Source organism: Marmota monax, unplaced genomic scaffold (genome assembly GCF_021218885.2).
Source record: "Marmota monax isolate L192 unplaced genomic scaffold, Marmota_monax_Labrador192_F-V1.1 WCK01_AAM20220418_F8-fsc00024, whole genome shotgun sequence".
NCBI lineage: Eukaryota > Metazoa > Chordata > Mammalia > Rodentia > Sciuridae > Marmota > Marmota monax.
In genome coordinates, this window is record NW_026695224.1 from 26,014,469 (window position 1) to 26,158,036 (window position 143,568).

General features: G+C 41.6%; 5 protein-coding genes and 1 pseudogene across 21 annotated transcripts; 2 read left to right on the top strand and 4 right to left on the bottom strand.

The window, feature by feature from the left end:
• Positions 1-9,441: 9,441 nt before the first annotated feature.
• Positions 9,442-39,897, bottom strand: Adat1 (adenosine deaminase tRNA specific 1). Of its 15 annotated transcripts, none has more exons than XM_046434857.2 (13): positions 39,804-39,897; positions 38,913-38,983; positions 38,322-38,550; positions 37,173-37,363; positions 36,881-36,949; positions 35,839-35,893; positions 35,216-35,346; positions 30,638-31,247; positions 27,781-27,926; positions 27,197-27,296; positions 17,470-17,556; positions 15,012-15,050; positions 9,442-9,831 (listed from the first exon to the last, which is right to left on the bottom strand). In XM_046434857.2, exons 3-13 carry the CDS (start codon positions 38,369-38,371, stop codon positions 9,822-9,824), a joined length of 1,488 nt encoding a protein of 495 aa, XP_046290813.1. In that variant the 5' UTR covers positions 38,372-38,550; positions 38,913-38,983; positions 39,804-39,897; the 3' UTR covers positions 9,442-9,821. The 15 variants fall into 15 exon arrangements, 12 of the variants coding, with proteins under 12 accessions (XP_046290813.1, XP_046290810.1, XP_046290805.1 ...); XM_046434854.1 differs by lacking the exons at positions 9,442-9,831; positions 15,012-15,050 and adding exons at positions 12,890-14,968; positions 17,292-17,321 and having other exon boundaries at positions 38,530-38,550; XM_046434849.1 differs by lacking the exons at positions 9,442-9,831; positions 15,012-15,050 and adding exons at positions 12,890-14,968; positions 17,292-17,321.
• Positions 39,898-43,704: 3,807 nt separating this feature from the next.
• Positions 43,705-60,712, bottom strand: Kars1 (lysyl-tRNA synthetase 1). Of its 3 annotated transcripts, XM_046434498.2 has the most exons (16): positions 60,568-60,679; positions 59,717-59,855; positions 57,812-57,991; positions 55,045-55,204; positions 54,343-54,508; positions 50,701-50,794; positions 50,154-50,340; positions 49,923-50,048; positions 48,508-48,627; positions 47,492-47,654; positions 47,208-47,381; positions 46,875-46,960; positions 46,347-46,432; positions 45,346-45,472; positions 44,499-44,642; positions 43,705-43,993 (listed from the first exon to the last, which is right to left on the bottom strand). In XM_046434498.2, exons 3-16 carry the CDS (start codon positions 57,955-57,957, stop codon positions 43,895-43,897), a joined length of 1,878 nt encoding a protein of 625 aa, XP_046290454.1. In that variant the 5' UTR covers positions 57,958-57,991; positions 59,717-59,855; positions 60,568-60,679; the 3' UTR covers positions 43,705-43,894. The 3 variants fall into 3 exon arrangements, with proteins under 3 accessions (XP_046290454.1, XP_046290453.1, XP_046290455.1); XM_046434497.2 differs by lacking the exon at positions 59,717-59,855; XM_046434499.2 differs by lacking the exons at positions 57,812-57,991; positions 59,717-59,855 and having other exon boundaries at positions 60,568-60,712.
• A 29-nt stretch (positions 60,713-60,741) lies between these two features.
• Terf2ip (TERF2 interacting protein) lies at positions 60,742-68,986 on the top strand. Its single transcript, XM_046434500.2, has 3 exons — positions 60,742-61,503; positions 65,030-65,154; positions 67,391-68,986. Exons 1-3 carry the CDS (start codon positions 60,834-60,836, stop codon positions 67,784-67,786), a joined length of 1,191 nt encoding a protein of 396 aa, XP_046290456.1. The 5' UTR covers positions 60,742-60,833; the 3' UTR covers positions 67,787-68,986.
• A 5,140-nt stretch (positions 68,987-74,126) lies between these two features.
• Positions 74,127-84,870, bottom strand: Cphxl2 (cytoplasmic polyadenylated homeobox like 2). Its single transcript, XM_046434569.1, is given in 8 exon segments — positions 74,127-74,198; positions 74,633-74,708; positions 74,744-74,813; positions 74,861-74,951; positions 75,042-75,251; positions 78,706-78,745; positions 78,747-78,877; positions 84,826-84,870. Coding segments are annotated over 8 exon segments (735 nt in total).
• A 950-nt stretch (positions 84,871-85,820) lies between these two features.
• LOC124086405 (ran-specific GTPase-activating protein-like) lies at positions 85,821-92,034 on the top strand (annotated as a pseudogene).
• Positions 92,035-92,089: 55 nt separating this feature from the next.
• Duxb (double homeobox B) lies at positions 92,090-109,047 on the bottom strand. Its single transcript, XM_046434501.2, has 5 exons — positions 108,783-109,047; positions 99,737-99,880; positions 97,188-97,293; positions 95,944-96,098; positions 92,090-95,078 (listed from the first exon to the last, which is right to left on the bottom strand). Exons 2-5 carry the CDS (start codon positions 99,857-99,859, stop codon positions 94,545-94,547), a joined length of 918 nt encoding a protein of 305 aa, XP_046290457.1. The 5' UTR covers positions 99,860-99,880; positions 108,783-109,047; the 3' UTR covers positions 92,090-94,544.
• Positions 109,048-143,568: the final 34,521 nt, after the last annotated feature.

A 143,568-nucleotide genomic window follows, 5' to 3' on the forward strand; every position in this document is an offset into this window, starting at 1 on the left:
CACAAAAACAAGAAATGTACATGAACACTGTGACCTCATTTTTATGGCAAAAAAAAAAAAAAAAACAACTAGAAATAAATGTTCATCAACAGGAAAACAGAGATAATAAGTGGCATACTCATACAAAGGAATACTATACAGCAGTTAAAATGAATGAACGAGAGCTGCAGATATGAACATAAATCTACAAATCTCCAATGCTGATTAATGAAAAAAAGCAAGACCAGAAGTTTTTAAATGTGCAAAAGCGCTATATATACTGCTTAATGATATAAACTTATGTAATACAAGTATAAACTGTGCAAAGGAATGAAACACCAAGTTCAGGATGGTGGTTACCACATGGAGGGAGGGGAATAGGGCTAGTGATGGGTGAATGTAGGGTTTTAAAAACATCTATCATGTTTCAGTTCTGAAAATAAAAACCCGAAGCAAATAGAGAAAAATAGTTTAGTTGGGTGGTGGGTATTTATTTTTTACATTGATGTTTGCAATATTTTGTAACTTTTTGGTTTAAGGTCCAACAGTGAGAACAGAGATAGGCCCCTTCTCAGAGGAGTGAATGCAGCTGGCTTTATTTCTTTTTTTCTATTTTTTTTAGTTGTAGATGGACACAACACCTGTATTTTTTTTATTTTTATGTGGTGCTAAGGATGGAAGCCAGTACCCTCCACATGCAAGGCAATCACTCTATCACTGAGCCCCAACCCCAGCCCCAGCCCCTATTTCTTATTTCCCCTTTACTTCTCAGTGCAAGAGAGGCTGGCTTCCAGATCTGCCACTTCCCTGGCCCTGTGTTTGTGGGGGTTACCAAAATAATCTCTCCATTGGACACTTTTTAAAGCTGTTATCTTCCTTGCCTTTCTTTTAATGTTTAATTCTTTTAAAAGTTTAACCCAGGGGTGCTCTACCACTGAGCTGCACCTTCAGCCCTTCTTTATTTTGAAACAGGGTCTCCTTGAGTTGCTGAGGGTGGCCTCAAACTTCAGTCCTCCTGCCTCAAGCCTTCCAATTCACTGGACTACAGGTGTGTGCCACTGCACCTGGCATAATATTTTGCACTTTAGATGCCTCCCTCCTTGAAGCTCCCAATTGGCTATTCCTGTTTTCCTCCAGTCTCTCAGTCACACCCAGTCCTGTGTTTCTCTGCCTGCTCCCTAACTTCCATTTCCCCAGGGCTCCATCCTCAGGAGAGAGGGGCCCCTCTCTTCTCATTCTGTACATTCTTTCTGGATGACTGCATCCTGACCCCTGTCTTCAATGACTTCCTATAAACAGATTGTCCAAGACCATGCTCTTGACTCCAGTTACCACTTTGTCCTGAGCTCCAAACAGCCCCTCCAGATGTCCATGGGAGGCCCTCATCTTGTGGTATCATAGAAGGCTCTGAGAGTGAGTGAGCTCAGCCCCTACTTGCATCTCCTGTCCTCCTCCCAGACCAGCACCCCTTCCTGACACCTTGTTCCATTCTCTCAGGCAGTAACCTGAAGTCATCCTTTACCCTTACTGCAATTTGGATCTGGAATGTCCCCTAAAGTCTCGCATGTTGAAGGTTTGGTTCCCAGTGCAGTCATGTTCGAGGTTGGGCCTTTGGGAAGGTGACTGGATCGTGAGGCTCTACCTCATCAGTGCATTCATCTCTGGGTGGCAATACTGGGAGGGGTGGAAACTGGAGGAGGTGGGGCCTAGCTGGAGGACTTGGGTCACTGGGGACATGCCTGAGAAGCGTGTAGCTGGCCCCTCTTCTCTACTTCCCTGCTGGCTGCCATAAACTGAGCAGCTCTCCAGCACACCCTCCAGCCATAATGCTCTTCCTCACCTCCAGCCTACAGCTATGACCTGGCAGCCCATGGACTGAGACCTCTGAAACCACAGGACAAAAATAAAGATTTCCTCCTGTAAGTTATTTTTCTCAGGTATTTTGTCACAACAGTAAAAACCTGAGGAACATAATGCTTCCTCATCTTCATCCACTGGTCACACTCAGCCTCACAGCCTCTGTGAATTCCTGGTCAGTCCCCATCCCTTGGGCTCCTCAAACCACTGTTGTCTGGGTCTCATCATTTCTCTTCAAAATGCTGCAGTGACCCCTCGACTGTGGCCTCTGCCACTATTCCTGTTCCTGCAATCTGTCCTCTCTGCTGCAGAGGAGGTCAAACTTCCCAAATGTAACTTCCATTCTGATCCTTTTCCCCAAATTCCTGAAGTACTGTGTCACTGAGACAAAACCAGTGTAACAAGACATAAAAATCCTCCCCCTTCTACCCAAGCGCATTGTCAGCTGATCCCAGCGTCTCTGGGCCCTGTCAACCTGGCATCTCTGCTCTCAGCTTCACATAGGATGTTTCTCGGCCTCAAATACCTTTCCTGCAAAACTGTCCCCAAATCTACCATCATTTCTTTTTATTTGCTGACTCCTAGTCCTCCGCACTTCCTACTCTGCTCCTGAGAGTGCTGTGCCCTTCCCCAGGGCTGTGCTGTTCCACTGTGAAGTCACTTGCCATCGCTCCTGTCATCAAGGAGCACGTGATGTCTATCCCTTATCCAGTACCTTGGGGGCAGGATACAAGGACTGGCACACTAATGAGACTCAGGAGGGATAGGACCAGCCCTCCTTGGACCTGAGAGCCTACTCAGCAAGCACTAACACATCTTAATTTTGCAGCAGTTTCTGAAACACACTGTCGTGGAATGGGCTTGTGGACCAGAGTCAAAGGCAGCCCAAGGATCTCTTTCAAGGAGAATGTGGAAGAAGGAGAATGAACTCACTCTTCATTAGACTGAATTGTAGAAAGCTTTTAAAAGCACAACTGCCAGGCATGGTGGTGCAGGCCTGTAATCCCAGCAGCTCAGGAGGCCCAGACGGGAGAATCATGAGTTCAAAGCCAGCCTCAGCAATGGCGAGGCACTAAGCAATTCAGTGAGACCCTGTCTCTAAATAAAATACAAAATGGGGCTAGGAATGTGGCTCAGTGGCCAATGCCCCTGAGTTCAATCCCTGGTACCCACAAAAAAAAGAAAAGAAAGTACAACTGACTCCTTTTCATCTTTATTTCTTAGGAAAAAAAACCCAATCTTAGCAGCTGACACTGAGGCAAAGCCACGCTTTCCGTAGGAGGTCTCTACATGCCTCTGTGATCAGGCTTGTTCCCCCTCCTCAGCCCCTGGAGAGGCTGCTGCTCCAGATGTGGGAGGCAGCACTATATGGAAGCCAAGGTGCACATGCCTGGTGTGCAGCAAGAGGCTCCACAAATCTGTCCAGTATTATTCTTCTAAGGACAGACTCTTACATTTTTAGCAAAAGCTCTCAGAAGTCAGGACTGGCAAGTTGGAGTCACTTCTGAGCAGAAGGGGCAGGCCTCGGCTGGAGTTCCATATGCTAGTCACTGTCAGCGTGGCAGACACCCTCCTCTTCCTTGTGCTGTGTGTTATTTTGGCACATCCCTGTGACCCCACTGCCAAGTGTGTTATGGAACCCCCATTTCAAAGATGAGGGCACTGACATTCTAAGAATGCAGTCACCTACCCAAGAGCACACAACCAGTACGTCCTACAGCCACAATTCAAACTCAAGTCTAATGCCAAAACCCACCTTTGTTCTGCTAGATCAGATGGTTGAAATGAAGGCCTGTGTTTGTATGTAATTCAAAGAAATGTACAGAAAAATCCTATTTTCTTGTTGGGTTTAGTGAAACATGCCTTTAATCCCAGCTACTCAGGAGGCTAAGGCAGGAGGATTGCAAGTTTGAGGCCAGCCTGAGTCAACTTAGTGAGACCCTATCTCAAAATTCAAAAATGGGGAAAAAAGGCGGGGTTGGGGATGTAGCTTACTGGTAGAGTGACCCTGGATTCAGTCATCAGTACCCCCTGCTCCCTCCAAAAAAATCCATTTTCTTGCTTCTCCTGAAAAAAATTCTTAGGATCTGGCAACAATTAGATGGAATAAATAAAAACAAAACAAAACCCTCCTGTTTGAATAAGAAATATACTTCCCAGTTAACCGCATGTGCTTTCCTTTTCTCTTTCTCTTTTTCTTTTTTTGGTACTGGGGGTTTAACCCAAAGGCAATTTATCACTAAGCCACATTTATCACTAAGTTTTTATGTTGAAACAGGGTCTTTGTAAGTTGCTTAGAGCCTTGCTAAGGTGCTAAGGCTGGCCTTGAACTTGTAATCCTCCTGTTTCAGTCTCCTCCTATCTCAGTCTCCAAAGCCACCATGCCTGGCTCTTTATTTCCTACTCCTGAAGATACCTGGGTTTATGGCCCTTTACCACAGTATTATTTTAGGACAGAATTCTGCCAAAGTATATGCAAACAAAATACTAACCCATGTCTGGGCTATTCCAACAAAACATCATAAACTAGATAGCTTATAAACAACAAATTCACTTCTCAGTGCTGAAGGCTGGGAGGTCTAAGATTAAGGTAGCAGATTTCCCTGATTCTTAGATGGCCATCTTATTATATCCTCACAAGGCAGAAGAGACAGGGAATTACCCTGGGGTCTCTTGTAAAGGTGCTAATCCCATTCATGAGGGCTCTTCCCTTAAGACCTAACCACCTCCTAATACCACCACATCGGGAGTTAGGATTTCAACACACACAGTTTGGGGACACACAAGCATTCACACCTTAGCAACTCACATAAGGCGCGGAGCTCGGCTGTGCCATCTGCCTGCTTGGCACAGGTGGGGGAGCACAGAGCGGTTTAGATTGTGCTGCCATTCCTTCACCCCCTTCCAGCTGGTCTCTCAGCCCAACAGTTAATGACGTGCTAGGACAGAAGGACATTCACAGTGGCACTGGATAAGCTGAGGAACAAATACAGCATGAAAAGAGCGAGTGGAGGTGGAAATAGTCCACAAGAGGCGAAAATAAGAAAGGGAAGCTGAGGAAGCCTGCGTAGGAGGGATGTATTTTGGCAGGGACTTTATATCTAAGCGGGCTCTTCTTTCTCTTAATCAACAAAATGGAATTCAAAGCAAACGGGCAAACTAGATTGAGCCCGAATCTGTTGTGGGGTAAAGCTTAGGCTGCTGGCTGTATCATTTCTCAGAGATCTCCTGAGAGCATGCACATAAAGGTCTGTTGTGGAACTGAAGACAGACGCCGGCAATGGGCGGCAATGGGCTCTGTGATCCGCTCCGTTGTCAGGTCGGTTTCACCACCAAGGGGCCCACTGTACCTCTCCCGCAGGGACACTGCTGGGTTTCAATGTGCTTTTCATTCTCTTGGCTGCCTGAGTAAGTGACCATCACTGTTTCCATTGTGAGCTCTTCTCCTTCAGGAATGAGCCAAAGTCCAGTGAACTCGTGCTCGAGACCAATTATTTGGCAGTCTGAATTCCCTCTTGGAGTGATTTTCTGCTTCTGCCTTGTTTCCCACAGAGACACTCTGCTACATTTGGGCTTTGAAAAGCAGTGAACAGGCTTAGTTCTAGAAGCTGATTCCTATCTCTGCTGGCTCATCTGGATGAATGGCAAAATGTCCATATCTGAATCCAGAGCCTGGGTTACTAGATTAAGACAAAAGTTTTTTCCATTTCTCCCATATCACCAATATGACTACTGCGGCCATCTGTATGTCACAGCATAAATAGGTAGAGTTCTTGAAAGTTTCTCATTGTGTTATATATCCAATTTTCTTTATGAATATCTAAAAAGAACAAATAAAAAAAGTGAAAAACATTTTTATGATAGCCAGGTGTAGTATCACATGTGTTTAATCCTAGGCACTCAGGAGGCTGAAGCAGGAGGATCACAATTTCAAGCAAGACCAGCTTGGGCAATTTAGTAAGACCCTTCCTTTAAAAAAAAAAAAAAAAGAGCAATCTTATTGTAGTATAGCATCCTAATTCCTGGGACTTCATTTTGTAGAGCAGATGAGAGGTCAGAAGTCCCCACATCCACACAGGAAGTTAATGGCAGAATCAACAGAACACAATTACTTCAATATCTAGACCCAAGTCATTCAATTGTACCAAGTAGCAGATAAGAAATTGTTTTAAAACTTAAAAAAAATTTTTTAGTTGTTGACAGACCTTTATTTTATTCACTTATTTATGTGGTGCAGAGAATTGAACCCAGTGCCTCATACACGAAAGGCAAGTGCTCTACCACTGAGCCACAACCCCAGCCTCCCCAGCAAGGAATTTTTTTTAAAAAACACATTTCAAATTGAGGTATAATTACATACAAAAATATAGACCTTAATTAATATAAACAAATATTCATACCCAAGGAATCAACACTGCAATTAAAACAGCATGTTTGCCTCATCTAGAGAGTTCTGTGTGTTACCCTCTACTGCTTCCTCCCCAACATCAGGCACCAACCACTGCTCTGATTTCTGTCCCCTTCCATTAGTTTTGTGGTGGGAATCAAACCCAGGGCTTCCCATGGTCTAGGCAGGCACTCTGCACTGAGCTACACCCCCAGCCTCTGGGGTCTCAGTTTTAAAAAATTAAAGTTGAATTTGAATGACTGCCTGCTGCCCTGAGGTGTTTCCTGGCAGAATGTCCCCCTCACCTTTGGGATCACAGGTAATCCTTAAGATTGGTTTTGGATCCATCCTGATAGCCTTAGAGAAAGGCAGTCTTAGCCTCATATGGACATATCTTGGTTTAGAGAGATTCGTGTGCATAGGAATGTGAAGGCCAACTATGATCCCTTAATATGAGCTCTATAAAAACCCTTCTTGTGGAAAATTAAGATGCTTTCTCCAAAATATCTGCCTCCTTGGCTCTTTATTCGCCCATTCCTTCTGGAAAACTGGCTTGGTTTCTCTGGGAGATCTGCCTAAGCCCTTGAAGGCGGCACATACACATTAACTTGCCACTTGGAAGCCACTTCCCTGTTCCACTGCCCTTTGTGCCCAATGGCACTGTCCTGACAGCTGTGGCTTTCTCACTATCTCAGGGGGGCTGTGGGGCTTGGAAAGATAATTAACTTGTCAGAAAGAGAAGTGGGTTTTAGAAAACCCACTTTGGAAAACTTTGGCTAAGGCTTGCTCGGAACATTGTCTTAAGAGCCAAAAATGTTGTCAAGGTCCAGGTGGAAACAGCTTTCCATCGGCCACAGGCAGCGGAATCAGACAGGACCTGCGTTTCTTCTGACAGAGGCGCTGGCGGCCAGAGCCACCCATTTTCTCCACAGCAGCTTAGTTTCCCCAGACAGTGAGCTCATGCTTGGCGCTGATGAACGGCACTAAAAAAAGCATTTAACCCCATGGTTTGTGGCACAAATGACTACATGTAGTTTATATCCAAAACCATTAAAATCAACCAAGTTTTAAAAACTTGAAGGAAAAGACACATACGTAGTCATGACATTAGAACCTACTTATGAACCCAGGACAAAGCAACAGTAATGCTGAAAGTGTAACAGTCCCTGAAAGAGCCAAATCTACGAAGGCTTTTTGTTATTTGGTTAGTGAAGAGAGAATTTTGTGCCAGGCACAGTGGCATACACCTGTAATCCTAGAAACCTGGGAGGCTGAGGCAGGAAGATCTAAGTTTGAGACCAGCTGGGGTAACTGAGTTTTATCTAAAAATAAAATTTTAAAAGGGCTGGAGCTGTAGCTCAGTGGCAGAGCACCCCTGGGTTTAATCCCTAGTACCAAAAAAAAAAAAAAAAGAAAAAGAAAAAAGAGGACAATTCTGTGGAATTACAAGCAGAACTGCTTAAAGCATGTTGTGAGATCCTCCAACCCTGTACAACACTCCCAAGGCTATTTTGCTTTTCCTTCCTCCCTCCTTCCCCCTCTTACTTCCTTTACTTCCTCCCTCCCTCCCCTTCCTTTCTTCCTTTTTCTTTCTGTACCAGGGACTGAACCCAGGGGTACTTAACCACTGAGCCACACCCCTAGCCCTATTTTTTTCTTTTGGGAGAGGGTCTCACTATTGTTTAGGGCCTCCCTAAATTGCTGAGGTTGGCTTTAAACTTGTGATCCTTCTGCTTCAGCCTCCCAAGTCACTGGGATTATAGGCATGCACTACCATGCCCAGCTTTTTTGGTGTTTCTATGGTTTAAAATTCAGAAAACTTGATCTAATAATTTAAAAGATTTATTAGCTCAGTAGTAGAGCATTTGCCTAATGAGCCTAAGAGGCCCTAGGTTTGATTTCTCCAGTTCTAAAAAAAAGAAAAAATTAAGAGGGAACATCATCCTGTATATTTGGCAGATTACACAGAATTGTATTTACTTTGAATTTTATTATATTCATTTGGTAAGTGTATCCGTAGCTCACCTGTTGCTATGAGGTGAAGGACATCCAAATATGTGGATAGTATTTGATTATAAGCTGGCTTCTGGACTGGCCATTTCTGCACTGACCAGATTCTTATTTATTTGTTATATCAACTTCAACCAACTAGCAAAACTGCCTGAAAGGGTCTTGGGATGTTTATTAAACATAAAAAGCATTCACCCCTGAACCCAGATAGATCACTCGGGTCTTGGGCCCAGACAAGAGCTGACTGATCCAGTGGGGCTCAGGGGTGAATGTCTGATCCGTCCGTTAGCACGTCAGATTCACCCTTAGAATGGCAGGCATTCTGGCTGTGAGCTGGCTGTGCTTGGCATCATACTGCAATGCAAAAAGGCCCACAGGACATAGGACGTCATCTCCTCTTCTTTCCGGGAGGAATCAAAATTTAGTTCTTGCTGATTATTCTATTTTTGTGGCACTGGAGATCAAACACAGGCCCTCAGGAATGCTAAGCACATGTTCTACCACTGAGCTCCATCCCCCATACTCCAACTAAGGGGCAGTATGTTGGGGCTGGAGATGTTGCTCAGTATAGAGCATTTGCCTGGCATATGTGAGGTTCTGGACTCAATTTCTCAGCACCACAATCAATCAAAGAAATGAACAGGCACTATATTAACATGGTTTAAATTTTTTAAAATAACAAAACACAAAGGATTTTCAGTATAAATTCTCCCTCCTACTTCTGGGTCCCAGTCACTTCCTTTCCCTTCTCAGAGTCCCTGTGTGATGGTTGTTTTTTTGTGTATTTATTCAGATATTTTAGCATATATGAGCAAAAAATAAATCTTTATCTTTCATCCTTTTAAAAAATAGAAATGGCATGTTGTAATCCTGTTGTGTACTCATTATATTTAGAAATAAAACTAGGATGATATATATAAATATATATATATATTTTTTTAAATTTTTTTTGGTACTGGGAATTGAACCCAGGGGCACTTTACCACTGAGCTACATCCCCAGTCTTTTTAAATTTTTGAGACAGGGCCTCACTAAATTGCTGAGGCTGGCTTTGAACTTGGGATCCTCCTGCTTCAGCCTCCTGAGTTGCTGGGATTATAGGCATGTACCTCTGTGTAATATACCACATCATATTTAAATGAAGTAAAATCACATATTCATTTTTCTTTTTTTATATATCTTTATTTTATTTATTTATATGTGGTGCTGAGAATCAAACCCAGGGCTTCACACATGGTAGGCGAGTGCTCTACTTCTGAGCCACAACCCCAGCCCTCATTTAAGTTTTGAACCAGCAATTCCACTTCTAAGAATCTATCCAAAAGATACAGTGGCTAAAATACAAATTGTTGTATGTAGGCTATTCACAGAACACATCAAAAGGGAAGAATGAGAGCCGGGTGTGGTGGCACCCTTGAACCCAAGGGTGCTTACCACTGAGATACATACATCCCCAGGCCTTTTTATTTTTCATTTTGGGACAGGGGCTTGCTAAGTTGTAGAGGCTGGCCTGGAACTTGCGATTCTCCTGCCTCCGGAGTCACTGGGATCACAGGCATGCACCACCACTCCTGTTTGGAAGACCTCTTTAGTTGTACCTTAAGGGGGAAAAAAAGGAAACCTAATTTTATCTTTGAAATCATAAATATTTTACATAAATTTAATTTTTAAAAAGCATCCCTAAAAAGTGAAAGCAAAATGAAATAACATTAACTGTGTGTAGATTTGGAGCAATATCTAGAGAGAGGAACTATTGACTTGAAAATACCATTGCCTGAGGAGGGTTCCTCAACTTCAGCTCTACTGATTTTGATCCTGGTAATCTGGGGCGAGTGGGGGGCAGTCGTGCTTCATAAGATGTTAGCAGCATCCAAAGCTCAGGTGATCTTCCATAATTGGCCACACTTGTACTATCACATATCATTGCTAGGAGATTTAGGCACTGTCCACGTGCCTAACACTGGGATAGTGTTTGAAAATATAAACTGTATTATTATTATTCAGGTGTAGTGAGACCAAAGAACAGGAGATGACTGCCACTCACAAGAGAGCTCACTACACTCACAGATCTAAGGAGGAGGGCAAGGCGTGCCACAGAAGCCACGGAGGGAAGTACCAGGGTCAGTTAGGAGGCAGAGGGAGTGAGGGATAAAGTGGGTGAGAGCCTTTATTATGGTTTCCATTGGAAGGGAGGGGACAAGGCCGAGTAAGCAGGCTCTGGTGCTATGGGCTTGTGTTAGCTTTCTGTCACTGTGACAAAATTCCTGAGGTGACCAACTTAAAAACAGGAGGGGCTAGCTTGCCCTGAGAAGGGCAGTATTTTGGTTTACAGTTTTGAAAGTTTTAGTCCAGGGTCTGCTGGCCCTGCTGCTTTTGGGTCTGTGCTAAGGAAGTACATCATGGCAGTGAGGATGTGGTAAACTGCTCACTTGTGACAGCTGAGAAGTAAAAGGGGAGAGCAAGGGGCTGGAGTCCCACTACCCCCTTTAAGGGCACATCTCCAGTGACTGAAGACCTCCCACTAGGCTCCACCTCCTCAAGGTCTCACCACCCTCCTCTGGGGTCAAGCTGGGAATCCAGCCTTCAATGCACAGGCCACTGGAGGCAACTATAGCTGGCTTGTCCCAGTTTCCTAACACCTGACCATGAGTATCAGGGCAGAAGTACAGTGGCTCAGAGTGTAAGTTCCATAAAGGAGATGGTTGGGGTATGGCTCAGATTGCTTGTGTCATATCAAAACATGCACTCACTCTGTAGGAAACAGCTAGCTTGCCCTGGGAGGGCAGTATCTTCAGGGTCAGCCAGCCAAGTCCCTCCTCCCCTCCATGACAAGGCATCAGAAACACAGGGTTAATACAGGGGGGACAATCAGAAGCTTGGGTGTGTTTTCTCTTAGACTTCACTCATGTGCTTTTCCTTTCGCTGACTTTAATCTGTACTCTTTCTCTACAGTAAGCAGGAATACTGAGTCTAACAGCTTTTCTAGTTCTGTAAATCCATCCAGTGAATCATGGAACCTGAGGGTAATCTTAGAGATCCCTGACACAGCTGCTAACAATGAAAGGTGAGAGGGTGGTGGGATAGATCAGCTGACCCCACAGAAAGGGTGACCACCACATATGAAGGTCCTTTAGATATGATGCAACAGAGTACACAGAATCACCTACGAAGTGTTCACGTTGAATCAGCTGACCCTGGATCGTTATAATTAAGTCTCTACATGTAACTGCAAATGTACAGGAAATATGGCAGCAAGAGGAACCTGAAGAAAATAAGCAACCAAATCAAAACATGGGAAAATTTACAAGACAATAACCCATTTTTCGATACATAAAAAGGAAGATATAGAGTTATGGATTCTTTAAAAGACATATCAAATACCCTGGGTAGGCCTTGTTTTGATCCTAATTTGGACAAATCAATACTCATAACAATAAACAGTGTGTTGTCCTTTGAGTCTTTTCCCTTATGGACATTATGCCTGTGCTTGCCTAATGCCATTGCCAGACACGGAGGCCTCAGAGATAGGTGGCCTGTCTTGGGTATTCTGCCATTAGCCTAGAGCGGATGTTTGTTAAGTCTGAGTAATACATTCTTGGGGACCCATCACACTATTCTATATGTGCCTCTTTAAGTGTTTCTGGCCAGGTGTGATAGCACACTCCTGTAATCTCAGCAAATTAGGAGACTGAGTCAGGAGGATCACAAGTTCAAGAACAGTCTCACCAATTTAGCAAGGCCTTAAGCAACTTAGCGAGACTGTCTCAAAAAAAGGGGGCTGAGGATATGGCCCAGTGGTTAAGTGCCCCTGGGTACAACCCCTGGTACAAAAAAAAAAAAAAAAAAAGACTGTGGGTAAAGCTCCTGCCCAGGTGTCCTACCTGCTGTTATAGTGTGGGTTTGCTGTCAGGAAAAAGAATCCCCCGGATTAAAGCAGAATACTGCAGAGCCTGGCCTTCAGGTAGTGGTGTTTTTGCCTTTCTTACTAGCTATCTAAAAGGATTTCTTATGGAAAAAAATTCAATTATGATTTATTGTAAAAAAAAAAAAAAAAGATTTATTGTGTCAAAAAAGTATTACTCCTGGGCTGGGGACAATTGATAGAGTGCTTGCCTTGCATGCACAAGGCCCTGGGTTCAATCCCCAGTATGAAAAAAAAAAAAAAAAGTATTTCTCCTATAATTAAAAAGATTAAGAATATATATTCACACAAAAACTTATCTATGAGCCGGGTACAGTGGTGCACACCTGTAATTCCAGTGGCTTGGGAGGCTGGGACAGGAGAATCAAGAGTTCAAAGCCAGCCTCAACAACTGTGAGTTGCTAAGCAACTAACTCAGTGAGACCCTGTCTCTAAATACAATACAAAATAGGGCTGGGGATGTGGCTCAGTGGTTAAGTACCCCTGAGTTCAAACCCTGGTACCAAAAACAAACAAACAAACAAACAAACAAACAAAACTTGTCCATGAATGTTCACAGAAGCACTATTCACAAGAGCCAAAAGTAGAAATGATCCAAATGTCCATTAAATAATAATCTAATTTAAAAAATTATATATCCATACAACTAAACATTTCATAAAAAGGAATAAAGTACTGATTCATACTACAACATGAATCTTGAAAACATTATGCTAAATGAAATAAGCCAGTCACAAAAGACCACATGTTGTTTTATTCCATTTACATGTAATGTTCAGAACAGGCAAAATCACAGCAGAAAATAGATTATTGGTTGCCACAGGGCTGGGGAGTTGAGAAAAAATGAGGACAGACTGCTAATAGGTATTATACTAGGTTGAACAGTATCCCCCCACAAATTTCACATCCATCTGGAACCTCAGAATTTGACTCTGTTTGGAAATAAGGTCTTTGCAGATGTAGTTCACTGAGATCAGAGTGAATTAGGATGGGCCCTAATTCATATGACTGGAGTTCTTACAGGGCCAGGTAAAAACAGAGGTATATAAAGGGAAGAGGGCAGGTGAAGACCGAGGCAGAAACTGGAGTAAAGTAGCTAGGCCAAGGACGGCCAAGGACGGCTGCGAGCCAGCAGTGCCAAGGAAGAAGCAGGGAAGGATCCTTCCTAGGTTTAGAGGGAACATAAGTCCCATTCAATTTTTTTTTTTTGGGGGGGTAGGGGTACGGGGGATTAAACTAAGGGGCACTTGGTCACTGAGCCACATTCCCAGTCCTATTTTTGTATTTTATCTAGAGACAGGGCCTCACTCATTGCCTGGCACTTGCTTTGGCTGAGGCTGGCTTTGAGCTCACAATCCTTCTGTTTCAGCTTCCTGAGCTACTAGGATTACAGGCGTGTGTCACCATGCCCAGTCCCATTCAATTTTGACCCCTTCATTTTGGATTTCTAGATTTCAGAAATGACAGAATTATTTCTATTGTGTTAGAGCCATGCAGCTTGTGGTAGGTACTTTATTAAGAAAGTCCTTGAAAACTAACATGAAGTTTTTTTATAGGGGTAATGAAAATGTTCTACGGTTGATGGCTGTGTAACTGTGGATATTCTAAAAATCACTAAATTGTATACTTTAAGTAGGTGAATTTTATGGTATGTGAACTATAGCTCAATAAAGCTGTTATTAAGAAATATTTAAAATTATTAAGAATGCCAACCTTGAGTGACTCCAACATGGAGAGCTGTTATTTTCAGTCCAATGTTATTAAAGGTGAGAAGAAGTTGAGAGCTAATATTAGATGTTAGTCCAACAGGATTGGTTGCTAGGTCTGTTGCTGATTTACTATAGGGACTTGTGGCCTTTTAGACAGAACTCTTAGCTGTCAGAAAACCAATGCCAAGAGGCTTATTAATCAAAACAATAGGAATCTGGGCCACTTAACAGGTCCAGGGTGGCTGCTGGCTTCAGGCATCCAAATCATGTCCCTAGAGCTTGGTCCTCCTGGCTGCTTTCCTCCTCCCCTGGCTGTCTCTACTTGGTAGGAAAAGTCGGCCACCATAGTTCCAAGACTATGTGGCCCTCACACCTCTGACCAAAAGAGAATCTTTCTTGTCAGTGCTGAAAACAGGGCCGTCCAGAGCAGGCTCACATTCCTGGGCCCGGGAGTCCAGTTAACCTCAACCAAGCCCGACTGCTGAGGCCTGAGAAAAGGATGGCTCCCCAGAGATAGAGAGGCTGGGGATACAAAATTCATGTTCTCTAAGCCTGATGAGCTGTAAGGCTTCAGATATTACACATCATTTCAGTCCAATAAATACTTGCTGAATCAATGTAGAAACACATAAAACTGAGCTGCTGGAGAGTGATTTTATAGCGTCATGTTCCAAACTCTAATTTTGAATTGTAGAGAAGCAATAAAATACAATGGAAGTCAGATGCCCAGGTCATCAGTGAGATGCCATTTTAGCAAAGAGCTTCTTCAGCTCTCAGTCAAGTATAGACTGCTATGTTCTGGATTCCATCTACGTTATACAAAAATGAGGTACAGTCCTCTGGGAGAAGGTTTTTTTTTTTTTTTTTTTAATTTAGCCATTAGAAAAGCTTAAGGATTATCCTGCATGAAGGAAGAGGCAGTCAACATGAAGAGTCCTGCTACCAGCAGATCTTCTAAAAACTTCTCTTTCTCATTTAAACTGGTGATAGTCTGGTGGGTTTCTGATCCAGGATGCAAAGGCTTGCTTCCGGAGTGCACTCCAGGCTTCCTGGTAAGCAGATGCAGCCTCCTTGTGCTCCTGGTAGGTATCCAACTTCTGCAACCTAATGCACACACACCAACACAGGTTCTCATGGAACCACTCACCTTTGGGGCCCAAGACACCTGAGCAAGTAGCTGGAGAAACTGTATTGAGAGACCAGAAACAGAAGGATGTCACTGTACTTCCCCAGAGCAACTGTCTTCTTTGTAGAGAATTCATATAAAAGCAACATGGGCTAAAACAGTAAAAACGAACAGAATAATAGAATACTAGTTTTGTATGGTTCTGGTAGAACCAGATAAAGGCAGAATAACTAAGTTTGTTTTTGTTTAAAGTTTTCTACCAGAGGCGCTAAAGATTAGAAACTTCTTGGCTACCTTTTTCCTTACAAAGAATTTTCCATTGTTTGGGTAGTGGCACACATCTGTCATCCCAGCTACTCAGGTGGCTGAGGCAGGAGGATGGCAAGTTTGAGGCCAGTCTGGGTAACCTAGTGAGACCCTGTCTCAAATATAAAAAAGGCTGGAAATGTAGCTCAGTGGCAGAGTGCTCCCTTAGCATGCAGGAAGTCCTGGGTTCAGTCCCCACTATTGTAAAAGGAAAACTCCTATCATATACATATTTTCCTATATATTGCCAGACAACATTCTTCCCAAATCCCTTAGCCACCTCTGACTGCTAAAGAATTTTCTAAAAAAAAATTTTTTTTTTTTTTTTTTTTTTTTTGGTACCAGGGATTGAACTCAGGGGCACTCGACCACTGAACCACATTTTGTATTTTATTTAGAGACAGGGTCTCACTGAGTTGCTTAGCACCTCGCTGTTACTGAGGCTGGCTTTGAACTCGATTCTCCTGTTTCAGCCTCTTGAGCTGCTGGGATTACAGGCGTGCACTACCGCACCTAGCTAAAATTTTCTAAAATTTTAAGACAGTCTCACTAAATTGCCCAGGCTGTCTTTAAACTTCCAATCTGCTTGCCCCTCCTGGGATTATAGGTTTGCAGCAATGCATTTGGCCTGATAGACTCTTTGACCAAACTGAGTCAGGATCCTTTGAGTTCTTTTTTTGACTGGCCTTGACATTAGGCTTTGCCCTTAGCCCTCTAAGTCAAGTTAGCCCTCTAAGCAAGAATTTTGCTGGGCCAGTTTAGCAAAAAAAATCTCCCACCACCCTTGCTATTGGATCACCGCCAAAATTAAACTCTTTACCCCACTCTTGGTATCTCATCACCCTGGCTTACCTTCAGCAAGAACTTCCTGTGTGTTAGGCCCAGGAAGACTCCCCCTAACTAGTCTTGTTGTTTCTGCTTAGTAATTTCCATCCACCGATCCCTTCCCCTGCTCCTTTGCTTTAAGTCTCTACTCATCCTTGTATTTGCGGTTGAGCCCAGTCTATATTCCACCATAGCAGTCCCTCCTAAATGGTCTTTCTTAGCCTCTTTAATAAGTATATGAATAATGTTTTTAAAAATATTTTTAATTACATATGAACACAATACCCTTATTTTGTTTATTTATTTTTTATGTGGTACTGAGGATAGAACCCAGTGTTTCACACATTAGGCAAGTGCTCTACCAGTAAGCCACAACCATAGCACTAATGATTTCTTTAATGTGTATCTCATAGAATATTTTTTATCAAATACAATTAGTTACCAGTTATAAAAACCCAATAATAAGCTAGGTCTTGGTCAAGTGGTTTACAGGCAATATTTCACATATTCTCAACTATCTTATAACATGGTTAATGAAACTACTCCTCTTACGGCCAAAGAAGCAGAGGTTCATGTCTCATTAATTCACTTTTATCCTGTTTTTACTCTTTTGTTCTTTGGCAAGATCTGAGGAGACCCAAGTTGTTTGCTGGTCACAGCACAGAGAAAAGTTGCTTTTTTTTTTTAATTATTCATTTTTTTAGTTGTAGTTGGACACAATACCTTTATTTATTTATTTTTATGTGGTGCTGAGGATCAAACTCAGGGCCTCACACGTGCTGGGCAAGCACTCTACTGCTGAGCCACAACCCTAGCCCATGAAAGTTCTTCTTTTAGCAGACATTGATTTCAGCTGTTTGATCAATTGCCTACAGTTAAGGGGTGGGGATCCATATACATGACAACCTGAAACTTTACCTGTGCACTGTGCTCCTGAAAACAGCTATGATGCAAAATCTTCTAGAGCAGTATAGCACCTACCTAGTCCTAGCTTCAATCTCCACCAAGCATCACCAAAAACAAAAGAAAACAAAACAAAACAAAAAAAAAACCCCACATCTCTATCACCTGTTTTATGTTTGTGTTCACTGCAAAAAAATTGCTTTTGTTTCTATGACTTAAGACTCAAGAAGGTCCCCCTTGTTCGCTTCAGCAAGACCAGACACAAACCTTCCAAATTCCCATTCTCTGCAGGCAGAGCTGTGGATACAGAAAAACATGTGGTCAATAATTAAGTGCCCAACTGGCTTGCTGAACCGCCATTCTTGCCAAAGCTTCCTGCTGTTCACAAGCCCAAACCAAAACAGAAATGTTCCCAAACATGAAAAATGTGGGTCAACAGCGTCACCTGAGGGAGTCTGGCCACTTGTCTTCTGAAATGCTGCTCAGCAGCTTCTGGAATGATCTGAAGAGTTCCACTTTGCTGATTCGGGATCTGCTCAGAAAAAGAAGGCAAAGATGATTGCTTATGTACTAGGCCCCTATTCAGAGATATAGGCCTTACATGGTATTTAGGTTTGAAAGTGTCAAGAGCCCCCTTCTGTCCGTACTTGGCAAGGAGAAAATCTAGACTTGGGATGTCTGATCAGGTTGAAGTACAAAAAATGACTCAGTTTAAGAAATGTCATTAGCACTGGAATCATTAAGGTAACAGACTCAATGGAGTACACTGAGAGAGTTTCTAAGACACACCTGATTACCTTCTTTCTTCTTCTTCTTTTTTTTTTTTTTTTGATATGCTAGGGATCAAACCCAGGGCCTTAAGCATGCTAAGCAGATATTCTGAGCTACACCCCTAGCCCCAAAAGATTTTTTTCCCTTTGAGATGGGAACCTGTTATGTTGTCCAGTAGCTACTCCTTTTAAAGGAGCTTGTCTGTGTCAGTAATATGGTTTACAAGAGGTGGAAAACTCAAGAGACATGAGTGTTGTTCCTTGTGTGAACTGTAGTTCTAAGTTCATTTGGACCAGCCACCTGAAACAGAGTCTATAGGCACTCTGGGCTTCTAGAGGCCAAGCCACTGCTCCCAGACAACAAACTTCTGGACAGATGTCAGACTGTTAATACTTAAAGAGTGAGTGAGTGACTGCTTACAACCCTACCTGGGCCTTCTTGACTGCTGCTCATCCATGCCAGATGTGCCTTGACTGTTGTGTGTTGTTTTCTTTTCCCTCATATGCACAATATATGAGATGCTTTTACAAATGCGCAACAGTGTACAGTCGCATCCTTATATGCTGTACTCTGCATCGTTCTAGCAAATCATACTCTCAGCTTGGACGCACAACTGGTATGTATGAAATGGAGAATCACACAGTCTGCCAAGAGCTTCTGTGCCTGGCTGGGACCTGGCCCATTTCAGGAATCACTGCTTACAGGGAACCTTGAGCCCTCACCTGGTGCTGTCCCTCGGCCTGAACTATGCTGAAGTGGCTGCTAGTATTCAGAAACATAAGACTGCTTCAACATGAAAACTAAACAAAAAACAAAGGAACTCCCCTTAACAGATTAAAGGAGAAAAATAACATGAGAAACATGCAGAAAAAACATTTGATAGAATTCAATATCCACTGAATGATTTAAAACTTTTTATCAAACTAGGCATAGGAAAAATATGAAGTTCATAAGGATGTCTATTAAAAACTCATAACACATAAATGTCCTTAAAATCATGAATAAGGAAGGGCTGGGGTTGTAGCTCAGTGGTAGAGCGCCTGCCTATATGGAAGCACTGTGTTCAATCCTTAGCACCACATAAAAAAAAAAAAATCAATCAAATAAAGGTATTGTGTCCATTTACAACTAAAACATTAAAAAAAAACATGAATAAGACAAGATTCTATCCCTGTTTTTATTCAACATTGCTAGAAGGCTGTAGTCAGTAGAACAAGATAAAATAAATGTAGGAAAAGGCCTGAGGGTGTAGCTCAGTAGTAGAGCAACTGCTTAGCATTCATGAAGACCCATGTTTACTCCTCAGCACAAAACAAACCAACAAACAAAAAGATTAAGAAATAAAATCATTATTTGCAGATGACTGTGACATTATGTTTGTCAGTTCTAGTCAGCGCAGTTAAGAAAAGTAAATAAAAGGAGTAGAAGATTGGAAAGGGAACACTATCTAGAGAAGACTATCTTAGAAAATTCCAAAAGAACTCCCAAATTAATAGAATAAGAAGTTAATAAGATTACTGGATTCAAGCATTAAATGCCACAAAAAGGAAAAAGATTACAAAAGCAATGACCAGAAAATGAGATAAAAATAAACTACTTAAAATAGCACCTAGGGTAGTCAACCTGCAAAATGGTCCCCAGTGATTCCTGCCTCTTGGTATTTGTACCTTTGTGCAATCCCCTCCTACAGGGAAATGGGCCTGACCTGTACATAATCATTAGGATATTGTGGTGGAGTGTGACTTCTCAGGTTAGATCATAAAAGTCACTGTGGCTTCTGCCTTGCTCTAGTGGATCATTTTTGTGGAGTAGCAGCCACCACCAAGTGGCACCACTCCCCTGCCAGCAGCTGAGCCTGATCTGTGGGCCACGTGAGTCATCTGTTTTGTAATGGAATCCTCCAGCCCCAGTTACTCCTTCAGAGGACTATAGCCCAGCTAACATAAAGGACTACAAACTCTCAAATCTGTTAGCTGGAATTAGCTAGCTAAGTTCATCCTAAATTCTAGATCCACAGAAATTGTGAAATAAATAATAACTATTAGTTGTTGTTTTAAGCTATTTTTCTTTTGGCATTAGGGATTGAACCTAGGGATGCCAAACCACTGAACCACTTTCCCAGCCGTTTTTATTTTTAATTTTGAGACAGGGTCTTGCTATCTTGCTTAGGGCCTTGCTAAATTGTTGAGGCTGGCTTTGAACTTGCAATTTTCCTGCCTCAGCGTCCCAAGTTGCTAGGATTTATGCACAGCAAGCTGCTATTTTTGCAGCAATTTATTATACAGCAACATATAACTAATGCACATTCATGGCATAAATCTAATAAAAGATGTGAGATATTTATATAAAGAAAATAATAAAAATTCATTGAGACTATAAAACAGCCAATAGTATGTTAAGTGATGGAATAATTCTATAAAAAAATTTTCTTCTTGGGTTGCAACTATCAATAAAAATATTATAGAATCAAAAACACTTTACTGAAAAATATCTAAGACGATCTAAATAAATGGATACTCAAACTACTTGTTATAAATCTGAGGCACCAGTGTTATAGACAGATATACCATATTCCCTGTTTGGAAGACAATACCGAAAGAAGACAATTTTCCTTTAAATTTAAAGGTCCAGCTGGGTGTGGTGGTGCAGGCCTGTAATCCTAGGAGCTTGGGAGGCTGAGGCAAGAGGATCCCAAGTTCAAGGCCAGCTTCAGCAACTTAGCAAGACCCTGCCTAAAAAGGGCTGGGGGTATGTAATGCAGTGGTAGAATGCCCCTGGTACCAAAAAACAAAACAAAACAACACAAGGCACTCTTCAAAGACATGCCAAGGAGAGTAGCTCTAACATAAATTGTCTTATTATAAAGCCAGGGTGAAGAGAATGATTTTGGTATGAGGATAAGCAGAACAATGGAATAGAATAGACGGCCATAACAGATTCACATATATAGGATCCCTCGATTTGACATAAGTGTTCACTTAAGGCATAAAATTCGAATAAAATAACTGTAGTTTCTACTTCTACAAAGAATAAAATGAATCTGTTTGACAGGAGGTTCTTTTTTTAAAATTTTTATTTATTTATCTATTTTTAAATTTTTTTAGATGTTGATGGATCTTTATTTAATTCATTTATTTATAGGTGGTGCTGAGAATTGAACCCAGTGCCTCACACATGCTAGGCAATCACTCTACCACTAAGCCACAACCCAGCCCAGTTATTTTCTTTTTTAATGGTACTAAGGATTGAGCCCAGGGGTGCTTTACCACTGAGCTACATCTCCAGCCCTTCTTTTATTTTTTATTTTGAGACAGAGTCTTTCTAAATTGCTCACGACAGGAAGTTTTTTTTATTGCATACAGGAATCTTTAATATATAACCATACACTGGGTCACTGCAGGTGCACCACAAAGATACTGGACCAAAAACAAAACACAACAAAAACACCCTATTATCTCAAAATGCTTATATTTTCCCCCACCATTTAATAAAGAACTGAATTCTTTATTTTGAATAAAAAATGTATCCACCAAGAGCTAAAACCACAAATAAGGTTCTATAGTTAAAGCTGCCATAAATTAAGAACTGTCAGACTGAAATATTAATTCCCTGGAACTAATGCTTAAGCTATACAACTAAGTCCTTGGAGTTTATATAGCTACATTAGTCAAGTGCAGCTGAACTAAGTTTTATTCAGAAATTATTACTCAAGAAAAAAGTGATCTGTTAAACACTGGAGAAAATATATCCAAAGGGTGGGCACCAAAGGCAACTGTAACGTTGTATCTTTCATCCATCTAATTGTTTTAAGTATAAATGTGTATATAATTTTGCTATTAACTAAAAAACAACCAAACAATTAATTTTAATCAAGATTTTCAGCTTTAAAAACATTTGCCTGATGCACTCATGAAAGAACAAACTGGCTACATTAAGCTGACACCACAGGAACAGCAAGAAACACGCATCATTCCTCTATGGATTTTAGATCCTGATGTTACCATCCATGGAAGTGCACAAGGGAGAGTGGATCCTGTATCTGGGAGCAGGGAACATCTCTTTCAAGACAAAGAAATGGGGCTCCCTGAACGACCTGAGCATAAAAATGGAGCAAGAGAACAATGTTCATAGCTAATAGAAACATTAAGCATAAAGAAAGCCAGGAGAGTTCATGATCCTCAAAGAGGGAAGATTTAGGATTTATTTATTTATTTATTTTTGAATACAGCTAGTACTATGTATCTAGGCTAACTTTTCCCAGATGAAAACAAATAACTTTTTAAAAAATATATTTATTTTTTAGTTGTCGTTGGACACAATACCTTTATTTTACTTGTTTATTTTTATGTGGTGCTGAGGATAGAATCCAGGGTCTTGCATGTGCTAGGTGGGCGCTCTACTGCTGAGCCACAACCCCAGCCTGAAAATGAATAACTTTTAAGTCTTACTGTACATATGCTCTCAAGTAGATAAAAGGATGCCCAGCTATGTTCCTCATTAGCTAGAATCAAGAGTTCATCTTCAGATTTGAGACTCCACACCATTTTTGGACAGTACATTTTATTGATCAAAAGTCTGGAAAGTCTTATAGACTCAATATTTCTCCTGCTCATACCACAGAGAATCAACAAAGAAGGAACATAAAAAAAAATAAACTAATATGCTATCCAGGATGCTCATATTTCCTTTTGATATATTAATAGGTGAGTCCACACTACCCAGTAGCCACCAATGATCAAATATCAGAGGACAATTTATTAAATTATTACTGAGTATTAGTGAAATATGTTGAGGCCTTTCAGTCACAATAACAAGAGCCTTAGTAACCTACCATGTATCATCTGCAGCCTGGAGAACAGATCCACATCAAGGTTCAACATGCCTCCTAAATCTCACTGGAAAAAGACCTACTGAATTCTATTTACCACTCTGATGGCAGTGGAATGTCAAGGCCTCCAGCCTTACTGCAGAAGTCATTGTGCTAGATAGCTTAACTTTTAAGTCTTACTGTACATATCTCGAGACTAGATCTATATAAGTTTTCAACACTCTGCTTTCCAGAAGAACACTTTTAGCCTAGGTCACCTTATCAGTATTGTTAAGATGTTACATCTATAAAGATAGATTGGGAGTATGGGAGGATAGCTCAGTGGTAGAGTGACTGCCAAGTATGTGTAAAACCCTGGATTTTATTGCCAACACTGGAAAAAATAAAATAAAATAAGGTAAATTGGGAATGCTGGAAACCTTTCCTCCGCTGGAGAGCTCTCTCCAAAGAAGCAAGCCTTTTCTCAAGCCCTATTCAACAGCAGAACACAATGACTGCACTGGTAAGTCAGAGAGAGACCTGCTCAACAAAGCTACTGACGTTATCCAAGGAGGCTGATAATTTCTAGGTGGCTGTTAGCTGCTGCTCTGCAGGGAGCCCTGGGTCCTTTTGGCAAGGAGGATAACATTCTGAAGTATTAGGTTCTTCCTTGTGAATTGTTTAAAATCACTAGTTGGTACCAGAAAAAGAGCAAGGAAAACTACACATACATATATGCTTGTGAATTCAAACCGACATTTTAAATACAGCACTCTCCTTACTAGCATACTCAGACACACTTGGATTTTTCTAAAAGTCCCTCATGCTCTTATGAGTCAACAAACCCTATAATGATCTCTCCAGGATATTCTCTACTGGCATGGGAAGAGAATTTGTCTCTTCAGGGCAAAGAAAGGCAGAGTAAAATTAAGCTTTTCAAAAATGAGATCTTGGGCTGGGGCTTTAGCTCAGAGGCAGAGCACTTGCCTTGCACATGTGAGGCACTGGGTTCGATCCTCAGCACCACATAAAAATAAAAAAAGATATTGTGTCCATCTGCAATGAAAAAAATGAGACCTTATCTACTTCCTATTATTACCCCATTATTGGTAAAAATACACAAAGATTTAAATATTTCCTTCTAATGTTACACTAGTCTACCACATTATCTCTAAACCCATTAGGATTTCTATTCCCTGTAGTTCCAAAGAAGGTGGTCCCACAATGCTGGCACTCAGGGATGAGCAGTGAGAAAATCTTTCTCTGAAGCAGCTGTTGGTCTTAGAATAAAGGCAATTCTGCTTCCTTCATGCGTTATAATGATATAAAGCTTCATCTGATGACTAAAAGGGAAACCGATTTTGACAAAAACTGCACACTCTAATGTACTCCATCTTACTCAATTTCACATTATTCCTGTGGGATAGATACTAGCAGCTAATTTGCTTCATAGTTGGGGAAACAAGTTCACAAAGATCGAATAATTTGCTCAAGTCCATATCACTGGGGAGAAAGAAAGTCAGTAATTAAACATTGATCTCTTCAATCCCAAAGCTTCTACTCTTTTTATACTTCCTCCCTGCTTGGAGTTTGCCTTCTAAATGGAGAAACATCCACAATATGTCAGGCCTCAGATCGTCTATCCTCATTTTACAGATATGAATATACTGAGGCCCAGAGAGCAACTGGATTTGCCTCAAATAACCCAGACAGTTGGGAGACAGAGGCAGGATCAGAACATGAGGCATTCTCAATCATACAGGTAAGACTGGCATACTGGGACATTCTGCAGAAAAGCACCATAGGAATCTTAAGAAAGACAGATTTTGAGCCAGAAGGCAGTGGTATTTGAGAGGAGTTCTTCAGATTAAAGGTTTTAGACTCACAGCAAAGAAGAACAATTTTTTTTTTTTTTTCCCTGAGCAAAGCAGCAAAAGGAAGCCACACTCAGCTGGGTGGGGCCAACATGAGGAGATGCAAGGCTGTCACTGACAACAGACACAGAGATCAGCAGGAAACCTGTGGTCCTGTCCCTCATGACCCACTCTGCTCACACATCCTGCTCTACGCTCAGAGCTGGTTCCCTGAAAAGTACAAAAAGTGTCCTGCAACCAGGAACTCCCCTGGGGAAAGAGTGGTCTAAATATCTTTACTCCAAAAAATTTCAGCTGGGGCTCAGTGGTAGAGCGCCTGCCTACCACGTGTGAGGCCCTGGGTTAGATCCTCAGCACCACATAAAAATAAACAAACAAAAGTTATGTCCATCTACAACTAAAAAAATATTAAAAAAAAATTTCAGCTGGGGATATAGCTCAGTTGGTAGAGTCATACCTCACATGCACAAGGCCCTGAGTTCAATCCCCAGCACCACAAAAAAAAAAAAAAAAAAAGAAAGAAAAAGATTCCAGTTCAACAGCCTAGGCTTCTAGGGATAGGCAGGGTCTGCTATGTAGGCTGTCTGAACCCTGGCACTTCGTGGCTGTGAGGAGAAAACCTTTAATCTAAAAAACAAAACACTAAAGAAATGAATACAAGCTGGGTTTTATGGGTTGTTTTGAGACAGGTAAATAAGCACATCAAAACAAAAAACAAATCCATCTGTGAACTTAAATTACAACACAACTTTTTAAAAGGTATAACAAAGAAATGGAAAAGTGATTTAGAATAAAAAGGACTACTTGTAAATTGTAGGAGTTCCAGAGCAGTCACACTGGTGACAATTCAATCCAAACAGACAGAAATGCCTGTGGTGGAGCAGCCTCTCCCTTGAAGCCCTCTCGCCCCAGCTACTACAGACCATGTCTGGCTCACAGGGAGGGAAAAGCATTGGGACTACACTGGCCAGGCAATAGAAAGGGTGCCCCATGGGCATAGGCACGAACCTGCAGGGATGAAACCTGGGTCTCACGTCTAGCAGCCCGCAAACCCTACACTTCGGCAAGAGCCAGCCTGAAGAGGCAGAGTCCTGTTTCCAGATGCCCTTTTGCCAACCCAATCACTGGGGAGCTTCACCAATGCTGCTGCTTGGCCGATGCCGACCTACATAAATCAGAATCCCTAGTGAAGGAGGGATTTTTCTTTTAAAAATCTGTCGAGGGAAAAAACAGGTTTTCCAAGAAAGTGGTGCTGGGACAACTGGGTATGCACATACATGTGGTGAGGATATCCACCACACAGAAAAATCAACTCAAGATGGATCAAAGGCTCTAACCTATAAGAGCAAAACCCCCAAAACTACTAGAAGAAAACATTGAGGAAATCTGATTAGGTAATGGTTTCTTAAATATTACACCAAAAGCACAATCAACCAAAGAAAAAAATACGTAGAGTTAATTCCATCAAAATTTTTTAAAATTTTTGTGCTTTAAAAGACATGATCCTAAAGTGAAATGACAACTCATTGAACTGGAGAAAATATCTGCAAATCACATATCTGATAAAGGACTAGTATCCACAGTATATAAAGCAGGCTTAAAATGCAAACTAAAAAGATAAACAAATTAACAAAGTGGGCAAAGAATGGGAACAAATATTTTGTCTTAAGAAGATAAAAAATGGCCAGGCATGGTGGTGGTACACACCTTATAATCATGTCAGCTCGAGAGGCTGAGGCAGATGATCCCAAGTTCAAAGTCAGCCTCAGCAATTTAGTGAGATCCTGTTTCAAAATAAAAAATAAAAAAAGGGCTGAGGATGTGGCTAAGTGGTTATATACCTCTGGGTTCAATTTCTAGACCAAAAAAGAAGCTGCTGGGCACGGTGGCTCATGCCTGTAATCCCAGCAGCTCAGGAGGCTGTGATAGGAGGATCACGGGTTCAAAGCCATCTTCAGCAACAGCTAAGCAACTCAGTGAGACCCTGTCTCTAAATAAAATACAAAATAGGGCTGGGGATGTGGCTCAGTGGCCGAGTGCTCCTGAGTTCAATCCCTGGTACCAAAAAAAAAAAAAAAAAAAAAAAAAAAAAGCAGCTTACAACAAATGGATAATAAGTACATAAAAAGATGCTCAACACCATTAGTCATTAGGGAAATGTAAATCAAGACCATAATGAGATACTACCTCACACTCAGCAGAATAGCTACAATAAAAAAGAGACAATAACAAGAATTGCACAGGATGGAGGGTAATGGAATTCCCTTTCACATTGTTGGTGGGAATGTGAAATGGCATAGCTACATTATTCACAATAGACAAAAAGTAAAGTAAAACAACCCCAGTACTCATCAATTCATGAATGGATGAGCTAAAAGTGGCATATTCATACAACGGAATATTTTTAACCACAGAAAGAAATGAAGTACTAATACATGCTACAACATGAGTGAACCATGAAAATAAGTTATGTGAATGAAGCCACACACAAAAGGGCACATATTGTACAGTTCCATTCATATGAACTGTCCAGGAGACAAACCCAAGAAGACAGAAAGTGAATTAAGCTTCCAAGTGCTAGGGAGAGGAAGGAGCAGGTAACTAACTGCTAATGGATAAAGTTTTCTTGGTGCGGGGGGTGGCAATGAAAATGTTCTGGAATTATTCAGTGAAGGTGTAAGTTCACAGTCACCATCTCTTCATGCCCCAACATGCTGTACCTGGCCTGAAGACTTCCAATTCCTTTCTTTGTTGTTCCCTGTGGAAAGCCATTGGCAGTAACATCCAATGGCTGCTCAGGAACTGCAGCCCAGCTGATAGCTGCAAAAAGGTAAAATTCTGTGGTTAAAACTGGTTTGTTTCCAATGAATGCCAGAAAATTTTAATAAAAATATTTCTCTGACTCTACATGACCATGAGAGCTGGATAATTTTACTTTGATGTCTGGCCTCTAGGGTACGACAGTATAAAGTGGTTCAGGATTCATTATCATAATAACTTATAATTTCATTGAAAGTTTATTACATTCTAGACACAGAGTAAATGCACGTGATAGAATTTCTTAGTCCTCATAATAAACACAATAAATAATACTCTTCAAATGTGAAGATAAAGAAACTGAGCCCAGGAGAGGTAACTCATTTGCTCAGGGTCACATAGCCATAAACTTAACCTGGTGTGGGCATTTCCACTGTTGACTACTAGAGTGGTAAACTGCCTATTTAAGCTGGGAGGATGCAGACCCTCCCAGACTAGTCTGTCAGGGGAGAAGTTATACTAGGCAAGTCCAACCTGGATCCCTTACCTGCCCCACATGGAACAAGTCGGCCGGGACTGTCAGCCCTTTTTGTCTGCACTGCACAGCGACTCTGTTCAAACAGTAAATCTGACTGCTGTATTTTCAGTTCTTGAACTCCATAACCTTTGGGTAAAGCCAAGACATTTTGACACCTAAACATGAAGGAAAATGTGTTCAGTTCAGGTGCACTTCTCCAGAAAGACTGATCTAGGACTGTGGACCACATCATCATCCCTGAGCCTCAGCGGGAGGCAAAGGCCTTGGGAGATGTGTGAATCTACTTGTTCATTATGTTGGGGACCAGAATGTGTGCCAGGACCGAATCTACATGGTAAGCGCCTATGGGTGGAGGAAGGCCCCTCCTATCACTCTGAAGGGATGACTAAGAATTGAGTCTACGTCATATCAAAATTCATTCTTTTTTTTTTTTTATATTTATTTTTTAGTTTTTAAAATGGACACAGTATCTTTATTTTACATTTATGTGGTGCTGAGGATTGAACTCAGTGCCTCAAGCATGCTAGGCGAGCATTCTACCACTGAGCCATAACCCCAGCCCTCAAAATACATTCTTGCTAAAGGTTTGAGAAAGTTGAAGCAGAATCTTTAACCTGTTGGCAACTGCTTTCCAGGAAATCCTTCAAACACACCAGAAACTGAAAATATTGCCAAATGAAAAGCTTATTTTTTTTCCTTTTGTATCTTTTGCACACATTAGATGCCAACATGATGCTGGTGTAAAACTGTGTAGATAGCAACTCCAAGTCCGAGAAACCTCACACCCATTAGCAGTCACTCTGCTTCCTTCACCAGCCCCTGGCGTCTACTAATCTGTTTTTTTTTTTTTTAATTTTTAATTTTTTTAATTTTTTATTGTTGGTTGTTCAAAACATTACATAGTTCTTGATATATCATATTTCACACTTTGATTCAAGTGGGTTATGAACTCCCATTTTTACCCCATATACAGATTGCAGAATCACATCAGTTACACATCCATTGATTTACATATTGCCATACTAGTGTCTGTTGTGTTCTGTTGCCTTTCCTATCCTCTACTATCCCCCCTCCCCTCCCCTCTACTAATCTGTCTTGATTTGCCCTTTTTTTTAATTAAAAAAATTTTTCTTTTAGTTGTAGATGAGTACAATACCTTTTATTTATGCATTTTTTATGTGGTGCTGAAGATCTAACCCAGTGCCTCACCCTACTAGGTAAGCACTCCACCACTAAGTTACAACCCCAGCCCCATGATTTGCCTCTTTTGGACATTTTGTATGAATGAAATCATACACCATGTGGCTAATGTCACTCAGCAAGGTGTCTTCAAGGTTCAGCACTCCTATCCATTTTATAGCTGAATATTTGATTGTATGGATACGCTGCATTCTTTTTATCTGTTTATCCACTGATGGGCATTTGGGCTGTTTCACTTTTTGGCTATCATAAGTAATACATAATGTTTTTGTGGGGTATATGTTTTCATTTCTCTTGGGATTGTACTGAAGAGTGGAACTGCTGGGTCATATTCAGGTGCTGCTTTTTAGAATCTCCTCCAGAGGCTGTATGTTTCACATGAGCCCATGACACTTCCCTGGCCATGGCTTCTTCTGGTTCTCATTTACTATAGCATTAATCAGGCTTGGCTGCCTCCCTTAGGGAAAACTCATCAGTGCGGTAATTCTTCACCTTTTTAAAAAAATTAAAATTAATATTGAAGGGTTCTATACTATACTGACAACATAAGTATACTCTATAAAAATTAGAAATATAGTAATAACAAAGAAAAAATTCCTCACAATACACAACTTGGAGATAATCATCACTTATATCTTGGTGAACATCCTCCTACAGATTTCTATGTATATATATACTTCAAGATCAAAATGGAGCTCATTTTATGTCCTCAATTGGTCTTTAAATATTATATCTTTTTTTAATTTGTTTTAATTAGTTACACATGACAGTACAATGATCTTGACATATCATACATTTGAATAAAATAGGGTATATTATGAATATCTTTCATATTAAATATTCACCTTTCTTTTGCAGTGCTGGGGATTGAACTCAGGGCTCTATTCAAACTTTTGAGTCATAATATTATTATTGTTATTATTTTTATTTTTGTGATTCTGGAGATTGAACCCAGGGGCACTTAATCACTGAGCCACAGCTCCGGACCTTTTTATTTTCCAACTTTGAGACAGGGTCTCACTAAGTTGTTCAGGCTGGCTTTAAACTTCTGATCCCCCTGCCTCAGCCTCCCAAGCCACTGGGATTACAAGTGTGCGCCACTGTGCTTGGCTTTATTTTATTTTTTGAGAGAGGGTCTTGTTGTGTTGCTGAGGCTGGCATCAAATTTGTGATCCTCCTGCCTCAGCCTCCTGAGTCACTGGGATTAGAGGCATATGCCACCACACTCTGCCCCAATAATATTATTATTATTATTATTGGTACCGGGGATTGAACTCAGGGGCACTTAACCACTGAGCCCCAGCGTAATTTTGTGTGTGTGTGTGTGTGTGTGTATTTAGTTGTAGTTGACACAATACCTTTATTTTATTTAATTATATGTAGTGCTCAGGATTGAACCCAGGGCCCCGCATGTGCTAGGCGAGTGCTCTACTGCTGAGCCACAACCCTACCCCCCAATTTTGTATTTTATTTAGAGACAGGGTCTGAGTTGCTCAGTGCCTCACTTTTGCTGAGGCTGGCTTTGAACTCATAATTCTCCTGCCTCAGCCTCCCATGCCTAAGGGATTACAGGCATTCGCTACTTGCCAAGTGCCTGGCAAGGTATGGAAACTTTTAAGGCTCTCTGAACATATTCTCAAACTGCCCTTCCTCCCTGCCCTCTCACCTTCCAATCAGTGCTCTCTGCATGACTTCCTGGCTGTATGGGCACTTCCCAATGACCACAGCTGACAGGTAGATGGGCTCTTCTAAGAAATGCATCAAAAGTGCACCCTGGCATCCAAGGACATTCCATCGGGCCATCTTGTCACTGCATGACATGGAGCAGGTCCTGTCTCCCCGGCCTGGCTTCACTCGGAGCAACCCCACCTGGTGATATGCAGCACCTGGCTTCCTCAAGTCTTCAGCTTCTCCAGGCACACACTTGGCTCCAGTTCTATAAATGTCCACCACTGTGGCACTCCTGGGAGCTCCACAGGCGACATCGGCCAGTCTTTCTACAGTGAGGTTAGAGCCTCTGACACCTGATGCAAACGAGCCACTGTCTTGCTTGCCATGCTGAGCTGTGCCATTGGTGAAGAACCTGGCAGGAGTTCCAGGCTCAAGCCTCATCTTTTTGGTTACAGGACCGTCAGGGTCTTCGTGTTTCCTTTCATTTTCAGGAGTCTTCACATTACCACTGTCTTCTAATGATAAACTGCTATCCTGATCTCTGATAACAGGACAGCAAGGCTGTTCTTCAAACTCAAGCATTGGAATGATGGAGGCATCGCCACCTGCAGAAGAGGGAACATTTAAACTAATGGTTTTCAAAGTGAGACATCTGGACCAGCCATATCAGCATCCCTCAGGAACTTGCTGGAAGTGCAAAACCTTGGGACCCAAAGTAGACCTTCTGAATCAGAAGCTCTGAAGGGGGTCCCAGCAGTCTGTTTTAGTAATCTCTCCAGGTGATTCTGACACCAGTCCAAGTTTGAGGATCATTGCCTCAAATCAAGATCAATCTGTTCTCCCAGCTAATCTGAGATGAGTTAAGAGCAAATGTCCTTAAGAATGCCTGAGGTTCTTGTTGAAGACTCTGTCCTAGACCCAGTGAGTTGAAGTTTCTGGAGGAGAGAAGTATGGAAAACTCAATATAAAAAAAAGATCTTAAGCTGGGTGTGGTAGCACACACCCATAGTCCCAGTGGCTCAGGAAGCTGAGACAAAGGATTGTAGTTTTGAAGCCAGCCTCAGCAACTTAGTGAGGCTCTAAGCAACTCAGTGAGGCCCTTTTTATTTTTTATTTTGAGATAGGATCTTGCTAAATTGCTTACAGACTCATAAGTTGCTAAGGCTGGCTTTGAACTTGGGATCCTCCTGCCTCAGCCTCAGAGCTGCTGGCTCTGAGAATTCTGGGTGTTGTTCCATATACTAGAGAAAATTCAGTAGCATCCCTGGTCTCTATCTACTAGATGCCCACAGCCCTGCAATCTGATAATCAAGTGTCTCCAGATATTTTCCAAATGTCCCCCAGGGAGCAAAATTTTCCCCAGCTGAGAACCACTGATTTAGAATGAGCAAGGTTTCAGGAGGGTGTGGTGGTGCATCCTGTAATCACAGCAATTCAGGAGGCTAAGGCAGGAGGATTCCTAGTTGGAGGCCAGCCTCAGCAATTAATCAAGGCTCTCAGAAACTCAGTGAGACCCTGTTTCTAAATCTAAATAAAATATAAAAAAAGGGCTAGGGATGTGGCTCAGTGGTTGAGTGCCCCTGAGTTCAAAATCCTTGGTACCAAAAAAAAGAGTTCAATCTCCAACATCAAAAAAAAATTTAATATGGTGCTGAGAGGATTGAACCCAGTGCCTCACACATGCTAGGCAAGCACTCTACCACTAAGCTGCATTTTGTGGATTGCTATCCCATATGATGACTTGGAAAAACAAAAGTGGGTGGTTTATTTCATAATTAAACAAATTTGGCAAACATTGCTCAAAATGTCCTCTCTGGGAGACTTTATGATACATATTCCCACAGCAGAGGGTCTGCAGTAAATTATACCACACTAGTCCAAACCACTGTTTCCAAAACTCCAGTGTCTCCCCTTGTGCTTGTCTATAGAGATTTCTGATTTACTCTTTGGGACCCAAAGAAAACCAGAGGTTAGTAAGAAGCACCATTTCCCTTGAGAAGGAAGTGATTTCTTCAAACACTAATCTAATGCATGTTGCTTTTTTAAGTGTGTAAATAATACATCTGTTGTCTTTATAATGTCAGAGAGGGAAAGGCAAGAGATGTACAAGTGGGAAGTGTTGCCAGAGAGGCTGGCCGGCTGACTTCCACAGACCTCACAAGGTGACAGCAACTTTGCTGACAGAATTTGCTGTGGTCTACCTCCCACTCTAGGCTGAGAGATTATTTGATCTTGACAGAATGAACAGGAGAGGCTGACTCATGCTAATAAAATTCACAAGTAAGAGTCTGAAGTAGCTCACCAAGGCACCAAATTATTAATTAGTAATGAGAAGTAAATGCCCAGGGAGCCAGAGAGTCACATTCTCCAAGTAGCATGTGCTTTCTTCCTGCACATAAGCTATGGGGGATGATGCATTTTAAAAGATTACTCAAAAGGAAAGGAAATCAGATCAGTGGTTCCAGATTTTGATTTCACCGACCAGCCAAATTTCCAGAAGATTTTTGTTTGTTATTGTTGTCGTTGTCTTTAATTTCCAGAGTAAAATTTTAAGATAACAGAGAGTGTAGTGTAGTGGTAAAGCACTGGCCCAGCATGCTTAAGGCCCTGGGTCCAATGGGAGCACCATAAAGGAAGGAAGGAAGGAAGGAAGGAAGGAAGGAAGGAAGGAAGGAAGGAAGGAAGGAAAGAAGGAAGTAGGAGAAAGAAAAGTCTTTTAAGTTTAGCGAACCCAACAACTCTCTTATTTTGCCATGGACTCACAGATCAGCACATCTGTGGACTGCTGGTTTATATAGTTTGGTTGGGCTATCAGTCTGACCCTGGATGCATCTGTCTTCAAAGTAAGATGGGGACCACCCAAGCCCTGGCTACTTAAAGTGTGACCCATAGAGTATCATTACTGGCATCCTCTGAGTTGGTTAGAAATGCAGAACCTCAGACCTCACTCCAAACCTACTGACTGAATTTTAACATTTGTGGATGATCTGTGTGCATATTATGGTTTGAGAAGCACTGACCAGGAAACATCCTTTGGTCCTTGGACTAGTGTACCCACAGTCATGGATAGAGCACAGATGAGCCCTATCTACATGTCATTTTTCTTGACTTCTATTTTTTTTTAATTTTTTTGTTGTAGATGGACACAATACCTTTATTTTTTACTTATTTATGTGGTGTTGAGAAACAAACCCAGGGCCTGATGCATGTGAGGCAAACACTCTCCCACTGAGCCACAACCCCACCCCTTGACTTCTACTCTTAATCAACTCATTTCCATCCTTATCCTTTTTTTTTTTATTTTAAGAAGAGAGAGAGAGAGAGAGAGAGAGAGAGAGAGAGACAGAGAGAGGAAGAGGAGAGAGAATTTTAATATTTATTTTTCAGTTTTTGGCGGACACAACATCATCGTTTGTATGTGGTGCTGAGGATCGAACCCGGGCTGCACGCATGCCAGGTGAGCGTGCTACCGCTTGAGCCACATCCCCAGCCCTCCATCCTTATTCTTTTTTGAGCTATAACAATATTTTCAACCTGCATTATGATCAAATCTTGACAGTTCTTTTGTCTCTTTATAATGATTACCCATCTCTGCTTTACTTGCATTAAAGTTCAATACCCAGAAGACAATCTTATATCCTTTTTTTTTTTTTTTTTTTTTTTTATAAGATCGCCGTAGGTTTTTTTTTTTTTTTTAATTTTAATATTTTATTTTTTTTTAATATTTGGCGGACACATCTTTGTCTGTATGTGGTGCTGAGGATCGAACCCGGGCCGCACGCATGCCAGGCGAGCGCGCTACCGCTTGAGCCACATCCCCAGCCCCAATCTTATATCCTTATGTCAAAGTTTTTAGGGTGAAGAAATTCTACTGCCAACACTGAGTTGTTGTTTACAAAAGAATAGGCAGTATTTTCAGCTTTTGAGAAAGAAAAACAGAAGAAAGAAATGACCCCTTAGGTTATCTAGGTCTGTTCTTCTGTTTTTTTGTTTTTGGTACTAGAGATTGAACCCAGGGGTACTCTACCTCTGAACTGCATCTCCAGCCCTTTTTATTTTATTTCTGAGACAAGAGTTTAGCTAAGTTGCTGAGACTATAACTCCTGAGACTATAGCTCCTGAACATCCCCTAATAACTCAATAACATTAACCCTAAATAACCAGGACAGTCTACATGGCCTAAAAGACTCTATTATGATAAGCAACTGTTACTATATTCAGTATGTCACATTGTGCCTGGCTAGTAGAAAATGTGTTCAATAAGTCAATGAATGAAACGAGTTTCAGGCTAAGTTATCATAGCAGGACTTTGGACTCCTGAGTCCCATCGTTGGCTTCATATCTAATAGAGCTTAATTCTGAGAACTGCATGAGTGAGACTCTATCCACCTCTCCCTACCTGTGCCCATTGCCTTCCACCAGTAGAGAATTGACTAGGTACATAAAAAGGCGCTGTCACCTACTGTAGCTATACTTTAGCCAGAGGACTATTTCTGAGAAACATCTCTATGGGTAAAACAAACATAAAGAAGTAAACAATGCAACATTAGTACAAAGGCTTGAATATACTTACAGGGCGTATGGCTGGAGAAAAACACAAACAAGAGGTTGGGTCTGAGTTTCCACAGTCCTCTTTGAGTTCCTGGGACAAAGATACTCTCCTTGTTTAGGGTAGCTGCCAATTGCAGCTGATAGAGAAGGTACCTAAGGATTGTAAAATATGACCAGAATGAACAAGTTGGCTGGGGGTATAGCTCAGTACTGCAAAAACAAAACAAAACTCCCACACAGACTGATGGACCCACCCTAGAGATTCTAATTTAGCAGATCCAGGGTAGACACTGTCTTACTGCTGAGGCTGGCCTTGAACTTGTGATCCTTCTGCCTTAGTCTCCTGAGTCACTGGGATTACAGGCATGTGCTACTGCATTTGGTTAGCTTTTTATTTTTTTTAATGTTTTCAATGCTGGGGAATTGAACCCAGGGCTTCGAACATGCTAGGCAAGCAGTTTACCACTGACCTATCTGGCTTTTATCAAGCTTTCTAGGTGACTCTAATGCACATTCTAGTTTGAAATTTAGACCACAGCAGTTTACAGACTGACAATCTATATTACCTGAGTGTTTAGTAGAAACACAATTCTGGGTCACCATCCCAAACCCAGGGAATCAGATTCTCTGGGGATATGGCTTTACCTTTGGAAACTCCTTCTGGCTATAACCTCAGCATGGCTATCGTTGAGAATATCTCCTATGGCAAAGACAGGAGTAGGTGAAGACATATGGAAGACATACTGGAGAGGCCCTAGTTCCTAGAAACAGAAAACAGCAGTACCCCAGCACTCAGGATGGCCATGGAGCTCCTGAAGGGCTTTGCTATAAGGTATCACAATTAATGGTAAAGCATTTACAGCTTGGTTTCTCAACTCGGCATAGACATCAGGGGACAGATAATCCTTTGCTGCAGGGGACTAGCCTATGCATTACAAGACGTTTAGCAGCACTCCTGACACTTCAAAAGATGCCAAGAATAACCCTCTCCCAGTGGTGACACAAAAAACACATCTAAACATTGCCAAATGTACCCTGGTATGCAAAATTGCCCCTAGATGAAAAACATTGATTTATAGAAAAATCTCTACCTGGAGACCAGGGTACAGATATACAAAAGATCTGGTATCATATTATGCTAATGGTTCCGATTCTATCTAATTCTGTCCTGGGACAGCTTCCTCATATATAGGAGGCAAGGCTCAGAGAATGCAGCAAGCAAACTCAAAAAGGTACCTCCTAACTAGAAGCAGAAGATAATGATCCCAGACTCTATAAAGAATTTCCATATTCTGTTGGTACCAAAAGCTCCATCTAACTCAAAATTGCTTCTGGGACTTCAGAAGCCACTTGAGCTACATCCTGCTATAGAGCCTGAAAGCCTTCCAGGCAATAATCTGGAATAGTTAAACCCAAGGAACTTGTAGTTTGAGTATGAAAATACTGACTAGATTTCAGTTCATCCAGAAAGCATGGTCCTGGTGACCTTTGCTTTCCCTTTGAATTTCCATTCTTTAAATAAGGACTGTCTTCCAATTGGAGTGAGAGTCAATAGGAAATGAGAGGTCAGCTACCTCAACTAATATGGCCCTTTTTCCCTGACAAGGAGAGCAAAGGTTAACATGGACACTGGTTTCCAAAGCTCCCAGGGAGACAATTCTTTGCTTAGACCCCTACCCATGCTTACCACTCTTCCTCATTTTGGATTGGCCTATGCATTTCGTTCCTGTTCCCATTGAGACAACTTCCTTTGTCACTGAGAGGAAAAAACAAATCATTAAGTGAGCTCTCAGAGGCTAAATTTTCCCCCGTGCTCAGGCTTAATAATTCTGCAGAGGATTCCCACAAAAGGTCTCCCGCCACCTAGTGGATATCAGAGAAACATGCCTAACATCGTAGTTGCAACCTGCCTACAACTGTCCCTGAGTAGCAACACACAATTCTATCATCTCTGAAAGGGACAGGAGAAAAGGTCTTACCGTGCACTGGCTTATCAGGAGTGTCACTGGCCTCATAAATTGGAAACTGTATCTTCACTACAGCTGCCAACAATGTCCATTCACGGTTTGGCTCTGGCTTCCCTTGCTTGGGCAGCCTGATCTCATAGTGCTTATAGCACAGCTGAGCGATCTCATCTGGGGTCCACATGGTTGGAGCTGGTGCTGAGGCCCTGATCAAAACCCACAACCATCACAAGTATAGAAAGGAGAACCAGGGGTTGGGGATGTGGCTCAAGCGGTAGCGCGCTCGCCTGGCATGCGTGCGGCCCGGGTTCGATCCTCAGCACCACATACAAACAAAGATGTTGTGTCCGCTGAAAACTAAAAAATAAATATTAAAAAAAAAAAAAAAAAAAAAAAAAAAAAAAAAAAAGAAAGGAGAACCAGTACCAGATCTACAGCCTTGCACCAGTGCTTCGACAGTCTTTTTTCAGTGTAGCCCAATTACGTTCAGATTAAGATTCCCCTATATGTAACTCTAGTTAATTTTTTCCCATTACCTCCCTGCCCCTTCTCATCTTTAATTTGAAAAATTAAAGCCCCAAATCCCAAACACAGAAAACCTTGTTTCTTCACGAAAGAATATTTGATGTCTCAGAAATATCCAATGAATGTATATCTACTACTCAACACAAAAGCAAATGACAGGGAAGTGTCCTCACTACTTTAATTTCCATTTGGAAATAGTGCATAAAGGTTTGCAGAACTCAGCTTGTTTTGAGCAGACTCTCACCCATCCAAAGTTTATCTTCTTAGACAGAAGTTCTTTTCAGAAGCACTTTGTTTTTCTCTTCTTTCCCTACAACAGAATGAATCTCTACCTCCCTCTAGAAAATCACCTTGGGAAGTATCCCACTAGTCAAAAGTTCTTAGAGGAACTGTGTGCTTAAGGATTTAGGCACGGAGTTGCCCTTTCTGGGTTCTAATTCCAGCTTTCCACAAATGAACTATATAATATTGGGTAGCTTGGTAACTTTTCTGTTTGTTTCCTCATGGTTTAAAACAGTGATAAGAGCAACCAATTAGAGTTACAAATAATATTTATAAAAGCTACCATGCTGAACAATTAATACCAACTGTGATTAATATTACAAAAAAAAAATTTGATGACTGTTGTGGGTAATTTACCTTGATCTACTTGGTGGTGCGTAAGGACTGTAATGGGCACATGAGGTCATGAATTAAAAAAAGAAAAAAAAGATCACTCCTGAAAAAGGCCTGGGATATTTTGTAGGAAACTCTTGTACTCTAGGTTGTATCGGTGCTCACTAGATACATCCTGACCTCACTTGGACTCAATTATATAAAAGCTTCTTAGTAGAAGATGTGATCATACCACAAGGAATATAGCTAAGCACTGTAAAACAAAACACAAACAACAAAGGTTATATTGTACTTCAAATGTATGTAGCTTGTGAAAGATACTTACACAATGCTATTATTGCAATAAGTCACTAAGTAATGATAGATATTTCTACTCACTGCTATTACAGCAATAAATGGTAACGGTTAATTGGACCATAGTGATTTTAAACAAAAATCTTGTAGGACCCGACAGATTGTGATTTTACAGTCAGAGAACCACAGAAGTCTTGAATCTATTCCCCTCCCCCAACCACTGAGCCACATCCCCAGCCCTTTTTTGTATATTATTAGAGACAGGATCTCCCTGAGTTGCTTAGGGCCATGCTAAATTGCTGAGGCTGGGTTTGAACTCACCATCCTCCTGCCTCAGCCTCCCCAGCAGCTGGGATTACAGGCCTGCACCACCAAGGCGGGAAGTCTTGAATCTTTAGAAGCAAAGAAAAGTATGGAAGATCCTAAATCCTTCATTTGGAAGGGATGCCCCCCTGTCATTTCCAGGGAGGCATCACAAGCAGTATATTTTATGAAGGCAGATACCCTGCCATCCACCTGAAAATAATGCAAAGATGCACATAACAAACTAAGGCAGTCAAGGAAGGGAGAATTTGCCAGAAGAAACAGTGTCTCCAAGAAAGCAGTCCAAACTACATCATCTCATTCAGCTAGCTAATGCTAACGAACACACGCAGCTGCTAAAATGAATGAAAATTTTAATGGGTCCATTATAATTCAAGTCTGCACCCCTTCCAGAGCCTGAAAAACACCTTCATATAAAACAGCTCAGTTAAACAGGCGTTCCTTTGCCCACAAGGTCGCATTTTTTAACAGCTGCAGCAAGCTGAAGAACGTTCTTCCTTTCCAAAGAAAAGTCAAGTCAGCTACAGGGGAGCTTTTTCGGGATTTGGTGGAGCGGAAGGCTACTATTCGCTAACCCCTTGCTAAATCCGCGGCCAAGGAAGACCGCGAGGCTCCGGCGCCGTCACGGGGGAACTAGGCGAGCGCTGACTCGCGGGTCACGGGGAAGCGGCTCGAGGCTGCACGCCGCGCCCCCGCCACGAGAGCGCTCCACGCTGAGCCTGTTGACAACTCCGGGCGTGGACCGGCCCGTTCCCACGTGACATGTGTCCCTTCTTCCCATACAAAACCGAACTGGCCACGCCAGTCCCAAGGCACCTGACCCAGCGACCCAGAAACCCCCCAACTGCGCGCCCCTGACCCGGGGACTCCCATCCCTAGTAGACGCACCCCTTCCACCTCCCCGACGCGCGGCCCGGGAGGGAACGAGCTTCAGCTCAGAAGCCGAGGGCCGCCGCGGACGTGACGTTTAAAGCAACTGCGCCTCCCAGGCCCACCCCCAGATGCGCGCAGTGCACTCTGGGCCTTGTAGTCCTCCGGGAGGCGGAGGCGGAGCCAGAGCCGCGGTGCCCGCCCTTAGAGTCCTGCGGCCTCTGCCGCACACTTAGGTTCGCGAGAAACCCGCTGATGGGAGACCTCTGCAGGTGAGATGCGGTTTGAAATAGGATGATGTATCTTTGAATTCTGGTTTGGATTTCTGTCTAAACGAGCACTTTTCCATAGAAATATAATTAGAGCTACTGTAGTTAAATTTTTCTAGTAGCCATATTAAAAAAAAATAGTAGTGTGAATCATATATTAGTTTTTCATACTGTTTAAGAAATTTGGTGTGTATTTTACAATTGCATCTAAATTTGAAGCGATCACATTTCAATTTATCTATAGCCACACGTGGCTGATGGCTACTGTAGTGGGCAGGGTGGATCTAAAGCCTCCAGTGTGCCAGCTATAGGAAATATAGCTGTCTAGAGAGCTCAGAAAACTTTACCATCCAGCAATTATATACATCAATTGCTAAAGGTGAGAAAACTCATTTTTCTTCCTGAATCCATCAAAAGTTAGAGGCAGAGGGACGCGATGGCGCACATCTGTAATCCCAGTGGCTTGGGAGGCTGAGGTTCAAAAACGAGATGCTAAGCAACTCAGTGAGACCCTGCCTCTAAATAAAATACAAAATAGGGCTGGAGATGTGGCTTAGTGGCCCCTGAATTCAATCCCTGGTGCCTCCGCCCCCCCCCCCAAAAAAAAAAAAAAAAAGAGGCATAAGTGCTACTTGCTTGACCTGGTCCTTCTGTCTAGCTCAGAGGAAAAGAACTACAGACCTCCTCCAAAGCTAAGGACACTGCTTGCCATTTCTCTCCCCAAAAATCATTAATATGCATCTCTCCATTCTGTCACACACATTCCAGTGTGTGGGGTGAGGTCATCTTGCAGCATTCTTTCACCTCAGGGATTGATATTACGGTCAACCTAGCTGCATAAAGTAAAAAATGAGCACCCTCATCATTTCTCTTAACACACACACACACACAGTCCAATCCATTGCCATGTCCTGTTGATCTTACTTCCTATCTTGAACACATCTGCTGCTTTGTACTTCCAAGGCAATCTCTTATCCAAGCCACTGTACTCTTTCTAAGGTTGATTTCTAATCTCTGAATTTTCACCTTTTTCTTGTCTAACTCCCATTTATTTCTATAGAAGCCTGACTGGTCTCTTCAAACCACACTGTGATGGCACCCCCCTGCTTAAATACTTCAGTGGATTCCCAGCACTTTTGTGTGGGTGGGGTGGGATGGTAACTGGGGATTGAACTCAGGGACACTCAACCACTGAGCCACATCTCCAGCCCTTTTTTTGTATCTTATTTAGAGACAGGGTCTCACTGAGTTGCTTAGTGCCTTGCTGTGGCTGAGGCACTCCTCCTGCCTCAGCCTCCTAAGTCGCTGAGGTTACAGGCGTGCACCACTATGCCCAACTAGTCTGGGTCTTGATCTTAAGTGTAGCACTGTTTAGAATTCTATGCACCCTTAGGACAAACACTGACACCACCCATGAGGTTGTTTGAAACTCAACCATAGGGCCTTTTTCTTTGCCTAAGAGACCTAGAGGACATGGGAAAATGAAGTCTTTCAACCTTAGGTTTTACTGCTCTAGGTCAATCCCCATCTATGTTGAGGCGGCTAAATAGCAGGCATTCAATGGCCAGGGAGCAAACCCAGGCCTCTAGCATGTGAGGCAAGTGCTCTACTGAGCTGCTGGAATTACAGTGCACCACTGCGCCCTCCCAGCTCCCAGCACTTTTAGTAAACAGAAAACCCTACATAGTAGGGCTCAGAGCCCTGAATGCCCAGCCTCTTCCTGTCTCACCGGGTGTCCTATTTCTTTAGGTTTCTGTACTCAGATTATCTATCTAGTATCTTTGCTTTATTTCTGTGCTCCTTTCTACCATAAGGCCTTTGTACTGTTTCCAGATCATGGTAACACCCTCCTCCTTCGTTGACTTTCCTTTAGATCTCAACTCTAATGTCTTCAGAGAAACAAACCTTTCCTACCTCAGTTTGTCAGTTTCTCAGTACCCCATGGATTTCTTCAAAGCGTTTACCAGAGCTGGCATTTTATACAAATTTTGGTGGATGATTTTTTAAAATCTTTCCTTACAAGTCTAGAACTTAAAGTCTGGGACCACGTGTTTCTGCTTACTCTAGTATAGAAGTCAGCAAACTGTCAGCCTTCAATTGTTAATGAGGACTCTTTCTGTTCCCTTCTAGCTTTCATCCTGTTTGTCAGTTTCCTGATAAACCCCACATACAAGTTTACTGCTATCTATTCCTCCATTCCCAGAGGCTTAGGCCAGACAGCTGGTTTCTGTTTCCAGCCTGCTGAATAAATCTTTCATCAGTCCTGATAGCTTTTTCCAATGGTCCACATTGACAGTGTTGCCACAGCCCAGTCCCTTATCTGGTCTTGATCCTCTACACACTCCCAACGGAGGGTTGGCTTTCTCCATCTTAATTAACATTGCCTTTCTGAGGATGTACCATATTGGAAGTGTTTCTTTTTTAAAAACGATCTGGTTATCCATAGCTTAACTATCCATAGGAGTGGGGATGCTCCACACTCCCAGTAGTTCCCAGTTAGATATGCTGCAGACTTAGATCATTTTACCAACTACAGCAGTAGAAACCTGCTGTATGAAAGTAGACTGGCAACTCCCAAACTAGGACACTTGCTGAGGTGCAAATGACGAGTGCTTTCTGATACATGACTCTTCTGAATACTGGTCTCTCCAGCTGCTTCCATGTCAGGGAGAAGGGGCTCCATTCTAACAACAGGCTCTCAGCCACACCCTGTCATGTCATTCTCAGCCCTGCTGAATTAAGCTAAAAATGAGAAAATTTCAGGCTCCCTATTGACAGGATCATCTCTACCTGCATGTCTAAAAGTTATGACAAACTTAATAGGTCCCAACCAAACTCTCATCTTTCCCTCTTAAACATGCATTTCCTGAGTTTTTTCCCATCTCAGTAAATGGTGACTCTACTTTTCTAGTTGTTCAGAACTGAAACCCTGAAATACATTTTTTCTCATCCCACATCTCATCAGCCAATTCTGTTGCCCTCAGAAACCAGTGAAGTGCAACAATTTCCATCGCTAACACCCAAAACTAAGCTATCTCTCCCCAGCCCAGTACAACAGCTTGCTTTCACTCTTGCTCTTCACACACTAACTAGAATCATCCTTAAAAGTAATTCTCTGCTCAGCTCTCCAATGGCTTTCCATCTTGCTCATTATGAAATAATTCTGTGACTATCACAGGCTTGTACAATCTGGCCCCTCACTGTCCTTTACTAATCCCTTTGCTATTCCTCAAAAATATGGTTCTCTAGTCTGGACTGCCCTTTTCCCACTCATCTCTCTTTCCAGATCTTTACTTAATTGTCCCATAGCACAGGTATTTTTGATAGCCATATTCAAAATAGCACTCCCCCATCCACATCCAGAATAGCACCTCTGTCCCCTCACCCTGCTCTTTTTCTTCTTTGTGTGTACCCCCACCAGAAAGAATACCTGTTTACTTGTTTCTTGTCTATTTCTCCTACTGCTGCCCCAACCAAAAAGAATACAAATTCCATGAAAGTAGTGGTTTGACTTTTGTTCACTGCTGTGCCCCCAAATCCCTTAAAACAATGCCCACACAGAGCAGACAGTAATACAAATTTGTTCCAAGAATAAGATGAGACAATCCTAAGCATTCATTGAACCAGCAGTCTGAGTAAAGAGTTACCAGTTCAAAGATAGAGACAAATGGTTTATTTGGTAACAAGGAGTAAAAAGAATCTCTTAATTCATCTTCTCTCTTCTGGTGGCTGAACGGAACTATGGTAGTCAAATAGATGGCAACATAAAAGAATTCCCTCGCAGACCTGATCTTTTGCAGAAATGCAAGGATTCCTGATTACATGCTCTGGAACTGTTTTCTACACAGAAGTGCCAACTGTTGTGCCTTCCAGTTTATCAGTGGTTGTTACAGTCTCCTTCTTGTCTTCAGGCTTCATAGCAGGAAACAGGAGTACCTCCTATAGGAGATAAAGATGCATTTTGAAGCTAGGAGGCATTCTATTCCTTTTGCCTCTGTTAATGTTACCACCCAAATCCACTAAAAAAATCAAAGTGTTCTTTTATTTCAACTCAGTCCCTCTCAGTAACAGATGGAAGAGAATGAATGCACAGCACTATTTAGGGTGCCATAGAATTAGTAAACATGCATGCTATTAAAATTGGACAAAAATCGGGTTTCCACACTTAACAGGGCTGACTTAAATTAAATGAACTAACACCTGTAGAGAGCTCAGCACTCTCCTGGAAACTCATGAAATGCAAATAATCAGTATTCCTCCTGCTCATAGGGAGAAAACTAAATCCTCTAAAGTCAGATTGCTCTCAGCTGCCTCCCGTGGAGCCACCTCCTCCAACAGCTCCTCCCAGTACCCCCGAAACTTTTCTTTTTCTCCTGGGCCACATGCTCTGCTTCCAACACAAAAGAGTTTTGGGCAGTGTGTGCTATGGAGGGCTGCTGTGTACCTTGATGTTATTGGAATCTGTGAGAAACATGGTGATGCGGTCAATGCCCATGCCCCAGCCAGCTGTAGGGGGCAGCCCATATTCCAGGGCAGTACAGAAGTTTTCATCTATGAACATGGCCTCATCGTCACCAGCAGCCTTGGCCTAGAAGAATAAAAAGAACCAAAAGATGACACTCTTCCAGGACATATCAATATCCAAATGAACACAATGAAACATCTGAAGGAGTACCTCCTAGCACTCAAGACTTACTGGAAACTGGGATTTCCCAGTTAACTCCAGGATTGATCTGATTTTTGTTGTTGTTTGTTCGTTTGTTTCTCTTTTTTCCAAAAACCTGGAGATCTGAACTGATGAATTCTATCTCAGATGCATACAAATTCTCTAAAATGAATCCACTGCTTGGGACTCTGGAACTCTCAGTGAAACTAATTCTCAAAAGACTATATGATGATCTAAGAGTCCTTCTCTCATTTCCTGAGACCACCCATTGGTGGCAGTGATAGTTCAGGCAGCCTGCTGGGTTTCTGTCTTCTTTATATCTTTATCTGCCTCATTTCCAAGCCACTTCAATAAATATACAATCCAAGAAAAATAATGTTCTTGTTAGGCAAATGTATTTTTAAGACAAACATCATGTTCCCCACACATAAAATTTTCTGTGTGTTATTCAGTCAAAAACCAAAGTTTCCACCTTGAAATGTGACTTCCTCCAACAAAGGTTGTGCTTATCCTTCTTTCTGTTTGGTCTGTGTGCACACTGACACAGACCAGGGTGAAGGCTGCTATCTTCTGGTGACCGAGTTAGGTGGTGAAATGTGCCTTTGTCTGCACTCTCTTTTCTTACCTTGGCCTGTTCTTCAAACAGCTGCCGCTGCCTCATGGGATCATTCAGCTCAGTGTAGGCATTGCATATTTCCTTCTTCATGACGAATAGCTCAAAGCGTTCAGTCAAACCCTCTTTGGTGCGGTGCCTGGGCACAGAAGACCATAGAGAAGGTTGCATATCCATGCCCCTAACTTAACATCTGTTACAAGAGCTCCTGAATTAAAGTAGACTGAAAAGTATGACTGAAAAGTATGACAACCTGAAGCCTACATGCAGTCTCAGCACCAAATCATTTCATGTAACAGTGAAGAGGGTGAGAGAACCAGGAAAATATGATTAGCTTCGTATAAGCAGTGTGGCGGACAGTTACATGGAACCATACCTCCTATATTCATGACCTTCTGCATCCCGCTCACTTGAACTGTGGGCAGGCCATGACTTGGTTTGGTCAATGGGGTATTAGCTGAAGCTTGCTGGTTTTTTTCTGGTATTGCAGACTGAACCCAAGGGCACTTTACCACTGAGCTACATCCCCAGTCCTTTTTATTTATTTTTTTTGAGACAGGGTCTCACTAAGTTGCTATGGCCTTGCAAAGTTGCTGAGGCTGGCCTCAAACCTGTGATCCTCCTGTCTCAACCTTCCAAGTCACTGGGATACAGGTGAGTACCACTATGGCCCACTTGATGTGTGCCTCACTTGATATGTATTTTGCATGTTAAGGCTTGGCTATGCTGAAGGGAAGCTCAGGCCATGCTACCAGAGGCCACATAAAAAGGCCCTGGAGGATGATGTCCCATCTGGTAGACCATGGGGAGAAGAACCAAAGTTCCCTGGCAGAAGAATTCCCCACTGAAAAAAGCCACCTGATTTATCCTAGCCAACATTACATGGAGAACACCAACTAGTCAAACCCAGGAAATCCTGAAAAAAAGCAAAACAAAACAAAACTGTTTTACACTACTAAGTTTTAGGGTGGTTATGCAGAAATAGGTAACTAAAATACCATGCTATATCTTACCATTTAGCCAAAGGGCTCATTATCTGCGGGTGATCACAGATGAATGTAGGATTGATGCATGTCACTTCCAGGAACTCCCCAACAAGCTTAATCAGAAAGCAAAACAGAACTAGATGTCACTTCTGGATAGTATTTTGATAGTCTTAGCCCAAGAGGAGACCTCAGCTCCCACCCAGATGGATTTATCCTATAGCTTTTTCAAAGACGGGAAAGGACTAGCTGAGATAATACACATGAACTACTTGGCACAAAACTTAGTATAACAGTTTAAAGTTTTTTATTTTTGGTGCTCGAGATTGAACCCAGGGACCTTTTTTATTTTGAGACTGGGTCTCACTAAGTTGCTGTGGCTGGCTTCAAACTGCCTCAGTCTCTGGAGGTGCTGGGATTTCAAGAGTGTGTCACCATGCCCAGTTCTTAATTCTCTTATTTCCTCTACGGTTTTCCTATGAAGGTGCAAAAATGAACTCTTCCCAGTGTGAACTGTTTCCTACAGATATGAGCACATGATAGAGCATGGCCTCTAACCTTATCAAGGAGCCTGGCAGTGGTCCGAGGTGGAGGGCATTCGACAGCTTTTGCCACACAGATATCATCAAGAATTTTGCGAGTTTCTGTGGTAACAAATGTAAAAGTTAGGACAAGACACATTACATTAGCCCAGTAAAAACATATAAAGAGGGGGCTGGGAACGTGGCTCAGTAGTAGAGCATGTGTGAGCCCTGGGTTCAATCCCCAGCATTGCAAAACACACAACAATAAAGCCAAAAAAGAGAATGATATAGAAATTTTAGCTCTGACCCAATCAAATTTGGGGCTGAACAGGAAGACAGGCTATAAAATAGAGAACTATTATTTTACCTTCAGTTTCAAAGAGGTTTGTTTCCGGCAGCTTCACCCCCAGGGCTTTCTCAAGCTCTTCTACCATGCTGATTCTCCGGAAAGGTGGGGTGAAATCAATCTCGTAGGCTTGGCCCTCTGGGCCATCTGGGTGGTAGGTGATCTTGTAACTGCCTGTAATGTTCTTCACCATTCCTGAAGAGAAATAGGCCATTTCAAAAGGATGAAGCCCAAGAAACTCTCCTCTTGAAGCAGCACACCTGCCCCCACAGACAAATTTGAAAGATAAAGTGAGCAGGACTCACCTGAAACCATCTTCTCTGTGATTTCCATGAGATCGTGATAGTCTGCATATGCCATGTAGAACTCACAGGTGGTGAACTCAGGATTGTGAGTCAAATCAATCCCTTCATTCCGGAACTGGCGTCCAATTTCATAAACCCGGTCAATGCCACCAACCACCAGCATCTGACAACACATGGCCATACTCAGAGAAGGAAGTCATGTCTGAAAGTTTCTATCTACTAACTGGTTATCACAGCTTACACCTGCTCTATTTAGACCCTTGTAGTGAACAGATGTCATTCTTCTTGGCTACCTAGGACTTATGAACACTCTTTCTGTATCTCCCTGCACTGTCTCCTTGTGAGTCTGGGCCTCTCCAAAGAAGCATCTTGGGTTAGGCAACAAGTAAGTGACCAAGCTCCAACCAATCAGACACAATTGTGAGACTTTTAACATGGTAGCTACTAAAAGAAGATGTAGGTATTGCACAAAATTAATTTTGGTGGAAGGGATCAGATATCCACCTTTTACAGATAGTAGCAGTGACCTATGCCTAGAAGAAAAGACACCATGTTCTACATGAAATATGATTCAGCATCATTCTTAGTTATGTGGTCTCCAAACATAACTGCCTGATTGTCTTAGAAATTGTGAACTTCCTCATACAGATGAATAAATTTTTATTTTCCTTTAAACTAGGTTAACAAGTTCTGTTGTCTACAACTAAGAAATCAGAATGATAGGCTTTGATCTTTCTTTTACAAAAGACTAAAATCAGATATAAACTATAAACTTAAAAATTTTAGAGGAACCAAAGTAGGTATATCTGTTACCTGAGAAAGACAATCCTTCTGCACTCTGCACTGCAAGGCTCTACTGACCTTGTAGAGAAATTCTAGAAGTATTACACTCATAAACCTGACAAATCAGAACATTCTCCTGCTATTAAATACTACTACTGTTTCTGATCATACCTAGCTAGCCGATTATTTTCCAGTCTACAGCTTCTTTAAGGAAATGGGTTATTATTGACTACCTTATGGTACAGTTCTGGAGCAATTCTCATATATAAGTTCATGTCCAGCTCATTGTGGTAAGTGATGAAAGGCTTGGCTACAGCTCCTCCTGGGATGATATTCATCATAGGAGTTTCAATCTTAAGAAGACAGAGAGAAACATTAAGTTTTCATATAATCAGGGACCATGCTTTCAATATCACATCTCAAAGTAAAAGTGAGTTCAACAGTAACATGTGCTTGACAAAGAAATATAGATTGCTTCATTTTCTAGATTAGTGTCTCATTTCCATTAATAACACATAGGATCACAAATTTTCATAAGCTAAAAATGGTAATCTAAATGGCTACAGTGTTTCTTGAATTCAGTTGCAGTATTTATCATAAATCTAACTGCTTACATCCTTGGAGTTATTCTACTTTTAGGGATTCATCTATTTTTCTTTCTTTCTTTCTTCTTCTTCTTCTTTTTTTTTTTTGTGATGCTGGGGATTGAACCCAGGGCTGTGTGCATATAAGGCAAGCACTCTACCAACTGAGCTATATCCCAAGCCCCTAGGGATTCATCTTGCAGAAACACTTGCATGTGTGCATAAAGATGTTCACTAAAATATTTAATATAGACGAAAACCAAAAATAACCTAAATTATTAATAGGAGAAGCAATAAAGTATGCCTCATTTAAAAGGAATGTGTGTGGGGGGACAGGGGGTGGTGTTATCCCAGCAGTTCAGGAGGCTAAGGGCCTAAGCAACTTAGAAAGACTCTGTCTTAAAATAAAAAAATAAAAAGGGTGAGGGGTGTTGCTCAGTAGTTAAGCACCCCTGGTTCAATCCCCAGTAAATGTGAGGAACAAAGGCTCCAAAATATATGAAGTGGAAGGGTAGGTTCATTATAATAGAGAATGTGACTCCATTTATAGTTAAAGCAAAAATTAAAACAAGCTTTCCAAAACATTTACACACACATACTCCATTTATACTGTGTGTATGCATATATGCATAGTAAATGGTAAGGAAGAATACATTTTAATGCTCCAGTTTGGGGAAGGAAGTTAGTTAAAAGAAGCAAAAGGTACTTTCACATTTGCTTCTATTTACTTTGTTTCACACTACATACATCTGTCTTTTTCATACAATTAAAAAATATTTTTTAATGCTAAAAACCCATAATGACTTGATAACATATTGAACATGACATACATGTAGATGCCCTACACCTTGCTCATTATTTAGGGAGTCAGAATGCTAAATAAATAAGGTACAACAAAGACAATGGCCAAAAAAAAAAAAAAAAAAGATGATCTCATTAGGCATGAAGGAAACTGATATAGGAAATGGCTTGGAAAGGAGAAGGGAAGGGATCGTAAGAGACAAACATGGCAAGGTGGCTCATCACGTCACCTAAGGAACCTTCATCCTCCATCCCTCCATTACCTCTAGAAATCCCAGCTCATCCAAGAAACTTCTTATGTATGTGATGATCTTAGAGCGGATGATAAATTTCTGCCTCACAAAGTCATTCAGGATCAAGTCCAAGTATCTCTGACGATACCTTGTTTCCTAAACCAAAAGCAGCAGTTAGAAATCACTGGTTTGATTCAGTGATATGAAAAAACAAAATGGAATGCATCTCTGTGCTACAGCTAGCAGATTATGAGAGCTTACCTTGTCTTTGAGGCCAAAGTGAAGATGAGGTAGCATATGCAAGCAGGGAGAGAGCAGTGTGATCTCATAGGGAATGATACTCAGCTCGCCCTTCTTGGTTTTACCAGGATTCCCCTGAACTCCAATTATGTCTCCCCGACGCAGTTTGTTATTGATATGAATAAATTCTTCCTCTGATTTGTAATTCCTGAGTGAAAGTAAATGTAACTCATTGTACATTATTTCAAATTAATACTGGCCACAGGTTTACTATGGAACCCTAACTCAACTGTTTAGTGCTTAATGAACCCAAGAAGAATCTCAGATTCATGGCTAACTGCTAAAAAGGATTATCTTTTTATTTTAGTTGTCATGCAACTGGAAAGCAGTCATTACTTTCCAGGTGCACAGATGGTCTTTTTATCTTCTTCTCAGCCTTACCCAACCTTGCCCCTCCTTCTTTTCCTAACTTCAAGTACCAATGAGAAAATAAGACATCAGCAGCTGTCCCAAACTGTGTTCCTCTAGGCCAGCACAGAGGGGATTGAAACAGTATACTTCTATGTACCTGGAATTGGCCATGACTTGCAACTTGACCCCCTCTCCTCGAAGGTCATAGAAGATTAGCTTTCCCCCAGAAGCTCTTTTAGCATGGATCCTACCTAGAAAAAGAAGAATAAAAATACTGACTAGTGGACCAGAAACCATTTCGTGGTATCAGTGCAGAAAAAGTTCCCTCTGCAACATAAGGCAAAACAATCTGATTGTGGCCCGAGGTCCAGAATTCCTTTCTCTTCATGCCAATGATCTGCATTAAAACCAAAGATGTGTAGGGAGATAACTTGTTTTTGCAGTACTGGGGATTGAACCTAGGAGTAATCTACTACCACACTACATTCCCAGGCCCCTCCTTTTTCTATGTGAATGATTTAAGTGGGGAAAGCGGGGGTAGGGGGGGAAGATGTATGCTTTACCATTGAGGTGTATCTCCAGTCCTCCACAGGGTCTCACTAAGTTGTTTAGGACCTTGTTAAGTTTCTGAGGCTGGTCTTGAACTTGTGATCCTTCTGCCTTAGCCCCTTGAGACACTGGGATTACAGGAGGGCACCACTGTACCTGTCTTATCCCTAGTTTTTTTTTTTTTTGTACCAGGGATTGACCCCAGGGGTGCTTAACCAGCAAGCCACATCCCCAACTCCCCCCCTTTTTTAAAATATCTTTTCAGTTGTAGATGGACACAATACCTTTATTTATTTGTTTTTATGTGGTGCTGAGGATCGAACACATGAGGCACATGTTTGAGGCAAGAGCTCTACCACTGAGCAACAACCCCAGCCCTGTCCCAGCCCTTTTTTAAATATATTTTACTAGAGACAGGGTCTGGCTGAGGTGCTCAGGGTCTCACTAAATTGCTGAGACTGGGTTTGAACTCGTGATCCTCCTGCTTCAGGCTCCTGAGTTGTTGGGATTATAGGTGTGTGCCACCCTGTCCAGCTCATCCCCAGCCTTTTTTACTTTTTAATTTTGAGATGAAGTCTCGGGCTGGGGATGTGGCTCAAGCGATAGCGTGCTAGCCTGGCATGCGTGCGGCACGGGTTCAATCCTCAGCACCACACACAAATGAAGATGTTGTGTCCGCCGAAAATTAGAAAATAAATATTGAAAAATTCTCTCTCTCTCTCTCCCTTAAAAAAAAAAAAAAAGAGATGAAGTCTCACTAAGTTGCTCACGCTGGTGTCAAACCTGCAATCCTTCAGCCTCAGCCTCCCAAGTAACTGGGATTACAGGCATATGCCACCAGACTTGGCAAGATATGGCTTTAAAGATGCTTACTGAGTTCCCAGAGGATGGCAGTGCAAGTGGCAGCACAGACTTTCAATCTTCCTGAATACCATATAAAAATCCAAAGTGCAAGCAGATAGGAAAAGCCAAAAATCCATGGATAAATTGTGTGGGAAGATAATTTCAAGAACCCCCAAATAATAGTTATCAGGAAATGAACTAGCTAAAAACTAAATGCACTTATAGAAAAGAAAAAAAGAAGCCCCAAATACGAATCATGGTTGAGGCAAAGCACAAGAGCTCTAAAACCTCCTTATGGGAATAATGCAGTGGGGAAGAATGAGGCATCTGATGGATCTGAGAACTGAAGAACTGCCCCCAGAGCCAAAGGTGTTCACTAGAGAATGTATGAAGATTTTCCTCCAGGCTAACCAGAGGACAGCAGCTGAAACTGAGAGAGAATGTGTCCATTCTCATAAAGGTAGGGCTACACTACAAATGCTCCAAAGTGGACAGAGCAAGGTAGCTCATGGAACTCATGGAAACTCTCTATCAGCCAGGTTCTCTCCCAGGATGAGGCCAAACAGAGGCCAAATTGAACAGGACAAGGAAAACAGAGATAAAGGAAAAGAGAAAGTCAAATGAAATTGAGGACAGATAGCTAAGAAATCTCAGAAAGCCAACATCTATATTTCTGAACACTTCACAAAAATAAAATAGTGAAGTTGAAAAATATCTATACATTAACCTTCTTATTAACATTCAGGAAAACTAATTTAATGTAAAAATAAGCATCATACAAGCATTGAGGTCAAATCCCACTCAAAGTTATTATTTAAAAAAGAAAATAACAATAATAATAAAAAATAAAAAAACAAAATAAAACAAGAACAACAAAGCCGGGCATGGTGGTGCACACCTGTAATCCCAGCTACTCAGGAGGCTGAAGCAGGAGGATCACAAGTTTTCAGACAGCCTGTGTAACTTAGCAAGACCCTGTCTCGAAATAAAATACAAAGGGCTGAGAGGTAGCTCAGTGGTACCTGCTTGCTTAGTATGTACAAATCCCTGAGTTCAATTTTTTCAGTATAGCAGGGCAGGGGGACAAGAAGAATAAGAATATGAATAGATAGCATACCCACAGACAAAATTAAAGCACTCAAGACATGCCAAGAAAAACAAAAAATTCCTAACCAATTCACAATGAGTTAAAAGACATTAAAAACCATGTAAAAATTTTTTTCAGAAATAAAGCTGGGCGTGGTGATGCACACCTGTAATCCTAGCGGCTTTGGGAGGCTAAGGCAGGAGGACTGCAAATTTAAAGCCAGCCTCAGAAACTTAGCAATAGGCCCGAAGCTACTCAGTGAGACCCTCTCTCTAAACAAAATAACAAAAAAGGATTGGGGATGTGGCTTAGTGGTTAAGTGTCCCTGGGTTCAATCCCTAGTATCAAAAATAATAATAATACAAACTAAAATATAAGTGCCCCTGGGTTTAATCCCCAGCACCCCCCCAAAAAAAAATAAAAAATGATGATTAAATTAGAAGGAAATAAGAGTGACTACATATAAAAAATAATACATTAAGAGAAACAAGATGAAATGGAGAATAAAATTTAAAATCATATATGAAGAAAAGATAAAATGGATTTGAAGAAAATGACAATTACTGCAAAGGATCGAAGAAACAACATACAGAAAAAAACGAGTACCAAAAAATGTCAAAACAAGATACAAAACACAAATAAATTTCCTAATGTGAAAGACTTTAAAAATACCATGTAAAGACACGTACCTGAAAATGCTAAACCAAAATGACCAATATCAAGACATATTTTAGTGAAATTATTAGGCTTTAAGGTAAAAGAACAAATTTGGGGGGCATTTAGGTGTTGGCAGAGATTCTCCCTGGATGGAAGAACCATGGGTAATTTTTTCTCCTTCTTTGAATGTTCTACATTTTCTACAATGGATAATTTTATTATTATTTGGGGAGAGGGGAACGGAGGCAACAGACATGATTTGATTTTTTAAATTAAGTACAAGATCCCACACAAGATACTATAACCCCCAAATAACAATGCTCTAGAAATAATGCATTCTCAGAATGAAGACTGAAATTCTTAGGACCTGGGCCCATGGTTCCCCACTGTTGAAGGAAGTACTTATAAAATAGCAGCAGCGTCAGGCTGCGAGGAGTTCCCCACAGAGAATGCCCCTTCCTCAGTAGCATCACCTGATGTGGAATGTGACCCATGCTTCCAGGATGCTCTGCTTCTCTCTATGAACAGATATAACAGTACTTTCCTAGTTCAATGGGCTAACACAGACTACTTGAAAGCAAGACCACCTCACACATTCCTTTGTGTTACTGATGGGGCCTGCCTACTTTGGGAGCTCAATAAACTGCCAGGGAATCTTCCTACCTGCCACCTTTAAGGTGATGTCAGTCAGGTGATCCCCAGGCTGTAGGTGACTATATTCTTGGATGAAGTGAGTGAGTGAGATGTCTACATGGAATTTATGTGGGTAGGGGTCCTCCCCATTGACCTTCAGCTGGTGGACTGCTTGACTGCGGATCTTGTAGTATTGCTGTTAAAGAAACAAACAACAACAACAAAGCCTGTGAGAAGTTGAACCTAGCCAGACCAGTGGCCCATCTAGCAGGATTCTTCTGTCTCAGCGGGGCCCCAAAACATTAAGATTCTCTCTAACCAAATCCTCTGCACTCTGGAAATCATAGGTCTGAATACGTGATACATATTCATACACTTAAAATATGGAGACTGGCCAGATCTAACTGGAAATGAAGGACAGAATTTCAAAATAAAAAAGAAAAACTGGATTTCTACTTAAAATAATAAAAGAGTAATTAGTCACTTGAGAGTACTAGACTTTCCCAGCTGCCTGTTAGGAGTTGACATAAGAAACTCAGGACCTGTGACTTTAGCCAGATGGTGTGACAGGCTCTCCTTACCCACTGGAAATGACCCAAGGTCCAGTGCCTATTCTAGTTCTTATTTATCTTAGTCACTGGTCCCTCTTAACTGCCTGATCGCCAGAAATCTGCCATAAGCCTTATCAGAAGTTTTCCTGTGTCGTCTATACCAGAAGCCTGGGGGACTCACATTTGGATCCAGGCTCTCCTCTTCAGAACCCACACCATTTTCATTGGCATGGTTGGTGGCAGCAGCAGTGGCCTGGCTTAGCTGTTTCTCACTGAGTTCCTTTTGCTTGGCCTCCTTCTCTGCCACTTTTTTCTCAGCTTTCAGGCGTCTCTTTAGTTCACTGTTGGGAAGATGAAAGCATTCAATGTGAAAGTTGTCTCATGAGTCTTCCATCTTCTGCCCCATATCACTTTCCAAAAATACAAACAGATTGGGGAAAATGCTCTTCCATACCAAATCCAGCCTTTTAAGTCACTAAATTCTATATGTGAAAGATATTAAGAAAAAAAATAAGCTTAATATAAAGATGCAACAGATCATTTTCAGTCTTTGCTTTCCAGTCCAAACTTGGCATTAGGTCCCAACTAAAACCAAGATGCATGGTACAAGAAATCCCTAAATATTAGGGATTAAGAAAGAAATATTTCCTAGAAAATCAGCAGGATAGGCTTTTCTTGAGCTACCTAAGCTATGGAGCTCCTTGAAGCCAAGGATTGAATCTCAGTTGCCTGGTATCCTCTGTAGAAGAGGCAGTTCCTACAGGTAGCATTCCAGCTCTGTCTACCAACCCCTCATTGAAGAGTGAATTAGGTCATGGATGGGGAAAGAGTGGGTTTTACAGACATCAAGGAGACACCCCACAAACTGATCTAAGAATGGCTGTTAACACTGGTCTCACTTTTTGCCCACTGGAGCCTGGCTTGGAGCAGGGTAGAACAGTGTACAAGGCAGCAGGGTACAGAGGATAATATACCATCTTTAGTCAGACTGCCTGAGACTAATAAATTCTGACACACCTACCAATTAAGTGACCTTGGGGAAATGACTTAATTTCTCCCTTCTAGAAAATGGAAACAAGACAGTCTCTTCCCAGTTGTTGTCTGAGGATTGAGATGTTTGTAAGGGGATAATCCTGGCCCTGGCATTTAGTGAACACTCAAATGTAAGCTAAGTCTAGTTATTCCTCGCTCTCTTAACCCTTTACTCTCTGCATCTACAAAAGAAAACACACAAATATGGATACATTTCTGGTCAAATCTATTGTCATCCAAATTCCACATATGTGTCATGTGAGACTCAAAAATCAAAGCAATGGCCAGGTGTAGTAGCATACAGCAACTTGGGAGGGTGAGGTGGTAGGATCACAAGTTCGAGGTAAGCCTCAATAACTTATTGAGACTCTATCTCAAAAAAAAATAAAAAATAAAAATAAAAAAGGGCTGGTGTTGTAGCTCAGTGGTATGGCATCCCTGGGTTCAATCCCCAGCAAGGGTCGGGGGGGAAAGTAGGCAACTCAGTATCCCTTATGATCTCATATGCTATCTGACCCAGAAATAAATAGACTTGGGTAAAGAGAGATACCTCATTATTTAAAGAGAATTTATGAATCATCATTTCAAACCACGGATTAAAAATGAATATTCTGCCAATAGTGAACCATGGCAACATGTTTGCATTGTTTGGTTCGTTTTCAATGAGTTAAGAATAATTTAGCCAGGTATGATGGAGCACACCTGTAATCCCAGTGACTCAAGAGACCAAGGCAGGAGAATCACAAGTTCAAGGCCAGCCTCAGCAATTTAGTGAGGCCCTAAGTATCTTAGCAAGATCTTGTCTCAAAATAAAAACTAAAAAGGACTAGGGTTTGGCTCAGTGGTTAAGCACCTCTGGGTTCAACCCCTGGTACGAAAAGAAAAGAGAATAATTTAAAAAACTGAAATTTGGGGGGCTGGGGTTGTGGCTCAGTGGTAGAGTGCTCGCCTAGCATGTGCGAAGCCCTGTGTTTGATCCTCAGCACCACATAAAGATAAATAAATAAAGGTATTGTGTCCAATTACAACTAAAAAGTAAATACTTAAAGAAAAATTGAAATTTTGACTTGATCATCTTTTTTTTTTTTAAATGTTTTTTAGTTGTCAATGGACCTTTATTTTTATTTATTTATATGTGGTACTGAGAATTGAACCTAGGGCCTCACACATGCTAGGCAAGTGCTCTACCACTGAGCTACAACCCCAGCCCGACTTGATCATCTTTTAAGCAAGAAAAACTGATCCTGATGGTTTCAAAGTAGGCAACTCTTTCTAGGCACAACCCGTCTTGTAATAGTTGCCTATCCTGCTATAATTCAATCAGTGGGCAACAGAGTCTATATGGTTTTCTCTAGGATTAAAATAAATCTGTTTTCCATTCAACTCTTTTGTGTGTGTATGTGAGATATATATATATATATATATATATATATATATATATATATATATATATATATATATATATATATGTATATATATTTGGGATCCAACCCAGGGCCTTGTGCATGCAAGGCCAGCACTCTACCAACTGAGCTATATCCCCAGCCCTCCATTCAACTTTTAACTCAATCCTAAAGATAACCCATGAAAGTCCTAAGGATAGCTCCAAAACTAGAACCAAATTAATCTCAAGAGCAAACAAAACCACAGGAAGACAGAAAAGAGAAAATAACTGGCACCAGAAATTCTTTATTCAAACAAGAATTCTGTTCTCAGTACTGATCTAGAATCATCTCAAGACTCTAAGAAGGGGGATTTGAATTTATAAAGAGAAAGCAGATAAAGGGTTATTGATTTTAGTTATAGAGCTCTTTTTTCCTTAGCAACAATTCCAAAGACTTGGCCAAGGGCTTAACAGATAACTGAGGGAAAGGATTTTTGCTCCCAGAGCAATAAAGAAGGTAATGGGCACCAACCTTCTTTTATTAGAAAGTGGCTTGTCCTTGTGAAGCGCTGTGAAAGGAGCAAGTTGACCCAGTCGAAGTTCCCTCTGACCCCACTCTGCCCAGGAGGTTTGACGCAGGGACCCCCTAACAAGCTTTACAGCAGCTTGCATCAACATGGCAGAACACCCTGGAACTAATGATTACCACCACCTAGCAGGAAACACAGAGATGTGGTGTCAGATGGGGACAGACATTATATACCCACCCAAACTGCACTCTTGATTTCGGGGAGGGGAGCAATGTTTGCACTCCTTTTAGGGTTCCATCTAAATTAAGATCCTCTTAACTGATAGTAACCCTATTTTAACACTGTGCTGCAACTGTAACAGACAATGTTCTTTGTCCTGGCTATGGAAAAAAGGTGCATAACTGGAGCTAAATGTCAAATGCAGGTCAATCAACAGGTAAAAACGATCACAATATTCTATAATATGGAAGACAGAATGTGAGGCAGTGTTTTTGAAGCCCCTAAAGTGTGATTTCTCTCATGTCAATGAAAAGCATATAAAATATGAAGAAAATGCTACTATCAAATGCAAGCTCTACCTAAAAGCAAGCCACCACATAGACAGATGTGGTAGTGTGTGTGTCTATAGTCCCAGCTATTTGGAAAGCTGAGGAACTAGGCTCATTTGAGCCCAGAACAACCTAGACAAAACACAGCAGTGAAACCCCATTAAAAAAAAAAAAAGAAAGAAAGAAAGGAAGGAAGGAAGCCACAGAAAACATCTGAGTCAAAGACAAGATGAATTCTAAGAATAAGCAGGAAAAGTGAATTTCAGGAAGGACATTAGATTTCATTGTTTACATATCAGTGAGACCCGAAGGCAATGGGATTATAGGGATAACACTCTACTGTGTTAAAATAAATTTGAGAGGGAATCTCATTTGAGAATGAGTCTTTGGGGCATCTGTTCTCAAAACTTGGGGACAATACCTAGAGTGAAATGGTGCTCACTAAAAATTTCAGACCAAAGAAAATCAAGAAATAGAAGGGAATGTTAATCACAATTATTTTAGCCTATGGTCACCAGAGGGGCATACAACATACAATATCAACAACAAATTCTTTTAGACAATGTGAGACAGTACAGCAGTCAGTACAGACTTGATATGAACTTCATTTTAGATCTCTGCCTCGGTGCTATAGATCAGTACCAAAACACACATTAGGAAGGAAAACTTTAGCATGCATTTAATAGCCTAGCACCTCAGTTCACTCACTGGGGAAAAATGAACATTTCTACTTACTTTACAATGTTATTACTGAGATCAGACAGAACACTTTTACAGATCTAATATGGTGCCAGCACATAAAAATTGCTCAAAAAAAGTGTAGCTGTGTTGGGCACGGTGGTTCACGCCTGTGATCCCAACAGCTAGCCTAAGACATGAGGATCACAAGTTCAAAGCCAGCCTCAGCGAAAGCGAGGTGCTAAGCAACTCAGTGAGACCCTGTCTCTAAATAAAATACAAAACAGGGCTGGGGATGTGGCTCAGTGGCCGAGTGCTCCTGAGTTCAATCCCTGGAACCTTCCCCCCAAAAGTGTAGCTGTATTTAAGAAAAGACTAGAAAAATTGACTAGTTATCTCAGTTTACTTTAAAATAGCACTGTTGCTAAGCATCTTGCTTTTAAAGCATCTATGATTTACAATCCTAAAATTCAAATACTAATGTAACGTATCAAAATGCATCCAATTTTCCCTAAGGCCTAAGAGCATGTCCTAAACACTGACAGAAATCCATAAATCGCTACAATGAAGGACAACATACAGGGTGCTACCAATCATAAATTTAGACATTTGCCTTCTAGCTTTTCAAATATACACCAAAGCATAAAAATAGAGACAGAAGGGAAAAGAATCAATTCTTACTCATTTTAGAATTGTCTTCAATAATTCCCAGGGTTCAGCAAGAGGATTAAGTGCTAATGCACCAAAGCACGACAGTTTGCAGTATTTAACCTCCATCCTCTGCCTCTGGAGTGGTTCCGAGAACCATTCAAATCATTGCCTGTGTTTTGTGGTTCAAATGGGAAACCCAGGTTGAGAGGGAATGTAGTTATTCAGAGGAAATAAGACACAGCCAGTTAAAGGGTGGCTAATCTTGATCTATGCTCACCTACACACTTCAAAGATTTGGGTGGTTAACAAAGAAACACCCAACAGACTAAGGGCAGCTTGGTGTATTAGCTGGATAAGTTGGTCTCCACTGCTGGACACTGATCACTCACTCATTTCTAATAGATACTCTGAATAACCCAGATGGGTAGGTGCACGACAGTTTTAGAACTGACCCCTTTTCATACACGAGGTGCAGTATAACCCTGGTGGGGAAAAAAAAATTCTAAGGTTTTTATAAAAAGCTAAGGTATTCAGTATTTCTCCAATCTCCTCATTAAGAAGTGGCTCCATAATAAAAATAAAGCAGTTGACAGAGTGGGGAGAGAAGGAAGTTTCACTTTTTCTTTCTGTCTCCTCTAGGTTCTCGAGCGGGTTTCTCCTTCGCATTCTCCTGCAGTAAAATGGGGGACCCCTCCAGTGCCCTGCGGAGACCCCGGGGCATCCCGGGGGACGTAGTTTCCAGGGCGCAGAGGCTGGGACCCAACATGTGCGTACCCGCGAGGGCAGGAGCCCGGCAATAGAACACTTGGCGGGGAGCCTGAAGGCACTTCGCACCCTGGATTCTGCGACCTCAAAGCTTAACGACCCACAGCCACACTTACTTTTTGCTCAGTTTCGGCTCGCCGTCCACTTTCACCTGAGCCCCTTCCACCGTAGCCATCTTCCCTTGAGGGCCCGACTCAAAAGTGACGAGGGGGTACACGACAATTTCCGGGTCAGGGGCCGGAGCTCCGCCTCTTCCGGGAAAAGGGGCGTGGTCTCTTGGCACGCCAGGGGGGGCCGCGCAGGCGCAGAGCTTGGTTTCAGATGTGAGGTGTGTGCTAAAGAGCTAGTTAGCGGGCAGCTCTTGTGGTTCAAGGCAAGGGACATGGCGGAGGCTATGGAATCGGGCAAGGACCCCAACGGGCCCACCCACTCCTCCACTCTGTTTGTGAGGGAGGACGGCAGCCCCTTGTCGTTCTACGTGCGGCCCAGCCCGGCCAAGCGCCGGCTGTCGACGCTGATCCTGCATGGCGGCGGCACTGTGTGCCGGGTGCAGGAGCCCGGGGCCGTGCTGCTGGCCCAGCCCGGGGAGGCGCTGGCCGAGGCCTCGGGAGACTTCATTTCCACGCAGTACATCTTGGACTGCGTGGAGCGCAACCAGAGGCTCGAGCTGGAGGCCTACCGGCTGGGCCCCGGCGCAGCGGCAGACCAGGCCCCGGAGTCCAAAGCCGGGGCTTCCGCTGAGGGCGCCGCGGAGCCCGAGCCGCAGCCGCTCACGGGGCGGATCGCCTTCACAGACGCGGACGACGTGGCTATCTTGACCTACGTGAAGGAAAACGCCCGCTCGCCCAGCTCGGTCACGGGCAACGCCCTGTGGAAGGCGATGGAGAAGAGCTCGCTCACGCAGCACTCGTGGCAGTCCCTCAAGGACCGCTACCTGAAGCACCTGCGGGGCCAGGAGCACAAGTACCTGTTGGGGGACGCCCCAGTGAGCCCCTCCTCCCAGAAGCTCAAGCGCAAGGCCGAGCAGGACCCGGAGGCCGCGGATAGCGGGGGTGAGGCCGCGCGGGGTGGGCTGTCAAGGTCCAGCCTGGCATCGCTCGTGCCTCGCCTCCTTGCCATCCGGTAGAATTGCCCAAGCTCTGGACGCTCTCCCTCGCTCTCTCGCTTTAATGTACCTTCCCAACGACTAGATTTCGGTGTTTTGTTTTGAGACAGGGTCTCGTAGTGCTGCCCGGGTCGGCCTCAAGCTCCAACCTCCTGCCTCAGCCTCCCAAGGAGCTGGGGTTCGGGCATCCTTCACTGCACCCGGCCGGCGGACGTCCAGTTTATTAACATGTTTTGTATTCAAAGTTTCAAAATGGAAAATTGCAAATTCACCCCTCCTACCCACTATTCCTTCCCAAAGACAACAGGGTAACCGGCTTCTTGAAATTTTCAGAGATTTAAAAAGACTCGTTTAAAAAAAAAAAGTTCCTCCTACGTTCTGGCAGATTCAGTATAAATAATTTTAAAGGCACGCCAAATCTGTTTACTTTCGTGCTTTGGCTTTATTGAGTACGTATTTACATAAGAAGGTTCTCCTTAGTTGGGTCTCCTCCTGGTCTTGCTTATGTGATTTTTTTTTTAAAACTCACTTGAATTGCAAATTGGAATTCAGGTATGGTAAAACACATCCCAAACCTATTAAGATGTTTTACTTTTCATATAACTGGTATTGGCAACTTCAGTGACAGACCCTTTTGTTTAAAGAGGCATGCTTCCACCATCCCCCATTTCTTTGCTTATGTGGCTGTTCCATCTAACAGTTGAAGTCCGAGGAGGAAAAAAAATCTATTTCTCCTGTTCAGCATGCTTGGTAGGAATTTTGTTTTTGGTAAAAGTGACATTTCAGATTCATTGACTCAACAGATGTTTGAGTGCCAGACACTGTTGTCCTGCTGGGATATAACAATAAATAAAAGTCCCTGTGGTCATGGAGCTTAACATGCTAGCCGGGCATGTTATAAGTGCTATAGAGAAAAAATAAATCAGGGATGGGGAGGAGGTCATTTTCTATAGTGATAAGAGAAAGCCACTGATAAATGGATGGTTGAGCAGAAATCAAAGGAAGTTACAAGGCAACCCAGGAGACTATCTGGGGAAGAGTGTTTCAGGTAAAGGGAATAGCAAAAGGAAAGGGCACCAAGGTGGGAGTGCAGCTGGTGTGTTCTTAGAGCCACAAAGAGAATAGTATGACTGAAATGGAATGAGAAAGAATCCCAGTAGATGAAGTTAGGGCTTTTAAATAAGTGATTTTGGAACTGTTGGCAAGCTATTAGGAACATGGACAAAAATAAACTGTTATTTTTGTCCATGTTCCTAATAGCTTGCCAAAAATAATCAAAAATAATGTTTTGATGATCATATATTTAAATGTAAAAATTAAAATCCTAAAATGACTAAGAAAAAATATGGATGAATGTCCCTTTTAATATTAGCCTCGGTGGCGCTCACCTGTGATCCCAGAGGCTCAGAAGGCTGAAACAGGAGGATCATGAGTTCAAAGCCAGCCTCAGCAATGGCCAGGCGCTAAGCAACTGAGTGAGACCCTGTCTCTAAATACAAAATAGGACAGGGAGTGTGGCTCAGTGATTGAAGGCCCCTGAGTTCAATCCCCAGTACCCACCCACCCCCAAATTAACATGGTGGTAGTCAAGAAACCAAAGAGACTAAGAAGTATTTTACAAATTTTATTACTTAAAAATTAAAAACTACTGGCAGGCACAGTGATACATGCCTATAATCTCAGTGGTTTGGGAGGCTGAGGCAGGAGGATCGCGGGTTCAAAGCCAGTTTTAGCAACTTAGTGGGGCCCTACACAACTCAGTGAGACCCTGTCTCTAAATAAAATACAAAATAGGGCTGGGGATATGGCTTACTGGCTAAATGTTCCTGAGTTCAATCCGTGGTACCTGCCCACCCCCACCCCCCAAAAAAATGGTTGGGGATGTGGCTCAGTAGTAAAGCACCCCTGGGTTAAATTCCCAGTACCCCCTTACCCCCCAAAAAAAGAAGAAAAAAATGGGGAATGGATATATAATAATATGCATTTAAAAATGTTATTATGATAAAAGATGTGTAACATAAATTTTCCATTTTAAGGGTTTAAGTTTTTGGTTTGGTGGCCTTAAATACATTCATATGTGCAACCATCGCTACCATCTTTTTCCAAAACTGAAACTCTGTATCTGGCTTATTACTCTTAGCTTAATATCTTCAACATTCATTCATATTGTAGTGCAGAATTTAATTCTGTTTTAAGACTGAATGATTTTATGTTGAATAATATTATGTACCACATTTGTTTCCATTGTTTGTCTATTGTGAATAATGCTGCTATGAACATGGGTATCTGAGGCCCTGCTTTCAATTCTTTCAGGCATATAACCAGAAATACAGTTGCTAGACATGGTGATTTTTATGTTTAATTTTTTTGAGGAACTGTTTTCTAGTTATATTTGTTTTAACACACGTTTAAATCGTGTAAACACCACCAAAATCAGGATGCAGAACAGTTTTGTTGCAAAAAAAAACCCTCTCTTTTGCTATTTTATTTCTTTCCCCTTTTTTTTTTTTTTTTGATTCATTGTACACAAATAGATCCTTTTGCTATTTTCTTGGCATAAATTTTTGTCAAGTGTAGCAGGAGCAGAGTTAAATTCTCAAAGAACAAAATGTAAAAGGGAAACAAGAGGATGTTTAAAGTTAGAAGGGCCTTCTTTTTACAGATGATACGTAGTGGATTGGGGTAAACCACCCAGGTCTGTCTTTAGTGGCTGGAAGAGTTGCCTCTCCCAAAGTCTCTCGTAGGTATCCAGTGACTGACTGATGTGGAATTATAAAGGCTCTGTTCTTTACCCCAACCACAGTCAACTCTGAAAGGCCTTCCTGGCTCTGGATTTGACTAAAGCCTCCTTGAAATGCTTTTCCAATTCAACTACTCTTCCTGCCCATTCCTGCTTTTCTTCTTTTCCTCAAGTATTTTCCCAAGAGCACTCCCTGGTAAACTCTTTAATGTTAATCTCTGTCTCAGATTTGCTACTCAGAGAACTCCCCACCTGTTTTGTTCTTTTGTTTTGTTTTTGTTTTGTGGTAGTACTGGGGATTGAACTCAGAGCCTTGCCTCGCACATGCTAGTCCAGGATTCTAGCACTGAGCTACCGAACTACATTACAAGCTCTACTAAAATTTTATTCACTAAGTTGCCCAGATTGGCCTCAGAGAACCCAACTTTTGAAGTGGTTTGTTGATTTGCATTTGTAAATACAAAACAAAAAATAAATGAACCTGGAAGAATATTTTTGTATGTCAGAGCCTAGGAATATTACCATCATTGGAATAGTACAGTGTTTTGGAAACAAGCATAGAGATTATTGGACATGCATGTCTTATCTTTTTTAACCTTTCTGAATAAAAAAACATATCTTCTAATAGAGAGTACAGGCTCACTCCTGACCCAAAGCTCACATGGCACGCACTGTACTTTTGGTTTATGTAAAAAAGGCTAATGTTAATCTTTGTTGTTATTTTCTTTGATAGAACCACAGAATAAGAGAACTCCAGACTTGCCAGAAGAAGAATATGTGAAGGAAGAAATCAAGGGGAATGAAGAAGCAGTCAAAAAGATGCTCGCAGAAGCCACCCGGGATTTTGGGGAAGTTGTGGTATGTTAAATAGATTTATTTGTCGTTGTTGTCGTCCACCCCCCTCACCCCACCCCTGCCCTTCTGATTTGAAGTTGATTACCTCTCTACCATCCTCCTTAGGCCCAAGAAGGTAAAAGAGAAATTCAAGATAAAAGAAAAGGGAAAGTGGGACTGATTTAGGCTTTGCTTCATAAAACTTTATTTTTTGTTAGAATATGGTGATGTGGAGAAAAAGAGAAATTAAGCACGATAGGGAGTTATTTTTAAACAATATAAAACATCCCACTTTGGGACTAGGGTTGTAGCTCAGTGGCAGAGTGCTTGCCTCCAACTCGTGAGGCCCTGGGTTCGATCCTCAGCACCACATAAAAATAAATAAATAGGGGCTGGGGATGTGGCTCAAGCGGTAGCGCGCTTGCCTGGCATGCATGCGGCCCAGGTTCGATTCTCAGCACCACATACAAACAAAGATGTTGTATCCGCCAATAACTAAAAAATAAAAATAAATATCAAAAATTCTCTCTCTCTTTCTTAAAAAAAAAAAAAAAACCTTGAAATAAATAAATAAAAATAAAGATACTGTGCCCATCTACAACTAAAAAAAAAAAAAATGTTAAAAACAAAGAAAAAAGCCAGCCTCAGCAAAAGTGAGGTACTAAGCAACTCAGTGAGACCTTTCTCTAAATAAAATATAAAATAGGTCTAGGGATGTGGCTCAGTGGTCGAGTGCCCCTGAGTTCGATTCTCAGTACCTCCCATCCAAAAAAAAATCCCACTTTGATCTCAGCATAAGTTTTTAAAGTCAGAACTGTGGATTTGCCTTTTTTTTTTTTCTTTGTTTAAAAGCCTTTATTTCACTTATTTTTTTTATGTGGTGCTGAGGATCGAACTCAGGGTCTCGCACTTAGGGTCTCGCACTTGTGAGGCAAGCACTCTACTGTTGAGCCACAACCCTAGGCCCTGGATTTGTCTTTTAAAAATGTTTTTTTATGGGGCTGGGGCTGTAGCTCAGTGGTAAAGTGCATGCCTCGCATGTGTGAGGCACTGGGTTCAATCCTCAGGAATTTTTATGTGGTCATAAAAATAAATAAATATATTGTGTGTTCATTTACAACTGAAAAAAAAAATTTAAAAAGTATTTTTTATGTTTCTCAGGAGCATAAATGTAATTCCAAAGAAGGTTTCCTTGAGACAGTCTTGCTCAGTTGCACAGGCTAGCCTTGAACTTGTGATCCTCCTGCCTCAGTTTCCTAAATAGCTGGGATTAAAGATGTGTGCCATGGTAATTGGTTTAATCAGGCAAATTTAGTTTTTTTGTGTTCTTAGAATGGGGGATATTTTACTCTTCAGTCTACCTTCTAATATGTGTTGGAATCCCATATTTAATAATAGTTGTTGATAAAAGCAGGAACCATAACATAATGATGATAAATAATATTTTAAGAAATCCAAATCATAGCTGGCTGCAGTGGTATATGCCTGTAATCTCAGTGACTTGGGAGACTAAGGCAGGAGGATCTCAAGTTTGAGACCAGCCTCAGCAACTTAGCAAGATCCTAAACAACTCAGTGAGACCCTGTCTCAAAATGAAAAATAAAGGGGCGGGGAATATGGCTTAGTTGCTAAGTGTCCCTTGTTATCCTCAATAACAAAAAAAAGAAAAAAGAGAGAAAATCATTTCTGTATTTTGTCCAAGGAAAAAGATGTCATGCATTAACTTATTAACATAAGGGAAACCAGTGATGATTCATTTTAAAAGAGAGCAATAATTTAAAGTTTCCATAGCTGATGAGTGGTAGAATAGGTGATGAATGGGGGAATTTAGGGAATATTGCTTTTTTTTTTGAGACAAAGTCTCACTAAGTTACTTAGGGCATTGCTAACTTACAGACTGGCTTTGAACTTGTAATCCTCCTGTCTCAGCCTCCTGAGTTGCTGGGATTATAGGTGTATGTCACTGTGCTTTATCTCAGTTTAATTTCTAATCTGTTGAAATAGCATAGTCAGTTTTACATATGCACATATGTGCACACACACATCCCCAGACTTTCACATATACACATATTATAAACATACACATATATTCACAAAATATTGTGAATAAATGTAAGAAGTAACATGGCATATTAGAGGAACTGAAGGGAATCCAGTATGGTTGTAGTGTAGGAGAAAGTGGGTGGTAGTTGGGAGAGATGAGGTATTGTAAGAGTTTGAGATTTGGTAATTCAGAACTGGTCTTACTCATTCTCTGTAGGTGGATGAGAGTCCTGATTTTGAAATCCATATAACGATGTGTGATGATGATCCCCCTACACCGGAGGAAGACTCAGAAACACAGCCTGAGGAGGAGGAAGAAGAAGAAAAGGTCTCTACACCAGAGGTGGGAGCTGCCATTAAGGTCATTCGGCAGTTAATGGAAAAGTTTAACTTGGATCTCTCAACCGTAACACAGGCCTTTCTAAAAAATAGTGGTGAGCTGGAGGCTACTTCCTACTTTTTAGAGGCTGGTCAGAGAGCTGATGGATACCCCATTTGGTCCCGACAGGATGACTTGGATTTGCAAAAAGATGATGAAGATACCAGAAATGCATTGGTCAAAAAATTTGGTGCTCAGAATGTAGCTCGGAGGATTGAATTCCGAAAGAAATAATTGGCAATATAATGAGAAAAGAAAATAGGTGGTTCAGATAAGTCTATTAAAAAGTTGTGATCATTGAACTTCAGAGAGTTCTTACTATAAAATTGACTCTTCTGACCAATGCTGCTGCTGTTCTGTGAGGCCTGATTTTGTAGCTAAGCAGAGTTGTGTAGGAAGATAAAAACAAAAGAAATTGGATCTATTTAGAACTGTCCCTGGCAAATATCAAGGAAAATCTAAATCAGAGAGGTTGGTCTATGTAGTAGTAATCCTTTGCTGGAATGGAACCTCTGCTGTATTGGTGATGAGCCTAGCGACAAAGTTAAAGGAGGAAAATTAGGCATACAGGTATTTTCTTTCGTGCAGCCCAAGTGAAGAGCCTCTTATCCTTTGGCAGAAGTTTCTCTGGATTATGATAGATTCCAAATCAAGAATCTAGAATATGGGGGGCTGGGGTTGTAGCCCAGTGGTAGAGAGCTTGCCTAGTGTGTCTGAGACACTAGGCTCAATCCTCAGCACTACATAAAATTAATAAGTAAAACAAATGTATTGTGTCCATCTACAACTAAAAAAAAAATTTTTGTGTGGTGCTTGGGATTGAACCCAGGGCCTTTTGCATGCAAGGCAAGCACTCTACCAACTGAGATTTATCCCCAGCCCTAAAAAAATAAATTTTAAAAAATTAAAAAAAAAATCTAGAATATGGGAAGATTTAATTTCACAACTTTGAACATGGACTTTCCCAAAGGGAAATCATTCCCTCCTCACAGTGAGTTTGATTTCTGGCCTGCTTTGAAAAGCCCATATTTGCTTTGCTAACTTGATATTTGGGGACCATGCTCCTTCTCAGTTAAATCTCTAGTATGTGTTCCTTTACCTTCCACTCAGTTTTGTTTGAAACACAGACAAACCCTAGAATATCAAGAACTACTTACTCAGAGCTGGGGTTGTTGCTTAGTCATAGAGTGCTTGCCTGGCATGTGTGAAGCACTGAGTTCAATTCTCAGCATCACATAAAAAAAAAAATAATAAAAGTATTGTGTCCATCTACAACTAAAAAATATTTTTAAAAGAGAACTACTTACTCTGTTAATAGTAATGTTTTTTTGATTTAATGAGCATAGTTTTATGCTAAAGATTGTGTTAGACTGAAAAATTAGTAAATTGGTTCTACTTTGTTGAAAATAAATTCATTATTGAAAATAAATATAACTTTGTATTTGGATCTTATAAAAAATGTTGTCTTTGATTGTATATGTGAAACCTTTTAGTTATAAAAAATCATAAAAGAGGGGCTGGGGTTGTGGCTCGGTGGTAGAGCGCTCGCCTAGCACATGCGAGGCCCTGGGTTCGATCCTCAGCACCACATAGAAATAAATAAAATAAAGGTATTGTGTCCATCTACAACTAAAAGATAAATATTAAAAAAAAACATAAAGGAACTAACATTTTGGCTATTGGTGATTTGAACCAATAAATTCCATTTTAGAACTAATAGACCATTAGAAGTTGCTGCTGCTTCTGGTGGAACAAAGAAAAGATTGATCTGCATCACGACTATGAGAAATGGCAAAAAAAAAATGGTGAGAGCCAAAGGGGAGAGAAGCCAGTTAGGAATCCCCCAGAGGGACAATACCCAGTTCCAGCAGCTCCTTTAGAACCTCAAGAGTAAAGTGACCTGTATGTCGGATCTGCTGGGACTATGTCACCAAACTGCTGATGTGTGATGGCACACTCCTGTAATCCCAGTGGCTCCAGAGACTGAGGCAGGAAGATTACAAGTTCAAAGCCAGCCTCAGCAAAAGTGAGGTGCTAAGCAACTCAGTGAGACCCTGTCTCTTATAAATAAAATACAACAAAATTGGGCTGGGGATATAGCTCAGTGACCTAGTTCCCCTGAGTTGAATCCCTGATATCCACCCCCCGCAAAAAAAAAAAAAAAAAAAAAAAAAAAAGTATGAATTCCAAGTGTCCAGCCACAAAGAATGATTGTGGTGGGAAGTAGGCACTTTGTTGCAGAAGCATCCTAATGCAGAAAGTCATCAATAAATAAGCTCGTTCAGTTCTTGATCTCACTGGTGCAGATGAACTGGACCCAGGGGTTACAGAAAAGGTATTCCTGATGTTAAGCTATAGTAGCCTGGCACATTCCTGGCTGGAAGTACTCCTTGGAGTGTGTCTGTGCCTGGACCTGCACTTGCTCCATCCCCTGCCTACAGTGGCTCTAGCCTCTACACTCCAGACAGTGTTGAAGCTCTGACATAACTGAGCTGTCTCCTGCCAGCCTTTGATTTAAAACTGATCTAAAAAGTTGATTTTTTCTTAAGAATATGTTCATTACATCTAGATTTTCAAATTATTACCATAAAATTGCTCCAAATATCTTCATTCCTAGAGCACATGTGGCAATGAACTATTTTGGGTTTTTTTTTTTTTTGTTCTGTTTTGGTTTTTTTGGTACTGGGAATTGAACTCAGGGGCACTCAACCACTGAGCCAAATTCCCAGCCCTATTTTGTATTTTATTTAGAGACAGGGTTTCATTGAGTTGCTTAGTGCTACTCTTTTGCATAGGCTGGCTTTGAACTCTCGATCCTCCTGCCTCAGCCTCTCAAGCTACTGGGATTATAGGTATGCACCATCACGCCTGGCTATTTTCAGGTTATATATTTGTACTTGCTATGTGTTTTCTGTAAAGCCCCAACCAAACCATGGGATATGTGGTTGGGACAAAAGCAGCAGATGGGCAGGCTTGGAGAACCCTCATCTTCACTGGAGATACTGCCCAACCTCAGCCTCCACTTTTTGCCCCACTGGAGCTATTAGCCAACTAAGCTGTTAGCCAACTCAGGACTTTGTGTCTGTCCTGCTGTGAAAGAGTCCTTGATGGGGAAATTGCTTTAGATTTTTACACCTGCTATTCTTTTCAGAAAACTCTTGCTACCTTTGAGCTGCTTTTTCAGGCCACTGGAAACTATACGGCTTTAACATATGTGGAGGCTGTTTCTCGATCTGAAGAAAACAAAACCTTGAAGATAGTTTTTCATTATTTATTTATTTGTTTATTTATTTATCTTTATTGATTAAAAAAATGACAGTGGAATGCATTACAATTCTTATTACACGTATATGCCACAGTTTTTCATATATCTATTTGTGTATAAAGTCTCTTGACACCCAATTGGTGTCTTCATACATGTACTTTGGATAATGATGTCTATCACATTCCACCATCCTTGCTAACCCCCTGCCCCCTTCATTTCCCTCCCACCCCTCTTCCCTATCTAGAATTCATCTATTCCTCCCATGCTCCCCCTCCCTACTCCACTGAGTCAGCCTCCTTGTATCAGAGAAAACATTCGGCATTTGTTTTTTTGGGATTGGCTAACATCACTTAGCATTATATTCTCCAACGACATCCATTTTCCTGCAGATGCCATGATTTTATTCTCTTTTATTGCTGAGTAAAATTCTATTGTGTATATATGCCGTGTTTTTTTATCCATTCATTCACTGAAGGGCATCTAGGTTGGTTCCACTGTTTAGCTATTGTGAATTGTGCTGCTGTGAACATTGATGTGCCTGTGACCCTGTAGTATGCTCTTTTTAAGTCCTTTGGGTATAGTCCGAGGAGAGGGATAGCTGGGTCAAATGGTGGTTCCATTCCCAGATTTCCAAGGAATCTCCATACTGCTTTCCATATTGGTTGCACCATTTGTAGTCCCACCAGCAACGTATGGGTGTGCCTTTTTCCCCACATTCTCGCCAACATTTATTATTGTTTGTATTCATAATAGCTGCCATTCTGACTGGAGTGACATGGTATCTTAGTTTTGATTTGCATTTCTCTAATTGCTAGAGATGATGAGCATTTTTTCATAATTTGTTGATTGATTGTATATCCTCTTCTGAGAAGTGTCTGTTGAGGTCCTTGGCCCATTTGTTGATTGGGTTATTTGTTTTTTTGGTGCTTAGCTTTTTGAGTTCTTTATATACCCTAGAGGTGAGTGCTCTATTTGATGTGTGAGGAGTGAAAATTGGCTCCCAGGATGTAGGCTCTCTCTTCACCTCACAGCTTGTTCCTTTTGCCGAGAAGAAACTTTTTAGTTTGATTCCATTTCATTTATTGATTCTTGGTTTTAATTCTTGCACTATAGGAGTCTTACTAAGGAAGTTGGGGCCTAATCCCACATTATGAAGATTAGGGCCTACTTTTTCTTCTATTAGATGCAGAGTCTCTGGTTTAATTCCTAGGTCCTTGATCCATTTTGAGTTGAGTTTTGTGCATGGTGAGAGATAGGGGTTTAATTTCATTTTGTTGCATATGGATTTCCAGTTTTCCCAGCACCATTTGTTGAAGATGCTATCTTTTCTCCAGTGCATGTTTTTGGCACCTTTGTCTAATATAATTGTAATTTTGTGGATTGGTCTCTGTGTCCTCTATTTTGTACCATTGGTCTACCAGTCTGTTTTGGTGCCAATCCCATGCTGTTTTTATTACTGTTGCTCTATAGTATAGTTTAAGGTCTGATATAGTGATGCCACCAGCTTCACTCTTCCTGCTAAGGATTGCTTTAGCTATTCTGGGTCTCTTATTTTTCCAGATGAATTTCATGATTGCTTTTTCTATTTCTATGAGGAATGTCATTGGGATTTTGATCAGAATTACATTAAATCTGTATAGGGCTTTCTTTTCTATACATATCCCTTTAATTTCTTTTGTCTGTCTAATTGCTCTGGCCAGTGTTTCAAGAACTGTGTTGAATAGAAGTGGTGAAAGAGGGCATCCCTGTCTTGTTCCAGTTTTTAGAGGGAATGCCTTTAATTTTTCTCCATTTAGAATGATGTTGGCCTGAGGCTTAGCGTAGATAGCCTTTATGATGTTGAGATATGTTCCTGTTATATCTAGTTTTTCTAGGGTTTTGAACATAAAGGGGTGCTGTATTTTTGTCAAATGCTTTTTCTGCATCTATTGAGATGATCATATGATTCTTGTCTATAAGTCTATTGATGTGATGAATTACATTTATTGATTTCCATATGTTGAACCAACCTTGCATCTCTGGGATGAAACCTACTTGATCGTGGTGGTGATTTTTTTGATATGTTTTTGTATTCGATTTGCCAGATAAAATTGAGAAATTTTGCGTCTATGTTCATTAGAGACTTGGTCTGAGGTTTTCTTTCTTTCGTCTGGCTGGGCACAATTCAGGAGCCACTTGTCAAAAGAAACGAACTTTATTTTTAGAATACACACACCGCACCACACAGCTCTTCAGGAAAAACCCTCAGAGCCCAACTGCCACCACCGGCTTCCCACAAGTCTCTCCACCTCCCCCACTCCTCCTGCTCTTGAGGCTGATTGGCTGGATCGCATGGGCAGAGCCAAAAAAGTTCCCCAATGAGCAGCTCCGTGGTCTGAAAGGGTGGGGAAACAGCCCAATGAGCATCACCGCAGAGGAGCCAATCAGTTGGCAGCTAGAAGTTTGCTGGGGCTGCTGTGAGCCAATCATCAGCTGGCAGCTGGAAGTTTGCTGGGGCCTCTTCGGCTGTGGCTCTCAACATTCTTTGATGTGTCTTTGCTGGTTTTTGGGATCAGGGTGATATTGGCCTCATAGAATGAGTTTGGAAGTGCTGCCTCTTTTTCTATTTCCTGAAATAAATTGAACAGTATTGGTATTAGTTCTTCTTTAAAGGTCTTGTAGAACTTGGCTGAGTATCCATTCAGTCCTGTGCTTTTCTTGGTTGATAAGCTTCTGAAGGCATCTTCTATTTCATCACTTGATATTGGTCTGTTTAAATTGTGTATATCTTCCTGATTCAATATGGACAAATCATATGACTTAAGAAATTTGTCTATGCCTGAAGACAGATTTTTAAAAATTTCTATTTTATTTTTTACATGGATACTTCTGGAGAGGCCTTGGCCATGACCTGGACCTGCCATGTGGGTGACTGTAGGCTGACCTACTTGGCACTACTTCTTGGATCTTGATCCTTGAGGTGAGATCTTGTAGACTCTTTATCCCAGAGCTGCTGCATTTGAGCTCTGGGTTGCTCTAAAGTCTTGTGCTTCATACATTGTCGTGACCCCCTCGCCAGCAAGGAAGACACGACACAGGATTCTTCTTTCAGCGGTTTATTCAGGCCTTAACTCTAGTCTTCTCTCAAGCGTGCGCTCTTGCCACGCACCCACACACAGCCTAATAAAGCTTACTCAAGTCCAATCAAAAGCTGCCACGTGGGGTTTTCTCATAGGGTATTGAGGGACACGCGCCAACTCTTCCTAATAAGGAGTTGTTTACCAAGATCCACAACGGAGACCGGCGCCATCTTCTAATGGCGGCAACGGTCTACAAACACGGCTCACCACAATACCTCGCCCCAGAGATGGTAATGGTGAGCTGCAAACCATCTGGCTGCAGCTGAGAGAACAAGGATTTTCCTTGAGTCTGAGGAAACTGACCCTGCAGCTGCAACTGAGGGGAGGGCACTTGGCAGCTGTTGGTGGAATAGCATCTGCTCTTCAGAAGCTCAAGTTGTTGATGCTGTTGCAGGTAATAATTGTAATTTTGTGGGTTTCTGCCATTTCTGCTGCTGATCTTGTGATATTGAATAATGAGAGTGGTCTCCTCTTCCTACTGCCTCACTTCATTATGCTCAATATCAGCCTTATGAAAAAGGGAGAAACTTGGGGCTGGGGTTGTGGCTTAGTGGTAGAGCGCTCACCTAGCACAGGTGAGGCCCTGGGTTTGATCCCCAACACCTCATAAAAAAAATTAATAAAGATATTGTATCCAACTACAACTAAAAAATAAATATTAAAAAAAAAAAGAAGAAGAAAAAGGGAGGAACTTGCATGCTGGCTTTCCTTGGTCTCAGTCCTATCCCTGTCAAAAGCATGCACAGAAGATACATAAGGATGTAGGCAACTGCTCAGCTACATCCTGGAAAAGAACTGTCAAAAGACCCACTTTCTGTGTCATCTCCATACTCCAAAGTACAGCCTGGTTGCTTTCCAGTGCCTGCCACCATGGAGGTGTTGGCACCACCTGTTGACAAGGAAGCCCTTGTGTCTTCAGAGAAAAGCATCTGGAACATAGTTGTTGACCGAGAAGTCCTTGTTCCAAAAGGGAACAGCAACTGGAGCCTACTTAATGGGGACTCTCTTGTGTCTCCTAAGAAGAGCAACTGGGGCACAACTTTGGAATGGGAAGTCCTTGTGTCCACAGAGAAGTACAATCTGAACACATTTTTTGAGTGTGAACCTCTTGTTTATCCAAAGTTGAGCCAATAGTGATGCCTATCTGAGCTGTCTGGGCATAAAAGAAACTGTGCTCGGTGGTATAGCTGGGAGCCATAGCCTGGTTGCTTAAAAGTGGATGAGTTTGGATTTGGTGATTTTGTTGTTTCCACATAGCAAATATTCTTTGCCTGTCTTCAGGTGGAAGTCAGGCTCTGTTATTCTGAAACCAGTTCTAAAAGGAGAAGATAATGTAGTTTTAATCAAATCTACTTATCTGATTATATTCTTCAATGTATTTCCTCAATGTAGGAGAATTTTCTGTTTAAGACTCTTCCGAGCAGAGTATTGGACTTGCATTCTGACTTTTGAGTAAGATGTCTTTCCTGAGGCTACGTGTGTGATTACACAGGTCATGCATTAAGCATTCCTAGAATCAAAACAACCTGCACCTGCACTGGAGAAGTGACCCTATAGTTTACATGCAAACCAAGGCCATCCAGAGTCTCTTCATAAACTCTTTGTTACCCTTTTGCAGGCTTCTTTCCCTTGTTCACAAATTGACCCAGTAGGTACACTCTGCAGAGGAGCCCTCCAACTGTCCCACTTGTGCATGCTTTTGTCCCTAAACCCTGCCCTACCTGAGTGAAATAATGATGTACTTTCTGACACTCCACACTTCTGTTTCTCATATGCTTATAATTCTTACATGCATAAGGTTCAAGGGCCACAAGTAAGGAATTATTTGAATCATTGCCACATATTTACTGTATGACCTTAATCACTTCATTCTGCTTATCTAATCCTGATTTTTCTGCTCCCTAAAGAGGATAGTAAAATGCTTTCCAAATTTTCAGGGTTTTGAGGAAGGGAGAGATAAATAGAATGCTTTTCTTGTACCCAGACTATAAAAGGATGATTTACAGTTGAGACAATAGGATAGTCAGTTGGATAATCTACCTCCATTAACCTCTGATTTTATATTTCCATCTCCTGGGCTACCAAATTCAGAATTGCTTTGGGCTAATCATTGCAGTGAAGCTACAAAGATCTTTGATTTTTTTTTTTTTTAATAAAATTTCACAGTGAATCAGGCACCTGCAGACTCACTCTTATTTTCTCCTCACAACCACACCACAACAGAGAATTAAACATATTTTGGAGAAATCTGAGATACAAGAGTCACAAATTTGTCAGAAATTATAGAGCCAGGGGATGGAGGGAGGGTGCAGATTTCAAGAATCCAACCAAAAAACAAGTGTTCCCTTCTTCCATCATTAGGCCTCCTGCACCCTTCCTTGCCCCTCAGGCTTGCTTCCTGATCACACCTTGGGGTACCTTCTATAAGCACATGCAACCCCATCCAATCCAGTACAATTTAACTGCTAGTCTCCATGAACTTACTCTTATGAGACTGCCCTTTGACAGCCATGGAAAATGATTAAAAGCCACTCTGAGGGCTGGGATTGTAGCTCAGTGGTGGAGCACTTGCCATGCACGAGTGAGGCACCTCAGCATCACATGAAAATAAATAAATAAATAAAGATACTGTGTATTGCGTCCATCTATAACTAAAATTAAAAAAAAAAAAAACCCACTATAGGGCATGGCTGCCCGCTTTCCGGTCTTGGGGCCGCACATGTGGCTGGGATGGCTCCTGGTGATCAGCCAGGAGGCGGTGCTGTGGGTGGTGACGGAGGAGGCAGACCACCTCCAGGATAGGTCCAGGACTCTTCTGCCCTGGTGGACAGCTTGTGCCTTCCCTTATGGACTATGGGATAGGAGTACACGAGAACTTGCTCCACCCCTCTGACCTTTATTCTGATTGGCTCCTGTGCAGTATATAAGCTGTGTGTACTTCCTCAATAAAGGAGATCTTGCTTCCACTGGTTGGCTGGGTGCAGGCCGCCAGTCGACCTTTACCTCTCTTGGCTCATGTTGGTCCAGGTGTGCTTTCCCCGATTCTCCCACCGGTCAGGAGGAGACCGGGGGGGGGGGGGGGGGGGGGGGGGGGGGGGGGGGCTAAAACCCCCGACAACCCACTATTGACATTAAGAAATCCAGTAGTCATGAATTCTAAAATATAAAAATAACACTAAAAATCTGTATTTACGTATTTGATCACTGTTTTGATTTCTTTTGTAGTCATATCATGTTTTTCTAATTCCTTTTGAGAAATCATTGATCATTTGCATTTTTTAAATTTTTTTTTAAGTTGTAGTTGAATACAATACTTTTATTTATTTATTTTTATGTGGGCTGAGGATTGAATCCAGGGCCTTGCATGTGCTAGGTGAGTGCTCTACCACTGAGCCACAACCCCAGCCCCCAGAAATGTTTATTTTTTTTTTCATATTTTTAGTTGTAGATGGACACAATACCTTTATTTTATTTATTTATTTTTATGTGGTGCTGAGGATCCAACCCAATGCCTCACATGTGCTAGGTAAGCACTCTACCACTGAGCCACAACTCCAGCCCAGAAATGTTTTTTTGTTGTTGTTGTTGTTTTTTATAGTTTTTAGAATTCAGCAACAAAGTTATCTACATAATAATTTTCTATATATTTTTTTCTTCCAAACCTGAACTTTAATCCCCTTCTAATTTATATTAATGGGTAGTTTCTTCCAACTTTTAAGCAACCAATAAACCCAGTGATCTAGGCAATATTCCAGAGCGAAGAACAAGGGATATCTTTAGAAATCTGTTTATAAACTACAACAGAATGGTCAATTTTTACAGTAATTAATAACATTTTCTAAACTGATGAGATAATCAGAAAAATTTCCAAAAAATGTTGGCTCATACAGCAAATAGCTAGAAAGTACTTACCACTCTGTGAGGGCATATGGCATGTACCAGGGGTTCTATCAATACATAGCCAATTCTTGAATTTATTTCTCCAGTTAAGTACCCTCCCCTGAACTTCAGACTTACATATCTAGCTGAAAACTTTAGAGTTCCACTGGAATATTTATCTAGCACATAAAACTTCATGTGTCCAAAGTGTGATAGTGATTTTTCTGACACACACATACCTGCTTTTCTCTAGTTCCCCTCCTTAGTAAAAGGCAACGCTCATCTCCAATGGACTCAAGTCAAAACACTGAAGTTGTCTTTAACTCTACCTTATCTTTCACCACTATGTCCAATATGGCAGTCAGCTATTTCAGCTCTACCTCTAAAATGTACTCAGTATCTCAATCCTATAAACCTGCACAGTCAGCATGCTGGCCAAACCACCATCACTACCACTAAAGTAGTATTATTGCAGCATCAACTGCACTCAATCTAGTTTTCACAATACATATCCATTGTATTTTCATACCCATATCAAAATATGACTTTTTTTTCATATGTGATGAAATACTACTATATTGCTTCACAATTATTTACATTTTCCACATAGAGTATATGTATTTTTATTGATCTCTCATATTGTTAATATTTTTAGTTGTAGTTGGATACAATATATTTATTTATTTATTTTTATGTGGTGCTGAGGATTGAACCCAAGGTCTCGCACCGTGCTCTACGCTGAGCCACAACCCCAGCCTGATAACTCCTATTTCTGAACTCTATGCCTTTCTATTCAACCCCTAGCTCCTGCCTCTATCTAGACTTATTGAATTTAACATTCTATTGTGTTTAACTTTCTAGGAAATATGTATTTGAGGTCTTGAACTTACATTAATTACATGCACTGGACAATGGAGTTTTATGGCCAGTTCTTACTGTAAAATCAGGATAAGGAGTCCACATAAATATTTTGTAAAGTTCTTGTACATCTTCCTGAGTAAATTGATTTCGGTGTTTTGTTTTTACACTTTTCTTTGATCTGTTGTTGTTGTTAACATCATCCTTTTCATTTGGGAAACATGATAAAAGCATAAGCAGGAAGAAAAGTTTTAGAGAATACTGATGACAATCAGACTAGCCAGGTGTGGTGGTGCATGCCTGTAATTTCCAAGGTTGAGGCAGGAGGGTCATGAGTTCAAAGTCAACCTCAGCAATTTAGTGAGGCCCAAGGCAACTCAGCGAGACCATGTCTTTAAGTAAAATATTAAAAGTCTGGGGATGTGGCTCAGTGGTTAATTGCCCCTGGGTTTAATCCCTGATACAAAAAAAAAAAAATCAGATCAAAGAAAGACTTCAGAACAGTATTAGGTGTTAACATCATTGACAACCCACTCAAATAAAATCAAGGCCCAGCCTCATAGTCATTCATAATACTACAATCACAAATGAAAGCAGGGATTGACAAATTATGGGCTGTACCCAACCAGTTGCCTGCTTTTAAAAATGAAGCTTTTTTAAAACAGTCATAGGCATTCATGACTGTTTTCATAGTCTATGGCTATTTCAAGCTACAGTAGCAGAATTGAGTAATAGAGGCTCAAGTTTGGCTATGATCTACATAGCTTAAAATATTTATTGTCTCAAAGAATTTACCTTTAAAACGAGGTATTCTCTCTGTAGGAGAATACAACTCCATCACTATACTAGAATCAATCATGTTTCATTTAATGAAAGGGATATCTTCTGAGAAAAACACCATTAGGTGATTTTGTCATATGAACACCTGTTTTAGTCAACGTTTTTGCTGCTGGGACTAAAAGACCTGACGAGAATAATTTTAGAGAAGGAAAAGTTTATTCAAGGACTCATGGGTCAGAAGTCTCAGTCCATAGACAGCTGGCTCCAGAATATCATGGCGGAAGAGTGTATCAGAGGGAAGCAGAGAAACTCCACTTGCCAGATACAAAACGTATACCCAAAGGCATGCCCCCAGTGACCCACCTCCTCCAGCCACATCCTACTGCCTTCAGTCACCACTCACTTAATCCCATCAAAAGATTAATCCACCGATTGGATTAAGGCACTCATAACCTAATCATTTCTCTTCTGAACCTTCTTTCATTGTCTCATACATGAGTCTTTGGGGAACACCTCACATCTAAACCATAACACTGTAGAGTGCACTCACACAAACTTAGATGTATAACCTATCACATACCTAGTCTATGACATATCCTTTTACTGAGCTACAAACCTGTGTAGCATATTATTGTACTGAATACTAAAGGCAGTTGTAACACAATGGTAATTATGTATAAACATATCTAAACATGGAAAAGGTACAGTAAAAAAATATATAGCATAAAAAATAAATAAGTGTGCCAAACATGAATGGAGCTTGCAGGACTGTAAGTTGCTCTGGGTAAGTCAGTGAGTGAGTGGTGACTGGATCTGAAGGCCCAGGACGTGATTGTGCACTATTGCAGACTAACACTGTACTCTTAGGCTACACTGCATTTATAAAAAATTCTTTCTTCAATGATAAAATTAACCCTAACTTATTAGAATATTCTTAACTTGCAAACTTTTTTAAAATTTTTGACCCTTTGTAATAACACTTAGCTGAGAACACACAAACATCTTCTCTTTTTTATATTCTTATTCTATACGATTTTTTTCTAATTTTATTTATTTATTTTTTGGTTCCATAGATTGAACCCATTGGGCTACATCCCCAGCCCTTTTTATCTTTTAGACAAGGTCTTGATAAGTTGTTTAGGGCCTCACTAAATTGCTGAGGCTGGCTTTGAACTTGTGAGTCTCCTGTTTCAGCCCTCTGTGCAGCTGGGATTATAGATGCCTGGCAAGACAATGTCTCACTATGTTGCCCAAGTAGACCCTAACTTCCCAGCTCAAATGGTCTTTCTCCCTCAATAGCTGGGATTACAGGCATATGTTGCCACGCCCAGCTCAAAAGGTTTATCTTTAAAGCTTTAACTCTTACTCAATCTGTAATCTCCCTCACTTTCCTGACATAGTTCTTCCATTATTGCCCACTAATTTAGCACTGTCCAGTGATACTGGCCTCCTTGCTTTACTTGAACACCCCAGGGCACCTTCCACAAGGTATTTCTACCAGGTTCTTGTCTTTTTTCCTCCCACAATATCTGTTGCTCACTCCCTCCCCTCCCAGCCTTTGCTCAAAACTCACTTTCTCAGGAATTCTACCTAACTAACCTGTATTATTTTTATTTCCTATTCCCATAACATGTCATGCTCTAAATTATCAAATTATTTATTTATTTGTGGTCCTAAGTATTGAACCCAGGGCCACTCTACCACTGAACCACATCCCCAGCACTTTTTATTTTGAGACAGGATCTTGCTAAACTGCTGAAGCTGTCCTCAAATTTGTGATCCTCTTGCTCAGCCTCCCAAGTTGCTAGGATTATGGCTAGTGCCCACACATCAGGCCCAAACAATTTACATTGATGACAACATTCTGTCTTCCCCTCTCCTGCTCTACAAACACGCTAGATTGGAAACTCCAGAGAACGTGGGTTGTCTTATCTTACTTACTTTTTATTATTTACTATTTTCAGAAAGCCTGTAAGAGTGCCTCACAAAAATTATTATTTCTTGGCCCAGTGTGATGACAATCCCAGAGGCTTGTATCACAAATTCAAAGCCAGCCTCAGTAATGACAAGGCACTAAGCAACTCAGTGAGACCCTTCTCTAAATAAAATACAAAAATAGGGCTGGGGATGTGGCTCAGTGATCGAGTGCCCCTGAGTTCAATCCACAGTACCCAAATAAATACATAAATAAAAAGGGTTGGGGATGTGGCGTGTGGCTCAATGGTTAGGCAGTCCTGGGTTCAATCTCTGGTACAAAAAAAAAAAAAATCAAATTGTTGGAACCACAGATAGGTTGGGGTGAATGGAGCAGGTTTCATGCACAAAACTGGGGTCATAGTTCAGTCTAGAGCACTTGTTTAGCATGTGTTAGACACTGAGTTCAATCTCCAGTATAAACAAAACACACAAAACCCCATAAAAATGCATGCATGAGGTCCCTGGGACTATCCCCAACATAAGAAAAAAACCCAGCCAGGCGTGGTGTAGTCTCAGCTATTGGGGAAGCTGAGACAGTTCATGAGTTGGAGACCAGCTGGAGCAACATAGTGAAACTGTCTCAAAACAAACAAAAAGCCTCAACAAACCTTAATAAACCTTAATAGTGACAGAATTGTTTTCTCCTACTCATAGATACTTTTTCAACTTCATTATTTTATTTTTGTGATGTGTTCAGAAATATAGATGTTGGCTCTCTGAGATTTCTTAGTTGTCTTTCCTCTCTTTCATTTGACTTTCTCTTTTCCTTTGTCTCTGTTTTATCACAAACACATTGAGTTCTCCAAAGACACTTACCTTTGGAAGCCATGTAAAATTCTAGACCAGGGTCTTTTCAAGTGACAAAGAGATGAACACTCGTAGCAGACTGATAAATACTTTGGTACTCAATTTACCTTTCTCTTCTTCTGGTACTGGAAACTAAACCCAGAGCCTCACACCCTGGGTTAATGCTCCCATCCAGCTACTTTCTCAGTCCTTATGATAAACAATGGGGACACTGACTTAAAAATAATCAGGTGCCCCCCTTAATCACATTCCTATTTGTGATCTTTTGATTTCTTTTTGGAGCCTACCTTTTAAAATCCTATCTTGCATTCCCTAAGCATTCAAGACTGGTTTTCTTTCGTTTTTCTATTTGATCCTGAAGCTTGAAGATTGGGTCTGCTTTACCACTGAGCAACATTCCCAGTACTTTTTATTTTTATTTTGATACAGGGTCATGCTAAATTGTTGAGGCTGGCCTTGAACCTGAGATCCTCTTGCTTCAGTTTCCCGATTATAGGCATGCACCACCATACCCAGCTAAGTTATTTATTTATTTATTAGTTTTAGGTGGATACAACATCTTCATTTTATTATTATTATTTTTTAATGTGGTCCTGAGGATTGAACCCAGTGCCTCACATGTGCTAGGTGAGCACTCTACCACTTGAGCCACAACCGCAGCCCCTAGTTTTTTTATTTTTTAAACAATTTTTACTGTGTGTGTATACATACATATGGTTATATATACACACATATATGATGTGTGGCAAGAGGCATGGGGTCAGTTTTCAGATTGCAGGAGCTCAATCCTTAGTACCAAAAAAAGAAAAAAAATTAAAACTCAACACAAATTTTATAGATGCTAACATCAAAAAAGAAGAAAAGTCTCAAATTACCACAATTTCTACATGTTGGCCCTTAAAAGAAACTGAGGCTGGGTAGGTAGCACACACCCATAATCCCAGCAACTCTGAAGGCTGAGGCAGGAGGATCACAAGTTCAATGCCAGCCTCAGCAACTCAGTGAGGCCCTAAGCAACTTAGAGAGACCCTGTCTCAAAATAGAACATAAAAAGGGCTGGGGGTGTAGCTCAGTGGTTAAGCACCCCTGGGTTCAATCCCTAATATAGAAAAAAATAAAAATTTGGATTGATGAGAAGGAGCTGCAAGCATCCTTGTAAGAAAGGTATTGGATATTTTTTAATTTAATTTTTTTTTGTGTGTGTGTGTGGTACTGGGGATGGAACCCAGCAATATTCTACATCAAAGGAGAAGCTCCATAACTCAGTTTTGTGTTCTGATGAAAGAAAATTTAAAGTCAGACACCAAAATCATGCAAGAGAACTTCATTGCAAGTGAAAGTAAAGTAAGGTTCAAGCAAAGAGCGCTCTCCAGAGAGTGGGTCTTCTCAGAACAGAGGACAAAGGAGACAATACTGCTTCTAAATTTGCTACTGTTGAATGTTTGCCTTGAGACCTGGGGTTCATCTTCTGCACTTTTTGGGGGGTACTCAGGGGTACTTGACCACTGAGCCACATCACCAGCCCTATTTTGTATTTTATTTAGAGACAGGGTCTCACTCAGTTGCTTAGCACCTCGCTTTTGCTGAGGCTGGCTTTGAACTCACAATCCTCCTGTCTCAGCCTCCCAAACTGCTGGGATTACAGGCGTGCACCACCACATGCGGCCATCTTCTGCATCTTCTGCACTCTACCAGATGTTCAACTTCTCCTTCATGCTGCCTGTGGAGTTTTTGACTCTAGCTCATCCTCTCCAGGATTGTCTTGGTGGCCATCCTATTCAGGGGGACTTCATCTACAAGTCAATCCTATGTCAATAGGGGTACTCCATCTGTCACAAGTTCCCTCAGTGTTCCTGCCTTACTAAAGAAATTTTCTTTTGAAGACATGTAGCCATAACTCCTAGCTTTACTCTGACTTCAGTGGACCCTGTCCAGAGTTAGTACCATTAGCCCTTCTTTCTTGATGAATTTTCCCAAATTAGCTCCTTTTGTTTCTATTTGCTTACTCTTGAAAAACCAGAGCAAAGCCTGTCCAAGGAAGGGACATGACCTTTGTCCTTGGAAAGACCCACAGAGCACTCCTTGGCACATTCCCACCCTGCTAAGTTCTTTATCTACAAATAACAGGAGAGATCTGCTGCAAGGTGTCCCTGACTCAGTCAGGCTAGATGGGGACCCATAGCAATCCCTTAGCAGCCACCAATCAGCAAGAGACAGGGAAATACCTGGGATGCCAGATGACCCTCCCAGTAGTTTATGGTGTTGGGAAACCATGTAGTTCAGCATGAACACCCCTTTTGGCTTAAACCAATCAGTTCAAATGAATCCCGCTCTTGTAGTAACCAATCACCCCTACCCAACTTGTTCAGGCCAGTGAATGTGCTAATCATGTTTTAGAGTTGTTATTTGATTTTCCTGCGGTGTGATGATTTGCTAAGAGATGCTATAATGTATGTGAAGTCCCTGCCTTCCCCAAAGAGTGTATAAAACTGCTGCAAACCCTGTGCTTGGGTCTCTCAGCGTCACCAGTTGCTGTGTGTATGGGGAGGACCGAGCTAGCTTGCAATAAACACCTCTTTGCTGCTTACATCGATCTTGGTCTCTGTGGTCTTTTTGGCCCCGAATTTGAGCATAACACTCTTAAGGTCTGGATATTGGGTTTTGTAAAAAAATATTTATTTTTTAGTTAGGTGGACACAATATCTTCATCCTATTTTCATGTGGTGCTGAGGATCGAATCCAGTGCCTCTTGCATGCTCGGAGAGCTCCGAGCCACAACTTCAGCCCCAGTAGTGGTGTTTTCTACAGGTAATCTACTACAAGTTATTTACTCATCTACCTTGACAGTAACTTAAAGACAAGAGTAGCACTCCAACACTACTAGTTTTTTTTTATGTGATTTTTTGTTTTTTGAGTCAGGGTCTCCCTAAGTTGGCCAGGTTGGCTGCAAACTTACTCCTGCCTCAGTCTCCAGACAAGCTGGAGTTGTAGTCATGTGTCACGTTGCTGGGTTGAGTGCTATGAGAGGTGAGAGGAAAGAACAAGGCTAAAGACATTCTTGGGAAAGGAAGGAAGTTAGGGTGAAATGACCTTGGTGGCTCTCTATGGACTTGAATATTCTGCTCTAATGAAAACCAGTTTTCAGCATATAAACTGCAGAATGTAGCAAGTTTTGGCCTAGTAGGGTTTTAGTGGATGCTGGAGAAAAGGACACACAGTTGCATAGGGTCAGAAGTTGATTTATTTAGAGTTAGATGGGACTGAAGCTTGGGCTCCCATGTCCTGTGGGCCTAGTATTTTGGGACTCCTCAGTCTGTCTTTATCTGTTTGACTTTAATTTTTCCACACAACAACAACAACAAAAAAGAATTCAAGCAAACAAACCGGAGAAAGGGGCTGGGATTGTAGTTCAGTGGTAGAGCGCTTGTCTAGCATGTGTGAGCCTGGTTTTTATCCCCAGCATTGCCAGAGAGAGAGGTGGGGGGGGGGGACGTGCATCAGAAAAGAAAGCAATGAAATAGAAAATAGTAGAAAAAGAGGGCCTCCTTGGTGGAAGCTCATGTTCTAGCTAGGGGGACAGGTCATGGACATGACAACCAGGGTGGGGGTGGCCTTATTGGCTGCTAGAGTGTGGCCCCAGCAAGCTATAATATTGTGAAACCAAAGAACAGCAAAGGGCTTATTTTTTCTTTTCCTGTTTGAGTCTGGTAGACACTGTGTGAGGACCATGATACCTCTACAGGGAATGCAGATGAGTCCACCCATGACCTCTGGTTTGAGCCCGTAGTTTCACTCCCTGAGCAAGGAATTAAAACGTTGGAGGAAGATGAAGAGGAACTTTTTAAGATGCAAGCAAAGCTACTTTGATTTGCTTCAGAGAATGATCTTCCAGGAGGAAGGAACCAGGCACCCTCAATATTGAGCATGAGAAAGGGACCATCTGCCTTCTCCCGAGGAAGGACAAGCCCCTGAAGATACACCCCAGCCATTGTATCCCACCGAGGTTGGGCTGAAGGCAAACCCGGCAACGACCATGCCTGGGTTTGGAACCCCTGTGCTGACTTTGGTGAAGAGGACCCCAAGCAGGGACTGCTGGCCATCGGCTTCATAAACGCTGGTCATGCACAACATTCAAAACAGTCTGAAGAATGCAAGAACGCGATGGAAGAGATCGCTTTTTCCCCAGCATTTTTCAGCAAAAGTGATAATGCTGAAGAAGTGGCTGAAAAGCTGCAAGCTTCCTGGGAAGGAGGAAAGCCAGAGAGTGAAGACCCGGGAGAAATCAGAAGCAGTGAGTCATCTTAATTCCTTTTACTTTTTCTTCTTTTTAAATCTCACCCCGCCCCTCCTTTTGGGTTTATAGCCATCCTGTTGTTTTCATAAGGGACTTCATATAAAGAACTGAATTCTAACATTCAGTTTTATTTTTTTCTTAAGTTTTTAGCCTATTGAAGATGACTTGAGAAAATCCATTCCCCAGTCATGAAAATATACTGCACGGACTTTCATTTCCATTGTGGAAAACACTTATTTATAGTTGTCAAAAATAGTGAGTAAAAAAATGCATTTGAAACGTGTGAGACAGGGTGCCAGAGGAGAAAGCAGAAAAACAGTATTAGGAAAAAAAAAATCAATGTCACCAAAACTGGATTTTTAAAAAAAAATTTATTTATTTTTTAGGTGTAAATGGACACAACACAATGCCTTTATTTTTATGTGGTGCTGAGGATCGAACCCGGGTCTCGTCTGTGCTAGGCGAGCTCTCTATCACTGAGTCATAATCCCAGCCCCAAAACTGGATTTTTTGTTTGTTTTTTTGACGGTGGAGATCAAACCTAGCTCCTCACACATGCTAGGCAAGCACTGCATGCACCACTGAGCTAGCTACACCATGCCTAGCTCAGATTCTACAAATATTTAAAGGATAATAAGAGAATATTACAAATTGCTTATGGCTGAAAAGGTCAGGCGAATGTCAGAGGAAAAGACCACCAAGAGACCGTCTCATGCAACAGCAAAGGGTTTATTGGGGGTCCAGCATGCTGGGGCTCAGAGCTCACTTCAGAAGAGCAGAGAACAAAGAGCCCCGAGAACCACTTGAGCAGAGTTTATATACATTCTTTAGAGAGGGCAGGGGCTTTACATACATCATAGCCTCCTTTAGCAAATCATCATATACCGCGGGAAAATCAAATAACAACTCTAAAACATGATTAGCACATTCACTGGCGGGAACAGGTCGGGTGGGGGTGATTGGTTAGTACTAAGATAGGTATATATTTAAACTGATTGGTTGAAGCCCTGAGATGTGTACGTGCTGAGCTGCATGGTTTCTGGGAAGGGGTGATTTAGTAACTAGGTGGTCAGGGGAAGATTTTGACACACATCTAACAGGCAGTTCCGGGAATTGTCTTAACTGCCACAGGAATTTCAGGCTCTGAGTGCAGCTTGGAAACTTTACAAAACCTGGTCCTTTACATTTTAACTTCAATTTCTTTTATTCTTTCATGGCAATACATTCTACAACTTAGATGAAGCTAGTCTTCAGTTAAATCATATCCCTGAGTAACTTCCCTCCCTTCCTGCTTTTTCTTATCTCCATCCCTCTGTTATGGCAATAAATCATGGAGTCACCAGCTGGCAGGTCAAAGGGCAGGCTGCAAGTCTCCACCCTTCGACCCCCTCCTGGGGTTGGGGTTTGAGCACACCTTTTATAATCCAAAACCACATTAATCATAAGTGGCTATTGCTATGATTCAAAACCATAAACAAATGTCATGAGATCTAAAATCGTAAGCAGAAGAGGAAGTGGGTCAAAAATGACCCTAATTGAGTACAAGTTAAAGAATGGTTACTAACATCTAGATAATCATTCTCGAATGGGGTACCTCGTCCAAGAAAAATGGGATCCAAAAAGAGAGCAACTTTACATTGTATAACAACTGCCATTTTGTGTTGCCAAACATGCTATGCTAAGCAATTGTTGATGGTAGAGGCGGGGTGCTCCCATGGGAGAAGCATTTCTTAACATGACAGGGCGTCTCAGGGCAACTCGGAGTCTGTTTGGTCATTGCCCATGTAGCCTGGTCCATAACACCTCACTCCCCTCTTCACAGGAGTCTGCAGTTCAGGCTCTGATTCCATGGGACCTGATAAAGCCCCTCTTCAATGCTCTCTTTTCTGCTGCCTTAGCTTCTCCCCATGCTAACTGAACATTTTAGCCCATGGATGCCAGTGGCAGAAGGCATTATGATAGCCTGGCATGGTGAAGTGCACCTGTAATCCCAGTTACTTGAGAGACTGAGGCAGGAGGGTCTCAAATTCAAAGCTAATCTCAGCAAGGGAGTCCTTATCTCAAAAGTAAAAAGGGATGGGAGTGTATCTCAGTGGTAAAGCACCCCTCTGTGCATCCTCACTAACACAGAAATACTGGGTAGAATCTATGGGTCTGCCTTAATTCACTTCATTTTAGTCATTTCTTTTTTGTTGTTACCAGGGATTGAACTCAGGGGAGCTTAACCACTGAGCCCTATCTCCAGCCCTTTTTATTTTTAGTCAGGCTCTCACTAAATTGCTTGGGGTCTTGCTAAATTGCTGAGGCTGACTTAGAACTTGCCATCCTCCTGTCTCAGTTTCCTGAGCCGCTGGGACTACAGGTGTGCACTATTACACCTGGCCATTTTAGTAATTTCTTAATTTTAGCAAGCTGGGCAGCCAGACAAGGCACATGGTTTAAGGGTATTTTGGTACCAGGGATCTAGCCCAAGGGCTCTTAATCACTGAGCCACACCCTCCACCCTTTTAAAGATATTTTTAGTCAGGGTCTTGCTGAGTTGCTTAGCCTTGCTAAATTGCTGAGATTGTCTTTGAATTGCAATCCTCCTGACTCAGCCTCCCCAGCTGCTGGGGTTACTGGCATGAACCATGGTGCATGGCAATGGGCATGGTTTAAAATAAACAAAACAGATTATGTATAGATTGTTTGTATAAAGGCCAAATGTCTTTTAAAAAGCCTAGAAGAAACTTGGTTCTACAAATGACAAGTGTATATTTAGATAACACTGCTTATGTCAACTATAATCCCAGCACCTAGGAAGGCTGTGGCAGGAGGATAAAAAGTTCAAGGACAACATGGACTGCTTGGTGAGACTCTCTGTCAAAAAAAAAAAAAAAAGGCTGAGGTTATAGCTCAGTGGTAGAGTACTCCTGGGTTCAATTCCCAGTAGAGTGTAATAGTGATCCACGATTTCTGTTGAATATAACCCTTGCTGCTCTGCCACTGCCACTTATTTTTAAAATGGACATGTTTCTTTCTCTTCCACTGCCACAGTCTGGCTGGGCACAAATCATGAGCCACTCAAGCAGGAACAAACTTTATTTCAGAACTCCCCCAAACGCCATCCACGCGGCCCTTCCAGGAACACCACACACCAACCGGAACTCCCTCCACCGGAACTTCCCCAACCAATGTGAACTCTCCAGGAATCCCTGAGAGAGCTCAACCGGAACTCAAGGGGAACTCCGTGAGAACTCAAAAGTAGCCGCCGCCCTATTGCCGGACAGCAGGGGTCTAATATACAACTGAATACCCAGCCTGTTTCAATCTAGCATCATCCAGTCACAGCAATTATACACAGCTTTACTTAATTATCATCATCTTAATGGCTCGCTGGCGGTCAACTCTCAACCATAACTTCTGACAAAATGCCAGGGGCCATTCCGACTCGGCTGTGGCTCTCAACATTCCACTCTACCTGCTCCTCCCTAATATTAGGGGAAACAGCATTACCTTTCTTCCATCCTATGCAGAATTATCTGTCCTTGAGTATACACCCACCATAGGAACAAAGTAATCCAGACTTTGGGGATGGTACCAGAAGATCTCAGAAATATTTCCCAAATTGACAAGTGAATTATAACTCCAATGGAGAACATGGGAATGTAGCCCTTGAGCCACCTCTTTTAAAAAAGCCCCCTGTTCCCGCTGAGGGGCAGAATCACAGCCTTTGGGACAGGAGTCCCCTGTGTTTCTCCTGTACTAGCAAAGCAATAAACATTCTTTTTCCTTTTTCTCCAAACCATATTCTCATTATTGAATTGGTATCAGGGACAAGGACTGAGCTTTCAGCAACAGTGGGGGAAGAAAAAGATAAAAACAATTCTACCTTTTTCCTCTAAAGAGTATGGACGTGTAGATCTAGATAAGTAGATATACAAAGACTTGTAGATTTAGAAATAGTGATAGAGAGCAGTAGGGAGGGAGGAGTTGGGTGTAACATAGATGCAAAAACAAATTTACATAAAGTTATACATAAAAAAAATTCAGAGCTAGGGGCTGGAGTTATGGCTCAGTGGTACAGCACTTGCCTGGTATGTGTGAGGCCCTGGGTTCAATCCTCCACACTGCATATAAATAAATAAATAAGCAGATAAATAAATAAAAGATCCATTGACAACTGAAAATATATATATTAAAAACAAAACAAAGGGCTGTAATTGTGGCTCAGCGGTACAGCGCTCACCTAGCACGTGTGAGGCCCGGGGTTCAATCCTCAGTACCACATAAAAATAAAGATATTGTGTCCAACTACAACTAAAACATAAATATATTTAAACAAAACAAAACAAAACAAAAAAACAAACAAAAACAAAACAAAAACCTCAGAGCTATAGATCTGTGTGTAGCAGTGCAGGATCCACCACATTCACATGGACCTGCACAAACTGTATAAAGAAATAGAATGTAAATTGGCAAGGTGAACAGAAAGGTAATGTAAGGGTAAAAGAAATTGAAGTTAAAGTGTAAAAGTGAAGCCAGATTTAAAGTTAGGTAGTCAGTGTAGTTAGGTAAATCGGGTCTAATATCGAGTGAAATCTAAAATGGAGGCCGTGCGGAGAATGACTCAGGGAAAACACAGGACAACTCATGGAATGTTAATGAAGTCCCAAAAGGCCCTAGGCCAAAGTCCACCTCAAAGAAATGTTAATGAACAGCCCCCAGCAAAAAGGTGCTGACTCAGAAGTCCTTCCTGACCAGATTACTTCTTTGGCCCACCTGTGTCCCACCCCTGGGGCCTTCCCACCTACATTCCATCACTGAAAGAACTATAAAAAGGGGAGACAACATCCCTTCCACGGATTCCACCTCTTGGGTCCCCTTCTTCCTCCGGGAGAAGTCTTTTCTGCTGTCCTTTAATAAACTTCTAATTTCTACTCTGACCTTGCCTCGGCATGCTTCTTTGGTGTTATTCTTCAACATTGGGGAAGCAAGGACTCACCACCGGTCAACAGCGGTAACAAAAGTTAAAGTGTAAAAGACCGGGCATTGTAAAGTTTCTAGGCTGCAAGGCCTGAGTTAAAATGTAAAGGATTAGGTATTGTTAACCTGAAATTCCTGTAGCTGTTAAGACAATGCTTGGAACCGCCCAGTAAATATTCCCCCTGACTGCTTGGTTGTTTAATAATTCAGGGCTCTGTATGATCTTGCACGTAGGCATTGCAAGGCCTGGACCAATCAGTTTGAATGTGTACCCCGTTTAGAACTGACCTATCACCCCCACCCGACCTGTTCCCGCCAATGAATGAACTAATCATGTTTAGGAATTGTTGTTTGATTTTCCCACGGTGTATGATGATTTGTTAAAGGAGACTGTGATGTATGTAAAATCCCCGCCCTCCAAAAAAAGTGTACTTAAGCAGTGCTCAGCCCCTGCTAGGGGCTCTGGGCTGTTCTCCCTTCTTGAGTGGGCATGGAGCCCTAGCATGCTAGATCAATAAATCCCCTTCTGCCAATTGCATGAGTGGTCACTTGGTGGTCTCTTTCTCCGACGCTTCGCCGGACCCTTACAGTAATATTTTCCAAAGATATTTTTATTATTATATTGATGTAATCCTACATACACCTTCATACACAGTAATGATTTTACAAGTTATAATTTTGAAAGAAAGAAGACAAAACGTTTTAGTTAGCTTTTGCATCACTGTGCCCAAAATACCAGACAAGAATAACTTAGAGGAGGGAAAGTTTATTTGGGGCTCATGGTTTCAGAGGCTTAGTCCTAACAGCCGACTCCATTGCTCTGGGTCCAAATGAGGCAACACATCATGTAAGAAGGTCCCAGCTGGGCACTGAGGGCACATGCCTGTAATCCCAGCAGCTTGGGAGGCTGCAGCAGGAGAATCAAAAACTCAAAACCAGCCTCAGCAATTTAGCGAGGCCCTGTCTCTAAATAAAAAAATAAGGACACCTCACATCCAAACCAAAACACAAAATAAGGATGGTTACCCCAAAAGTTTTAAGTTTATATAATTTACTTGTAATAAAGTGAGGAATTACAGGATTATGTACACACATACATACATAAGTATATATTTGAAAACCTATTAACATAGAAAAAGTTAATAGATTTTTATTCAGTGATTTTATGATGTTATTATAATTTCCTTGTAATTGATTTGTTTTTGTGGTACTAGGGATTGAACCTAGGGACACTCTACTACTGAGCGACATCTTCAGACTTTATTTTTATTCTGAGGCAGGTCTAGTAAAGTTGCCCTGGGTTGGCCTTAAACTTTCAATCTTGCTGCCTCAGGCTCTGGAGTTGCTGGGAGTATAGGTGGGCACCACCATTCCTGGTTAATTTTTGTGCGTTTTAAATGTTCAATGGAAAAAAATACATTTACATGAAAAATACTCAGCATTATGGATACGTCCTCATTCATTTAACCCCTTCCCTTATTGATGGATGCTAAGGTGTCCAGTTCCCAGTTCGAACCCTCAGAACTTAGGGAGGAAAGAAAAAGCTCTTGCTCACTTTTTTTTTGGCAGTGCTGAGAGTCCAACACAGGGCCTTGCACATGCTTGTGCTCCACCCCCAGCCCCCTTTGTTTTCTTTTGTTGGTACCACGGATTGAACCCAGGAGCACTTAACCACTGAGCCATATCCCCAGCCCTTTTTATTTTATTTTTTGAGACAGGGTCTCAATAAGTTGCTGAGGCTGGCTTTGAATTCAGGATCCTCCTGCCTCAGCCTCCCAACCCACTGGGATTACAGGCATGAATTACTGTGCATGGCTTTTCCCCTTAATTTTAAGATAGGGTCCTGCTAGGTTGCCCAGGCTGGCTTGAAGGAGCCAGGAACTTGCAATCCTCTCACCTCAGCTTCCTGAGTAGATGGGGTTACAGGGACACCACCACTAGGCCCAACAACAACAAAAAAAACACTCACTTTTATAAACATACAGCATGAAGAAATATAGTATTCCCTCACTTTCTATAATACTTATTTCAAATTTATCTCAGTGCCATGCCAGAAGGGAATAAATGAATACTGACAGTATCTCTTCTTGGCCTGTTATCTTTGCTTCGCCTCCATTAGCACTTGTGGATTTCTCAAACTGGAAGATGCTTTTTTCAGAAGGATTCAGCAGATGTGTCTGCTGCCTGCTGCCCCTGGTGTTTCCAAGGCAATACAGATACAGAGCTTTAGGCACCATGAGTTAAGAAGATACCACTGCCCATAACAGACATCCATTTGGGTTCCCAGTCATCTTATCTTACCCCTGGCACTGGTCTTGCTTCAAGATAGGATGTCCTCACTATTCATTGTCTATTAATTGTACTGATTCTGTTCAGATGCAGGGTGCACACCTGTAATTCCAGAGACTTGGGAGACTGAGGGAGGAGGAAACAAGTTCAGGGCCAACCTTGGCAACTTAGTGAGACCTGTCTCAAAATAACAAATAAAAAAGGGGCTAGGGACAAGGCTCAGTGGTAACCCTCCTTCCCACTACCAAATAAGTAATAAATTGTATCAATTCTGAATCAAAACGAAGGAGGCCTGCCTGGACCAGTTACATGAGATTGACATCTTCCTCCTGGAGCTAAGGCCATGGTTAGCCTTGCAGCATATGAAGCAGAACCTGACAATCTTCTCCAATGAGAGGTTGGTGGGGTCTGAAAGGGTCCCCTTTCTGTAGATCAGAATTAGTGGTGCACGTCTGTCATCCCAGTGATTTGGGAGGCTGAGGCAGGAGGATCGCAAGTTCAAAGCCAAAACCCTAAGCAACTTAGTAAGACCCAGTCTCTAAATAAGTATATTTTTAAAAAAGCTGGGAATGTGGCTTAGTGGTCAAGTGTCCCTGCGTTCAATCCCTGGTACAAAAAAAAAAAAATAATAATAATAATAATTTACTGAGATGACAGGAGTTCATCTAAAGACTCGAGGTTTCTACATATTGCTGGTGCAGTTGGTAGAGCAGATGAGATGACTCTCCAGCTGACCTTGCAGTTGGCTACACATCTGTCTCACTGTATCTCTTCAAGTGGTTCCCATTCCTCAATCAGAGCTTGGCGGCCCTGGTCCCACCACTGCATGACATAAGATATGTTAATGGGACCCAGACCCTGTGGTTTCTTGTTCTCAGGATTAGGTTGAAAATGGTCCTTCAATGGTATGACTCCTATGCCAGTTTGTTCTTTGTGATTTTGGTATTCTTCTTGGAATTGGATCCAGAAAGGAACCCGAGTATCCGAGATGTCCCCTCTTGGAGTCAGTAGTTCTGGCAGGTGATTCATAAAAGTGAGAGGCAGGTCAGAGTTCTCTTCTCTCTGCACAGCCTGGGTGGGCTGCATGATCCCAGAGGACAGAAGAGGAGTAGGTGAAATTGTTTGGTTGTCAGGGAAGGAATCAGAAGAAGGCAGATAATAACTCCCATCTGGGTGTATAAACGGATCTGTTTCCTGCAGTTGATTAGTCAGATCTGGTCTCCCATTTGTGTCATCTACCAAGAAATTTTTGGGCTCCTTTCTGCTCCAGTCAGGGTCCAGATATCTTTGGTCCTGAAACCATATTTAAGTGAGGAACAGGGAAATGTGAACATCATAAAACACAAGTAATTCTAGCTCTGCTTCTTATACTCTGTAAAGAAAGAGACTATTAACATAGGCCTGATCACAGGATACATCTAACTTTTGTGTGTGTATGTGTGTGTGTGTGTGTGTGTGTGTGGTGCTGGGAATTGAACCCAGGGCCTTGTGCATGTGAGGCAAGCACTCTACCAACTGAGCTATATCCCCAGCCCTTGATCACAGAATACATCTGATCAAGGCTAGTAAACACAAGTGTTTTTGAGAGTTTCTGGGCCACAAGCTTATAAATGTACTTCCTAAGTCATGAGAATTTAACATACATACAATAAATAAGTGCCCATATCACTTAGGTAGAATAAGTAGATAGTTTTGCCTCTCAATGGAAGGACATTTGACTATGTCTGTAAATCTTTCTGGCTGTCACAAATGGGGATAGGGAAATGGTTATAGATAGACTGCACTGGTATCTACTTGGTAAACACAGGAATGCAGAGAAATGACCTACCATGCACAGAACAACACCTTAGAAGGAAGAATAATCTAGTCTAAAATGACCATGCTGCTGAGTTTTTATAGGAAATCTAACAGAGTCTTCTTAAAACAGGTATTAATTTTCACATTTCCCATTTTTCCTGCTTCTAATTGAAACGGGTACCTCTTAAATGGGTTTGCAAATTCTTCCTTTGCAGGAATGTGACTTACAGTGCTGAGTGCTTACCATTCCATACCTTTATCCCCATGACTGTGACAACCCAAGATAGCCCAAAGTTCCAGTCACACCTGCAGGGGCGATATCACTTTCAGGGAGGACATAATGGGGCCACAAACAACTCACCTGAATCTGCAATCCCTGAATGTCTGTTGGTTTAGCCAGTTTTTCCCTGGTAGCAACATCAGGGACTTGGTTCCTCTCAAAGGCTTGAACTAGGGTCCTTCTTTGAGTTCTTGCGAGGGGTATGTGGTCTTGCTTGGCTTCTTTTGTTAACCATTCTAAAGGAGAACACAGGAAGGAAGGGGGTGTTTTAGGTCAGCTCTCACATTCAAGCCAGAAGATAATGCTGCTGAAATTTACTCTCTGAATTTTGCCACCTCCAGAAGAGGTCACTGTGCTGCTGAGCAGCAGTCAACCCAAAAGATCCAAAACTTTGTTTGCTGAGAAACTCCCTGTCCTGGCCAGCTATGGGACAAGGTTTTATATATATATATATATATATTTTTTTTTTTTTCCAAGGTTATATATTTGACCCTTGAGTGTCCATAACAAATTGTAACTAGTTCCTAGGCTAAGCAATCTTTATGTAGAATTTGGGCACAACATGCAGACATTTCTACTCAGTGGGATTGAGGAACTATACTAGTTTTTGTTTTTTGGTACCAGGATTGAACCCAGGGGTGTTCTAAGACTGAGCCACATCTCCAGCCCTTTTTGTTTTTTTGAGACAGGGTCTCAATTGATGTAACGCAGAGCATGTTGCATCAGAAAAGAGGAAACTTAACTTGCTGGCTGCTACCCACTTCCCAGTCCTGGGGCCACAGGTGGCTAAGAGAGCACCTAGCAATTAGCCAGAAGGCATTGCCCTGGGTTGTGATGAAGAATCCGACCACCTCTAGGATAGGCTTAGAACCCTTCTGCCCTCACAGATATTACTGCCTGTAGGATGGGTGTAGATGTAAATTCTCCCCACCCTGCTGACCTTTATCCTGATTGGCTCCTGTACATTATATTAGCTGTGTATGTTTTCTCATTAAATGAGATCCTGCTTTGACAGTTCTCCCTGGTGCATCTGATTGTCCTCCAGGGAGGGAGGGCTGGGTGTGGGCAGCCAGCCGACCTTTACCTTTCTTGGCCTGTCCTGGTGGGGCGTGCTCCCTCAATCTCTCCCACAGGTCAGGAGGGAATGGGGGGCTAAAAACCTAATAAACTCAATAAACTGCTTAAAGCTTCACTAAGTTGCTGAGGTTGGCTTTCAAACTGTGATCCTCCTGCCTCAGCCTCCTGAATCACTGGGATTACAGGTGTGTGCCACTGTGTGCCCAACGAGGAATATGGAACCCAAATATGGACCGGTGGGTTCTTACCTTGCATCTGTAACTGAGACTGGTTATGTCCCTGGATTGGGTCTTTTCCTAAGGAGCATGCAGACTCCAATTTTCTCTGTCTGCTTCTTCGGTTTCTAAACCAAGTCTAAGTGGAAAAAGATGTGAGGGTGTGATGGAGATACCAGACCTGATCAGAACATTATATGAAGAACCAATGCCTGGGGAAAGAGTTAATTCTCTTATACTTTGTAACTTTCTGAACTCTTAGAAATGTAGCTACCTCATTTAATTGCTAGGCCAATTAACTGCGGTCTAAACTATAACCTTGTAGGCTTAGTCCTTAGAACTAGAGCTCTTAGGGAGGTAAACTCAAGTTATCTTGAGTTACTCTGCTGTGGGAAGGCCACTGTGGGATAACACTCGCAGGTGTTTTGCTGTCTTTGTTCTACACCTGTGAACTATTCATCGTAAATTCCCTGTACATGGTCTTTGGTCACGTAGGCCAAGATTTCAAACTCACCAATGTTATCATAGTTAAGAAATGATGTCAAATTTCCTATAAAATCTCCACGTAACCTCAACTTGGGGCCCAGAACTCCAGAGCACTAGCTCATCTGGGAATTTGAGGTAAATAAACCTGAGTTCTCCAACCCTCAGAGTGGTGCTTGGTCTCTTGCTGAAAGTGATTTCCATAACAAAAGCCATGTATCTCAGTCTGTGGCATTCTAAGTCTCAATTCAATTAAACCAAACTAATTTAACTGTTTGCCTCTGGAATTATACCCTAAAGAGAAAGACAATGCTTTATCCTAGAGAAGATGCTACTGCTAGAAAACAATTGAGGAACCAAAGAGAGACAGCAATGCGTGTGGTCAGCCTCATGTTATCCAAAATAAATTTCCCTGATTTAAGAGACCCTGTTGGTTCTCTCAAAGAATTTCTCCGGCTTTTTGTCTCTTTCTTTCCAAGCAGGACTTCAATGTCTGAATGCCTTTTCTTGGCCCCACGATTGCATCATAAGAAATGTAATATGGAACCCAAATATGGACCAGTGGGTTCTTACCTTGCATCTGTAACTGAGACTGGTTATATCCCTGGATTGGGTCTTTGCCTAAGGAGCATGCAGACTCCAATTTTCTCTGTCTTTCATATAATACTTACAGCATGGATCATAGAAAGGAATTTCTTTAGATGGGGTAGCAGTATTAGCCACACTACAGAGCTGGGCTAACATTCATCCATATTTATTCTTATTTCATCTAAGGGTTAACGATAGACAAAAATTCTAGGGACTTGGACACCTTGCTTTGTCACTATTGTCACTAACACAACCAGCTGAATTCTTTGCATGTTTCCTCATGACTGGAAATAGGATTGAAACATACTTTCTAATTTCTTTTGAGTGTTTAATTTCTATAATTTTTATTGAGAAGACTTAGGATATTAACGACAACCAGTACTTGATGAACAACTCACATCCTATGCATTGTGCCAAAGGTTATATCTCTTAACTAATTCATCAAAATATTTTCAGAAAAGAAAACTGAAGCACAGGTGGAAACTGGAAACTAATTAATAGATTAGCAAACACCATGACAGACCAACCTCATCCCATACTGTTTCCTGGATTTGCCATGCTTGCTATCAGTTTAAATAGGCCCAGCACCTCTCAAAACCAACTACCAGATATTAGCATAGGATATACTTTTATTACTCAGTTTGAATAAACTGTCTCCCACACCCAGTTCCAATACTTGAAGAAATAGGTAAAATATCTGCTTCCTTGGATCCTCTTAGACCAAGGCCCTATAGCCAGTGGCTTCTATTAGACTATGCATTTGATTAAAAACAAAATTCAGAACTCATTATTTTCCTCTAAAAACATTTTTATCTGACCTTCATATTGATTTAAATACTGTTTCTACCTGGTATAGTGACATTCTTTTTAGGTATCTTTTTGATAACTGAAAGACTATAACTTAGTTTCATTTTTTAAAAAATATTTTTATTTTTTAGTTGTAGTTGGACACAATACCTTTATTTTATTTATTCATTTTTAGATGATGCTGAGGATCGAACCCAGGGCCTGGCACGTATTAGGCGAGCGCTCTACTGCTGAGCCACAACTCCAACCCCTTAGTTTCATTTTTACATCAGTAATTATATTAAAAGTGATTCAATATGAGACTTTAGACACTATGTATGAATGACATCTGAGACATTAAATTAAAAAGAAAAAGCTAGCTTGAGAATTGGGGATTGGCACAGTTCCTTTGTGATTATTCATTAGTAATTTTCCTGTAATAGGTATTCTAATACTCCAATTTCCTATACTCTTTAAATTTCAAAATGATTCAATTATATCAAAATATGATTTACTGAGGAGAACTTGAGCATGTATATTCTTCCTCCTCTATCCCTGAACACACACCAATGATATTTCTATTATCGGTGAAAGATACAAACTGGTACTGTGTAATAGGAGAAACCTTTTTAGCCAAGTACCTGACACAAGTGAATTACCTTTAAGGGCTGAGACTTGCTTTTCTCTTTTTACTTTGTCTCTGACAATAGAAACCTAATGCCTACCCGAATTTTAGATTCTGGAATATCAATTTCCTTGGCCAGTTGTTCCCTGGTAGCTTTATTAGGGTGAGGGTTTTGTTCAAAACACGCCTGCAGGGCTTTCCTTTGGCTCTGGTTGTAGACCATCCTCTCTTGCCACCAGGTATCCTTTTTTCAGTGTACCAGATGAGGTGAGAAGGGAGAGAAGAGTAAAAAGGATAAGAAAAAAAAGTTAGTCCTAGAATTATTGCCAAAGATAACAACCCTAAATAATTAAGCTTTTTTTTTTTTTTTTTAAAGACCAGAGATGGAAAACCTAGATAGCCAGATTGCTCCATTTTTTCCCATTTACAGAACAAGTCTCCATTCTCTAATTTTTACTAGGACAAAGCCATGGTATAGAAAAAAAATAAATTCCCTTCCCCCACCTTTTTTTTTCAAAAGAAGTCCTCTGCTTTAAAATAATTCTAATTATTTAGTATGCACTCAAGGGGTGAGATCTCAGGAATATACACTAAATTACCCATAATATTTTTATTTTTTAAAATGGTACCAGGGATCGAACCTGGGGGCGTTTTGCCACTGAGTCATACCCCAGCACTTTTTAAATATTTAATTCAGAGACAGGGTCTCACTGAGTCTCTTAGGACCTTGCTAAATTGCTGAGGCTGGCTTTGAACTTTTGATCCTCCTTCCTCAACCTCTTCCTGGGCAGCTGGGATTACAGGTGTGTGCTACCATACCTGGCCTATCTACAATCTTCAAATAAAACTGACATAGGCCTGGGGGAACCCTTTAAGTCCCACCCAGGATTGGACTTTTTAAATCCATTGGGGTATTCTCCATGGGTCTCCATGAAGATCAGACCTTCTGGTCTGTCCCAAATTATCTACAAATTAGTGGCAATGTAATAAATGTCCTTGTCCCAATTGTATAGTTTTCAGGGTGCTTGATAGCCCCCTTAGGCCTCAAGAAAGAACATCCTTAAGCTCTCAAGTAGTCCAGGTGCACTGAAGAACTTTCAATTTTTGTTGTTATTATTATTTTAAATAGCAAGGGCACAAAAATCTTGGAGAAATTTTTTTTTGTTTTGTTTTTTTAACGAACACAATACCTTTATTTTATTTATTTTTTATGTGATGCTGAGTATCAAACCCAGTGCCTCACACGTGCTAGGCAAGCGTGCTACCACTGAGCCACAAACCCAGCCAGATTGCAGAGAATTTTGAGGCACTTTGGGATAAGAAAAATTCAGGGTGTGGTGGCATACACTTGTAATCCCAGCAACTCAGGAGGCTGAGGAAGGAGGATTGCAAATTTGAGGTCAGCCTTGGCAACCTAGTGAGGCTCTGTCTCAAAGTAAAAAATAAAAAGCTGAGGATGTAGCTCAGTGGTAAAGCATCCCTAGGATCAACTCACAGTTAAAAAAAAAAAAAGAGTCAGGTAACTTTTAATAGAAAGAGATTTATAGCTGGTGTTTTATCTCATGACCAAGAAGGACAGATGCCTCCTGGCTATCTTATGCTTTCTGGTGAGATCTGATAAAACAAGATGTATCTATGTAAAGCAACTGTTGCCTTTTCTGCCCTTGAAGGTGGGTGGAGCCTTCATTCTTTGGGTGTTTATCTAGACAAAAATAAAAGGACAGAGAGGACATTTTCTTTCAGGGAGATATCTAGTAAAGGACAGGTCAAGATTGGAAAACTTCTCTACCCAGACACTAAGTACAGAGAATGTGAAAACAAACATAAGAATCATCATGATTTAGTTAAAGCAAAGGTCTGAGAATACTTCCCAGCCGACAGTAGCTGCACAGAACAGAGTGGTTTTAGCTGGAGCAGGGAACAAGCCACTGTACAGAGTTTAGGAACGACAGGGCCAGGGGTCTTCCTCTGAACTTAAGTTCTAGCAGAGACTTAGGGTTGAGAGATTTATGGCAGAAGTTAGAGTCGAGAGATTGGCCACTAGTGTAAGCGGTCTGAACATGGTGTTTAAATGAGAGTCATTTCAAGACCGGGTCCCTCCAACAATGGGTCTCAGGTGAACCCACTGTCAGCAAAATGAGGGGGCGCTCAACCAACCCCTCATATGCATCTTCCAGATGCGCAGTTTAAGTTCCCTCTGACCCAGAACAGGATATGTTGGCCTAAGGGTGACTCCTATCTTTGGAGCTTTTATAATAATGCACACATATTCTAAGGAAGAAAAGAGCATTAAGCCCAGGAAAGGAAGAAGGAAAAAAAATATCACCAACTTAAGGGTGAGAAACCTATGCAATCCCACTGTGAAATGTGAGAAGAGAAAAAAAATCTCAAAGCTCATTTTGGGTTTCAGAGTTCACCTTATTGCCAAGGGAATCTACAGACTTGGGGTCTGTAGATTGGGGTTATACTCTCTGGTTTTTGAAAATGAAGGAGAGAGATTATAAGTACAGGGGGAGGCTAACAGAATAAATCACATTCAAGACAGAATATTTACGAAGACTTACCAAAGTGGATGCCTCAGAAGAGCCCCGGATAGGCCACCCAGAGAGGCTGCGGGAGAAGAGATGTCTGGGAAAAGGTCCAAGGAATTCCCAGAGACACGTTCAAGGGAGAACAGGGGCAATCTCAAAAGAGAGACTTCTTTGGGGTACAGCTAGGGACGTACACTTAGAGAATGCAGGATACCTCGGAGAGACAGCAACCTGCTGGAGTGGCCTGTTAATCTAAAGTGCCAGGCTAGGAGCTGGACAAGGGGAGGAGGCAGGGTGGAGCTATAGGGTTTCACGCAGGTTTGCCTTCCTTACACATCCCCTCCTTTTACAAGGGTTTGTCAACCCAGATTTCCAACTGTGCTTTCTGCATCTCAATAGCTGTGGGCGTTTCCTTTAGGACTCAGTGCTTCTCTCCCTTTATCCTAAATCCCTATCTTTGCAATATCATTCAATAGTATATATTAGGTAGTTCATGCATTTTGTTCCCCCTTCGCTTACAGTATCAACTTTCAGACTTTAAGCAGATGACCCATGTACAGATCTCACGGCTCTCATCCTATATTTGAAATTCAAATTTCAACCTTAAAACACTCATCAATCCCCTGACACAATATGTTGCTGAAAGGCAGCGCCTTCTCCAACAATCTTGTCCCTCTAACTGTGCTTATATTTTAAACTTCTACAATCTCTGAAAAATAACTGTGGCATCTGTCATTGTCAAAGAAGAGAGCAAAAAGCTGATAGAAGTCCGGTGTGGTGGTGCACGCTTATAATCCCAGCTACCTGGGAGGCTGAGACAGGTGGATGGCAAATTTTGAGGCAAGCCTCAGCAATTTAGTGAACCACTGTCTCAAGATAAAACAACACAAAAAGGGCTGGAGATACAGTTCAGTAGTAGACCACTTGCCTAGCATGAGTGAGGTCCTGGGTCCATCCCCCAGTACTGCAAACAATATCAACAAAAATAAAATAAATAGGGGCTGTGGCTCAGCAGTAGCACACTTGGCCTGGCATGTGTGAGGCACTTGGTTCGATTCTTAGCACCTCATATAAATAAACAAAAAAAGATCTACCAACAACTAAAAAAAGTTTGCCAATGGAAACTTACCACTTGAAGTGATGTTCACATCCATTTTGGGAAGAGGACCTAAATCCAGAGGGATGAGTGGGCAATTGAGCCCCTTCCCAATACTGGAGATATCAAAGCCTAGGAAGACCCAACCCTTTCTTAAATACCTGTATATTTAACCCTTTCTTAAGTGTTTAACACCTTTGGAAAGAAACTTAAAGCAATCACTGAAGGATATGGAGAATAAGTCCAAGGACCTTTTCCTTTTCTATAGCTCTTCCACTTCCACCTGGTACGGAGTCAAATTGAAGATTTTGTCATTTAAAATCCCAGGCCTCAGCCGGAGTGAAGGAACACAAAAGGAACCTGACTGGTACCTGACTCCCCACCCTAATGGGTCAGCTGACCCCAATATGATAAGTCCCAGGAAATTCCCTATTCCTGTCCCACTCTAATGGATCCAATGAATCCTAGGAACTACCCTCCTGTCCCACCCTAAATGAAGACTATATAACCCAGACCCTTTCTTCAGCCCTCTGTCATTTTCTGCCCTGAAAATGAGCCACACCAGGAATACTGAATAGGTAAGAGCTTGCTTCTCCTGCCTCCATTACTGTGTGCGCCATGAACTTATATTAAGCAGAAGTAGATTCTACTAGATAATTTTATATCTTTTAAAATATCTTTCCAATTAGGACTCTTGAGTCTGTGCATACACTTACACACACACACAGACACCATTTTGTTCTTTGTTATCTTTAAGTACTCTTGCTCCTAATTGTTACTATATTAATTACTATATTATATGGATATCCTTACCTCACTTTGTGTTTTTGCTTTCCCAGTGCTTCCTGAAACTCATTCCTTTCACCATTGGAATGGCAGTGTTTATGTGTCAATTTAACTTGTTTATGCGTTAACTTAGTCTATATTTCCCAGTTACTCAATAAAACACTCACAGGTGTTGCTGAGGAGGCCTTTTGTAGACATGATCTGATTACATAATCAGATGGTTTTCAGCAAATGAGATCATCCTGGATAATCTGAGTGGGCTTGATTCAATCACTGAAACACAAAGCCAGGTTCCCGGAAGGAAAATAGAATCCCACCTGTGCAGGGGAGCTTCCCTGCCAGGTTCATGGTCCACCAGGCCCACAGGATTGAGGACTCCTAGGTGCTGCTACAGGATGAACACATGCAGTTTCAATTCATTTGTTAAAGACCTTACTCAGGCAGGTGCAGGTGTTAGAAGATGCAGCTTTTGAGAGTTGATTAGATTAGCAGGTGGTGTTCTCAGGAATGTGAGTAGGGGCCCTTGTGAAAGATGCCAGCAACTGGGGAGCCAGCCAGAGGGAGACTGGGAGAAGAAGGAGCACAGGGGAGAGGGAAGGGAAGGGGGAGAGGGAAGGGAAGGGGGGAGAGGGAAGGGAAGGTGGAGAGACCCCCTCTCTGCCATCTGCCTAGTGTGGTTACAAAGGTTACTGAGAAGCTGGTTTTCTATGAAGTGAGTCCTCACTATGCACTCAATCTGCCTGGACTTCCCAGCCTCCAGAACTGTGAGAAATGAATTTATGTTTTAAGTCATTCAGTCTATAATATTTTGTTATAGCAGCCTGAGTGGACTAGGACACCCACATAATAAATGTAGTGTGTGTGTATGTATGTGTGTGTGTTTGTATGTATATATATATATTACACAAAACACATGCATTGGTAGGTATGGTGGTGCACACCTGTAATCCCAGCTACAAGGAGGCTGAGGAAGAAGGATCACCAAGTTTGAGACCAGCCTGGGCAATCTGAAACAAGACCTTGTTTCAAACAATAAAATAAATAAATAAATAAATAAAATACTGGGGATGTGGCTCAGTGATAGACTACCCCTGGGTTCAATCCTTAGTAACAAAAAATAAAACAGTAAGTAAACTATATATATATATATATATATATATATATATATATATATATATATATATATATATATCACTAGTTCACTAGGGTACTTGGCTTTATTTTGGTACTAGGGATTGAACCCAGGGGCACTTAACCTCTGAGCCACATCCCCAAGCCCTTTTCTGAGACAGGGTCTTGCTAAATTGCTTAGGGCTCCACTAAGTTGCTGAGGCTGGCTTTGAACTTGCCATCCTCTTGCCTCAGCCTCCCCAGTTGCTGGGATTACAAGTATGATCTACAGAGCCCAATGGGACTTTTTTTTTTTTTTTGGTAGTTGTAGATGGACAGCATGTCTTTATTTTATTTGTTTATTTTTATGTGGTGCTGAGGATTGAACCCAGTGCCTCACACGCGTGAGGCAAGCACTTTGCCACTGAGCCACAACCCCAGGCCTGGGACTTGACTTTTTAACACTACTGATTCTACTTCTATAAGTGGACCCTGACTGATAAAGACAAGGTATTGAAGGTGGTCCTAGGAAACAGAGTCTTACATGTTTATATATCATATATACAGATACATAATTAACTGTTAATATACTGTAAAAAGTACATGTTATGTACTTATATAATTAGTGACTTCAACACACCAATAACTCTAATGGTGAAGAGGGCACCGGTGGTCCCTGGTGTGATGTGGTTAATATTGCCACTGGCCAACCCCTGTGAGTGCCAAACATACAGCAGCAGAGAGTCTGCAGTACAGCACATAACCTGGTGACAGGGGCATTCCCATCTCAGAGGAATTTTGTTCTTATTGAAGTAGATTCTCTGGTATGGGTTCTACTTCCTGTGTGCAGTGCTTCTGCTCAAGCTACCGTCTGGGATTTGCAAAATGTCTTATCCACCTTTGTGGTTTCCTACAAAGCATTGCTTTTTACATATTATTATTTTAATTTTAGATAATGATGGGGTACAGTGTGAAAACTTGATACATGTTTGTAATGCCTAATAATTAAATCAAGTTAGTTAACATTTCCATCTCTTACCACCAAAACCAAGATGTAGAATAGTTCTGTCACTTCTAAAATATTTGCTTCACTTTTGAGTCAACCAAAAGGAGGCTGAGGAAGGAGAATCAAAAAATTCTAGGACAAGCTGGGTGCATGGTGCACACCTGTAATCCTAGCAATTTGGGAGGCTGAAGCAGGAGGATTGAGGGTTCAAAGCCAGCCTCAGCAATTTTGCAAGGCCCTGAGCAACTTAGTGGAACTGTCCTAAGACAAATAAAAAGGGCTGGGGCTGGGGCTCAGTGGTTAAGTACCCATGGGTTCAATCCCTAGTTACAAAATTAATTAAAAAAACAAAATGATACAAAGCCTCAGGAGTCAATTTATTCATGGCCTTGAAAGATAGTCTCTCCTAGACCTGCTGGTGCCAGCCCTGAAGCCTGGAATTCCATTATTCCTGTGGTCAGTGAGCCTAGGAGCAGATAACTTGGCCAAGGACAGGAAGAAGTTACTCTTGCTTCCCTCAATAACCTTGAGCGTGGAATTGTGTGGGTCTTTGACACTAATTCAAAGAATGAGAAATTCATGGATGCTAGTGGGTGAAAGCCAAGTATAAGCATTTTTTAAAGCAAAGCAAAGCTCCTGCAGCAGGGAGGGGAACTGAGAGAGTTGACAGTGGATGGCTATAGTCTAGGGTTTATATGAATCTGTAGATTTAAGGATGTCAGCTCCTGGCTCAATCTTGGGTAAGGCACTCAGTGTCCCTGAGGCATTCATGCAGCCTTTAGTCCAGTGAAAATATTAATCAAGCTGGTGTGATGGCGCATGCCTGTAATCCCGTGGCTGGGGAGGCTGAGTCAGGAGGATCCTGAGTTCAAAGCCAGCCTCAGCAATGGCGAGGCGCTAAGCAACTCAGTGAGACCCTGTCTCTAAATAAAATACAAAATAGGGCTGGGGATGTGGCTCAGTGGTTGAGTGCCCCTGAGTTCCCCAGTACAATCCCCAGTACAAAAAAAAAAAAAAAATTTGATCAAGCGTTTTCCTTCTTTGGAGAGGCCGTGGCCTCCAGGTTACATATGTCCCAATTTCCTATGGACTCCAGGTCATGCATGTCCTGATTTAAAATAACTTTTTGCAAGTTTCTCATCAAAATCTTGCAGCTGCTGTTTTTGCTGTGCTGCAGAGGAAGTTGCCCTGGGGCCCATTTCCCTGTCTGCCTAGCCTTATCTCTTCCTGCTCACCTCAGGTAGGGAGGGGGAGAGGGACAAGAAGGTTAAAAAGAAGTCGGTTTTAAAATGAGGTTGGGCAACGTGGTGCATGCCTATAATCCCAGGGGCTCGGGACACTGAGGCAGGAGGATCCCAGTGGCACAGGAGGTTGAGGCAGGAGCCAGCTTCAGCATCTTACTGAGGCTCTCAGCAACTTAGTGCAACCCTGTCTCAAAATTAAAAAAATAAATAAATAAATAAAAAGGGCTGGAGATGTAGCTTAGTGGAAAAGAAACCCTGGGTTCAATCTCTGGTACCAGTAAATAAATAGGTAAATAAATAAATAAATAAATAAGCAAGCTATAAATGGCAGAGCAGCAAGGGTTATATTAAAAGTATTAAGTGGACCCCTGTTACAGAAGAAAGACAATCAAAATTAAATTCCAAACAAAATAGTGGCTATTATCCTGGGTTATTTTAATTAATTAATTTATTTCTTGGTACTGGGAATTGAACCCAGAGGTACTCTGCCACTGAGCCATAGCCCCAGTTTTATTTTTTGTTGTCAGGGTGCTACCATGCCCAGTTTACACTAGAAATTTTTTTGGCGGGGGCGTACTGGGGATTGAACTCAGGGACACTCAACCACTGAGCCATATTCTCAGCCCTGTTTTTGTATTTTTTTATTTAGAGACAGGGTCTCACTGAGTTGCTTAGCGTCTCGCTGTTGCTGAGGTTGGCTTTGAACCCGCGATCCTCCAGTCTCAGCCTCCAGAGCCACTGGGATTACAGTGTGTCCCTAAACACCAGCTTATCCTAGAATTTTTGATCCTCTTTCCTCAGCCTCCTGAGACGCTGGATGTGTATTACCATGCATGTTTCCTGGATTATTTTAACAGATTTGTTAAAAAACAACATGAAACTAATTTTGCTACTTACACACGGGATAAAATGAAAGCAATCTGTTAACATGACCGTGAAATAATCTGTAGAACTAAGATTATGAACAATCTATAGGCACAGAGCATTAGGATGTATAATCCTATCTGGTTTTCCTTTCATTTCATATATTTATTTTGGTGCGGGGGGGGGGGGATCAAAGCCAGGGCCTCATGCATGCTAGGCAAGCATGGCACCACTAAGCTTCATCCCTGTTAGGAAGAACTTGACACAGGCAGCGCCATTTTGAAATGTATCCTCTTATTAGAACAAGAACCACCTCAGCTCACTCTGACTCAGCCTGATGTAAACCCCATCAAACTCCATTATCATGCAGAGAAATCCCAAACACTCCATTCTCAAAAGAAAGGAAACTGATCTGGGACCACAATCCTGAAAACCCCTGAAGGTGACACAAAGGCCCTTTCCTGACAACTCCCTGGTAATTCCCCCCCCACACACTGCCCCATACCTACCCCAGGCGGTAACTGGAGGAGTCTCAGTCTCCCCTGGGCCCCCCTCGGGCAGCCCTGTCGGGGAGGACCTGTGCTGCTGCAAAGCTGCCTCTCCTCTCTTCATTTCCTCCATTTGGTTCTTTCCTTCCAGTATCCAGGCCCGTTTTTCATTTTAGACATTTACAATCACTTAACAGCAATAAAACTGGAATAGAGAAACTCGGTTATTCGAGTGGAGAGGAAAAGAGCCTGTTGTGATTCCGGTTCTGTAGTGTAGGCTCAATGGAAGGCGGGGCCAACTCGGAGGGGCTGGCCTCTGCTCAGGCTGTGTGTACACACACCCCTCGTGGCCAGTGCAGCCTGGGGGGAGGATGTGCTGAGCCTGGGAAGCCTGAGATGATTCCTAGGCAATTTCTTCCAGGATTTCTGCAAGTAGGGGAGACCAGAGCGTTCTCTTCTTTAGAGTTGCCCCTTTAAGACTTAAGGGGACAAGGTGGAGGCCTGGGGTGTTGCCCAGGGTTTCTGATCTTATGAGCATGTTAAATCAAAGCAAAGTCCCTGGCCGCTGTCTCTTGCTCCTGGGATCTTCCTCCTGGAGTGCTGATCCTGGGAGGGTCCCTGACTAGTCACAGCCTGGTGCTTTTCCTTCCTCAAGGATCTCAACATCCAGAGGATGCATGCCCCCAAGGGCTTCTGCCCAAATGCCTTATTTTCAATATCTGGGACATAAGGCTAAAATTTTTTGAAAACTACATTTTTCCTCTTCTTTCTGTATCTCAGGTATGCGTTTCCTTTTCTTCTTCTCCTCCTCCCCTCCCCCTCCTCCTGATACCATCGGTTAGAGTCCTGCTTCCCCACGTGTTGAAGTTTGAACATTAGAGAAACTGCCCCCCCCCCCCCCCCGCCACACACACACACAAGCATAGAAAGCAGGGTTTATTTAAAAAGGGGCAACATAGACTTGTCCCGGGAGGGAGAAGGGGGCCATAGCTGGTAACCTGGTATCCCAAGAAGCAAGGTTCTGCCTTTTTATATGTCCTAGGCTTCCTGTGTTCTCCTGCCTTCTTTCCCTTATCTTTCTCCCTCTTGCCTATGTGACTAGGCCCAGGAATGCCCCGTGGGGTGGCCAAAAGGTGGGAAACAGGTGGGCTAAAGGGGGAAGGGCCGGATGATGCAGCCCAGGGCACGTTAATTAACAACTTTATAGCTCCCAGTAGGAAGGGGCAATTCCTGGGCAGGTTAGCTTAGCAACAGGTTGGAGTGGAGTAGGGGCTGGTTCTTGATAAGGGCGGAGAAAGGGCTCTAAAGGAATTAACATTTCAATCCCACCAGGGACAGTCTCCAACATGCTGGGCTCACTCAAAATTGGCCTTCTTGATCCCGCCTGACTCGATTTACCTATCTATACTGTCTTATTCTGGCTTCACTCCTCTTCCCTCTCCTTTTTTTTTTTTTTTGCCAGTGGGGGTTGAACCCAGGGGTGCTTTATCCTGGGTCACATCCCTAACCTTTTTTATTTTGAGACACACTCTCACTAAATTGCTTAGAGCCTTCCTAAACTGCTGAGGCTGGCCTCCCCCTGCCTCAGCCTCCTGAGTTGCCGGGATTATAGCCACCATAGCAGGCTGGAGACCGACCTTCCTTCCTTCCTTCCTATTCAAAATATAAATGGATAAAGTTGAATTAAAAGGGTACTTTAGTTGGACATGGTGATACACACCTATAATCCTAGTAGCTCAGGAGGCTGAGGCAGGAGGATCGCTACTTCAAAGCCAGCCTCAACAACTTAGTGAGGTCCTACACAAATTAGTGAGACCACTGTCTCTAAAAAAAAAAAAAAGATACTTTGTGTCCTCTGTGCTGTATTTAAGAAATCTCTATCAACCTCAAACCAAGGTCATCAAGATTTTCTCTTGATTTCCCCTAGAACTTTTATAGATTTAGTCCCTAAAATTAGTCTTGCAGACTTGCTAAGGATTTTTCAGTTATCAATTTCTAATTTGATTCCTTTATTGTCAGAGGACATTCTTTTTGGGAATTTAATCCTTTAAAATATATTGAGACTCGATTTTTGTAGCAGGAGGATCTATCTTGTTAAATTTCCATGTGAACTTGAAAATAATCTTTATTTTGTTGTTATTGAGTGCCATGTTCTACAAATGCCAGGAAGGTCACTTATCTTCTGAATTCTTTCTGATTACCTAATGTTTTCTCAGTTATGGAGAGGATTACTGAAATCTCTGGTTATCTTTGTGAATCTGTGTGTTTTTCCCTGCAGTTCAGTTTTTCTTCATGTAGTTGAAGCTCTGGTTTAGCTGCATAAACATTTAGAATCATTGTGTCCTGTTGATGATCATCTTTACCTCTGAGTATATTCTTTTTTTGAGAGGTGTGGGAGATTGAACCAGGTCCTTGTGCACCGGAGGCAAGCGCTCTGTCGACTGATCTATATCCCTAGCCCGCATCTCTGATTGTATTCTTTTTCTTTTCTAGTTGTAGTCGGACACAATACCTTTATTTTATTCATTTATTTTTGTGTGGTGCTGAGGATCAAACCCAGGGTCTCTACCCCTGAGCCACAACCCCAGCCCTGATTATATTCTTGGCTTTGAAATCTGCTTTGTTGTTCATACCATTCTACTTTTTTTTTTTTTTTTGAATTTTTTTAATATTTATTTTTTGGTTTTTGGCGGACACAACATCTTCATCTGTATGTGGTGCTGAGGATCGAACCCCGGCCGCACGCATGCCAGGCGAGCTTGAGCCACATCCCCAGCCCCACCATTCTACTTTTTTTTTTGATTAGTTTTAACAGGGGATGTCTCTTTCCATCCTTAATCTTCTAACACATTTGAATCTATGTTTAAAGTCATTTTCTTGGGGCTGAGGTATAGTTAGGGTAGCACACTTGCCTAGCATGTGTAAGGCCCTATATTCAATCCCCAGCACCACCACAATAACAAAAGTGTCATCTTCTCATAGATAGCACATACTTATTTTTGAAAATGTTCTTTCCTATTTCCACCTGATTTAATTTTCCTTAGGACTTTTTTTTTTTTTTTTTTTCATTTCCTGTAGTGCACAGTGGTTGGTAATGCATTATTTGCGTTATTCTATATTTGACTTTCTTTTTCTTTTTTTTGTGGTGCTGGGGATTGAACCCATGGCCTTGGTCATGCAAGGCAAGCACTCTACCAACTGAGCTATATCCCAGCCCGAGTTATTCTATATTTGAAAAATACTTTATGTTGCTTTCTTGTGTGTGTGTGTGTGTATAATTTTTTTTTTTGTAGTGGGTATTGAACCCAGGGGTGCTTACCACTAAGCCACATCCCCAGCCCATTTTGTATTTTATTTAGAGACAGGGTCTCATTGAGTTGCTTAGTGCCTGATTTTGATCCTCAGCCTCCTGAGCTGCTGGGATAAAGGCCTGTGACAATGTGCCTGGCATCCCTGGTGCTTTTTATATTTTATTTTGAGACCCGGTGTTGCTAAGTTACTTAGGGCGTCACTAATTTGCTGAGGCTGGCTTTGAACTTTGGATCTTCCTGCTTCAACCTCCTGAGCTGCCGGGGTTACAGGCATGTGCCACTGTGCCCAGCTCTGAAATTCCATCTTCTTTTTTTCTTTTAATATTTTTTAGTTGTTAATGGACTTTATTTTGTTTGCTTATATGCAGTGCTGAGAATCGAACCCAGTGCCTCACTCATGCTAGGCAAGCATTCTACCACTAAGCCACAATCCCAGCCCTGCAACTCCATCTTGTTTTAATATTTCTATTGATGAAGACTATAGTTTTTGGGGCTGGGGCTGGGGCTGTGGTTTAGCTGTAGCGCACTTTGCATGACATGTGTGAGGCACTGGGTTCGACTCTTGGCACCACCTTTAAATAAATAAAATAAAGGTCTATCAACAACTAAAAAAAAAAACTTTTAAAAAATCATTAAAAAAAGCCAAAAAAACCCACTGCAGATTTCAATTTGTTTCTTTCCTTTCTACTTCCTCTCTCCCTCCTTTTTCTTTTCTTATTTTTTAAACTGCCTCCCCCCTTTTTAAAAATATTTTTTTTAGTTGTAGGTGGACATAGTACCTTTATTTTGTTTGTTCATTTTTTATGTGGTGCTGGGAATTAAACCCAGTGCCTCATGCTTGCTAGGCAAATTCTCTACCACTGAGCCATGACCCCAGCCCCTTTAAAACTTTTTGAGACAGAGTTTTGCTAAGTTGCTTAGGGCCTTGCTAAATTGCTGAGACTGGCTTTGAAGTTATGATCCTCCTGCCTTAGCCTTCTCCCCTTTTGGTGGGATTACAGGTATGCACCAGTGGGCTAGGCCATCAGATGCATGTAAAAAAAAAATTTTTTTTTAATTGTTTTTTAAAAACATTTTTTTAAAAAAAATTTGTAAATGGACACAATATCACAATACCTTTATTTTATTTATTTTTATGTGGTACTGAGGATCAAACCCAGTGCGTCACGTGTGCCAGGTAAGTGCTCTACCACTGAGCTACAACCGCAGCCCATCCTAGATACACACACACCCACCCACCCCCACACACACCCACACCCACACACACACTGAGGATTGAACCCAGGAGTGCTCAACCACTGAGCCACATCCCCAACACTTTTTAATGTTTTATTTAGAGTCAGGGTCTTGCTGAGTTGCTAAGTACCTCGATAAATTGCTGAGGCTGGGTTTGAACTTGCCATCCTCCGGTCTCAGCCTCCCCAGCTGCTGGCACCCTGTGCCACCATGCATAGCCACCAGATGTATTTTTAAAGGGGTATTTCTATAAAAGGGACAGGGAAGAAATCTAGCCTTCCTCGTTCTCTTCCTCTCTTCCCAGTTGGTGTCCCCTTCATTTGGTCTCCTGTGAAGGGCCAGTGGATTTCCATGTCCTTTGTAGTCTTGATGGTATCAGACCCTGGGCTCCCAGTCAGCAGTTTCCCAGCTCACACGCTTTTCTGCGATGAAGTCGCGGTGTAGTAGCGCCTCCTAGTGACCACTATGTACATGAACCAGTAACACCAAACCACTTTAAAATGCTTCTTGTTCCTGGCACATATTTTATTCAGAGAGATTTCTGTGAAAAATAGTGCCAGTTATGAAGGTTTGATAGAGTTTAAGAAAATGACCACATGGCAGGATTTTATTAATAGAAGTAACAAACTGATAGTTCCAATCCAAAGTGCAGTTTCATAGGATGAATTTTTTGAGAGATTTCTGTAAAAGATAACACAAGTGGTTTTTGACATAATATAATTTTAAAATTTGATAATTAAGATTTAATAACATGAATACAGTAGTCCCACATTCCAGTGTTACACCAGAGGGTCATATATTAACATTTAGTAATTGTTAACATTTTTTTTGGAGCTACTGGGATTTGTGCCAGGAGTTGAACCCAGGGGTGCTTAATTGCTGAGCCACATCCCCAGCCATTTTTTTTGAGAGATAATTTTAGTTTTTTAGCGGACACAACATCTTTGTTAGTATGTGGTGCTGAGGATCGAACCCGGGCTGCACGCATGCAAGGCGAGCACGCCACCGCTTGAGCCACATCCCCAGCCCCCCCAGCCATTTAAAAAATATACATTTTATTTTGAGACAGGGTCTTGCTGAGTTGCTTAGGGCCTCACTAAATTGCTGAGGCTGGCTTTGAGCTAGCAATCCTCCCACTTCAGCCTCCCAACTCTCTGGGATTACAGGTGTGTGCTATCCTGCTTCGTGGGAAGGTCATTCTTATTAAGGAAAACTAAAGAGTTAGAGAAGAACATTTGGTAAATAGAAAGATGGCATGCCCTTCTGGATAAGAAAGTCCTTAGTTTCCAAAAAGCATGGGCAAAGGTAGTGTTATTTTACTTTTTGGTACTGGGGATTGAACCCATGGGCACTCTACCACTGAATTATATCTGCAGTCCTTTCTAATTTTTGTTTTGAGACAAGGTCTAGCTAAATTGCTGAGGCTGGCCTTGTATTTGTGATTCTGCCTCAGCTCCCTGAGAAACTGGGATTGCAGGTATGCACCACCACACCCAGCACAAAAATCACTTGATGAAGATACACTCACTGTACATCGATAGGAACCTTATTACCCTGGAGAACTTTATTACTTGAACCCACTGTGTACAGGTGAGAGTAAATCACACAGTGAGATAGGCACTCAAAGTGTATCAAATTACTTTTGTGTGTTCACAATGGATTGACATGTATACTCACTCTCCTGCTGGATTCAAAGTACACAATTTCATTTGATTCTTACATCAGGGATGATTTAAACAGTTTTAGAGTAAAAGCCAAAGTCTTTTTTTTGTGTGTGTGGTGCTGGGGATTGAACCCAGGGCCTTAGTGCATGTGAGGCAAGCACTTTACCAACTGAGCTATACCCCCAGACCTCAAAGTCATTAATTGTTTTTTTTTTTAGTTGTAGATGTATACAATACCTTTATTTTATTTGTATTTATTTATTTATTTATTTTTAAGAGTGAGAGAGAGTGAGAAAGAGTGAGAGAGAGGGAGATAGAGAGAGAATTTTAATATTTATATTTTAGTATTTGGCAGACACAACATCTTTGTCTGTATGTGGTGCTGAGGATCGAACCCGGGCCGCACGCATGCCAAGCGAGCGCGCTACCGCTTGAGCCACATCCCCAGCCCCCTTATTTGTATTTATTTGTATGTGGTGCCTGGAATTGAACCCAGTGCCTCACACATGCTAGGCAAGTGCTCTACCACTGAACCACAACCCTGGCCCCGTCATTTTGTTTTGAAGTACTTTTTCATACAAGATGTGTTTCATGATTTCTTTCATTTTTGGTACCTGCGATTCAACCCAGGAGCCCTGTTATGCTTTAGATGTGGTGTCCCTCAAAAGCTTCCGTGAGAGACAATGAGAGAGGATTCAGAAGGGAGATGATCAGGTTGTGGGAGCCTTAAACTAACTAGTGAATTAATCCCTGATGGAATTAACTGAGTGGTAACTGGAGCCAGCGGGGCAGTGGCTGGAGGAGGTGACGTTGGGTGTGGCTTTGGGGTATATATTTGTATCTGGCAAGTGGAGACCTCTCTCTCTGTTTCCTGATCATTAAGTGAGCTGCTTCCCTCCACCACACTCTTCCCCCATGATGTCTTGCCTCACCTCAAGCCCTGAGGAATGGAGCCTGTTGTCTACGGATTGAGATCTCTCAAACTGTGAGCCCCCCAACTTTTCATCCTCTACCAATGTTCTGTTATTTTTATACGTTAGATCTTACAGTCTCATTAAATTGCTGAGGCTGGCTTTGAACTAGTGATCCTCCTGCCTCAGCTGCCCAAGCTGCTGGGATTATAGGCCTGAGCCACCATATCTGGGAGCTGTTAATATTTTTGAGAAGCCATTATATGAGTCACATCTCACTTGCTGATATCAAGATTCTCTATTGTCATCTTTTAAGAGATTGATTATGATATATCAAAGTCTGATAAGTTCATTAACTTACTTTTTTTTTTTTTTTTGGGTACAGGGGTGTGAACTCAGGGGCATTCAACCACTGAGCCATATCGCAGCCTTATTTTGTATTTTATTTAGCGATAGGGTCTCACCAAGTTGTTCAGTACCTTGCTGAATTGTTGAGGCTGGCTTTGAACTCAGGATCCTCCTGTCTTGGCCTCCAGAGCTACTGGGATTACAGGCATGCACCACTGTACCCAGCAACTTATTTGGACTTTAAAAAAAAATTATTTTTTGTTTTTTAGTTGTAGATGGACACAATATTTTATTTTTATGTGGTGCTGAGGATCAAACCCAGTGCCTCACACGTGCAAGGCAGGTATTCTGCCACTGAGCTACATCCCAGCCCCCTTTTGGATTTTTTTAAAAACATTTATTTTTTTAGTTGTAGGTGGACACAATACCTTTATTTTATTTTTATGTGGTGCTGAGGATCGAACCCAGTGCCCCACACATGCTAGGCAAGCACTCTCCCTCTGAGCCACAACCCTGTCCCCTATTTGGATTTTTATTTTATTTTTTTTAAAGAGAGAGTGAGAGAGGGAGAGAGAGAGAGAGAGGAGAGAGAGAGAGAGAGAGAGAGAGAGAGAGAGAGAGAATTTTTAATATTTATTTTTTTTTTTTAGTTTTCGGCAGACACAACATCTTTGTTTGTATGTGGTGTTGAGGATCAAACCCGGGCCGCACGCATGCCAGGCGAGTGCGCTACCGCTTGAGCCACATCCCCAGCCCCCCTATTTGGATTTTTAAATAATTTTTTAAAAAAATAAAATTTGGGAAGTTTTCAGCCATTATTTCTCAAATATATTTTCTGGAATTTTCTCTTTCCTCTCCTGGGTTTCTTATTATGTATATATATTGGTACTATCAATAATTTCCCACAGGTGTCTGAAGCACTATTCATTTTTCTTAATTCTTTTTATTTCTGTTCTCCAGACTGTAATATCAATGGACTAATTTTGAAGTTTGCTGATTTATTTGTTTTTTGCTCCCAGGGGTTGAATCTAGGGGTGCTCTACCACTGAACCACATCCCCAGCCTTTCTTATTTTTTAGTTCGAGAGAGGGTCTTGCTGAACTGCAGAGGCTGGCCTCCAACTTGTGCCCCTTCTGCTTCAGCCTCCGGAGTTGTTGTAATTACAGTGTGCACCACTGTCCCTGGTTTGATTTTTTTCTTATGTCTTCTCAGATTTGCTACCGAGTACCTTGTGTTTGTCAGCTTTGCATTGCTGTGACCAAAATACCTGATAAGAACAACTTAGGGTGCTCTTTCATGCTGTGTGATACCTACCCTATCATGTCATCATGCAGCAGGAAGTCCCTCACCACGTACAGCGCCATGCTCTTGGGTTTCCCAGACATCAGAGCTGACAGCTAAATAAGCCTCTAGCCTTTGTAAATTACCATTTTATGTATTTTGTTGTGGCAACAGAAAATAGACTAAGACCTCTCTCAACTCTGGAACCAAGTGAGAAATAAAACACAGCAGACAAACAGAAAAAATATGATAAAACCAGATGGAAACTGTATCTTAGTTATGTGGCTACTGAGGACTGTCTGGAATTATGGTCACTCGTGCTCTTAGCCCTGGCCTGGCAGGAGCAGCACATGCCTGGTAACTTACCTCAGGCAGAGAGGAGACCAGATTGCACCCCTCTGTGGACAGAAAGAGGGGAAAAAGAGAAGAAGGGTTGAAGCTGGTCATGCTCAGGACTTCTTCCTAAACTCTGGGGATTACTGAGGGGTGATTGGGTGGGGCTAGGAGGCCCATCGTGTTGTTATTCTTTGCAAATCCCTGTGGGAACAGCAGACCAAGGCAAGGAAGTTATTTCTAACAGAGAAGATGGAAAGTAAGGATCTGCATACCTGCCGAAGAGCACAGATGGGTTCCTTTATGCTCAAAAATAATATTTTACCCCAAACCACACTTTACCCCTAAAAGATGTGCAATGGTCATTGTTGCTAAAATAATTATGTAAGAATGAAACATAAAAAAAAAAAGAACAACTTAGAAGAAAAGTTTATGTTGGGCTCACAGTTTCAGAGATTTAGTTTATGGTGGGCCAAGTCCCTTGCTGTGGGCTCAAGATGAGACAGAAGATCATGGTGGAAGGCTGTGGTGGAGGATCACTGCTCACATCAGGTAGCAAGGAAGTAGAGAGAGGGAGGGAGGGAGGGGGAAAAGCCCATAAAGAAGATGCATCCTTCTGGGGCATCCTTCCCAGTGACCCCCTCCTTGAGCCATGGCCTGTCTGCCTGTGGCTACCACCCAGTCAGTCCATTCAAACTCAGATGGACTGATTAGACTACAGTTTTCATAATGCAATCCTTTTACCTCTTAATATTTCTGCAGGAGCTTTAGTGCAGGGATACCTCTTATTTAAACCATAACAGGTTAACAAGAATTTGTAGAATATAGTCAATTTCTATATCACTGAACTAAAATATGGTAGCTCATCATTAAAATGTAATGCACAGTGGGAAATAAACTGAGTTCTAAGAGAGCCCCAGTGAACTTGGAAGTGGGTTGCATCTTATCTATAAGTAGGTGGCTGCCTAAAGGATATTTTGAGGACTACTCAGAAGGGACTGTAGATGATCTTCTCTTTTCCCCTCTCTTTCTCTCACCACCCCTCCTTTTCCTTCTTCTTTCTCTCTCTCTCTTTTAAAATTTAAATATATGTATATATTTATTGTAGATGGGTACAATACCTTTTTTTTGGTATTGGGGATTGAACTCAGGGGCACTCGACCACTGAGCCACATCCCCAGCTCTATTTTGTATTTTATTTAGAGACAGGGTCTCACTGAGCTGCTAAGTGCCTCGCCATTGCGGAGGCTGGCTCCTGACTCAGCCTTCTAAGCCACTTGGATTACAGGTATGCATCACTACGCCAGGCGGTATAATATCTTTTATTTATTTTATGTGGTGCTGAGGGCCGAACCCAGTGCCTCACCCTTGCTGGGCAAGTGCTCTACCTCTAAACCCCAGCCCCTTTTTCTTTTTCTTTGTCCTGGGAATTGAACCCAGGGGTGCTCTACCTACCACTGAGCTACCTTCCCAGTCCTATTTATTTATGTATTTTGGTACTGGGAATAGAACCCAGGACACTTTACCTCTGAGCCATATCTCCAGCTCTTTTTATTTTATTTTAAAAGTTTGAGTCAGTATCTCACTGAATTGCTTAGGGCCACGCCTATAAATTTGCAATCCTATCTCAGCCTCCTGAGTTGCTGGAATTACAGGCATGTACTAATATGATCAGTCCAGCCCTTTGTATGTTGAGACATGGTCTCCAGAGTCAGATCTTGAACTTGTGATCCTTCTCTTCAGTTTCCCCAGTCACACCATGCTGGGCTAGATGCCCTTCTTCTATAGCTCTTCCTGTGCTTTTAAAAAAACATATTTCTGGGCTGGGGATGTGGCTCAAGTGGTAGCGTGCTCACCAGGCATGCGTGCGGCCCGGGTTTGATCCTCAGTACCACATACAAACAAAGATGTTGTGTCCACCGAAAACTAAAAAGTAAATATTAAAAAATTCTCTCTCTCTTTAAAACAAACAAACAAACAAACAAACAAAAAAACCAAACAACAACAACAAAAAAACCAAAACATATTATTTCTGGGTTGGAGATATAACTTAAAAAAAAAAATATATATATATATATATTTTTTTTTTTTCCCGGCTGTGGGTACAGCACTTACACAGCACAGATGGGGCCCTGGGTTTGATCCCTAGCACTGCAAACAAAACAAACAACCAACACCAAAATCAAAAACAAGAAGCAAAAACAATAACAACATCAAAATTACAGGCTTGAAACTACTCAGTACATATGCAATTTCCTGGTGTCCATCATCTCTCTTGCATGGTTCTTAGCTTGAATTCAACTTCCTAGAAGATTTCTGAAAGTCATGTTTTGTTGTATTGAGTCCTCACTGGAAAAAATGGCAAGTGTAAGAAATGCTGGAAAAAAGGGAAGTAAAATGACACTAGAGGAAAATCACTCATTTCACAATTTTGCCTGTGGTTCTTCTAGTAGTCAAATTACTTTTTCTCTAGCATGTGTATGCAACTTTATTATTATTATTTACAGTGCTGGGGATAGAACCCAGGGCCTCTGGCATGCTAGGAAAATGCCAACCACTGAGCTACACTCTTGGCTCCAGACCTTTAGCATATAAATATTTATATAAACACAAACATAATATTTTATATAAATACAAATTTGTTATATTTAAACATTTTTTTAGTATTTATTATTTTTTAGTTGCAGTTGGACACAATACCTTTATTTTATTTATTTATTTTTATGTGGTACTGAGGAGCGAACCCAGGGCCTCACACATGCTAGGCAAGCAGTCTACTGCTGAGCCACAACTCCAGTCCCTACAAATTTGTTATCTTTACAGTTATATTTTCTCTGGTTCTCTTTGATACTGGGAATTGAACCCAGGCCCGCTCTATCCCTGAGGTACATCTTTAGCCTCATCCATTTAAAAAATTCTTTTGAGACAGGGTCTAAGTTGTCCATGCTGTCCTCAAACTTGTGCTCCTCCTGCCTCCGTCTGCAGAGTAGCTGGGATCCCAGGTGTGTGCCACCGTGCCTGGCTCTCTATTTTTGAATAGGAACAGAAAGCAGCAAGGGTGAACAGCAGAGAAACCATCTCACTGAGAACAATAATAAAATGCTGAACTATAAAATGTTTTTGATGAGATAGAAGAGCTGGTAAAGCAGCAAAGATTTATTGGAAACAATTCCTGGAAAGAAGGTAATCCTCAGGATTGCATCCCAAGATTTGGCACAATTTATATTGTCAAGGTGTTTGCTGATGGAGAGAGCAGGAGTCAGGGAGACTGAGAACCCGAACAGAAAGCAATAGCAAGCTTCTGAGAAAAACTTGCAGATCTGGGGTGGCGGGAATTGAAGTTCAGAGTTAAAGAACTTTTAAATAATTGTACTTAAGTTCAACAAAATAAATGATAAATGGAAGATTTAAACACAAATTGGAATTTTTATGATCATCATTGGAATTTTTTTGGGGGGCGTAGCAGGGATTGAACTCAGGGTCACTCAACCACTGAGCCCTTTGTTGTATTTTATTTAGAGACAGGGTCTCACTGAGTTGCTTAGTGCCTCGCTTTTGCTGAGGCTGGCTTTGAACTTGCTATCTTCCTGCCTCAACTTCCCAACTGCTGGGATTACAGGAGTGTGCCACTGCTCCCGGTTCATCATTGGAATTTTTATTCAATCCAGTTAAAAAGGATCAAATGCAAAGTCTAGGACCGAAATACACAGTAACTGAACATGAAAACTTCAACAGATGAATCTAGCAACAGATTAAATACAGGTTAACAAGCAAATTAGTAATTTGGAAAGTAGACTGAGTAAATATACCAGTAGAAGAATGAAGAGGAAAAATAGTGGAAGATCAAAGAACAAAGGTCCAGTGAAAGGTCTAACATACCTGCAGCTCTAGTCCCAGAAGAGGAGAGAAACTGTAAAAAAAGAAAATCTTCATCTGAAAGTCTTCCAGGATGTTGTTACTGTGAAATTATTTGTTTGTTAAGCACAGCATTTCTAACTGTATAGCTCTCAGCTCTTCTCTTCAATATTCATATTTTAATATTTTAACTTTAGAGAGATTTTTGTCCTTAACATATTTTAATTATTTATGGTGGGTTAAAAATAATCACATAGTGGTCATGTGTTGCTTCTCATTGGGAAGCCACGGACAAGTAAAAGGAATTGAAAATCAAACACCAAAATTATTTAAATGTAAAAGTTTCCAAATAAAATTCCCGCTACATTTTGTGGCTGAGAATGCAGACCTTTGTTGTTACTGATGATGTGGGGCTAACAACCACACAAAAACTGTAACTATCACATATAATTATTAGCTACATTATTATTGGATGAAATAGGATATCTCACTATCAATAAATATTTCACCAGAACTTGAAGGAATTCTGTTAGAATATGGAGGAGATGTTTTGGCTGAAATAAGGAGAAGAAAACACTTCCTTACTCTCTCATTCCACATATTAGCTCCAATTATTAGTAAAGAAAGCTCTGCGTAGGTTATGGTGTGATACATAATGGCATAATGATAGCTGTTGAATTTATTATCATACATTTTATCATTACACGAAGCCTTGTGTAATGATTAAATTTTGCATGAGTCAGTTGCTTTGCTTTTGGTTGTCTCCCTAGTGCCTGAATAGAGGTGTTTTAAGTCCATTTTATCTTCCTGTTCTGACCTTGGGGTGAACTGATTTTCCTGGCAAGATAAATTTCCCCAAATGGCTCTAAATGGATACAAGAGGGACAAAGAAAATGTAAACACCAATATATAACAGATAGCTTGGATAAAACACGAAATAAATGAAAGACCATTTCCCCAAAATTTTCATAGAACACTAGTTCACATTGCTTTTAATGTCTATTACAGTGAATTACAGATAAATTTGTGCTACATATGTGTAAACTCACAAAACACAGGTGTTCAAGGAAACGTGGAAGAGATTAGTTTCCCACTTCTGTCCAAAGCATAAATCTTATGGGCTAATCCAGATTCTTATGGGGAATGGGATTCTACTGGGAAAAAAAAAATCCAGTGATATAGAGGGGCTTGTAATATTTTTGTCTCAACTTACCTTAGAGTTTACTTTATAATTATTCATAAGAATATACATGCAGACAGGGAAAAATAACTATGTACAAAAGAATAAAAATAACATTCACTTTCTTATTTTTTTTGGTGGTGCAGGGATTGAATCCAGGTATGCTCTACCGCTGAGCTACATCCTTAGCCTTTTTTGTTTGTTTGTTTGTTTGGTACTGGGGATTGACCCCAGGGATGCTTAAATATTGAGCCACATCCCTAGCTCTTTTTATTTTTCATTTTGAGACAGGATCTCACTAAGTTGCTTAGGGCCTCAGTAAGTTGCCGAGGCTGGCTTTGAACTTGCAATTCTCCTGCCTCAGCCTCTCAAATTGCAGGGATTACTGTTGTGTGCTACTGCACCTGGCCATCCTCAGCCTTTTAAACATTTTATTATTTATTTTGTTTTGCAGTACTGGGATTGAACCCTGGGGTGCTTTACCACTGAGCGACCTCCCCGACTCTCCTGTCTCAGCCTCCCGAGTCACTGGGATTACAGGTTTGTGCCACCACAAGCTTTGATGTGACATAATTTTGGAAAAGAGAAGAGGTTCTTTCAGAGAGTGTTGGACTTCTGAGAAGGAAAAACAATCATAATATATATCTTGGTTCTTCATATATTTGTATGTATAGTTATTTAAAAATTAATTATGTTTCTTGTGTTTTCAGTGTAGTTGAAATTTCATTTTTCCATCAAAATTTAATTTTGTGTCTGTGTACAATAACACAAGATCCAATTATAGTTACTTAACTCAATGCAAATATCAACTACAGTGGAAATATACAAGCAAAATTCTGCATGAAGGAAGCTGGGAGGTAGAAGAGGAAGTTACACAACTGGAGGAAACAGAAGGGTTGGTGATATTCTAATTTTGCATCCTGGGGAATAAAGCTATATTGCCTCAAGTTGAAAAATAAAAACATGTGAAATATACCTTTTATCTGTCAACGTAATAAGGAGTAAATGTGGCTATTTCTCAATCAATCTATAAATAGCAATTATATTTTATAATATACACATGGATATAATTGTCTCACAAATGGAAAAAGATGGTTTATTATCGTAGGACTTTGTTTATTCATGTATTTCTATTACTCTCTTTTTGCACCAGGGATTGAACTTAGAGGTGCTTTACCACTGAGCCACATCCCCAGCCCTTTTTATTTTTTTATTTTGAGACAGTTTTGCTAAGTTGCTTAGGGCCTTGCTAAGTTGCTGAGGCTGGCTTTGAAGCTGTGATCCTCCTGCCTCAGCCTCCTGAACTGCTGGGATTATGTATGTATTTGTATTACTTTGATGAAATTATAAATTATTAAATAAAAGTACACTAATGGCTTCAAAACCAAATCAAGTTATTTGATTGGTGTAAAGAGGAGATGAAGGGGCTTTTTTACTTAATTTTCTCGTATGAACTTACCTTTCATTTTTGTAGGTTGGAAAAATCATTGAATAGGTATCTACAGCTTTCAACCATTAAGAATATTACATCCTGGGATAGAGACAAAATCAGATTTCTAGAATTACTACATTTTAATACTTAGAGGTTCAGTTTTACTTTCTAAAAAAATATTTTTAGTTGTAAATGGACACAATATTTTTATGTGGTGCTGGGAATCAAATCCAGTGCCTCACACATGGTAGGCAAGCACTCTACCACTACACCTGGCCATCCTTAGCCCCAGTTTTGTTTTTTAAGTGGAGGATTTAGACTTTATTTTAGAATATATGGAGCAGTTTTAGGTTTATAGAAAAGTTAAGCATAAAGTTTAGAGAGTTCTTATATCCCCTCTGTTTGTTCTTAAGTTTTCTCTATAATTAACCTGCATTAATTAGTTCTTAAGTTTTCTCTATAATTAACCTGCATTAGTATGGCACTTGATTATGATTGATGAAGAAATGTTGATGCATTATGTTGACTGAGGTCCATGGTTTGTGTCAGGGTTCACTGTGTGTTGTTCAGCTCTATGGGTGTTGACAAACATATAATGGCAATCACTCTCTATCATAGTATCACTGTGGGATACAAATTGTCCTACAAATTCCTGACCCTCCCCCACCTATGTACTCCTCCTTTCCTCCTCCCAGAGCCCAGTGAGCGCTGATCACTTTAGTCTCCATAGTGCTGCCTACTTCAGAATGTCACGTTGGAACCACCAGCCTGTAGCCTTTCCAGACTTGCTCCTTGCACCTAGCAATATGTATTTAACACTCCTTTATGACTTTTAGTGGCTTGATAGCTCATTTCATTTTATCTCTGAATAATATTCCATTATATGGATGAACTACAGTTTATGCATTTTCCTATTGAAAGACATCTTAGTAGCCTCCAAGTTTTGGCTATTGTGAGTACTGCTGCTAGAAAAACACTTATGTGTAGGTTCTTAAGTGGACCTGTTTTCAAATGTCAAGGAATGTGATTACTGGGTCATATGGGAATACTATGTTTAGCTTTGCAAGAAACTGCCAAATGTTTTCAGAGTGATTACACTATTTACATTCCCACCAGCCATGAGCAAGACTTTTATTTATTATTATTATTTTTTGCTGTACTGGGGATTGGACCCAAGGGTGCTCTACCACTGAGCTACGTCGTTCTCAGTCCTTTTTGTTTTTTGAGACAGGATCTCACTAAGTTCCTGAGGCTGGCCTTGAACTTGCAATCCTCCTGCCTCAGCCTCGGAGTCATCTTATGTTACAATTGTAAGAGCTTTTTGTATACGTTAGATATTCAAACTAATATATATATGATTTAATATATCTAATATAAATGCTTTTCATATTTTTATGTCTTAGACATGAAATCTCCCCCCAAACTAATGTGTTGAAAGTTTCGTTCCCAGTGCAGCAAGGGTTCAGAAGTGGGCTTTTAGGCAATGGTTGGATCATGAGACCTCTGACCTTATCAGTGGACTAATCCGTGTGGTGGAGTAATGCACTGATAGCTGGATGGACTCCTGGGAGGCGGGATAGAGTTGGAGGAAGCAGGTCACTGGGAGTGCCCCCTAGAATGACTTATCCTTTTCCTGTCCCCACCCCCATCCCATAGCTGAGCAGCTTTTCTCCATTGTACCCTTCCACCATGACATTCCGCCTCACCTTGAGTCCAGAGTGACGGAGTTGACTGACCATGGGCGGAACCTCTGAAACCACAAGCCCCAAAGAAACTTTCCCGTCTTTAAGTTCTGTCAGGTATTTTTGTCACAGCAAGGCAAAACAGACTAACACACAAGCATACATATATGAGAGACATTCAGTACATACTAAATGGGTGAGTGAACACACAGGTATATTCCTTACACGTTTTTATTGCACCTTTAAAAAGTTATCTTCTTTGGGTATAGAAGTCCAGGTTGACAAGGTCTCCTTGCTGTTCTTTGACAAGGTTGCTTTACTACCTTCTAGCTTGCATTATTCCCAAGAGGATATCTGACGTCAACTTCATTTTTTTTTTTTTTTTGGTACCAGGGAATGAACCCACTGGGGCTTAACTACTGAGCTGAGCTACACCTCCAACCCTTTTATTGTTTATTTTGAGACAAGGTCTTGCTAGGTTGCTCAGGGCCTTGCTAAGTTGCTGAGTTTGGCTCTGAACTCACAAACCTCCAGCCACAGCCTCCCCAGAGGCCTGGATTACAGGCATGTGCCACCACACCTGACTGATGTCAATTTCGTCTTGATGTGGTTTTCTTCCTGTTTGTTGTGCTTGGGTTTGGAAGGGTATTTTTTCATCTGTGGGTTTGTAGTTTCATAATAATTGGAAAAATTTCAGCTGCTTTTATCTTTAAATATTTTTCTTCTTCCCTTCTCCCTATTCTCTTTGGGGATGTGAGACTACACTAAATTTTCCATGGCTCTGTTAATTTAAAATTTTTTTCCTTCTGTTTCCTTTTGTGTAGTTTTGATTATTATCTCTAAATTCACTAACCTTTCTTTGGTGTCTAATTTGCAATTAATTCTAACCTAAGATTTTTTTTAAACCTCATATTGTATAATTTTTCTTTCTTTTTTTTTTTTTTTGTGGTACTGGGGATTAAATAGGGGGCTTCACTCTGTGGTAGGCAAGTGCTGTATGTCTGAGATATATCCCCAGCCTTTAAAAAAAAAATTATTCTGAGACAGTCTCCGTAAGTTGCTCAGGCTGGCCTTGAACTTGTGATCCTCCTATCTCAACCTCCTGAGATGCTGGAATTACAGGCATACGCCACCATGCCTGACTGTAGTTCTCACTTTTTTTTTGGTGGGGGGAGTTACTGTGAATTGTATTCAGGGACACTCGACCACTGAGCCACATCCCAAGCCCTATTTTGTATTTTATTTAGAGACAGGGTGTCACTGAGTTGCTTAGTGCCTTGTAGTTGCTGAGGCTGGCTTTGAACTCTCAATTTTCCTGTCTCAGCCTCCTGAGCCGCTGAGACAACAGGCACCACCGCACCCAGCTTAGTTTTTACTTCTGGAAGTTTGCTTTTAAAAAATATCTTCAATGTCTGCTTAATTTCCTGAATGCATGGGATAGTTACAATAACTTTATTTTCTTCCTCTGCTAGTCATAACATCTTTTTTTTTTTTGGGGGGGGGTGGAGATACTGGGTAAAGATACCAGGAGTTCTTTACCTCTGAACGACGTCCCCAGCCCTTTTAATTTCATTTTTAAAATTTTGAGACAAGGTCTTGCTAAATTGTTGAGGCTGGCCTCAAACTTGGGACCTTCCTGCTTCAGCCTCCCCAGTTCCTGGGGTTACAGGCGTGCACCACCAGGCCCAGCATCTGTTCTTGAATTTGATATTGTTAGGCAGGGCCAAAGCAGCACTCAATCTGGGATCAGTTATTTCTCCCTGTGGATGTGTGTACCTTCTGCGTATTCTCAGTTTCTCGTGCATCTTCAGGTTCCCATTGGCTGGTGGGGAGAAGTGCTCTTTCCCATCCTGTCTGAGCTGGGATTGTGGCCACTCATCCTTTCAAGTGGTTCTTTTCTGGGCTCTGAGTGGTTTACTCACACATGCACTGATCACATTCAGCTGAGAATTAGAGGGAGGACACTCCCCACTCCCCATCTCCAGTTCTTTCCTTTCCTTTCTGGTACTCTGTTGGGTACTGTGTCCTAGGAAAGTTTTCAAGGCAGTACTCTGGGGACAATTGCAGGGCTTACCTTGTTTCCTGCTTCACAGGAACACTGTCCTTTATTGCTTGGTGTTTAGTGTCTTGAAAATCACTGTGTCACCTAGTTGTTGTTTATTTTCTGCCAGAATGGAAATCTGGTCCTCTACATTCGGACAGAAGCTTAGGTTCCAAGAGTGGAATAAGTTATTTTGTTGCTGTTTTGAACTCTACCACTAGGTGGCAATGTTACACAGCCACGATGCTTTTCAGAAACCGTGCAATGCAAAGCTTTTCTGGGTTCTTTTATGAGATACTGTATATGAAATTACATATTTGATTTTGGTTTGGTACACCAGCCTGTTTCACCAAGCCCTATTTTATTGCTGTATTTGTAAGGATTTTTACTTCAGTGTAAGATTTATAAAGATATTTTGTCGAAAATAATGCACACTATAGATGCAAATGATTGATTTATGGCATGCCCTTCACTAGACTTCAGTAGTAGAAATGATACAGCTGCTAGGGAATTTTTCCACCTCTAAAGAGATTTAAATATATTTATGAGGGCATTGATTAACATCTGTTTGTGTCAGTTACACAAGACCAGCACAGAGAAGAATAAGATGTGCCCCCTGCCCCAGAGGGGGCTCCTGTCTTGATGGGGAGACATGGGTGGACTCACGGACAGCATGCTAACTCTGCTGGGGTCCGGAAGCTTCAGAGAGCAGGTGACCATACAGCAAGATTTGAAGGAGATTTTCCACTTGAGAAAGGGGCAGGTAACAATCCCTTTCTAACAATGCAAGCGTCACATGGAAGGAGAGAGGGACTTAATGCTGGGCACAGTGGTGTGTACCTGTAGTCCCAGCTACTCAGGAGGCTGAGGTGGGAGGACTGCTTGAGCCCAGGTGTTTGGGGACCAGCCTGGGCAACACAGCAAGACCTTGTCTCAAAAAAAAAAAAAATCAATTTCAATATCAATGTCAATCAAGGTGAGGGAAGACTGAATCCACAGGGCAAACAGAGGTAAGAGTGGCAGGAAACAAGGACAGAAGAGGTGTGGGGGGCCACATCAATGTCAGACTTGCCACAGTAAGACTTTGAACAATGCCTTGTAGCCAGTGGGAAGTACATGATAGGTTTTTTTTTTTTTTTGGTAAATTATAGTTTAATTTTCTTTTCTTTTCTTTTTTTTTTTTAGTTGTAGATGGACACAGTACCTTTATTTATTTATTTATTTATTTTTATGTTGTGCTGAGGATCGAACCCAGGGCCTCACACGTGCCAGGCAAGTGCTCTACTATTGAGCCACAACCATGGCCCATAAATGATAGTTTGGATTAAATCATTGATATTATTAAAATGGTGTTTTTAGGGTCTGGGGATCTAGCTCAGTTGGTAAAGTGCTTGCTTTGCATGCACAAGGCCCTGGGTTCAATCCCCACCACCATGGGGAAAAAAAAAAGGTGTTTTAGACTAGAATCTCTGAACTCTTTTGTTTGAATATCCTCTCTGGTAAAATATTCTTACTGCACACCCAGTATTTTTGTATATAGTTATATATAAGTGATACATAGTGGTGTTTTGCCAATATATTCTGTACATCACAAAATGCACACGAAACCCTGGAGTTTGTGATAATAATGAAATAGTGTTAACAATTTGGAATTTTTCTTGCAAATTAGATGTCGGGTGGCTAGGTGTCATAGGGCACTCATTTAAGAGCTTTTGGTGGAACAGAAGGCAGCTTAGTTTTGCTGTTCTGTGTGAATGCCTCAGTGAGCTCACGTTTGCTCGGGGTTGCCTGACCCACTGCCCGTGCTGCCCAGCCTACTTCAAAGATGAACTGACTGCCATTGTCGATCACTGAAGTAATTGCTGAAGGTCTATTTTTTTTCTTATTTATTATTAAAAATGCTTACCTGATTCTTTGGAAAACTTAGAATGAAACCACTATTTGACCCAGCTGTCCCACTCCTCAGTTTATACCCAAAGGACTTAAACTCAGCATACTATAAGTAATGTAGTCAATCAGTGTTTATAGCAGCATAATTCACAATAGCTAAATTGTGGAACCAACCTAGATGCCCCTCAGAAGATGAATGGATAAAGAAACTATGGGATATATGCACAATTAAAACAGAATAAAATCATGGCATTTGCAGGTAAATGGTGGAGTTGGAGAATATTATGCTAAGTGAAGTAAGCCAATCCCCAAACCAAATGCCGAATGTTTTCTCTGATTTGAGGATGCTGATCCATAATGGGGCTGGGGGGGGAGCATGGGAGGAATGGAGGAACTTTAGATAGGGCAAAGGGGAAGGAGGGGCAAGGAGGGGCAGGAGGGTAGGAAAGATGGTAAAATGAGGTGGACATCATTACCCTAAGTACATGTATAAGACACGAATGGAGTGATTCTACTTTGTGTGCAACCAGAGACATGAAAAATTGTGCTCTATATGTGCACTATGAGTTGAAATGCATCTGCTGTCATGTATAAAAAATTAGAATAAATTTAAAAAATGCATTCAGGGAACTCAAATGTAGAATTCCAACTGAAATGGCACATGAAGAATAATTTTAAAGTTATAAATGAAGTATTATACCATTTATGCTTAATTTCTCTGACTGATGAGTTAGCAGGAACCACGTTCATTTATATTATTATTATTATTATTATTTTGGTACCAGGAATTGAACTCAGGGGCATTCAATCACTGAGCCACAGTCCCATCTCTATTTTATATTTTATCTAGAGACAGGGTCTTACTGAATTACTTATTAGCACCTCGCTAAGTTGCTGAGGCTGGCTTTGAATTCGATGATCTTCCTGTTTCAGCCTCCCAAGCCGCTGGAATTACAGGTGTGTGCCACCGCATCTGTCTTTATTTATATTATTTTTACCCTTCTGGACAGTTTCTTTAGTACTGCTTGGGACAAGTTATATTTAAAGGTATCAATAAAGTCCAACTTTACCATTACATAGGCCGCTTCTGTTTTGACATTAATGGATCAAGAATAACATTGGTAAAGTAGAAATGATTCTGAATTTTTCCATATTTGAAAAAATAAAGACAAGTACTGGAAAAGAAAAATAAATGCTCATCAGAGATACGCTCTTATTCCCGTGGCCCATCCTGCGCCTGTGGAGAAGGTGTACCTCCTTGGGAGATCCCATGTTGGATGGCTCTGACTGGGGCCTGAGGAGACAGCAGGTGGGGGCAGGAGCCGGACACACAAGAGAACAAATGCAAAGTTCCTCTCTGTTGATAAAGAGGTAGAGCAGAGACCAGTTATGACTGAGTTCATTTTTCTTTTTTTTGGGTGGGGGTACCGGGGATTGAACTCAGGGGTGCTCAGCCACTGAGCCACATCCCCAACCCTATTTTTTTGTATTTATTATTTAGAGACAAGGTCTCACTGAGTTGCTTAGTGCCTAGCTTTTTTTATTTTATTTTTTTTGCCGAGGCTGGCTTTGAACTTGGGATCACAAGTCTCAGCTTCCTGAGCTGCTGGGATTATAGGCATGTGCCACCGTGCCCGTCTGCAGTTCAATTTTTTTTTTTTTTACCAGGGATTGAATTCAGGGGTGCTTGACTACTGAGCCACATCTCCAGCCCTATTTTGTATTTTATTGAGAGACAGGGTCTCACTGAGTTGCTTAGTGCCTTGTAGTTGCTGAGGCTGGCTTTGAACATGCGATCATCCTGTTTCAGCCTCTGCGCCCGGCTGCAGTTCATTTTTTTTTTTAAATTTGTTTTTAGATGTTGATGGACCTTTATTTTATTCATTTATTTTTATGCAATGCTGAGAATGGAACCCAGTGTTTCACACATGCTGGGCAAGCACTCTACCACTGAGCCACAACCCCAGCCCCTGCTGTTTATTTTTAAGAACAAAACATACTTCACTTCAGCCTCTTGTAAATTAACAAAACAAAACAAAAACAAAAACAATTTTGAGCTAAAAAGTTCTGTTATCACAAGTGAACTTTGGTTGGAATTATCTCAGGGAGACAACATGGCGCCTGGTTCTAAAGCCTAAACGAAAAAGATGAGACGGTGTAACTAACATGGATGTTCCTGGTGGCTCCGTGAGGAGAGCTGGGAACTGATGTGCCCCTTGTGACTGACTGGGAAGAAGTATGGCGCCACTATGGCATTTATTCATCCAGATCAGCTGTGGTCTCAGTGTGGCGGGGGATCCCTGAGGGCCTCGAAATCCTTTCATGGACTCCACAAAGTCACTGCTGTTTTGGTAATAACACTGGGATATTTCTGGTCTTTTTGATTTGATTTCCATTATACCATGGAATTTTCCATAAACACATGGCATGTGATATTGTAACACAATGAATACATAAGCAAATAGAGAAGCCAACTGTCTCCTATTAAGCCAGACATTAAGGAGATTTTTTGGCAATGTCAGATCACACCTTTCTTATTGTACTGATGAGGTAGGCCAGGTTTTGTTCTCATTAGCTCAGGACTGGCTTAGGCTGTGCCTACTTGTTGAAGGATTTTAGTTTCCTGAATCAGGAAAAGCTGACTCTGACAGCAAGAGGAATCAAACTCCTTGAAAGCTCTCAGTTAAGGAAACGAAGGAGAAACGGTAGGTCTCTAAGGGGATACTGAATTTAGGGTGTGTTTTTGGATGTGTGTTAGTGTTGATAGGGAAGCAGCAGGTGATAGAAGATGTAAGAAGGAGATATTGATGGAGGCAAGGATCTGGACCATTGGTACGCAGCACTGACATGTGTGGTCAAAAATGAAATGCAGCTGGGTTTGGAAAGTCCCGTGTATTTAGCTGGCCTCTGTGTTGATGCCTTTAGGTACTTGTGGTTTGCCTATATGAGGGAGTGTTTTATCTAACAACCTATCTTTTTGGGAATCTTCATATGGCTTGTCTCTGGCTTCTAGAATCTTCTGGTCTGTGTGGCAAGCCAGACCAGCTGAGAACCTTATGCCAAAGGTGCAGATTGCTGTGGAGCACATCCTGGGAATTCCAGCTCAGGCTTGGAGGATGAAGACAGATCCCTGGAAATGCGGGCATCTCACTTGAGTCCTGAAGATGCAGACCAGTGAGTGGAAGAGGAGAGAATGTGGGGTGGAGGCTGGAGGACACACTTCCTGGGGGTGATAGAAGAAATGGCGGCGCATCTTTGAGAGCTGACAGGACGGGAGGAGGGGGGCTTCTTGGGGAAGGCCCCCTAGCAGTTCTAGCATTGGTTTCAAGTATGCAATGTGTTGGTTTGGAATATGTGATCTGATCGAGATCCAAGAGCAAAACCTAAATTGTACACGAGTAAGAAAGGTAACCTGGAGCATTTGACCTATGCCGCCTGCCCCAGTGTTACACGGTGGCTGAAAAGCGCCGAGTTGGCTTCCATCTGTTTCTTTGCCTCACCACCCATCTTTCAGATGCACTCAAGATGCTGTTTCCCAGATGTAGCAAAAATGATGTCACCTTCTGCTTTCATTTTCCACTAGCCTTTCTTGCAGGAATTCATAAATTACTATTTGTAAATCATGGTGACTACATAGAAGATATTACACAAATCTAGAGAAAGTTTGCCCCTTAATTAGAATCAGGTGAAATATTAAAATAGATGTCTCTGCGGTGCAGGTGGCAAAGATTTTCTCCCATTCTCTCTTCAAACTGTTGGTTGCTTCCTTTGCTGTGAAGCATCTTTTTAGCTTGATACCATCCCATTTATTGATTCTTGATTTTACTTCTTGTGCTTTAGGAGTCTTGTTGAGGAAGTCAGTTCATAAGCCGACATGGTGGAGTGCTGGGCCTATATTTTCTTCTAGTAGTTGCAAGGTTTCTGGTCTAATGAGTCGAGTTTTGTGCAGGGTGAAGAGATAGGGGTTAAATTTCATTCTGCTACATATGGATTTCCAGTTTCCCCAGCACCATTTGTTGAAGAGGCTGTATTTTCTCCACTATATATTTATGACACCTTTGTCTAGTATGAGATTACTGTGTTTATGTGGGTTTGTCTCTGTGTCTTCCATTGTGTTCCAATGGTATTCATGTATGTTTTGGTACATTCATCTCCAGGTTATATAAAGAACTCAAAAACTTAACAGCAAAAAGCCCCAAATATCCCAATTAATAAATGGGCAAAATAACTAAACAGACATTTCATAGAAGAAGTTCAGCCAACAAATATATGAAAATATGTGCAACATCTCTAGCAATTAGAGAAATGCAAATTAAAACTACACTGAGATTTCATCTCAATTCACTCAGAATGGCAACAATTGAGAACAATCAAAAAAATGTTGGTGAGGATGTGGGGAAAACAATACTCATAGATTGCTGGTGGGACTGCAAATTTGTGCAACCATTGTGGAAAGCAGAATGGAGATTCCTCAGAAAACTTGGAATGAAGCAACCATTTGACCCAGCTATTCCACTCTCAGTTTATACCCAAAGGACTTAAAATCAGCATACTATAGTGACACAGCCACATCAGTGTTCATAGCAGCTAAATTTACAACAGCTAGGTATGGAACCAATCTAGGTGCCCTTCAACAGATGAACGGATGAAGAAAATGTGGTCTGTATGCACAATGGAGTATTACTCAGCCATAAAAAGAAAGGCTATGGCATTTATTGGTAAATGGATGGATTTGGAGACTATTATGCTAAGTGAAATAAGCCAATCCCCCGAAATAAAGATTGAACATTCTGATATGTGGATGCTGACACACAACAAACTGGGGAGGGGAAGTATAGAAGTTCAGTAGATTAGACAAAGGGGAAGGAGGGTAGGGAGGTGTGTTGGGAATAGGAAAGAGTGGACTGATTCTGACATAACTTTCCTATATACATATATGAATACGCCACAGTGAATCTCTACGTCATATACAACCACAAGACTGGGATCCTAATTAGAATAAGATATACTCCATATGTATATAAATATGTCAATTTATACTCTACTGTCATGTATAACTAAAAAGAACAAAATAAAACAACAACAACAACAACAAAAACAAAACAAGAGAAAAGAAAAAAACCAACCGAAGTCTCTGGGGTAACGATGATTGATAATTTATATCTGGACCCATTGCAGCTAATCTCCCCCTCCCTGCAAGTGCATTTGACCTTGTTAATTTGTGGACTGGAGAACTGCAGCCCTATCTTCCGTCTGAGTGGGAAGATGTTGGTGGCAGTTCTGTGGGGACCGTTCAGGATCCACAGTTCTTGAATTCTGTCTTCCAGATGATTTCCTAAGAATATCTTTTCATAGTGACCAACCAGGATTGTGGCCTTGTGAAAGCTGGAACAGGATAGAGCCAGCATGTGCACAAGGAAATGCCCACCAACTGCAGTGGGGGACATTGACCAGCAGGCCCCAGTGATGTGAGCAGAATGATCTTATTGGCACACTGATGCTTTATGTGGCCTTCAAGCGTCTATTACTGAAATATTCCATGTTCTCCTAGGGCTCTTGGGGCTTCACTGGTCTTTGGAGGGACAGGACTCCTGATGGGCTAGCTGATCTCCCTTGGACACCTTAGTGGACCTTTGAAAAGAAATAGCCCTGCCCTTTCACTTCCTGTCTCATTATTCAGCCACATTTTCTCCTTAGCATTTAGCAGCATCTCAAATTATCTTAATCACTTATACTATGTTTATTTTCCACCCCCTTCAAGAAAATGTGAAAGTGCTTGAGATCACGGGTCTTGTCATTTTTTGGGGGGAGGCCACTGGGGATTGAACTCTGGGACACATGACCACCAAACCCCATCCCCAGCCCTATTTTGTATTTTATTTAGAGACAAGGTCTCACTGAGTTGCTTAGCACCTCGATAAGTAGCTGAGGCTGGCTTTGAACTTGTGATCCTCCTGCCTCAGTTTCCAGAGTCTCTGGGATTACAGGCGTGTGCCACTGTGCCCAGCTTCCTTGTCATTCTTTGGTGCTGGGGATTGAACCCAGGGCCTTGTGCATGCAAAGCAAGCACTCTACCAAATGAGCTATATCCCCAGCCCTGCCTTGTCATTCTTGTTCATCATTGTGATACCAGTGTCCAAACAGGACCCCACACAAACTGAATGATCAGAAGAGAATCATTGGGGCTGAGGATGTGGCTCAAGTGGTAGCGCGCTCACCTGGCATGCGTGCGGCCCGGGTTCGATCCTCAGCACCGCATACAAACAAAGATGTTGTGTCCACCGAAAACTAAAAAATAAATATTAAAAAAATTCTTTTTAAAAAAAAAGAAGAGAATCACTGATGATGTGAATAAATGTGCATAATAGGACCTGATGGTCCATTCACTGTCATCACCATCAATACCAAGCAGCATTTATTGCCATGCCTGGTGGCACACATCCGTGATTCCAGCTACTCAGGAGGCTGTGGCAGTAGGATTCCATGTTCAGGGCCAAGGCCAGTCTGGGCAACTTAGCAAGACTCTGTCTCAAGGTTTAAAAAACAAAACAAAACAAAAAAATTGGAATCCAGTTGCAAGTGGTACACACCAGCAATTCAGGAGGTTGAGGCAGGAGGATCACAGGTTTGAGGCTAGTCTCAGCAATTTAGTGAGGCCCTAACAACTTAGAGAGTCCCTGTCTCAAAATTGAAAATATAAAGGGAGGATGCAGCTCAGTGGTAAAGTGGTCCAGGGTTCAATCTCCAGTACCAAAAAAATAACAAAACAAAACCCTGGAGATGGAGATGGAAATCAGGAGTAGAATGCTTACCTAGCATGGGTGAGGCCCTGTGTTTGATCCCCAGCACCAAAAAAGAAAGAAAAAAAAAAGCGTTTATTAAGCAGCATCCACACTCCCACCCCTGTGGGTCCCACCTGTGTGGTACAGGGGAGGACCAGGCCCTGCGCCAAGCAGGTTGAAACCAGGAAGGATCTGATCAAACACATATTGTCATCAACATTGCTCCTGGATAATATGTTACTGGATTCCCTTATGTTTGAAATCATTTTATAATGAAGCTCTCAGGGTACTTCAGTAAGTAAACATTTTTGGGGAAAGATCCCCATGGAGTTACCTTAAACTGAGTACAAACACTGCTACACAATAAACAGCATCAGAGGCCATAAAAACCTCAATAGCCCTTTCCTTCTCGAAGATTCATAATCACAGCAAGAAACTTTTTGCATAGAAACAAGTATATACACAAGGCAATTTAAAAAAAAATCAAATTGGGATTAAAAGCTATCTAAAACTAATTTAGAGAAAGAGTTACATTTAATTGACTGATTTGGGTAGGATAAAATGGTAATAATTGTTTGACATGGTACTTAAGCTTCATTACTTGAGTTTGTATTGCTTCTTTTCACGTGAGAATTACCTCTGCAAATACACCTCAATAGAAAGCTTTTCACAAAGCTTTTACTTGCATTTTCTCTTGGAGGGTCCAGGCGTGGTATTCAGGGACCGGAGACTTGGAGGGCATAATGAGAAGATGAATGGGCCTCGACCTCAGAGGTGTCTCCGCACTGACTTTCTTCTTTCCCTCGGGCTGAATGAGGTGAATATAGAATGTCTTGCACTTGAATAATTCGACTGCTTTTAGGCAAGAATTTTTGTGATGTTATAAAAATTTGAGATCTAAAAGGAAACTTAACCTTCAGTTCATTCTTTTGATGTATTTTGCCTGAAGCATGGCGCTAAGACCTGTTATCTCAAATAGGCAATATAAAAATATCTTTCTAATTCACTCCTACAGTTGAAAGATCCTCATGGATTGAAATTACTGTGATCTATCAAAATCCACTGTGTTGTGGAAATAAGATAAAATCACACGTCAGGCGAGGAATGATGACAACAGTGGGCAGCTTATTATGAAACTTAAAATGAAAATGCTTTATTGGCGACACTGTTGGACCGCTGAAAGACGGAGAATGTATGTCAAGATCAGAGGGGCCCCAGTGCTGGTGTTTTTCTTCATTCTTATGGATGCGACTTGTTTGCTCTGTGTTTAGGGCCAGGATTTAGGAACCAGTGGCCATATTTGGTTTAATTGCACATCTTTTTAAAATTGAGATATAATTCACACACCCTAAAACTCACTGCTTTACAATGTAAAGTTTAGTGGTTTTGAGCATGTTCACAATGTTCTGCAACCATCATGGTGATCCAATTCCAGACGCCTCTACTGTACTTGCTGTTTCTATGGATTTGTCTACTTTGGACATTTCATCTAAAGTGAGTCATATCATAGGAGCTTTTGTGTGTGTGTGTGTGTGTGTGTGTGTGTGTGTGTGTGACTACTTTCACATAAGATTTTAAGGTTCATCTTCATTGTGGTATGTATCAGTACTTTATTTCTTTTCTTTGTGCCCAAATAATCCATTAAAGGGATGTATCGCATTTTATGTATCCATTTATTACTTGGTGGACATTTGCTTTTGATCCAATTCTTTGGCTACTGTGAACAATGCTGCTATGAACATTTGTGTAGAAGTTTTGGTGTGAACATATATTTTCATTTCTTTTGAGGGTGCACCTGTGAGGTGAACAGCTGGGTCAGATGCTAACTCTTCGTTTAACTTTTTGAAGAATGCTGAACTGTTTCTTACAGCAGCTATAATTTTATATTTCCACCAACAATGCATGAGGGTTCTAATTTCTTTACATCCTTTGCAACACTTATTATTTTCCATTTTTCTTTTTTTTGGTGGTGCTAGGGATTGAACCAGGGCCTTGTGCATGCGAGGCAAGCCCTCTACCAACTGAGCTATATCCCCAGCCTTATTTTCCATTTTTAATGATACTCACTGTAGTGGGTGGGAATGGGTACCTAACTGATTTTGAGTTTCATTTTCCTAATGGCTACAGAATGATGTTGAACACCTACTTATGTCCTTGCTTGTTAACTGTCCATCATCCATCCATCCATCCATCCACCTACCTACCCAAATAACTATCTAAAGAAATGTGTATTTGAACACTTTTCCATTTTTTGAGTTATTTATTGTTATTGAATTGAAGGAGTTCTTCATGTATTCTGGATCCTTACCCTTATTAGATGTTTTAATTGCAATATCTTCTCCCATTCTGTGTTGTATTTCTGGATGGTGCCCTTTGTTCTCTTTGCCACTAGAATATAGGGTTTTTGTTTCCAAGGCCACTCCTGTTGAAATGGAGAGAGGATGGGTGGGACTGGAGTACGTAAAAGCACCACAAGTTTTCTGTTTTTATGATTTTTTAAAAGCCGTTTTTCTTGAATAAATGCTTCTTGGGTTTGCTATAAGCCTTATCTAATTCCCAGAGTTCTGAAAAAGTTTATTCTATTTTGTTTTGGTCATCCCTCTCGCCCCCGTGGCTTCTGAAAAGGGCTGTTAAGCCTGCTGAGGGTCTCCATCTGATATTTTCAGTGATCACCTCATTCACTAGCCTCTGATGTTACAGTGGATTGCTGCCTTTGGCTCATCCTGGGGATACTTTAGATTTACAAACTTCATTTTTTTGGGGTACCAGGGATTGAACCCAGGAGCGCTTAACCACTGAGCCACATCCTCATCCCTTTTTCCCTCCTATATTTTATTTTGAGACAGGGGTCTCACTAAGTTGCTTAGGGCCTCACTCTGTTGCTGAGGCTGGCCTTAAACTTGTGATCCTCCTGCTTTAGCCTCTGGAGTCACTGGGATTATAAGCACCCTGTGTGTTTGTTACCCTGCCTGGCTGACAAGCTTCTTTTAAGTCCATTTCTAATAAAGTATCATTTCACATTTTATAATTTATAAATTTTGGAGGCTGGTAGCAGACTGGTCAACAGGTTGACATTCTTGTTTTACGTGAGAAAACTGGCATCTCTTGCAAGATGAAGCGCCCTCATTGCCTGGTTCCTTCCTCGGGTTGGTAGTAGAACCTGGAAGAGGACTGAGGTCTCCTCCTGTAGCCTAGAGCTCTGACAAAAACGCTCCGTCCAAGTGGGTGTGCTTTTCATGCCTGTAGTCCCAGTGACTCAGGAGGCTGAGGCAGGGAGATTTGAGGCCAGCCTTGGCAACTTAGTGAGGGTCTAAGTAACAGAGAAATCTTGTCTCAAAAAAAAAAAGGGCTGGGTTCAATCCCCAGTACGACCCAAATCCCCAAATAACAAAAAACAACAAACCTTGCTCTGTCCAAATCCTACCTGCAAGTTTCAGTCTCTCATCACCCAGCCTTTTATGCATATTTAATGAGTTTGCAAACTTCCTGAATATTTAACAATTGGCTCTCATATGTGTGATCTGTGACAAGCCTGGGCTGAGAAAGCCTGTCGTTTGCCAGCCTTTTATTCCCTGTTTGTTAGAGCATGTGGATGAGTCCCTGTGACTTTGGAAATGACGGGACCCCATAAATCCCATGCATGGCCCTACAGCTATTCTCTGGGACTTGGATTTAATGTTGGTATGATTTGGAGATTATAAAAATTCACAGTCCCCAAGAAGCAGCCAGCAGGTTAGGCTGTGACAGCAGGCACATTTCTGTGTGACATTTCCGATGCATTACCGCATCGTGCCTGGGAAGCTGGCCTTGAGCATGCTTTCTGCATAGTCGTACAGAAAGAAAACAATAGTTTACAGATAGAAGTTTTGTGCTGAAGTTCAGTTGTATGAACATATTTTGGAAGTACTTGTTTTTAAGTCTTTGGGGACATCCTCTGATGGGTGTTTGTATTAGATTGCTGGGGCTGTTGAGAGTACTGCACGCTGAGCGGCCTAAACAACAGAAATTTATTTTCTCATTATTCTGGAGGCTAAAAATACAAGATCAAGGTGTCAGCAGGATTGGTTTCTTCTGAGGCTCCTCTTGTTGGCTTGCAGATGTGACTTCACAGGGTCTTCCCTCTGTAACTCTGTGTCCTAATTGCTGCTGCTTCTCCCCTCCTACCCCCCCCTGGCTGGACATCAAACCCAGGGCCTTAGGGCATGCTAGGCAAGTACTGTACCACTGAGAAACACCTACAGCCCCTAATTACCTCTTTTATAAGGATGTCAGTCATATTGCAGTGGGGTCATCCTGATGACCTCATTTGCATGTAATTATGTCTTTAAAGGCCCTGTCAACAAAGATACTTATGCAGTACTGGGAGCTAAGGCATCCAGATGTGAGTTTTGGGGAGATATACTACAGTCTGGAACAGAATTAGAATGGGGAAAATCTATGAATTATGTTTCAGAAAATAAAATATGAATAGGAGGCTAGCAAAGCAAACACCACACTCTGTCGACTCAGACTTGTCACAGATGATACCTGTGAGAGCCAATTGTTAAATATTCAGGAAGTTTGCAAACTCATTAAATCATGGGTGGCTTGAAATTGACAATCTCTGGAGTGTTTACACCATGGAAATCAGAAAAGGCTGCGTTGCCAACTCACTCACCTCTCCTCCCCCGAAAGCGTGTTCCAAGTGCACCGCTGCTCACATGTCTCATCTACTCTTGAAGAGCAGGTCACCTTGAGAAATCAACATACTTTTTCTAAAGGGATGAGTGGTAGTATTGCTGTGGGTTGGCAAAAAGAGCACATGCTTATATAAAAAGTAAAAATCACTTGTGAAGACTTCCAGTTTCAACAACAACATGTGAAGAACTTCAAAGTGTCACCCCTTTTCCCCACAGTCGCAAGCCTAACAAACTAAAAAGTAATGGATTTTCTTAGATCATCGCATAATTGAGATTGCTGGGCAAAACATGACCCTCAAAACCGGGGAGGCAGGTGACTAGGGAGAATCACAGCCAGCATCAACTTACAGAAAGTGAAAGCCACTGGAGCCAGTAACTAGGAGGGACACTAGGAATTGCACAGGAATTGACCCATTGCCCAGAGGCTAAGTGTGGAATGGCTTGTGAATGAAAAAACTCCTGGGTGATCAAACTTAGGGAGGGGGCTTGATATAAGTACCAGAAATATTATAGGATTATTGACTGTTGAGTGTGTTGAGTGAATGAGTAAATGGCTATAAGCAATGTGCCTGTGATGTAATGTGAACTGCAACTCTTAGATAAACTGCAGAACTTATATAGACTGAAGTTAGTGATGTAAGAGTCTACACCCCAGACCTCACCCAGTTATCAGCTGCAAGTACAACTGAACTAGGACTTAAAAACCCAGACTTCTGGGGGGCAACAGGACTAACAGGACCCGGATAGGAAGACCGAGACCCCTGTTGCTGTTGTATCCCCTGCACCAGACTCCTCAGGCCTGGATCGAGTTCCAGTGACCCGGACTTAAGACATGTCACAAGTGAGCATCTGGGACCCTTGGGTGTAGACTCAGTTAGGACTTAGAATTAGGATGTGTGTCTGAATGTGATGAGCATTAATACAATAGATTTGGTTGGATCTAACTGCACCTCAGACTGAGTCTATAGTAACTGCTGGTGACAGTTATCACCATGAAGACTGAGGAAGAATCCCCCATGCTTCATACAGGGGGAGGAGAGGAAAACCAACATTTTGGAATACCTCTAGCACATTCACAGACCTGTCGTCAATGGAAACTACCACTCAGCCTTGTCTGTCTTGGAAGAACAGCCCCTGCTCCCCAACCCCAGGCCTTCTTGTCACAGTAAATAGAGGAAAAAAGGCTAAGAAATGCTTCTGCAGGTCGCAGCCCAGGGACTTGGGCATGCCCAAACTGAAACTGAGAAGATGATGGAATGCTTCCTCCCCAACACCTTCCACCACACCGTAAGGGCCTCCGGGTCACCACGGAGGGAGGGTTACAACGGGGAGCACTTGCTGCAAGGCACACACTCTATTTAAGATGGGTTTCTTTGGGAAATCTCAAGACCTTCAGGGAGGAGAAATAAGAAACAAAACAAAACAAAAAAAAGCGAAAAGAAGCAAGGAAACCAGGGGAAACCAGAGGCTCTGACATGCAGACATAAAACACAGCCAGACGCCCGGGCAGGTGAGGAGAGCCTCACTCTGAAGCTGCTTATCTCAGTTCCACTTTCTTGATACATTATGTCCCGCTTTCAACAAAAATTTTCAAATCATGATAAAATGTAAGAGAAAATAGGGTCTGAAGAGATAGAGCAAGTCTCAAAATCAGACTCATTTGTGGATCCAAGGCTTTGTGTGAACGTCTCTATTGTGGCGTTTATTGTTATCTCTCTCTCTCTCTCTCTCTCTCTCACACACACACACACACACACACACACACACACCCAGAAACCACCTGCATATTAATCAATAGGGATTAGTTAAAACAGAGCACGGTGCATCCATGCAGTGGAATATTGTGACACTGTGTGCTCTTAAAAAAAGAATAAAGAGGCTCTTTGTATGTGGATACAGGTTCCAAATATACCCTGTTAAACGGAACAGCAGCAGCAACAGAAAGAGACCAGGATATAGAAATATGTGCAGAGAATGCTGCCTTTTGTGTCAAAACAAAAGTGTATGTGGGAGAATAGAGGGTGAATCATGGAAGGAACCTTGGAAGCAAGCTCGATTGTGAATCTGTGCCTCATGATTATTTTTACGAAGCTGGCGAACAAAAACCAAAGCACACGAGAAAATCAAAACCATCCACAATCCCTCCTCCCAGAGATCAGCCATGTTAACAACTTCACGTGTT

What these genes read in the sequence shown, in the direction of transcription:
- Adat1 (XM_046434849.1), bottom strand. Translation starts at nt 38,371, where the DNA reads ATGACCTCATGTGCCCATTACAGTCCTTACGCACCACCAAGTAGATCA. An exon ending in GCACCACCAAGTAGATCAAG is followed by an intron (nt 37,364 to 38,321) that starts GTAAATTACCCA and finishes GGTTTTGATCAG; the next exon opens with GGCCTCAGCACCAGCTCCAA. An exon ending in ATTGGAAGTCTTCAGGCCAG is followed by an intron (nt 17,557 to 27,196) that starts GTACAGCATGTT and finishes TTTTCTGAGCAG; the next exon opens with ATCCCGAATCAGCAAAGTGG.
- Kars1 (XM_046434497.2), bottom strand. Translation starts at nt 57,957, where the DNA reads ATGTTGATGCAAGCTGCTGTAAAGCTTGTTAGGGGGTCCCTGCGTCAA. An exon ending in AGGAGAGCCTGGATCCAAAT is followed by an intron (nt 54,509 to 55,044) that starts GTGAGTCCCCCA and finishes TTTCTTTAACAG; the next exon opens with CAATACTACAAGATCCGCAG. An exon ending in CACAGAGAAGATGGTTTCAG is followed by an intron (nt 47,382 to 47,491) that starts GTGAGTCCTGCT and finishes ATTTCTCTTCAG; the next exon opens with GAATGGTGAAGAACATTACA.
- Terf2ip (XM_046434500.2), top strand. Translation starts at nt 60,834, where the DNA reads ATGGCGGAGGCTATGGAATCGGGCAAGGACCCCAACGGGCCCACCCAC. An exon ending in GGAGGCCGCGGATAGCGGGG is followed by an intron (nt 61,504 to 65,029) that starts GTGAGGCCGCGC and finishes TTTCTTTGATAG; the next exon opens with AACCACAGAATAAGAGAACT. An exon ending in GGGATTTTGGGGAAGTTGTG is followed by an intron (nt 65,155 to 67,390) that starts GTATGTTAAATA and finishes CATTCTCTGTAG; the next exon opens with GTGGATGAGAGTCCTGATTT.
- Duxb (XM_046434501.2), bottom strand. Translation starts at nt 99,859, where the DNA reads ATGGTCTACAACCAGAGCCAAAGGAAAGCCCTGCAGGCGTGTTTTGAA. An exon ending in TTCCAGAATCTAAAATTCGG is followed by an intron (nt 97,294 to 99,736) that starts GTAGGCATTAGG and finishes TTTTCCACTTAG; the next exon opens with ACTTGGTTTAGAAACCGAAG. An exon ending in TTCAGGGATTGCAGATTCAG is followed by an intron (nt 95,079 to 95,943) that starts GTGAGTTGTTTG and finishes ATATGGTTTCAG; the next exon opens with GACCAAAGATATCTGGACCC.